This window comes from Synchiropus splendidus, chromosome 6 (assembly GCF_027744825.2).
Source record: "Synchiropus splendidus isolate RoL2022-P1 chromosome 6, RoL_Sspl_1.0, whole genome shotgun sequence".
Classification (NCBI taxonomy): domain Eukaryota; kingdom Metazoa; phylum Chordata; class Actinopteri; order Syngnathiformes; family Callionymidae; genus Synchiropus; species Synchiropus splendidus.
In genome coordinates, this window is record NC_071339.1 from 970184 (window position 1) to 1111798 (window position 141615).

Consider the following 141615-nt stretch of genomic DNA (forward strand, 5'->3'; position numbering starts at 1 on the left):
TGGAGGAAACTGACACTTGTATACAGACCAGAGACAGGGACTCGAGTCACCGTCTTGAGTCGTGACTTGGACATTCATACACAGGTTGGGCTAAACGCGGTGTCCTCTGTAAACCTGAGCACGGAATTATTTTGTGAGAACAGAGAAAGTGAAGCGTCTCACCTCTGACTTTTGTTGTCATTTCTCACTATAATTGTTGTTATCCATATTTATTTTCCTGAGGGACTTTGGTAGGCAGGGAAGCTGCTTTTGAAAAGATGAAAATCTTTGGAGGTGTTCAATAAAAAATAAAGGATTGATAGTCACAGACAGTAGACAGTTGGTCTCAGGCCTTGCTCATAAGAGCAACACAAGCGTGTCTTGATATTAGTGTGAATCATGCAGCTCATGTTGACTCTGTATTTTGAGAGCATTTGTTTGAGCAAACCTGGAGCCCTCCATTCCAACATGGTGGCCCAGGCAGGTGAGCGCCGGAGTCAGCAGCAGCCACGGGTTTGTCCGACCCACCGCCAAGCTAGACAACTGCTGGAAGCCAGACAAACAAAGCTGACAGAGGCTGGAGTCAGACACAGTGAGGACCAGCTACTGGGAAGCAGAGCGGACCACCAGCACTGAAGCTGAAGCTCCACTCCAGTAATGAGTGTCGGAGCTGCAGGTGGACTGGAGAACAGCACGGAGGAGAGCGTGGAGGGGGCGGGGCCTGATCAACAAGCAAGGCTCAGGTGAAGGAAGAAGCAGCCAAGTCGGTAAAGTATGGAGGGAGTGAAGAGAGTGGAGGTGGGTTCATTTTCACACCCACATCTGAGGCAAACGTTCACCACGTCACCTGAGGAACATTTGCTTAACAGAGCGGCCTCAAACGCATCATGACGAGGAAGAAGAACTGTTTATGTTCTACATCAGTCGTCCAGATCCATCAGTTGCTAAGTTACATCACCTGCCCAGTGAGTTCTCAATGCTCCGATTTCATCCCTCATTTGGGCTCATTTTAAACATCCGGGTTTTTCTCCTCCAAAATGGAAGTATTTTGCGACATTTTTCTTCTCTGAGAGTCTGAGTTCTCTGAGGCAACTACCTTGATTCTTCGGTGTCGTCTGGGATTATGGAGCAAAAACACGCCTGTGCAAGACCCCAGCGAACATTGTGCTGGACTTGAGACCAGACACATTGAGCAAGCCAGACTCTGTGAAGCCAGTGGTGAACCAACCCCCCTGTGCTGGCTCTGTTTGGGACCTCAGGAGAAGACAGTCAGTTTCACCCAACAAACCCGGTGTTGTGTCACCAAATGTGATGATGTCACATCCGGCACATACGATATCTTTTTCATTTTTTAATGTTTTAATGAGCCAGAGGAAATTGAAATACATGATTTCATGGCGCTTTCTAGAACACATGAAAAAGGAAAAAAAAAAGGAGGAGAGTCCCAGACCCCTCACAAGTTCTGTTTGGAATAGAGTAGTGCTGTTTAATACAATCATTTCCAGGTCCCTGTGACTTCAGGAGGACCACGGTAAGACAGGCCCGGGGCCACATCCGGGTGTCAAACCTGTGGTTTGAAGAGGCAACCTTGGACCTGTGGTGAGGTCCACCATGATGTTTCCATTCCGCCTCCAACATCAGGTGAGTGTCATGAACTGAGAGCGAGGCGTCTGCTTCACTCTGGTAAAGGAGTGGAAAACAGGGTTTTGTAATATCAGTGTGGTGGTGGTGGTGTTGTGCTGTCTCCATGGCGACTGGCACAAAGGCCTGTGGTTGGCCATTGATGGCTAATTGTATTCTTCACCGCTCTTTTGTTAATTGTTGTCTGCCCAGCTCCCACTTCCTGCTGGGCCGCGGCACAAAGCCACGGAGAGGAGGGACTGGAAACAGCGCTCTGGCCTGACAACAGCCCGCTTTTTTTCTTCTTCCCCGGCCTCTTATTTAACCTTTGTGAGGTTCCCGGGAGCCACCTATGCTGGAGCTGTTGGTCAGCGCGCTCTCACCTGTTCCCTTGTCTTTTATCTATTCTCACTCTTTTGTTTCTGAGCTCTCTGTGCTCACGCTCTCTGCACCCCTCTTTTTATGATCTGCTCTGGTCTCTCTATTTCCGTCCCCGTTGAGTCGCGCCTCCTTTCATCCTCTCAAGTGCCCTGTTACGACCTCCACGCTCATGTCTTTCTTCATCATCACCGTCAGCTATTTTCTGCCGCGCGTGAAACCAAACTTCCGTCAACAAGAAGACAACAAAACATTTTGCATGACATCATGAACATGACGATCGTGCAGAGCGGGTGTTTGGTCTTGACGCGTCCAGTCTTGGGTCTCGATCGACACCGAGTTCACTTGGACGCAGACGTGTCCTGAAAAGGCTGCAGTACTCCCTCTGACCGGCTGGGGGCGGTATGCATGGCGCAGCCGCGCGTGAGTGAGTCAGGTTTAACCTTGCCTCTCCTCTCCAGAGAGACTCCAGTCTGGGCCAAATCCTGGTCCAGGTGTGTTCACAACTTGGATTTTTGATCCACATGGACTTTGACTCAAGACAGAGTTTGCAGTGTGAAAACCCTTTAATGAAGTGGCGACCTGATTGGTGAACCTTTTAGGTGTCAGTAAAAACCCCAAACACCAGGTCCTCTTGGACGTATCTGTTCACACTGTTGAGACCATGGCCCCTGTTGGCTCTCGGGGGCCACAGGGGGGCAGAGATTTCTGCAGGGGCCCCTGTCCAACTGCGATCAGCAGCTTTCCTTTATCGGCTCGAAACGTATCGGTGAAGTCGTTTTTTTTTTTATCATCGTGTTTTGACGTGTGTCCTATTGTACACACGCTGTCTAGTGGATATGTGACGAGGTTCATCCTAATGCACGTGCAAACAGACCGATCCTCGTCTTCCTCTGAAATCCGTCCCTCGCCCTTTAAGGGGGAGGTGAGCGGCGCGGCAGGGTGACGGCTGGAAGCAGACTCGGAGCGCCTGACTGAGGAGAGGACGCGCGCTGCTGCCTCTCACAGTTCTCTGTCTTGGCTGAGGCGCGCAGCGGCGCTGCAGAGCTCCAGCTCCCCGCCCGTCATCTCCCGGACCCCTGGACCCGGACCCGCGCCCCGGAGCCGCCACTGTCCCGCACGCGGATCCAGCGAGGACGGAAGTGACTTTCCTCACAACTGGTGAGTGAGCAACAGTTGCGCATCCACTGCAAGTGGGCGGAAAGTTTTCTTGCTTTCGAAATGTCCGACTTTCCGCGCTCGTTTTTAAAGGATTGGAAACAGCGTGGACCGTCTCAATCACGGGACGTAACTGACGCGACTGTGGCGTGAAACGGGTCTCGCCCCTGGTTTGCGGACCGACGTCTGGAATAAGCCGCGTGTGCGCGTGTGTTCCTGTCCGCCCGTGGGGAGCCCCTGACCTTTCTGTCCGTCAACCTTTCCTCACACCACCTCTCTCTTCTCCCTCAGCGCCCTGTTATTGCTCGAACATTTTGTGAAGCTACATTCGGGAGTTGGCGTGTGCGTCGGGACCGTCCTGATATAAGGGTAAACAATGTTCCACTGGTGGTCCTCACCAGCGTGGCCCGTCACCAGCTGATGTCTTCCGCCTCCGTCCGCCTCAGGCGCTTGTCTCCTTCTCTCAGACAGGGTTCCTCTGTTTACCTATCCCTGGTCAGGAGTTTTCTGTAGATAGTTGCGGCCAAAAATGACTGATTTTGCAGACGATTTGAAAAAATGCGGTGAAAATTGCAGTCATTTATGGTTCTGGAACAACAAGACCGGAAATAAGGAGCTTTGCAAAAGAGCTTGTGAGAAACTAGTGTCAGTTTATTACCTAAAACAATGAGGCTGCAATGATTTCAACTGAATGTGGTTTATTTGCAAAATGCTAGTATTCCAAATACAAGGAACACACACTAAATCAATCAATCAATAAATAAATGTAGATGAAAACTGATGCTAAGATAAGTCCATCTTGTTGATCATGCTGTTCTGTGAGTAGTTTCTGACAGAGTTGTTTTGTTCTGGAGCGCCTCACGAGGGCGGAGCCTAACATAGGTCTGGATGGGGGCGGAGTCTGAGAGGTACAGGTGTGTGTGAGCGGCTCATTCCAACAGTAGCTGCTGCTCTGTTGATGTAGAGGCTCAGAAACAGCCTGGAGAGAGATGGAGCTGGAGGTCGGCCATGTTGGTTTATAGTGTTGGGCTGACGCTGCACTTCTGACTTCCCTCTATTCTACAGTTCCATCATGGGGATTTGGACGTTTAGGGTTCAGGATCCTTCACGTCCGAGTCGCCACCCTTGGTGCCAAGATTTGTGGGACAATGTGAGGGTTTGGCCTCGCACGTGACTTCAACAAGGAGGGAGGGAATATGGTGCTGCACATGCTGAGGAGAGGGGCGGGGCCAAAGGAGGCTCAAGTGAGTGATGGAACTGGCAGGGAAGTCGCAGTGATTGGACAGAGATTTGGTTGGAATTTTGTTCATTGTTGCGATCGCAACATCGCCGCCTAAGGGAGGAAGTGTTTGGTGGTCCAAAGTCTTGAACTCTGCCCCGGGACCTTGAGCAAGACACCTGTCCTGAGGTGTCTTTCTGGCCTCCTTTCTTCTTTCCTTCCCGTCAGAAAACACCAGTGTCAGCAGCTGCTAACTGGTCCGCAGGGCGCAGACGTGGATTTCAGACGGTCTGAGGAAGGGACTCAGGGGTTTTCAGCTCCTGCTTGGCGTCTTCAGTGGTCCTCGTCAGCTCACCCACACACCCTCTTGCTAATCCTAGGAGTGGCTCTAGCCTTCACCTGAGATCCCACCCCCCTTCAGTCAGGTGAACGGGTTCATGGAGAATGAACGGCGACTGGTGTTTGGTGTCATATTTGACTAGAGCTGAGTGTTTTGACCCTCCATGTGCTCCTGCAGCTTGTGTTGAGAATCTCCATGACAGTGACGCTACAGTTGGATCAGGCTGTCAGTGTCTCTCAGTGGAGCCAACTTGACAGTGGGAGGTCTCTGCAGTGGTTCCTCACCTCAACTCTAACTAGTCACTTTAACCAGCAGCCCCGTGTAATGATTCTCCAGGAAACCAGCTGGAGCTCCAGGTGAACCTCTCGGCAGACATTTTAAGATGTATAGAAGCAGTTTGTGACAAAACACTTCTATCCTTGGGTGAACTGAAACAAAAAGAAACAAACAAACAGCTTCCTGCCAGGTGAGTGATAGTTTAGTTTAACTGAACTCGTGACTCATCTGCCTTTGTTTTGTTGTTGTTGTAACGCTCAGCCGGCTCTAGTTCTTATTGTTCTCAAGTGCCTCTGTTGTCCTGCGCTGTCTTTGCGTCAGTTAACCTGGAGTCAAAATGAACTTCCTGCCTCAGTGGCTCAGCACTTTGTCCAGGGCCGACCCTCTGGCTGAGTGTGGATGTGGTCGCCTGTGTTTTGGCATCAGAAGAAATATGTCTACATTCATTTGAAGGCTACTTGAACCACTTTAAGACAGCAAACCTCGACAACCTTGTCCATTTCTGTGAGTCATGTTGTCTGTGTTGTGACGCTTAAATCAGGTGTGATGGTGGCGAGATTCCTGACATGGAGTGGGACCGCATCAGTCATGTTTACCCCCTGGTCATCAGTGTGAAAACACACTGATGACCAACTTACATACAAGTCGCAGGACGGGTGAGACTTTGGAAAAAACCTATAGTACAGAGAATATGGGCGTTAGAAAAGCACTGTGAGAGTGCCGACCTCCGCAGCTCACTTCCGTCCATCTTGTGGTTTACTCCGGAGCTCCCTCTGTTCAGGCTGGCTGTCTGCTGCTAGCTGTTTCCTCAAGTCTCTCTGCCAAACAGACAGACGGACGCTAAACCCTGGCGAAAACCTGATTAGCCCAGGACTGTAGCTGACTGTTGCACCTCAAGCTGTGAAGAAGGTGAAGCATGTCGAACGGTCTTTGTGAGAAGATTATTTGACTTGATACCTGACTGCGCGTGCGTGCGTGTGTGTGTGTGTTTCCGACACACTGAATGTCTCCATAAGGGCAGCCGCGAGACAAAAGCTTTTTTCCATCTCTCCCTCTGACCTCTTATATCCTTTCAGCATTGTTCTCAGCAGCCTGTTGAACCAGGGGTCCACAGAGGAGCACCACAATGGAGAAGAATGCCTGTGTGTGTGTGTGTGTGTGAGGCCCAGCCGGTCCCTCAGAACAATGCAGGGTGCAGGGAAGCCTGTGATCTCTTTAAACTGCAGCCACTCTTCATTGTCTCCGCACAAGAAAAGCGAACACTTATTTGACGTGTTCATTCGCTGCTGCTGCTGTTGCTGCTGCTTCACTGTCTTCTCTCTGTCGACGTGTCCAGGATGAGCATGCTTTAGTCAATGAAATGGCGGAGGATGATTTATTTATTATTTATTATTTTTATCTGTTTAGAGTGAAACCATCCGTGCAGTGACACGGTGAACATGGAGGTGGAGGTTCGCACTTCGAGACTCTGTTCTGAAACTGAGAGCTGAGTTCAGCACGGCGGTAAACTGAGGGACGAGAGGAGGGAGCTAGTGGTCGGGTGCCTCAGTGTGGATCACTTGACTCGTGACTCGTGTAGATGATGTCGCCTTGTGAGGTTCAGCAGATCTAGTTGGGCTGATGTTTTTTGTGTGAGTGTTTGAATACATTTATCATTTGCAGGTTTTCAGGTTTTGAATATCTTTCTGAAAGAGTCTTATCTCATAAAGTCCATGATGTGTGAACATTTTACTGCAGGCTTCCGTGGCAGAGAGAAGTGACTCTCTCTCAGAGCCGTCCTCACCCGCTCCGTCTCGTCACTTATTTTAGCTAAGATTATGAAACTGGGCTTCATCCAAAGCCCCGCCCCCAACCATTCCCATGCACAAGCGTCGTGCCAGAAAAACGCCAAAATGCTCCGATTGAAAAGCTATGAGTTAGTTTAGTAACCCATTGTTCAAAGTGTCCGGTTTCCTCCTGTGACCAGCGTCATCCCACATCCCACCGATCACAGCGCTTCCAAGCCGCGAGTGTGGCGACTCGCCAGGTGTATATAGCCTCCCGATAACACCAGTAACCAAATATGGCGTCCGAGCTACGGCCAGGCTTTTAGCTCTGATTTTGAAACAGGGCGGCCAAAACCCTGCCCCCAACCCATAACCCCGCCCCCTCCCGACACGCCATGTCAACGACTGACAACTTGCTTTGTAACAAACTGTAAACATCTTTTTGTGCCAGAATAACTTGATAAACATCTGAGTCAAATAACAAACGTTAACAGACGAAGTCTGAAGTCAGTCACTGTTGCATCGGTAACACTGTGAGATGAAGGGCTCCCTGGGCGACTTACCGCCAGATGATGGCGGTAAACTAATATGGCGACCGTGATGGCCAAAACACGGTTGTGAAAGGTTGGAGAATCTGTGACTTTGGATCATATTCTGAGAAATTACCGGGTGTAAACACAATTGAATGTAAAGCAGTGAGATGACACCAGGAGTTGGGCCTCAGACAGGAACTGGTGATACATTTAGGGCGTCCTGCTGAGGAAACGGGGCGTCCAGTTTGGAGTGCTGGCGGGTGGTTTTTCATGTGTCGCAGTTTAGAGACGCCCTCTAGCTAGAAGCCTGGCTATGGCTGCAAAAGGGTGGAGAATCTGTGAAATTACAACGATCTGCGGACGTCCTCGCGTTATTTACACTGCACCAAATCGGACTGAATCGTGTATCTTTTTGTGGCGGATGCTGTGACTTTCACATGCCGGCGACATCTAACCCTCACCAGTCAGTTATGATGGTGAGTCTTTTGGATTTTTTCCATGAAAAACACGGTGAAAGCCTCCAGAATCACGTCCGCCGCCGTGATGTGTTCTCCAGTGGTTTGGATGTTTGTGAGAGTGCTCAGTTATCCGGGTCATCGCCTCTCATTGAAGCCACATTGTTTATGTGCAGCTGGATGAAGAAATGAAACTTGGATCAGTGCAGTTCACTTTCCTTTTGAAGCATTGAGCATCTATATATTTACGAAATAAACATCCCTGAATTCTGCCTTGAACATACTGGATATTGATGTGGGTGGGTTTGTCACCTGAAAGACGCTCGTCCATGTTTCAAATCGGCTGCATGAAGCTCTGCCTTCTCCACTCCGCCGTCCTCCTTGTTTTTAATCATCATAGTGGTTTTCCCTCTGAATTCTCCCGGCGCTAGTGTGAACCCATGAAAGGTCAAATGCTGTTAAAAGATTAAAAAGCAGAGTGGTTTCTAAGAATGTGGATCAGAGTTTGGCAGGTGAAGATGGACACGAGTTCAGGGCTGAAGCGACGAGAGCAGGTGTTTGTTGGTGTTTGTGATGCCACTGGCTCGTGTGCTTCTATTGATCCGTCACATCAGAAGCGGCTGGCGCCGAGCGGAGAAAAGTGTTTCGGGTCAACCTTTAACTGCGAGGATGCACTTTGATCCCTCCTTCGCTCCTCAAACCCGACCCATTGTCGGAGCTCTGTCTCCTTCAGAGGAAACACAAGAAACACCGGCTTCTGTAGATGCTGGAGCTTCACATGTTCAGAGGCCACCTGCTGCAGAGAGGAAGCGTCTTGCCGAGCTCAGCGCTGGCGCGGCAGGCGGGCCGGGAGCTGTCGGCCTATATATTAGCGGCGGGAAACTGCAGCACACACACAGCAGCAGCAGCAGCCAGCGCCGCACGCTCAAGGTAAGATTCCTGTTCTACTGCAAACAAGCCAAACCCTCTGACCCCTGGCTTCAGTTGCGCTCCTTTGTCGGGGAGGAGGAATGTTTCTCTCCTGCCTTCACTAACACACGCCAACATGTCGCTGCTTCACCAACATCATGTGTGAGAGGTGGACCTGCGTGCTCCTACAGGACCAAGGTGTGTTGCCTTAAACACACACTTCACTTTTTCACAAGCGCTTTCTTTTGTCCTGCTGTGGCCCGTGATCTTCACCCCATAAGAGCTCGGTGTTCGTGGCAAGTTGGAGCTTCTCAGTCGTCTCCGGCTGCCGATGCTGCTTCAACAGTGAAACGTTCCTTCTGACTCAGGTTGCAATGACGTGCACCTCCACTAGGGCTTTGCTTTCTGCTGGTGAGGCGTGTGCTGGGCCAGACCTCCATCTGGATCCTGGAGATCAGAGCGAGAGTACAACCTCAATTCCAACTCTAAATTAAACTTATCTCCATTAAGAGTTTATTCCTTTTTTGTTTTTCCTTTCAGAATGAGTTTTTCCTTCGACAAGTTGCTGCTTGTTGAACAGTATTTTGCGCCTTAAAACAAACAAGTAAATATAAATAAATACTGAATAGAATGTGGTGCAATAAAGTGCCTTTTTAAAATCACACGAACATATTAAACCCAGAGTTCTGTTGCCAAGATATGATCTTCCATCAATGATCTGGATATTCTTCAGACAAAATTAAATGACACAGGAATATATTTTAAGCTTACAATGTCATATATTTAAGTGACAAAAAATAATTTTCATATTGAAGCTTCTCTTGCCACCTACTGGCCTCATTTGAGTCCCACCTGCTTATACGTTGAAAACGCAACATACACTGATGTTGAGTGAGAGTCACGCGATGCGCTGAAGCCCGACTCATTCTGAATGAATTCCATTCCTTCTGGAGTGATTTGAAATGATGGCTCCAAGAGAGACAGGCCTGTGTCGATCGGCCGCCACAACACTGCAGAAAATCATCATCACCTCAGAGGAGCAACGTTTCTACTGCCCTCCGTGACATGGTCAGTGGAACGTTACCAAGTGCTTAGTTCAGTGTGTTTTTCATGCGAGTTGGCCTGCTGTGAGGGAAGGATTTGTCCTTTTATTCTAATGAAAACACACTTGCCATCTGCCTCCAAACACTTTCAATCTCTCTTTTTCATATTGATTCATTTTTTCATTTCGAACACGTCCAACACCTGATTTCTGTTATGATTTACTACTTCAGTATTCAATGGTGCGACATATTCATGACGGATGTCAGTCAGTTTTTTGGACCTGTTATCATCATGGCAGCTTCCTGTTCATGAGTGCTGAGGGACTTTTTTTCTTTAAATTAGCAGATGGGTGTTGCCCCGCCCCCAGACTCAAACTGTCACATGGTCCGTCTTGAAGAAGGTTGCGACATGTCTGAGAAGAGAAGGGAAACGTGGAGACGGCCAGACCTGTGAGGAGGGGGCGACCAAGTCTGACCCCACTCTGAAGAGAGCAGCTCAAGTGTGACAGTCGTATAGACGGCCCTCTTCATTTCTCACTGCATGAGAAATGGTAGCTCAACATGGATCAGGAAGTCAAAGGCTTTCAGTGGAACCAGCACCTGGTTTGCCCTCGGTCCCTGCCTGCTCTGGTCTTGACTGCAACACTAGGCAGAGAGGAACCACTCGCCGTACGGACGTCAGAACGGGTCGCACTGATCCAAAACCTGCTTCTGAGCGCGAGTTTATTTGGAGGTGACTCACTCTCGAGCGTATGATCAAAAGCCGGCTGATCTTTGTGCCACGATTATGTCACAAGTGTGGGTTCCATCTGGAGACTCTGGTTTCCTCTAGCTGTGAGAGATGGATGACGGAGCTGAGAAGAATGAGCTGTTAAAAATACCAGCCTCAGTAAAAGAGTGGAGAGCATGGACGGGCCGTATGGACCAAAAAAGTTATCAGGATAAATGTTCTAAGTTCAGCGATAGTGATCAGGATGAACCCATGTTCCTTCTCCTCCATGTGTTGGACACTAGAGTCTCTCTTGACACTGTTTAATGATGGAACTCAGGACCACTCCATCTCATCAAAGAAACAGGGATCCAGAGAGTCAGAGTCGACCAGTGTCATGATCAAAGGTTCCCTGGATTCAACATCACTTTCAAACTACCATGGTGAAGCAAAGTCCACCACACTCTCCACAACTGTCACACACGTCACCGTCTCCTCATGTTCACGTGTGCAGGTCCGATGCAGCCAGTGAGTCGTGGGTTTATCCAGTTTATGGTGAGATGCAGGATTGTCTGCCCGTCATGTTGCACATGCCCAGCAGCTCACTGCAGCTGGTTAAGAGCCCTGGTCCTGAGCGCCTCCCGCTGCTCCTCTGATGGACCAACCTGCAACAGAGTCACCTGTTGTTCTCCTCGCCGCTCAAAGACGTTTCCATAGTGACTCCTCTGTCAGAGCCTCAGCACGCCGCGGCCCCCTCCCTCACACACGTGGTGCTCTCCAGCAGAAGTGCTGAAAGCAGAAAGTATATAAAGTGTGTGGGGCTGAAGGAGCGGGCGCATTGTCGCGCCTTTGTGTGCGCTCCAGCCTGAAGAAGTGGAGGCAGTGGGCTGGAGGGCAAGGGGCCTTTGTAAATGAAGAAGAAGAAAGGGGCCTTCATACACATCCTTTCTTTTATTTGTCTTGTTGTATCTCTTTATTGGGAGTGTGTTTTGTGGAGGCCCCCCCTCCTCCTCGTCCTCTCTGATAAATGCCACACTAGCCTTTTGCTAACCGCCACAATAGACGACCTGTTTCAGAGAAAACGAGGGGGGTGGGGTGGTGGGGGGTGGGGGATCAGGGGATGTGAGAGAGAGGCTTGAAAAGAAAGAGGGAAAAAAACTGGCTGCTTTTTAACCTGTCGCTCTGAAAAGACGAAAGAATAAAGGAACTGTGACGAAAGTCCTGTTCTATTTTTTCTCTCCCTCATGTCTTTATGTCCATTTATACGTCTTATTTAGAGATGTAGCGATCGGGACGAGCCCGGGACACGGTGAAATAGCTTTCAGAGATTTGGCTGCACAACACAAAAGCCAAGGTGATATTGACAGTACCAGCCTGCTGCAGGTCTAGATGGCCTTTTTCCTCACAGGCCCTCAGTAATGTAAACGTACGCCGCGTATCAGCCCGATATAAAGTGGCTCGTCCTCACCATGGTGCCATGAGAGTGTTCGCTCTCACCTCAACTCATCTGCCAAAGCACCTACACATTCTACAGGTGTGGCCATCGATCTGCTCACCAAGCTGAGAGTTTCCCCATCTGTCATTACCCGGGTCACGCACCAAACACAGGTGCTTTCCATCCCCAGTTCTCATGTGAATTGTTGGTTTAAGGAGACGACATTCGCTCCACGTTAGCAACAGTTAGCATCAGGGAGGCTCCGATCAGGGTTTTTGATGCCGATCACCGATACCTATCGCATGGCTTGCCAATGAATTTGTAATCGAAATGATGAGACCTTCTGTGAACATGATGTGAAAACAAACTTCATTTTAATTCAGACACGTTTTTATATCCCTCTTCAAGGTGGCAAAAACAGAAAAACCATGCAGCAACTATTCTGTCAAAAGGACAACTGAAAAACATTTCATTTGATGTGAGACGTCCCAGTTTGGTGAGACTTTGCTTTGACCGTGAAATATTGACATCCTGTAGCCAAGACAGAGAGCGCTGCATTGGTTTCAGATTCAGGTGGCTGACAAACGCTGCACCGGAATCCAAAACAGCAACGTCAAGTGCTGGAGCTTTACATGGCGTGTTTCATTTGAAGGCGCTTCCCTGCGCAGCATTGTCCCCTGCATGTGCTGCAGGATGCTAACTTGACATGACAGACTGAAAGAAGCTCCACAGCAGACGTGCTGCTGCTGAGTGAGCAGCCAGGAGGGAGGAGCGGACGCATCACCACCAGCGGGGCTTCACCAGAGCGCGGCTGTCACACCTGATCAGGTGTTGTGATCCTCTGTGACAGGGAGTGTGTGATTCACCGATCACACTGATATCAGCCCATCATGATCGGTGACCGATTGATCAGAGCATCCCTTGCTAGCATGGTTGCTAAGTGAGTCCTATGTCATCCTTGTGACACATAAACCACAGAGTCTCCAGAATATGTAACTTTGTTCAGAAAGTTGTGAGTTTAATCCAGAAACCTGGTGAAGGCAGCGTGTTGAGGATGGAGGCTCCATGACGGTGACAGTGTTGAACCATGGCTGGACTGATCCTGGAGCGCTGCAGTGAAACCAGTGCATCAGTCAGCACCATCACTGTCTCCACAGCTCAGTAGGACAGTGTGAAGCGCTTCCTCGCTGCCTGTCAGCTGCCACTGCTCTTCCTCTACGCTCAGAGGCAGCAGAAGGACTGCAGAGCTCACGGCGCCACCCCTGCTCACGGACTGCCACTGGCTCACGTAGCCAGGTACTTGGTGGCCTGGCATGAGGACTGCGTGAAACCCTGTCCGCATGACCTTGACAGATGAACACGTGTGGAAGCACAACCCATTCACCAGTGATGGCTTCTATTGTTGTTGTCCAACAAAAGAATTCCTCCGTAATTTGGCCTCAACAGCTTTAATAATGACCACTCTGGCTAATGATGTGGTAATTGTTTGGTGTGGCCGCAGGAGTGGAGGCTTCTCGGTGAGAAACCAATCTCGCCGCAGAGGTCCAGACCATCGAGCACAGCTTTGGAAGTCCGCTGCCTCAGGAGGGGACGCGAGGGGGAACAGTTGAACTTGACTCTGTTGGGAGGATGACCTCCTGCATCAGCAGGCTCCGTGTGGAAGAAGTCCCCTCTCCAGGGTGAGCGGTGGACTGAGGTCCAGGCCACTTCTCTGTGGCCCTGCTGTTGCTGGGATTCTCAGGGCGACTCTTACTGAGGTGGCTGGCTCATTTCTCGCACCAGTTTTACTCCCTTGTTGACATGAGTCACGGGTAAAATCCAGCTATGGAACCTTCAGTGACTGTGAGGGTCACCAATGCTGTTCACCATTTTATGGAGCGAAACTCCAGGTCTTTGTCGGGTTGGTGACTTCATGAAAGCTCTGGCAGCGATGTTGTCCTGCTGGATCTGTCATGCTGTGGCCTTCCACTCTGCAGTTCCTGTTGGACTTAGTTTTACTCAGTTACAATGGATGAAACGAAATAAAACCCAGGTGTTTTTTGTGGGGCCCTACACTTTCCATTTAATCCTGATGTCCAGCACCTTCAATATGCAGATGGAACAGCGTCAGTCCACTTGTATGTGAAGAGTCGAGACTTTATTTTGAATAGAATACATTATGATTCAGCTAACTTCTATTTAAGAAATGTTTACAGTTTATAGACAACTAAAAGGCTTTTATTTCTTTAATATCTGTCTCTCTGTCTATCCATCCATCCATTAACCATCCATTCAATTTGTATGGTGAGTCTACGACTGGTGTGGGTTGATAGTATTGATCTCAGGATGTGTCGTCTCTGTTGTGCTGCTGTTGACTCGCTTTCTGCCGCGGCCTGTGCCGGGCCACAGCAGAGCCACGAGTGTGTGTGTGGCTGGGAGAGGAGGACGGAGGGAAGTCGGAGAACAAAAGAAGAAAAGAAAGGAGAACAACAGAAGCTGTAAACGCCGTCGCTTCCCCCGGGGAGAAATGTTAGCTTGGACGGGTTACGACTTGTCGGCTAGCTGAAGTTTGACTGTGGAGTGGCGTGGGAAGAAGTGGCGCAATGCAAGAGAGTGATGGCTCCAGCCTCACTCATTCAGGGGCCCGCTTGGGGCCCCGGGAAGAAGGCACGCTCTTCCACCCATCCTTTTATTTAGGACAGTACTTGACATCTATCTATCCATCCATCTATCTATCTATCTATCTGTCTATCTATCTATCTGTCTGTCTATCTATCTATCTGTCTATCTGTCTATCTATCTATCTATCGATCTATCTATCTGTCTATCTATCTATCTATCTATCTATCTATCTGTCTGACTGTCTGTCTACTATCTATCCATCCATTCGTCCATCTGTCTATCTATCATCTATCTATCTATTTATCTATCTATCTATCTATCTATCTATCTATCTATCTATCTATCTATCTATCTATCTATCTATCTATCTATCTATCTATCATCTATGCATCTATCTATCTATCTATCTATCTATCTATCTATCTATCTATCTATCTATCTATCTATCTATCTATCTATCTATCTATCGCTCTATCTATCTATCTATCCATCATCTATCTATCTATCTATCTATCTATCTATCCATCCAACCATCAGCAGTGGTGCATGTGTTTTGACTGTGTTGATGTCAGATGGACTCGCTCCTGTATTTTCTTCATGTTTCTATACACAGCTACAATATCAATACTAAAAATATCACATTCTGATGCCTTGTCTTCAGAGGACAGGCCAAAGCATATCTGAATCAAAACCAAAATAACGTTTGTTTTGAAGCAGCGCAGAGGTTTGATGATGAGTTGGCAGAGTTTTCATGAATTTAACTTCTAATAACTGCGTTCGGAGTCTCTGGTGGAACCATTCGATTTGATGCCATGACCCTCTGAAGGTCACCCCAAGTCAAGTTGGAAGTGCGACCCGGTGCCCATTTTCACAGTCAAATATTTTCCAGTCATATTTGTTACCTTCATTTATTTCTTCACAAAACTAGGTTTGGTTTGGTATGGTGGGCCTTGTTTGGCCTTTGGTATCGTTGCTATTTCACTGAGCCCTAATATCTATTTGTCACTGACTGATCTGTGAGGACGAATGTAGTTGACTCGGAGCCGAATGTCGTCATGTACGAGCGAAAGACAAAGACGTCGGCTCACATGCTTGACGGGTATTAACCAGTCCATCTTGTTGTGTTTTTCACTGAGGGAGTTGAAGGTCTGAGCGTGATCCTTTCTTGGGTTGTGTCATGGTAAAAGAGACAATGTGGACGAGATGAGGCAGATAACCTGGGCGGCCATTGTTGGAGCTGCCACGCATTGTTCCCGCCACATTCCTCCCTGTCAACGGCTCGCTGGGTCACTCCAGCTCTGCAAATACCTCTGCTTCTCTCACACTGTCACACTTCTGTCCGGGAGCCACCTGTGCCTCCAGGCCCAGAAACAGCCAGACTCCCCTCATGTCACGCCACGGAACCCTCCGATTCAGTCCCATGGCAGCTGCGGCTTTGTTTGCTCGACACTTTCCTCGGTCCTCCCTGAACCGCACACCTGGATTCCAGGTGACAAAAGCTCCAAAATCCTCTTCTCCCTCAGACAAAGAGGAGCATGGTGTCAAAAGCAGGTGGCGTGAAATGACTTGCCGTCTCCTCCGTCTGTGGTGGACTCTTGAAGCCAACATGCGGAGGCGGATCACATTTATCGTGATAACAAATAAGTTGTCACGATAAAATTACCAGGATGAACCCACGTTCCTTCTCCTCCATGTGTTGGACACGACAGTCTCTCTGTTGGATGATGGAACTCAGGAGTGGAGTTTGTCTCCAACACCATGGTTTGTTGACGTCTCAATAGAAGAGTGAAGTCTGCAGTGCAGAGATGAGCAACTCAATGTTTCAGGTCTCTGGTAGAAGCCGCTGGTGTCTGACAGGCTGCTCTGCCAGCTTTATTTAGGGCTTCAATGGAGCCGTCTGTCTGTCTGTCTGCTGTGTCTCATGTCTCTGAACACTTGAACTATGGAGCAGTCTGGACATGGAGTCCTCGTCCTTGATCATGGAGTCAGAGTCTATTCTCCAGATCATGATCCAAACTGTCAGTCCTTTGTCTTGTGTGGTGAAAAACCTTGTCACAATTCTCTCTCTCCTAAAATGCTTGTTTTCCACGGCCTTATTGAAGATGTCACTCAGACGTTGAGGCTTTAGGATTTGTTGATGGTCCGTGTGGTCCGGTGGCTGTGTGAGTTCACCCGGACCCAAGACCCGAGTGTCATGGCCCTGGTCAGTTTCACTTGCTGAGTCTGTTCGCAACACGGACGCGCCGCTGCTCCCTATTTGTTTACACTCAGAGATGACTGGGACTGTGGAGAACAGGTGGCTTTGTCCAACAACAAGCAGATACGAGTGAAGTGGGGGGTGGGGGGTCTAATCATTATGATGCCTTCCGTACAATGGTGGCGCTCCGCATTTTTCGCTGTGTTCCCGAGTCGGTCGGCACATTCCGCTGGCATTGTTATCCGGCCTGTTTCCTGCGGCCGCCGGCTTTTGTCAGCCTTTCCCCTATTGTCCCGGCTTCCTTTGTTCCCGAGCTCCAACAATGGCTTTTTTTCTGCCTCTTTATATATATGTGCACTTTTTGCCCTTTTGTGTTCTGTTTGTTTTGTTCTGCCGTCTGACGTGTTTTTCTTTCCTCCTGCAGCAGAGCCAGGGACACGTGCACACTCACCACACACACACATGCTTGTAGCTCTGTCCTCGTGAGGACCTCTCATGGTCATCGCCCTTTCCCCAGCTTCTCCCCCTGAACACGTGGCTCACCTGAACCAGACTGGAACCCAGTGAGAATCACCCGGTTCCTTTGACGTTTGCACCCTCAAAACTCTGCGTGGACCGGACCAAATCAGTCCTCACAAAGCAGAATGTCCTCATAAGACCAGTGTCTTGTCAAAGGACCTCTCATGGCCATCACCCTTTCCCCAGCCTCTCCCCCTTAAACATCTGAAACAAATGGCTAACCTTAACCTTTAGTGTGAACCAAACTGAAACCCAGTGAGATATTTGGTGGTTTTAACCCTCAAACTGAGTCTTAACCAAAACTTTCTCCAAAAGTCACACAGGTTCTCACAAAGATGGAAGTACACGCTCTTGTTTCTCACTGAGTAAGTGAGTGCGATTGTCTCCCGGCAGGATGGTTGAGCCTGGCCCTCCCGTGCTGCTGCGCCTCGCGTCCCGCGGTGATGTCAGCATGGCGGGCGTCGGCGTCAAAGTAGAGCAAGAAGAGTCGAGGAGAGCCGGCAGAGTCCAGCCCGACGCCCAGCCTCTGAAGAGCTCTCCCTCCCGGGACTGGTCCGGGAATCCGACGCTGGAGGCCCGACAGCTGACGCCGCCGCTCTCCTGCTCGCCGCTGGTAAGGACGCCTGCTGCGGGCGTGCGCGTTGCCTGCTCAGTCACCGATCTGCGTCCTGTCAGGACGACTCGCCGGGGAAGGAGCTGCTGGCCCGACAGAGCCCGACCGGACTGAGGGAGGTCAAGAAGTACGAGCAGCTGGAAGCACAGTCCAACTTCAAGGAAGGTCTGTCACCGCTTTCTCTGGGAGACGCTCTGTAGAGTCTTATTTCCCTGCTGTGAACAGCTACTGACCGTTTTTGCTCTGACATTTCCTTCTGAAAGGGCTGCAACTAACAACTATTTTCCATGTTATTTTTTCGTCTAGTCGACTCATCACAATTATGAGTCTACTTTGAATTCCTGTTGCTTAAATCATCTTGCTGTGAAGCTCCGACACCATAGATTTCTAAAGAAGTATATTCAAATATTGACTCATAATCCAGGAATTTGTCGTTGCTTGTTGTTGACGTCAGCGAATCACTGCAGCCCTCGACTATTAACACATTGTGGAGCTGGAGATGGTTGGATGGTGGATGTTTTTAAGGTGAAAATCCCATCAGAAACATCGTAGTAACTAAATAAATAAACTCTAACTCGAGTCGCGCCTCCCCATATGAAGAGACGGAGCAGGGGAGCACGGCTGCAGCGTGGATTTACTAGATTTGCTTCTTCAAAATATCCTGGTGGAAACTCTGAAAAAAAAAGTTATGTGATTTAATTCGATGTATTCCAGTTTTTTTGTGCTATAGCATGAATGAAACTGTCACTCCAGCAGTTGCACAGTTGCCTTTAACACTGGCTTTTTAAGTTAGCTTCTGCTAGCAAAGCATGCTAGCGAGTCCCAGACTCCGTCGCTCTGTGTTTACACGAACCGCAACATGACACGTCGACGCACAAGCTTTTGTTCAACGAATCATTGCAGCCCTGGACCATTAACACATTGTGGAGGTGGAGATGCTACAGTTTCACGAAGTTAGCGAAGCTAGTGGGCCGCGAGTCAATATCAGAATGAACTTTATTGCCATGGTCTGTGGGGATCCCACCAACGAGGAAAGTGCTTTGGAATAAAGTGCTGGCATGAACTAAAATAAAATAAAATAAAATCAGACCCTCTTGCGCTCAACGTAAATACGTGAACAAAGGTGGCAAGGCCTTGAGTTTGGGGCGAGAGCCACCTCAAGCGATCGACCTGGGTCCTGTGGTCAGTTGAATAGGTGGCAATTTTCTCCAAGACGGCGGTGTTGAGTGCGAGTGCTCTCCGCTCGGCTGCCATGCCGCGTTAAACAATGTGCTCTGCTAAAAAATCAATGTGAAGAAGTGACTGCTAGTCTTCTAAAGTGAGCTGCCGTCTGCGAGCCGGCCGAAGATTGGTCCTATTTTTCCCCCTCCCTCTGAACGAGAGCGGCCCAGACGCTTCCAAATGTGGCTGAAATGGTCTCCGCTGGCTGACCTTCTGTGGAGTGTTGCGGGCCCAGATATTGATCCGCTGGAAAATTCTCCCACATTCACAAACAACCTCTGCACCTCCAATCTTTTCATCTGCTCTTCAGTGCCATTAGCCGAGCGGCCGAGAGGCGGGGAGAGCGCGTGGGCATCAGATGGGATCCATCTGACAGACGCCTCTTCAGGGCTGAGCCCGTGTTGTGTTTGTCCACAGTGATGCCGACCATTGAGAAGCTGCTGAACTCTGACTGGAAGGAGAAGATGCTGGACTCCAGCTCGCTGGCTGCAGCTCACCTGAAAGGTAGCGACTGCTCTGCTGCGCTTCATGTCCTTGAGTGACTGGGTCTGTGGCGGATTCCTCACATGACGTTTCCTGCAGCAGCGATCAATGTGCTATTGTGTGTGGATGACGTGGCGACCTGTGTAGCGCTGACTTTGGCAAGCAACTCCAGTCTGAATGAAGAATGTCATTTCAACTTTGTTATGTGTTCCATTCGTTCATCAGCCTTTAAGCCACATTCGTTTATTAATCATTTAAAAAAAACATCTACTTTAACGGTGCTTTTCTCCATGTAGTGTTAACTGAAGGTGTGTTCATCACCAGTGTTCACGAGAGGTTGAAGCTCAGTGAACTCTTCCAATGAAAACCATGTCAAAGAACATGGCTGTCGTGTAAAACAGCCATTTTCAATGGAGAGAGTGTCAGGTGTGTCGCGGGAAACTGATCCAGCGTCACCTCATGTGTCCGGAGACAGAGGCGGCGATATGACGCCATGAAGTCATGACAGTGAGAAGGTGTTGAGGAGCAACCAAGGTGAGGAGATGATCCCATGGACTGGCTGCCATTCTTTCTCTCCACTCTACTGTAGAGTGTGTTGATGCTGATGCTGATCCCTCCCTCAGTCAAAGCAGCGCTGCTGTGGTGCGCCGCGCTCCTCTTCCCACACACTCACAGCCAAGAAGCCGCTCACGTGCTTCAACAACTTCCAGCTGTTTCTAAAGCTGATGCGCCTCTAACTGGACCACACACCTTCACCACAGAACCATGGAGGGAGGGAGGGAGGGAGGGAGCCGCCACCAGGCCAAAGACTGTCTGCGGCGCAGAGCTAACAGAGCTAACGGCTAACCTGACCTGTCTGACTTCCAAACTGTATTGATGCTCATGGACTGTCAACGTTGGCTCTGGGCTTTAAAAGGTGGCTCTGAACAACTAAACGCACCACAAAATACATGTGAAGAGAGAAAGAACCGTTGCTGTTATGAAGCGAGTTCAGGCAGAGAAGCCGAGGATTTGTCTGGAAACTACAGTCACATCATGCAAAAGAGAAGTGATTCCATCCAAACAGTGATTTCAAGTCAGTCCACACATCAATGAAGCATTACCTATTTTGCCGCCTCTTTCTGGACACACGGGAAACAAACAGCCTGGCAACAGAACAAGCCAGTGTCAGTAGCTGCAGTGTTTCACCAGTGAACAGGGAGTTTCTACAGGACACGAAGCACCAGTGGCCCAGGCTCCTGTGGTGCTGTGAACCAAGGTGCCGTGGCCAGAGACAGGGTGAAGATCACTGTGTGTGTGTCTGCTCCAGGTACCCCGGAGTCTCTGGCCGAGAAGGAGCTGCAGCTGCTGCTGATGATCAACCAGCTGAGCGCGCTGAGGGAGCAACTCCTCGGCGCTCACTCTGAGCAGAGGAACATGGCGGCGCTGCTGCTGGAGAAGCAGCAGCAGCAGATGGAGCTGGCCCGACAGCAGCAGGAGCAGGTAAATCCTTCATCCTGGAGGGACCCTACGGCTGCCCCAGTCCTGGTTTTAGATGAAGAATCGAACAGTTGTGGGGAAGAGATGCGCGGCCGTGTGCAGGTGGATGTCAGCGACACACATGTGCATGAAATGGTCGTCTATCATCTGCAAAGGTGGTTCAGCTGAATCACAGCTCTAAATCAGTGTAAACCCAGTTCTGAGTGGGTCAAAGCCAGAACCAGAACCCAGCCTCTGTGAGCCTCCTAAAGTGGAACTATAGAAGTCACACTTCGCCTCTGTCTGTGTGTGTGTGCGTGTGTGTTAACAGATGAGCTCGCGAACAGCTAACAAGGCTTTTGTCCTTCAGAGGAAGAAGGAGAATGGTTTGAGAGCAGGTTGTCTTGCGTCTGTGTTGCAGATCACGAAGCAGCAGCAGCAACTGATCCAGCAGCAGCACAAGATCAACGTTCTCCAGCAGCAGATCCAGGTACACCAGCGCGCTGCCGCAGCAGGGTTGGGCTTGTTCTGTGACCGACGTGCTGCTGCCTGGTCCCAGCAGGTGAACATGCCGTACGTCATGATCCCGGCGTTCCACACCAACACCCAGCCTCTCCCGGTCGCCTCCGACCCACAGATGGCGCTACCTCTGCAGCCCATCCCGTGCAAGCCTGGTAAGTCGTGCACGCGCCTTGAAACACACACACTGTCAGCCAGGGTCCCTGCAGGCAGTTAGCAGGTGCCAGTGTGCTGGAGTCCAGAGTTCTGGTGATAGTGACCTGCCCCGGCTCCCGGTGTGGCCCTCGAGTGGGTCAGTTGGACAAAAAGCCAGAATCCTTCTTTCACCAGTTGTCACAGTTTTGTCTGTCGGTCTTGAAAAGAAACCCTGAGTTGGTCCAGTCCGAGGCCGAGACCTGACCTAGTAAAAATGCATTAGAGACTGAGACCCTAAAAAAGTGGTCTCCAGACCAAGTCCATTCTCCAGTGCTACAACGCTAACTTGAGCTCCAACTAGCTTGTCAACCATGCTAACATCTCCACAGACCACTAATCGCATCCTCTGATCTTCTTGTGAGAACAAGCGACCAGCGTGAATGCGACAGACAGAGCTACACGTCTGCAGATCAGCATCTTCACGAGTGTTAACAGCGCTAATGTCAGGTTTGCTAGCTATGTCAGCTACGTCCAGCTACTGGATACATGCTAGTTTAGTTTGCTTAGCTGCTGAAACTCCAGTTTCTCTCCAGTAGTCGGACTCTGTTAGCATGTATTTTAAAAGTCCAAACATAGCCGGACTAAGGCAATAAGTCGGCCTGTCTTGACTGTCATGTGACTGTGCGATGCCACCTCGTGCTGATGCTACGTGGCTACACTGTTTACGGTCCTGTGAGGAGTCAAGAGAGTGCAAACCTCCACCAAGCTGCTCACTTCACTCACCCAAACTTGTGTTTATTAACACACACAGTTCTCTCTCTCTTTAGCTCCTGTAGTTCTGTCCGCGCGGCTCACTTTGGTTAAGTCACAAGTTCCGTGGTGACGTTGATGCTGCGTTTTTCATTCAATTTGAGGGTAATGACAGGACATATGGGGTGAAACAGCTGGCTGCACTTGCAGTCGGAGCCCTGCTCTGAAAGAGGGAGGGTCGCTGTGTGGTCATTGCTGCGCTAGCTAATGTAGCTCATGTCAATGAGTCTGCAGCTGTTATCGAGCTCATGTTCCATACGTTCTGAGGCAGCTCTGTTCCACACCCTCCAGTTTCCCTGTGACAGCGGATCCTGCGAGACATTCATCAGCTCTTGCAGGATTGATAGCTCCTCTCAGTAATCTGTCAACAAAGGTGTTTCATCCGAAGGCCGCGCGCTGAAAACGACTTGTGGAGTGTTTTTCTCCAGCCTTCTGAAGCTCTCCAGCTCAAGGTCTGGTTCATAGAGAAAGTCAAAGGCAATTGTGAGCTCCAAACCAGAGCCTGAATGGAACAATGCTGTCGGTACACTCTGCAGGCCCTTTCATGTCTAACCTTGTGTCCGAGTCTTTTCAAGCGTTCAGAGAGACGCAAGGCCGAGTGTGCGCGAAATGGAGGGGGCAGCTCTCATCACCATTCATGGCTTTCTCTGAGTGTTTCTCAAACATGTGAGGCTTTTATCACGCTTTAACTGATGAATGTGAGAAATGTGTTTTTGCACTCAAAGGAGTCAAAGCGCTGGCGGGGCTGAATGCAGCTTGTTTATTTGTTTGCCCAAGTTAAAGTTACTCAACTGAAAACTGCCGCTCTCACGGATCCTTTTCAGGAAGAAAGTATGATGAAGAGTTTATCCATTTGGAAGGATGCCGGGGGGGGGGGGGGGGGGGGGGGGGGTTGTCGCGCAAGAAAGTCCGAGCGCTGACTTGGCGCGTGGCACTAGTGTGCGCCGATACACCTGCTTGTCTGGGTGTCATCCAGGCTCCGGAACAGCGTTGGCTCACGGCAAAAAGTAGCTTCTTCCCACAGACTTTAGTCGCGCAGAGCTAGCCGCTGCTACTAGCCGCTGCTAGCCGCAGGCAATGATAGCTTTGCTGTGGCTAAACTGTTGCTTGAAACACTGAGCATCATATTTCACCACAGCCCACTGTTTCTGACGTCAAGTTTCCCAGTTTTCATGCTAGTTTAGAGCTTAGCTTAGCTGCTGTTGTGTTGGCCACACAAGTGAACGGCGAGTCCTTCGACAGCCTCCTGAATCCAACAAATTCTTATCTTCTGTCCTGGGTCTCGTGGTGAACATTCCCTGAACGTTTTATCGAATCATGTTCAGAACCTTCGGAGTCATTTCCGTGACTCGATATACCTCACTCTGTGAGTCCAAAACACCAGGCGATGGCCTGACACCACATGCAGTAAACTCAATGTATTGCTCTGGATTTATTACTCCACCAGGGAGTTCTGTTTTCCAGGGCCCCGATTTGTCAGTGTTCAAAACAAGTTGAAGAGTTGGACGGACTGTTCAGGAAGTATGTGACAAGGATTCAGTTTTGGGAGGGACCTGGATCACCGTCTGGACCTAGGGAGAAGCTGCTTGGTGGAGGTCTGCCCTCTCTGAGTGCTTTTCTAGTTTCTGAGTCAATATAAAGATGTCACTTGAGACAAGGTTTTGTTTGGAGACCAACTGTTCAACCAGCTGCAGTGAGTTCTCCTGCCTAATTCTTAGAGCCGGGGTGACTGTCGTGACCACGTCCGTCCTACAGAGCGTGACACTTAAGCGCGGCGAGGCATGAGACGCAAACCTGGCGCTGCTGTGGTCAAACTGCATTTCTCCGACACAACGTTGCCTGTGAGGTGTGACGGACTCGGTCTGGTGGCTCTGTTTTATGGAGACGAATCTGAGTATCAGATGTTTCTTTTGCTCTGCTGCTGCTGCTTTGTCCTTGGGAACCGTGAAGCCAGTTTGTAACCGAGCGGCTGTGACTGTGCGCTTCTGCGGAGTTTGCCTCGGTGTTGTGGCAGACGGCAACAGGACGTGCAGTGGCCTGATGCGGTGAAGGTCCAGAGTCTGGTGGAGACATTCGGCATCGATGTCATGAGTCAAAACTTTTTCACTTTCCACCAGAGATGTTGTTGCACATGTGTTAAAGACAGAAGCTCACGTTTGCCAGATTATTATTGTGCGCCAAATAATTATTGTATTATTGTCTTTAATCATCTTATTGATCTTGCTACATGCTAGTTTAGCACAGCTACTGGCTACATACTAGCTGCATCCAGCTACTGGCTACATGCTAGCTGAGTCCAGCTACTGGACTTATTGTTTATTTTTATTTTTTATTTTTATTCGTTTTTATCTATTTATTGTTCACGATTGCACCTTTCCTAGTTGGTGGGGTCCTCACTGACATTCAGCTGTTCTGATGTAAGACGCATGACAACACAGCAGACGTTGCACAGGCTTCATGCAGATGCTGAGAATGAGGAAAGGCTGTGCGTCTCTGACCTTTTACTTCACTTCACCTCACAAAAGTTACTGTTGTCGTCTTCGTGTTTATTGGTGTGTATAAGCGTAAAGAAAGGGAGAATCAAAGCCGCCGCGGTCGTCGCCTTTCCAGTGATGTTGTCATTGTGCCAAACTATTTGCAACAAGCTTGATAAACAAAGCATGTCTACACCAGAGGGCAAGCAAACGTGTGTTTGAGAAGCCACGAGGACAAACGTGTGTGAGGTGGCTGAAGCTCTGCACCAGCAGGAGCTGCAGTTGTGTGTGTGCTTGGATCTGCTCAGCGTCTGGTTTTGACTGGCTGACCTGCTCCCCTGAAGCCTCACAGTCTTGTCCCTCCGCAGCCGTGGACTTCCCCATGCAGCTGATGCCCTCGGGGCTCAAGAGGAGCAGCGGCTCCTTCCGACAGGTACCGACCTTCATCACAAATATGATTTACAGAGCTGTGAGTGGCTGCTTATTGTGGGGGTTTGCTCCAATGAGTCGGGTGTGTGAGTGAGTGCTGGGACAATGAGGAGCTTGAATGCGCCGCACCCTCTGTGTAAAGGTTGTGTCTGCCTGCTTTTGTGTTGGAGCGGCAGCACTTGTGTCAACACACAGGTGTGACAGATGTGCACCGACATGCCGCGCCGGCCACGCCCTCATCTGATGCCCCGTCTTGTTCGCCAGGAAGCCGGGCAGCCCCTGAACCTGACAGCCAAGCACAAGGCCCCGAGCCGGGCCCCGAGCCCACAGAGGACGGTCGCTGAGGAGTCGCTGGGGCCGCAGCGGGACGTCCACAGGGGGTGCCACAGCCCTGCCAGATCTGCCCTCAGTGAGTGCCGCGCGCCTGGGGACCGGGGTCAGGGGCGGGGAGCTGCTAAGTGTCAGCTGTGCTAACAGCTGCTGAGGAACCAGTGCTCTCACTTTCATGAGCCCAGAAAACTCTCTGTGCTCCGTCAAGTGCTGGAGCTTTACATGGCGTGTTTCATTTGAAGGCGCTTCCCTGCGCAGCACTGTCCCCTGCATGTGCTGCAGGCTGCTAACTTGACATGACAGACTGAAAGAAGCTCCACAGCAGACGTGCTGCTGCTGAGTGAGCAGCCAGGAGGGAGGAGCGGACGCATCACCACCAGCGGGGCTTCATCAGAGCGTGGCTGTCACACCTGATCAGGTGTTGTGATCCTCAGTGACAGGTAGTGATCGGCAGTCACGATCACGCTGATATCGGCCGATCATGATCGGTGACCGATCGGCCGATCATGAGCGTTTGGCCCCGGGGGAACACTTCACCCAGGTCTGATGTAAACAATGGTGGTGCATCGCGTGCCTTCACACGGGTGACAATGATCACGTGATCAAATGTGTTAAAACAGAGAGGAAACTGCTTCACTGAGCTGGAGGGGATCACGCTGATCAAAATCCTGTCGTTGGAACGATACTGAACACAATCAAAATCTGAAACTCTTTCGGCTCAGCACTAACTCAGCCAAAATATGGCAACAATGCAGGAAGTTGGAGAAAAAAAAACACTTCCAACTCTTTGTTGTGATTCTGGGTTGAACTGCTAAACAGGTTTAGGCCTAGTGGATTGTGACTTGTCAGTTTAAGTGAGGTGAAAATGGGGAGACTGACAACAAAGCTACAGGCTGGATCTAGTCATGCAGCCCTGTCAGTGTACTTCCTCCTCCCCCAGTGTGTACTGCACTCCAAGTACATCGACCGCAGGATTTGGTTGCATATTCTTTGGTTACCTATTTCTTATGTATTTATTTAACATTTGTAACATTTTTTTAAAATACATTTTTATGTATTTATTATTTTGAACAAGTGTTTTTATTTTTTTTAATATAATTGTATTTATTTATTATTTTTAACATATGTTTTATTGGTTTATTTTTTAAAATATATTTTTTAGGAATTCTTTATTTTTAACATGTTTTTATTTATTTATTTTTCAATATATTTATTTATCTAATTATTATTCTTAACATGTGTTTTTATTGGTTTATTTTTGTAGCTATATTTTGTATGTATTTATTATTTTAATATGTTTTTATTTATTTTTTTAAATATAACTTTTATGTATTATTACATTTGACATATGTTTTTTTGCTTTATTTAAAAAAATATATTTGTTATGTATTTATTGTTTTTAATATATGTATTTATTTTGTTGTGAATATATTTTTAATGTATTTATTATTTTTATCATTTGTTTTTATTGGTGTATTTTTTAAAATATATTTTTTAGGTATTTATTTTTTAATATATGTTTTTATTTATTTTTTAAATATAATCTTTATGTATTTATTATTTTTAAGGTATGTTTTTATTTTTATTTTTTAAATATAATTTTTATGTTTGTTTTTTTTTTTTATATATGTTTTTTGGTGAATATCTTTTTAGGTATTTGTGATTTTCATCATATGTTTTTATTGGTTTATTTTTTATTTTCCTGACCCAGTGTGTACCGCAGTCCGAGTCCATCCAAGTCAGCAGGCGTTTATCAGTGTCTGTTACCAGTGTCTGTTACCAGTGTCAGCAGCGGTGCAGGTCCAGGACTGCAGCTGGCACCGTGTCAGCCGTGTTGTCAGTCAATTCTCAGCAACTGAAAGAACCTGTTCACATTCTCCTGCACCTTCCGTCATGGCCTCACTTGACTCCACTGAGAAGTGTGTCCACCTCTTCCACCTGTTGCATGGCTGTGTGTGCAGGTTTCCTGGGCGACGGCGACGTGGTGAGTCAGGCCATCCACAGCGCGCAGCAGCTCCTGCGGAGTCACGGCGCTGGAGGACGAGAGCGCCTGGTGGAGAGAGAGAAGACGGTACGGCACTTCCATGTGACGCAGTCTGCTGAACTGACCTGGCCAAAGTGCGGCTCAGGGGCCACGTACAGCCCCTTGTCTGTATTTCCGTGGCCCTCGTGAGCTCATCTAGTGGGCAGTACCTGTTTCATGACGCTTCCTCACGACTGTCGGCGTCAGGAAGAGAGACTGTGGTGGAACGGTTCACCACCACAGGAGCGTGTCTGAGCTTCAGGAGCCGCAGTGGCCTGGAAGTGTGCGAGCGGACGACCTTCCTCCACTGAGGCTATGCAGCGAGCGTGTCGGCGCAGCGGCCATCGTGGCCGAGCCGCTGCATCTGTGCACTCGGCCGCTCCTCTGTCTCCTGTGGCCGTGGCCTTCACCTTCAGGCTCCAATAAACACCATTCCTGCCGCTCGCCACCTCAGCGCCGTCCTGTACGTCGGCCGTGAATCGACACAGCAGCTGAGGTGTCGCCATTGTGTCGAGGTCTAAAATAGATGTGTTTTCAACGGTCCTCACAATTCTGTAAGAGTGTGTGTGTGTGTGTGTGTGTGTCTGCAGGAACACAAAGATCTGCCTCGCTCAGAGAAGAGTCTTCAACCAGAGGGCCACGAGGACAAGCTCGCGCTGATGTCTACGGAGGACCATCTCAGCAGTGACTCCGAGGGTAGGTGCCGGCGTGCCATGACAACTTTTATAGATTTACTATTATTTGTTTATATTTTTTAATTTTCTATATTTGTTTATGATTTTTAATATGTATTTCTTTTATATATATATATATTTTTATGTATATATTATTTTTAACATATGTTTGTATTTATTAATTTTAATATATTGTTTATGTATTTATTATTTTAACATGTTTTTATTTTTATTTTTTTGAATATGTTTTTTACGTATTTTTATTATTTTTAACATATGTTTTAATTGGATTATTTTTTAAATATATTTATTATGTATTTATTATATTTAACTACTGTTTTTTATCATTTTTAAATAAATATGTATCTTATATATTTATTATTTTTAGCATGTTTTTATATTTTTTATTATATATATTTTTTTATATTTTATTTATTATGTTTAATATATGTTTTTATTTATTTTTAAATATGTTTTTATGTGTTAATTTAAAAAAAAATATAGTATTTATTTATTTATTATTTTTAATAAATGTTTTTATTTTTTATGTATTTATTATTTTTATCATATGTTTGTATTGGTTTATTTTTTTCATATATTTTCTATTTATCTATTATTTTTAATATATGTTTTTATTTATTCATTTTTTAAATATATTTGTATGTATTTATTATTGTTAATATGATTTTATTGTTTTTTATTTTTTTATATATTTTTTCTTTTTAGCATTTTTAAATTTATTTTTCTAGATTATTATTTTATAATGTCATATATTTTTATATATATATTTATTATTTTTAGCATATGTTCTTAGTTTTATTTTTTATGTATTATTTATTTATTTTTTATTATTTTAATGTTGTTGTTTTTTTAAATATATGTTTTTATTTATTTATTATTTTAAATATATGTTTTTACTTAGTTTTTCCATCTACCTTTTTTATGTATTTATTATTTTTTAACTTTTTTTATTGGTTTATTTTTTTATTTATTTTTGATTTTTTAAATTATTTTTAATATAATTTTTATTTTTAACATTTTTTTATATATGTATTCTTTTTAGCATTTTTAAATTTATTTTTATATATTATTATTTTATATTTTAATGTATTTATTATTTATTTATTATTTTAATGTATCTTTTATTTATTTATTATTTTAATGTATCTTTTATTTATTTATTATATATATATATATTTTAATGTATTTGTTATGTATTTATTATTTTTACCATATGTTTTCGTTTATTTTGTGCATGACTGCATCCTCACTGATGTTTTGATACCGACGTGACCCGTCCGCCTGTGACTGGGTCGGCTCTGAGGTCTCGACCGTCAGGTGTCTGAGACTCTTTTCTTTCCTCCCGCAGGCCTCCTGTCCGCCTCGGCTCCAGGCAGCTACTCGGAGTCGCGCCAGCCTCCTTCCTCCGGACACATCAAGCGTCCCATGAACGCCTTCATGGTCTGGGCCAAGGACGAGCGGCGCCGGATCCTGCAGGCCTTCCCGGACATGCACAACTCTTCCATCAGCAAGATCCTGGGTGAGCGCCCCACTCCCCTCCTCCTTCTCCTCCACTCCTCACCCCCCCTCACCTTGACTCTATAGTGCGTTTAAATCCAGCCGCTGGCTCCGACACAAACACCTGCTTCTCTGGACCCACACAGTTTATTCCTGGCTCACGTGTCTCATAACCCTGGGATGGTGTTTCACTGGCCCTCCTCTATATGTTGAAGAATCTGGCCTCACTGGTTCACTGCTGTGGGGACACACACGCACGCACACACTCGCTCGCTCGCTCGGGCCGATACAAGTCGGGCCGCATTGTTGCCGACGGTGCTTTTCCTTTGAGCTTCTGAGACTTCAGCGTCAGTGGGAGCCCAGGCTCCCGGAGCGAAGCGCTCTGATGGAAATAACAACTTGTTACAAGCTCCGAACGGAAGTCAGCCACTGGGAGGAGATGGCAGAGAGGGAAGCAAGCGCAGTGTAACCGCTGACAAGCAACGTGTGGAGGAAAACATCGCACCAGCCGCAGAAACAAGGTCCTCTTGAGAAGTCCTGTCAGGCGCCAGTGACACTGTCAGCAGGTGAAGGTCTCCTCAGGCGTCCGGCTCGGGCCTGGGCTCACCGATGTTTTGAACCCAGTTTGGAGCTTCAGAGGGACCTGAAGAGTCATTCACTGTTTCACTGACTCAAACCACATTACATGGCTCCTCAACCAATATATAGTGATCATTCATCTCCTGAAGGGAGAACATGCCTGAGCTGGACTGGAACCGGCAACCTCGCGGTCACAGGACGTGGCCTCTGCTGGACCTTAGGAACGGTATTACCAAAAAAAAAACAACTTTTTTTTTTGACAAAACTCAAATTACTGTGGCTGTGTAGAACACTACAGCACAGAAGATCATAAGTCTTTCCCCCTCTCTCACACTGAGCTTAAAGGAAACTGATCCACTTTATTACTTTACAATTATCATTAAAAAATAGACCATGAAAATAAATAATCGTGTTGCAAACTTCCATCCACCGTTCCTTCTTTTTCCCCTCTCAGCGTTCAAGCCACACACGTCCACCAAAAGCATCTTTCAAACATGTTTCTGCTCCGTTATTATTTTTCTCTTTATTTTATCATTACTTCTTAAATTTACTTTCCTCATCAGATTCATCACCGTCTGAGCTGCTGCAGGACATGTCACATGACCTTTGAGCTCAGCAAAGCCTATTTAAAAAATAAAATAAAAAAACATTTGCGCACACACGCTGGTCACCGAACAGTGTTTTCAGACACGTCTTTGCTAACATTACATGGATAATAGCTCACTGACACAGATGCTCAGAGTGAGTGACCCAGAAAAGTCAGTCGAACACGGCGGGAATATTGGCCTTACTCTCCTGAACCGTGATGTCACTAGCGACATGGCGTCATGGCGCCCTCGGCTGGCAGGATCGTTTCCCAGCTAACCGCGACCTTCTCCTCAAGGCTCCCGGTGGAAGTCCATGTCCAACCAGGAGAAGCAGCCGTACTACGAGGAGCAGGCGCGGCTCAGCCGCCAGCACCTGGAGCGCTACCCGGACTACAAGTACAAGCCCCGGCCCAAGCGGACCTGCATCGTGGAGGGTCGGAGGCTGAGGGTGGGCGAGTACAAGGCCATGATGAAGAACCGCAGGCAGGAACAGAGAGTGTCCTTCCCGCACAGGTGAGTGGCGGGGGGCCCGGCCGCTCCGAGCCTGGCGCTTCTGACAGCTTCTGTGGCTCTTTGCAGTCAAGGCGACGCGCCGCCGCAGGTCCACTTCCCCCACAGCGGCGAGAGCCAGTACCCGGGAGGCGCCGGCTCCGTGGCGACCCTCCCCTACCACCCGGTCATCCTGGAGCATTACATGCCGCCAGCCTCAGCAGCGCCGCGCGGCGCCCCGGGCGGGTCCTCGGAGAGACTCCAGGCAGGGTGCGCGTACAGCGAGGGCGAGGAGAGCGACGGGGCGGAGCGGAGCGAGGGGGAGCTGGTGCTGCTGACGGACTGACGGACTCTGCTGAGCCGGATGTACAGACGTCGACACGCCGGCCTCGCGTCCACTGAGGTCAGAGGCCAGCACTGACTCTGCTGGTGCACGTCGGTCCTGCATGGGAGGCTGTTGCCTCCAGAACACTTGGCGCTACAGTGTTTCACTCCGACATCAATTCGGTTCATTAAAACCCCAGAAATGGGACTCAAAATTGCTTGATGCCTATGTGCTTAAGTCAGGAGCTCGGGTTTGGTCCCCTTCAGTCTCCAGTTTCCTCCTGAAACTGCTGAATAAATGACCTGATAAAAATGGCATTCCTCGGAGCCAAGACCAAGTTATTTCAAAGAAATATACAAGTAGAAGGACAAGGTGAAACATTGTAAAAACACCCTCACAATGAAGGGATGATCAATGTCCCGCAGCAACAGTGTCAGTGAGAGGAGGTGAAACGCTGCAGCGCTGACTGGGGACACACATTTCACAGCTCCGACCTTGGCTCTCAGCTCAGAGGTCTGTTTGGTTCCTCCTGCCCCGCTGATACTGTACATATAGAAGAGATTTATTTTGTTTATAAAAACGGCTGTAACTTAACAATGTACAGTTCTGTATGTTTGCAGAGTTTTGTGGGGTTTTTCTTGGAAGGAAATACATACGTTGCGCTAAGATGAGTGTTGTGTGATTTGTTTTTTGTTGGAGCGCGTCTCAGAACCTCCCGCAGGACGGGCTCTAACACGGTCCAGCAGAACAGCAGTTCCCAGCAATATGTCAGAAACAGCGTCACGATCACAGGGACTTTATTAGTGCCAAACAGGTTTCATCCAAATAAAGGCTCGTGATGTGAGGTTTTATGAAACAGCACTGCAGGGTGGACGCAACGGCCACTAGATGGCGCCCTTGGTTCAGAAATGACGTGAGGTTTCATTGAGCGAGTCAAGCCCAGACGTTATCACAGCAGACAGCGCCACCTGGTGGCCGTCACTGGTGAGTGCTGCTCCCGTCTCTCCACTGGAGGGATACAGAGGTGCCCAACATTTATTAAATTAAATACATGTCAGTGAACAGGATCGTGATCAGAACAGAATGGTTGTTAATTTCATGAGCTTCCAGGTCAAAGTGACTGGACGACAAAGAAGGCCTGTCGTCCCAGGAGCCGCTCCCAGGATGGCAGTCTGGTAAAAAACGGCAGCAGAATGAGCCAAGAGGAAGTGACGTGAGGTGGCTTCGAGAGGTTGACGGAAACTTTATTGACAAACAAATGCGGCCACTGGTCCCGGGCCTGACGGGACGAAGCAGTGGACACGTTCAAGCTCCTTCCACTGCAGTCGGCACTGCAGCCTTCACACCGGTTAGAGAGGGAAATAAGTTATTTGTACAGAGTTCTCACACAGACACACACATCCGCAAAGCAAGAACTGGCGGGAGCCGAACTGGAGTAAGGCTGAAGGTGACTGTGGCGAACGGAGGGACCTGTGGGGGGCGCAGCAGACGCCCTCTGAAGAAGCTAAAAGAATGAAAGGCCAACCAACCGTGATGGACTTTTGCATAAGCTAGACATCACAGTCTGCTCAGAGGAGCTGAAGACCAGCTGGGAGGAGAGCCTCCAACCGTCCCGGCAGTTCGTGGGCGCAGGGCTCCAGATCACAGCGGGAACCTTGTGTCAGCCACATTCATGGAGTGAGTGTCAGTCAGGCCACAGCTGCTGGGTGTGATGTGGACTTGGAGGCAGCAGAAGCAGGAGCTCCCACCCACCCACCTCTGACCCCACAGAGCAGATCATCGCTCCAGATATGTCCACGCTGCGGCCTCGGCGCCGCTGAGTTTAGCACCAAAAGAGGCGAGGAAGGTCCCAGCTGCCGTGGCCCGCGGAGCAGAGGAGGACTGGAAAGTTTTCCCTGCGCAGAACCTACTGAGGTGAATCGCTGCCACCATAAAAGTCAAGTGTGGAGGTGCGGGGCCAGTTGAGCGCGCGGACGGTCCCGTCCCTCCTGACGCGGCTGATGCTGGATTGCTAGAACACAATCTTCCATCGCACCTTCTCACGTGTGGAGCAGCTTCAGACCCCACACGACGCGGGAACAGAGGAGAGTGACGACATCATCAGCGGCTCCAAGAGCACGGCACGCAGAAGCTGGATGATGATGTCATCACGCCCTCATCATTCATGCAGCACCCCCACCCCCACACTCACCACCGGATCAGACCAGATCAATCAATCAGAGCCTCTGTGATGCTTCAGCTGCCAGAAGAGGCAGCATGACATGTGTTGGGCCACAGACATGCGCTCACTCATTCACTCACTCACTCACTCATTCACTCATTCATTCATTCATTCATTCACTCACTCACTCACTCATTCACTCATTCGCTCACTCACTCACTGACCGCGGAGAGAGAGAGACAGAGAGAGAGGCCTCTGCCTTCAAGCCCAGAGCAAAGATCCATGACACATAGCTACATTTGGAGGAATGATCGAGTCCTGGCAGAGAATCACGAGCTTCCACTCGCTCCTCCTTCACTCAGGGATCTGCAGCGCCATCACGGCGGGTTTGGTCTTGAAGTACTGCTCGAAGCGCAGGACCGCGTACCTGTGGAGAAGAGAGGCGGGACGTTGGAGAGCGCTCCTGCAGGTGGCGACACTGAGTGGCAAACTTGGATCAACATTAGCAAGGTTTTTAAATAGCCAGTCACTTACGACTCAACAGTGCTGCGTGCTGATGACTCATGACACAGTCCATACTGTCATGAAGTCTCATCTACCCTTCAACAGAGTGTCATGAAGCCTCATCTACCCCTCAATACTGTGTCATGAAGCCTCATCTACCCTTCAACACTGTGTCATGAAGCCTCATCTACCCTTCAACACTGTGTCATGAAGCCTCATCTACCCTTCACAGCTGAGTCATGAAGCCTCATCTACCCCTCAATACTGTGTCATGAAGTCTCATCTACCCTTCACTGCTGAGTCATGAAGCCTCATCTACCCTTCACTACTGTGCCATGAAGCCTCATCTACCATCACGACTACAGACTGAATCATTCTAACAAGAGCCCAGTCTGGATCACTTACCCCAGGAAGTCAAAGTCGATCTTGGAGTATTTGGCCTGGATCAAAGACCAGAAGCCCCAGAAGAAGTGAGAAGCCTAGACAAAGACACGTTCATCCGAGTGAGACCACACTCGAAGCAAGTGTTGTGATGTCCGAGGCCTCACCAGCGCAAACTTGTTGACCTGGATGTAAAGCGTCTCCAGCTCTCGCGCACTGACTTCCTCCGTGTTCTTGGTGAAGAGCTTGAAGGCCTTGAGGTACACGGTGAGCCACTCCATCTGCAGCTCCCGGCTGGGGTACAGCCCGTAGTCCAGCTCCGCCATTCCTACCAGCACAGACCTGCGCGTGACTCTACCGGCACTGACTCTCCGCGAAGACCCACCTGTGACGCCACAAACCTGCAAACTCGTTGAAGTGGTTGCCGATGTCGAAGGCCTGGTAGTTGTAACTGGAGTATTCGTAGTCGATGAAGCGGACGTGACCTGAGACAGGGGGGAGGGTCAACATGGACTGGCTATATAAACCCATGACTGAGGTGACACCACAAGCAACTGCTCCTGAATCACCTGTCAGGGTTCAAGTTCATGAAGGACAGGAAGCAGGTTTTACCCTCTTTGCTGTTGTGGATGATGTTCTTGCAGAGCAGGTCATTGTGGCAGAGGACCACCGGGGAGCCCAGGGTGGAGAGGTGCTCCTTCATCCAGGCCATCTCCTGCTCCAGGACGGCCTTGCTGGGGACTCGCTGCTGGATCCTGAAGGGATCAAAGCAAAGACGAGCTGTTGGTCTCTGCCTCTCCAGGCCCACGGTTCTGACCACAGTCTCAGACCACAGTAGCTCGCTAGGACTCAACACCATGTCAGACAGAGGAAGGGAGAGATGTTCCACAAGCCAGAAGAACAGACGATCCATCACACCTTTGGTGTCTGCTAATCCTGATCGGCCATGATGGTTCCAAAACAAAACAGCCAGGTGGCACCCTTCCAACACGTCTGGCCTCTCCATACCTCTGGGGTCCATGATAGTAAAGCCTGATGTTCTCTGAGAGTCATTGGTCATATTTCAGGGAAAGTCTCAAATGACATGTCCATCATGACCTTCAAACACCGCTCAGTGGTCCATGTTCTCCTCACAACAGCAAAACATTAACACTTGGAAACAGTTTCCCTCTGAATCAAGTCAATCATTTGCCACTGAGAAGCACAGGCTGAACTTCAGTCGAAGGTTCTGATGGGTCTGAAGGAGGTGAGACACTCGTGAGGCTAGGGATGGGTGACATGGACCAAAACAGTGATCAGGATGAACCCACGTTCCTCTCCTCCATGTGTCGGACACTACAGTCTCTCTGTTGGATGATGGAACTGAGGAGTGGAGTTTGTCTCCAACACCATGGTTTGTTGACGTCTCAATAGAAGAGTGAAGTCCGCAGTGCAGAGATGAGCAACTCAATGTTTCAGGTCTCTGGTAGAAGCCGCTGGTGTCTGACAGGCTGCTCTGCCAGCTTTATTTAGGGCTTCAACCACAGTCCACCACACTCTCCACAACTGTCACAGGCCGCGGTGATGCAGAGTTGTCACCGTGGAGATTGAGTTTGGTGGGATATGGTGGACCATCAGTTCTGGCCCGTCCCTGAGAGATTCTGTACCTCAGGGGAACATGAATCCTCCTTCATGCCAAACACCTGTGCAAACCTGGGTGCATACGTGTCTCCAAGTGAATGTCCAGCTGCGACAGGCCCACGTGTGCAACACGAGTCTGGTCCAGCAGCAGGACACTCTAGCTGCCTGTGTCACCGAGGAAAAAGGGCAACCTGATCCAGGCTTCAGCAAACAAGCGCGAGCCCACCACATACCTGAGGCTCCCTAATCCACTGCAGTTATGTAAACCTGAGGACGACCTCGCAACAGTGTCAGCCAGGAGCCAGGCTTCTCTCCACACGGTCACCTCCAGCATCGGAACACGGCGATTTAGGAAAGATATGATGTGCTAGTTGCTTTTACATTTTAGGATTTCAATCTTTGTGTTTTACCGAGTTTGTCTCAGATTTTGGACTCGTCTTGTTCCAATTCATTTCAGGTCACTCTTCGTTCACTAGTCACACTAGTTCTTGCAAGATACCCAACAGACTTCATTCAGAACATTTTAAAACACGGGGAAAAGTCTTTTTTTTTAATTAAAATAATTCAAAATTCAAAACTCCACAAGCTTCCTCAGATGTTGACATGATGGTACGTGTTGACATGGTCTAAAGATATGGAACAACACCATATGAATGCAGAGACTTCAGTGATGTTATTGTCGACAGCAGGTCCTCAGGTCAGTGTCAGCTCAGTCTGTCGAGTCAGTTTACTGTCCAGCAGGTGTCAGTGTTCAGTGAGGCAGCATCAACATGATGTGTCATGATGCCTCATCTACCATCACTACCAATTGCTCTTCACTTCAAACGCGTTTAATACTGTCTTCACCTCCAAACCAACTGCCATTCGAAAAAGCAGAGAGACGTTTGAGAGCTTCAGGAGCAGCAGGGTGGACGCGCGTCGTGTCTGTGACACACACATTAGCGCGCCCATCCTTCCTGCCGTGGCTTTGGAAACCACGGTGCTGGAGACATTTACAGCTCTGGCGGTCAAACACTGACAGCTGAGCCACAAATGAATCCTTCCTGGTGGCAGATGTGCTCGGCTGTGGCGTCTCACCTGATGTTGGAGGCTTCTTCTGTGAACTCGTCGGCCACCAAGGAGAAATACTTCTGCATCTTGATCCACAGGTGGGGCTTGGGAATGCAGCCGTTGTGCGCGTGGATGGCGTGGATGCGAGCCATTTCCCTGGCTATCAGTCTGGAGGGACACACAACATCTCGTGACTCATTCGGCCAATAAGAAAAGCCCATTTACACTGATGCACCTTGACAAGACAAATCTGTCCACGTCTGAATAATGACTTTCATTTGCCATGGCCGCGTCTGTTCTGCTGCTGACCGACCACAGACGCAGACCGCAGCTTGAACATCAATGATACGTGGCTCCAGCATGAGTTCTGAAAGGCGCCTGCACTACATTATGACTGAAAGAAAACGTGGCAGGTGTTTTCTCTCAATACAAGACTCGCGTTTCTGACACTTTACAACAGACCTGGGCAGAGTGCGGCCCCTCACGAGGTCAGACTAAAACTATAGAGCTGATACGTCGTAACTTTTCGGACTATTTTTTGTCTTCTTTCTTTCTTCCATTACGATTTCAACAGCAATTATAGCATGTTCAGGACTTGAGTTTCTTTTCGTCTGCCATTTTAGTGAGTATTTTTTGTTCCTCGAAATACATTGAAAGAGAATTGAAAATATTGTTTGAAATTAATTTCTTTTTAATATTTCATTGATATTTGTGCTATCATTTTATTGTTATTTATATTCACATTCACATTAAATCACATATTAAATGGAATATTTTTATAGGTTTCATGCCATATTTGCACTTGTTAATATCCTTGCTTCCAGTGAGTCTTTAATGGTTCATTTCGTTCTTGCTACTCGCTAAGTTTCTCAGTCATTGCTGCTCTAGTGGCCCCTCACACAACATCTTGTAATGTGGCCCTTCAGGAAGTTCAAGTGCCCACCTCTGGTTTACACCATTAAATGGAATAGACTCATATTGAATTCCAAGTGCAAGTCAAGTGCCCTGCTCACATACTGGCGTCAGTCACCTCACCGGGCATCCACCACTCTAATGTGTATTTTCTAGGGTTGGGATTCCATTAGAAAAATACATCTAGTTAATTCGAGAACTTGAGATGAATTCATCTCAGTGAATCACAGTTGAATGGTATCAGAATATCTGCCACATTTTTCAGTGTGAATGAATGTAGTATATGACTGAATCCAATGATGGAGCCACGCAGACATTTAAACAGCAGAATATTGTTGATTCTGCACCTTACATCAGCTGATTTCAGCTAAAGCTCTTTTCATGTCTTGAATTTGAATTTCAATGTGATAAGAATCTCAAGTCCATCCAGAGTGGTGGAAACCCTGGACATTGTGGAGTGAAAAACCTCCCTGAACCAAAGCCAACAGATGCTTTAGTTTGCTTTGGTTCAGGGAGGATTCCTCCATGTTTGTTGTTGTTGTTCTCATCCTAGCTGCCAGGTGGGATAATTAAAACGTCATCACATTGCAGGTGAAGCCTGTGGCAGGCGGGGAGCCCGTCGCCTACCTGAGTACAAAAGGATCTCTGACGTCTTGAGTCCCCAGAGCGTCCCCAGGCATGAACTCGTAGCAGATGCCGTTCAGAAAGGTGCAGTAGATTCTGGGAGCGCAGCCATTGGCATGTAGGACCTGGAGCCAACAGAAGCAGAGCAAGCCATCACGCAACACGGTTAGGAACAGGCCTTCCTCAGGTGGCAGGAGAACCTGAAAGCTTTTCAGCTCATTGTCTCGGTCAACGATCAACTCCGTCTTGTTTCCGTAGACTCGGACCAGAACCACATCCTCCGGAGTGTCCTCCAGGTAGCAGCCCACCAGCTTGTTGGTGGTGCCGTCGGTGAAGAACTGGAGACAGAAGGAAACACACACTCAAGAGTCACTTCTGCTGGTGTTGGAGGAGAGTTTACTGGCAACCAACATTCCTGGATAACAGCCTACCATTCTTTGCATTAAACACACACGGCATCATAAATCATCATGCAACAGGTTCCTGCAGTGAGAAGGTCCACACGTCAACACACAGGTGTCATCTCCTCACCACAGTCTTCTTCCATTTCAACATAGTCGAAACACATCACAGCGCTTTGAGTACCGCATTTTCTGGACTATAAGATGCTACTTTTTTCTCACGGTCTGAACCCTGCGGCGTATACAACGACGCAGCTAATATACAAATGACATCCGACTTACGACCGGGATTGGTTCCGACCAACCAGTCGTAAGTCAGATTGGACGTAACTTGAATGCCACTCAAAACAGCCGAGGCGAGGGTTAGAGGTGCTACTGTAGTGGTAGATGGCTGTGTGAGAGTGAGATGCTGGGAGACTGTGCTGCCGTAACACGTGTTGCCCGGCTGCTACCTGCTGCGCTGCCAGACACTGAATGATCAGATAAATAAATAATCATGTAAAGTTTGCATCCCGCAGCACATGCACGTTACAAGGCGTCAACACCACAAACAACATACAACATTTAAAACACCAGCACTTGACGGAATCTGCAGGAAGCAGCGCTCACTGGCAGACACTCGCCGCTCTGAGCCTGACGTTCACAACGCTCAGCATGTTGCCCACATGAGCAGCCTTTCTCAGGCGAGGTGTTAAGACGGAGTCGAGTGGATCCGCCGCTGTTTTGTGTCAGACGCAGCTGAATGTGAAACTTCAGCAGACGTCCAGAGTGGGAACTTGCATCAAAGAGGCTGAAGACAGCTGCTTCGGCTGAGTGCTCTCCCTCAGTTTTACAGTCTGGAGAGCGTCACGCTGGCAACAATGTTGGGCCTCGCCACATCAAACCCATGACACCACAGGCCTTTTATTGACCTTTAAAGCGCTCAAATGGCGCTGTTTTCAAACAACAGAGACGATCTACTGGAGGGTGAAAACACTTGAAATGTCAATAAGACGTGAGGGGTTCATGAGTCCAGTTCAGAACGTGGCCCAGATTGTTCCATGAGTCAGTCTCCAAGCTGGAGCCCGTTTTCAAAACTAGAACTAGAGCATCATCTAGAAGTGCATTTTCTGCAGCGCAGCCAGCACCAGTGCACCTGCGGCTTGTGCACAGAAAAGATCTATTTTCCTTCTTACATTTCGTGGGTGCGGCTAATATTCCGGTGCGCTCTATAGCGTGGAAAATACGGTAGTTTCTTCTGATTTCCATCATGTTTAACTAAACAACAGCAATTCATGGTGCATCTCATGGTTGAGAAGTTTTCCTTCCACTCCAAGGCCTCTTTGCTCACTCATCGTATGCTAGTTCTTCTGTAAACACCGGTGCAGACCAAGGCGACAAAAGCAGAAAGCCACACCATCAAAAATGAAGTGGACAGTGGATACATCTCACCAGTGACAACCATAGGACCCGTCCCCACCCTCCGGCAAAACAATGACACTGAGCACTGACTGCGTTCCTGCATCCAGACGCTCACTCACACATATCTGGAATTCCCTGCCTGTTGACAGGAAAGATGGCATCCCTGTTATGACCATACATCAGACACCACATGACCACAACTCCCACGTTTGCAACAGCTGCAAAAGGAAACGTCGACGATTACGCTGCAATTCAACCAAAACACTTCAAAGTGGATTTACTATTTTGCAGCAGATTCATGTTTTCATTCTCTCAAGCAAACTCAGAAGGTGGCAGTGGTGTTGCACTTGGCGAGGTTTGCTGTTTTCAGATCACTGTGTGGCGGCGTGGGAAATGTAGCTTTTCTGTTTACACTCTAGCATGTTCTGCATCCCGCTGCTGCCCACAAGGGAAAGCCGCCGTATCACTTGACTCTTGTGATATGATGCCCAGCCAGAGAGGCAATGGCCCCAAACTGTGAGGGGCTCAAAGAGAAGAGGCCACAGCCGAGGACAGAAGACACATCGCAGAGCCCTCGTCGTCCAAAGCTTTTCTCAGGAGGAATTAAAGACGATGAGACAATGAGACGACACGGAACACAGCAGATAAAGTTCAGAGGAAATAAGAATGCAAGTGCACTTTTGTCTATAAAAGAATAAAGAGTATTAAAGAAAGAATATTTCAAAACACCATGGGGAACCCTTCAAGTTCGGAATACTTTGTACATTTATATTGTATTTATAAGGTACAAAACCTCCTACTGCATGCACACATGAGTGCTGCCTGTCTGTCTGTGTCAGTCTGTCTGTCAGTGACTGTCTGTGCCTGTGTCAGTCTGTCTGTCTGTGTCAGTCTGTCTGTCAGTGTCAGTCTGTCTGTCAGTGCCAGTATGTGTGTCTGTCTGTGTGTCTGTCTGTCTGTCAGTGCCAGTATGTGTGTCTGTCTGTCTGTGTTAGTCTGTGTGTCAGTGTCAGTCTGTGTGTCAGTCTGTGTGTCAGTGTCAGTCTGTGTCAGTCTGTCTGTCAGTGCCAGTATGTGTGTCTGTCTGTGTGTCTGTCTGTCTGTCAGTGCCAGTATGTGTGTCTGTCTGTCTGTGTTAGTCTGTGTGTCAGTGTCAGTCTGTGTGTCAGTCTGTGTGTCAGTGTCAGTCTGTGTGTCAGTCTGTCTGTCAGTGACTGTCTGTGTGTGTCAGTCTGTCTGTGTGTGTGTGTGTGTGCCTGTGTCAGTCTGTCTGTCTGTCTGTCTGTGTGTCAGTAGTCTGTGTGTCTGCCTGTGCCAGTCTGTCAGCAGCTGGGAAGTAGCACACATACTTGGTGTCCGACAGGAAACCATCGACACAAGCCGCTCGCTCCGTCAGCACCAGAGGTGATGATGAAGGTGATGGACCACTCAAACATCTGCTCCACCTCGGCTCTGGGGACAGGTGTTTTCCAAGCACGCCCGCGGCAGGAAGGTGCATTTCGGTGCGAGTTCGGCTTCGGCTCCTGAGTACCTGCCGATCCTGACTTAGCCTAGCAAAGCCTCCTGCGCTAGCTTAGCTGTTAGCCTCACCTTAGCCTGGACACGACTCGGCTCCCACGCCGGTCTCAGCTCCTTCATCAGCTTCATGGCGCCTCCCTCCACGTCGCGCTCGTCCACAAACACCGGGATCTTGGGGATCGGCGGCGACCCGACGGGCACATGGATCTGCGTCTCCATCCTGCGGCAGTCCTGGAAGGCTTCCGGGATGTTGCTGGTAGTAACCTGACACACGAGTATCGTGGACCGTGACCCTGTTCGGGGCGCTTCAGACGAGAGGAGAGAGCGGGGTCACACTTGGCTTGGCTTTGGAGAGTCGACGGTGGCGGCGCGCGAGCTCCACGCCGGTTGTCTTGGAGCTGTCAAGCCGCCGGAGCGTCTCCTCCGACTTGGCTCCGCCCACCCGGGATCATCCGATTGCACGGCCGAGCCCTGCCCACCGAGGCCCGACCTCTGCCGAAGAGTCACGAACACAGCCGAAATGGATGACGGTTTCTTCGTTAGGCGACTGGAAAATAGTATATTTGAGACAATGATTGACAGCAAAGCGAGTGCGATGATCATTAGATGTTCGCATAGAATTAATTCATCACACGGTGCTCGGTGTTTTAACTGGAATTTCACGTAAAGAAAAGAGATTGAAAAACGGAAGTCGGTTGTCACTTTATGATTGAAAAACAAAGTTAAGACACACGTTTTTTCTCCTTTACAATCCAAAGTGAGTCATCACAATGTTATCAAGTTTTGTTTTGTTTTTTCAATTTCAACGATGAACAGCAGTATGGAACGGGACGGAACAAACCTCGTATGAATCCACCGTAACCACAAAACAAAGGACATTAAACACTTGGACCAGCGAGTTACATCATGACTAGAGCCACAAGTGGCAACAGCTCATGATGTTACACCGAACACCGTCAACACGAACCGGTGAAGACCCACTGTTGACAGTCGGAGATTGAACGTTTGCTCGTCCGGAACACGACAGTCCGGCATCAGTCCTGCCCCCGTGTGGACGAGCTGCGTCACTACTCTTTTATGTTATTTGGAACTGACAAAGGAAGACTGCGCCTCCTTGAACATAACAAAACAAAACGTAAAAAATATCTCACCATCAACCATAAATGAGGAAGCACACACAGGCACTATCCCTGTGAGGACCTCTCCTGGCCATCGCCCTTTCCCCAGCCTCTCTCCCTGAACCTGACCCTCCAAAACACGTGGCTCACCTGAACAGGACTCTGAACCAGACTGGAGCCCGGTGAGAATCACCCAGGTGTTTTGAAGTCTTCATCCACAAATTCAGGGTTGACCTCGTGGGGTCGGGCCACACACGCTCACGCACTCGCCACTTATGTCGCTGTGGGGTAAAGAAAACACAATATTGTTCGTCTGTAGTAATGAGTGCGCTTCCACGACTCAGCCAGCAGGTGGCAGCATGCGGCAGCGTACGCTTATAGGAACTCGCGCTGCATTATCACGCGTTCATATGTGGTTCATCCGGATTCACGTGACCTGATGGACCACCGTAAGATCAACCCTGGTCTCCAAACTGCTTCTCTCAGCAAGCACCAAGGTCCATGGAGACTCGTCCATCAGCGTGTCTGTCTGGCTTCCTGTGGAGCAAGGGTGTCAAACTGACCCGCAAAACGGCCGCGGTGGGCACAGGTTTCTGTTCCAGCCCTGAAAGCTCAGGCCTCAGGTGAAACCAGCAGCACCAGACTGACCATCAACGTGTGACAGTCTTCAGACACCGCCTCTTGACTGGTCGGAACAAAAGCCTGCACCCACTGCGGCCCGGTGAGGACCGCTTTGACACCTGCGAGGAACACAGTCACAGTGTGTCTCTGGATCCACAGCGACTCCATCTGGACCTCTCAGGCATCAGCGGCGCTCTGTCCACGGCCTTGAATGCGATGACGTATTGGGACGTTTTGAGAGCCTCCTGTCCTAACTCTGCACACCACTCTAGTGCGTGGTCCCTTTAAACCCTGAGTTTTTATCAGCTCTTGATCTTCCTATTGCACTGATCTCTGACAAGACAGTGAAGCCTGTTCAAGTCCATGAGTTACAGGAGATAATGGAGAAGGCTGGAGCACGAATGATCCGCTCTCAGCTGCGGCTCCACCTGTACACACACGTCTCCATTGATTCCCTTGAACTTCACAGGAATGTGGTGTGTGTGTGTGTGGCTTACGGCAAAGGGCTTAAAAGCTTGCACTTCCATGTTTGCATCTATGAGCGTGACCTTGTTCGAACAACTCCGAGGTGTTCCGTCCATATCTGAGGAATGAGGAAATGTTTGCACACACACACACACACACACACACACACACACACACACCTTCTCTGTCCTTGTTAGGACTGAGGCAGGTGTGTCTCCCTTTCCCCAGCCTCTCCCCCTGAACCGAAGCATCCAAAACACACCTGAACCAGGACTCAAACTGGAACTCAGTTATTTTGAAGGTTTAACCCTCAATTTGTGGGGTCCAGCCAAACGTCCCTGCAAAGTCATACGGTCCTCGCAAGGACAGTGTTTTCTCAAGTATTGGGATGGTCATTGATCACGGTTGGAGAGACTGAAGGCTTGGAGCAGGCAGATGTGTCCTGCCCAGTTTATGATCTCCACCTCACAAAGTCGGAGGAAGGTCACCCAAGTGCATGGGGCCATCTGGGCTGGAGGACTTTGACTAATGTCTCTCTTTGTCTGCTTCAATGGGCTTGTTTCCTCCTCATCCGTCATCCTGGTTGAGCTCTTCTCACTTGTCACTGGTGACAGCAGCTACTATTCACCAGTGAGTTTATGCTTCTACTCAACATGTGGCGACTGACACAAACTGTCAGCTTCAGACTCACCAGTCCCTCCAGGATTTCTGACTTTTTTATTGATTGTTGCAGCCAAAAATGCCTGATTTCACAGTAGATATTTTTTATTTTTAAAAATGGCAGTGAAAGTTGTGATCATTTACAGTCCTGGAGCAACATGACGGGAAATAAGGAGCTTTGCAAATGAGCTTGTACAAAACTAGCCTCAGTTTTTGGCCCCCCCCAAAGAAAAGCTCCAGGCTGCAATGATTCGAACCAAACATGCTTTGTTTGCCTGATAAATTAGTAAACACATGTAGATGCTAAACGAAAACTGATGCTAACATAAGTCCATCTTGTTTATGATGTTGGTGGTTTGGTTCCGGAGCTCCTCACGAGGGCGGAGCCTGGCGGAGGTTTGGATGGGGGCGGAGTCGCCCTGAAGCTGAAACATTGAGCATCAAACCCCACAGAAGATCTGCAGCCTCCCAGGAACCAGAAGTGTTATGGGAATGTCTGAGGAGAGGCAGAGGAACAATGGCGGAGCGCTGTCTAATCATTACCTGCGGGACGCAGCAGGAACAACACAAACAGTGGGTCGTGTTTCAGCTTGAACTCCAAGTGAATCACCGAGAATTATTAACCATCTCCTGTCAGCCTCCTGGTCTCTTTCCGTCTTCCATCCGTGCTTCCTCACACGACGGGTCCGTCCTGCTTGTGTGTGAAAGGTGCCTCAGCTACGGCTAGTATTCTTGAGGCAGGTGTTTGAATCACCCTCCGCCAATGTTCCCTCCAATGTTCCATGTGTCTGAGCCTCAGCTGGACCACTGTCAGCCACTGTCACTGTCGACTGTGGCGACGCCTGCAGTAGTTTAGTTAGTTACAATTTGGATAATTCACATTGAGGAATGGAACATGTGTGAAATTTAAAATAAAATAAATAAAAGCTTTCAATTGTGTTTGAATTGTATATTACATATTTGTGAACTGAATCAATATACAGTATATATACATATATATGAAACGGATTTGTGTCGAGTCGGGTCGAACCAAATCAAATGGAATGGGATGGAATCTGCATCTACTGCCATGCAGTGTTGAGGAAGTGAATGCTACTGTACTTCTACTTCTACTCAAGTACAGTGCACCTCTAGTACTTCTACTTCTACTCAAGTAACTTTCTCAAAGGTTACTTTCACCTGAAGTCAGATCCATGCCCCTTCACGTCAGTACTTCATGCCACACTGCCTCCCTCCTCCATTGTTGGACTGGAGACCCTCCCATCTGCACTGGGCTACAATGGCTTCGGACTGTCACAGCAGATTGGTTCTTGTCACTTCAAAGACGTGAAAAGTGTGTGTGTGTGTGTGTCTGTGCCGGCCTGGAGCATATGGCAACCAACACAAAGACTTGTGGTCAGCCCTGATGGAGCAGCTCTCCTCCTCCCAGAGGTGAACTGCAGGACAGCAGCACCACACACACACACTTGACCCCGCCCTAGTTTACTGCTGCCTTCACTGGAGGGAGGGGGGGGGGCGTGCTCGGCTGTCTTCAGTCCACTGACAACACAAGTGGGGAGTTGAACAACGCAGGAAGAGAAGAGCAAACATCATTTCTGACCCCACGTCACACTGTTTTCCTCTCATCATCATGATCATGCGACGGACCTGTGAGGACCGGCCCTGCTCTCCAGCGGAGACACACGCTCAGTCAGTCTCTGAGCTGCTCCTGACCCTCAGGATGAAGAAGTCTTGCTCTCCACCAACACACTGTCACCAGCAACATTCCAGAAGACTCCCAACATGATCTGAGCCTGTGATCTGATAGTGGGTGACACACAGGTGAGGCCACATGAGTCACACACGCCTCCTTCACTCAGAAAACCAAACCTAGAGCAACTTGGAGCCATATATGTGAGGTGTTCACAATGGTGTGTATCACTACGCTTCAGACCACGATACAATACAAAAAAATAAGTTTGGCAAATGGCAAAAATGAATTCTTCACCCTTTAAAACCCTAGAAAATTCACTCAAAATTGATAAGAAAAGAGATTTGTAATGACAGATGACACCGACAACTGAGCGATTTTCTCTAACAGACCAGTTTAAATCTTTGAGTGACACACCATTGTGAACTCCTCACATATATAGTGACAGGTTGGTGTAGGTTTGGTTATGTGCACTTTTCTCTGAGTGTAGTTGGGGAGACCTGTGAGTCACGGTGGGATTGAATGATCTCTTCACCTTGTCACCCAGCTGTGAGTCACTGGATGCAAAACAAAAACCACTCCTGATCTTCAGGTGAGCGCTTCTGGCCGAGTCGCCCCTTGTACACACACACACGCGCGAGCGAAGCGGCTCTCGCAGCCATGACCTCAGCAGTCGTCACACTCCCAACAGGCCAAACAAACACATGATTTAGCAGCCCTTCACACCCGACCTGACATCTGCCTCTGAAGCCCCGCCCACTCCCAGTCGAATCGATTCCAAAATATTAGCTCCACCCACTGAGTGTAAGGAGGAAAACAGATGTTGTTCATCCAGCTCTGAGCCACGGCTGCAGTGGTGCTGTCTGCGCCGGGTTCAAAATGCACGAGGATCACTGGGGAACGAGTTTGGAAAACTCATGAAACACACTGGAATCATTAACATTAAAGCTCCAAATGTGTCTGACACCACAGCCGCTCTCAGCTGCTGCTTCTCGTCTCCGCTCCTCCAGGAGATCGGCACTGTGGGCGGAGCCTTTAGGTCAATAACACGCCTGTGATACATGCTAGCTTAGTCCAGCTACTGTGGCTACCTGCTACCTTAATCCAGTTACTGGCTACATGCTAGCTTAGTCCAGCTGCTGGCTACATACTAGCTTAGTCCAGCTACTGTGGCTACATGCTAGCTTAGTCCAGCTACTGGCTACATGGTAGTTTAGTCCAGCTACTGTGGCTACATGCTACCTTAATCCAGCTACTGGCTACATGCTAGCTTAGTCCAGCTACTGTGGCTACATGCTAGCTTAGTCCAGCTACTGGCTACATGGTAGTTTAGTCCAGCTACTGTGGCTACATGCTACCTTAATCCAGCTACTGGCTACATGCTAGCTTAGTCCAGCTCCTGGCTACATGCTAGTTTAGTCCAGCTACTGGATACATGGTAGTTTAGTCCAGCTACTGGCTACATGCTAGCTTAGTTAGCTATGAGCCCCATGATCCCGGTGGTGGAGTCCCACTGAGAGAAACTCCCGGTTCTCTCCAACAGCCTGACCAAGCTGTGAACATGCATCTTAACAGTTTGAACTTGGTGGCGGTAGTTGGGTGTTCTGAGCGTCGTGTGACCAGTCAGTCGGTCAGTGGCAGCAGGTCGGTCCCTGCAGCCATGATGCCAGGTGGTCACAGGGTTTTATGCCACGGTTTCGTGTCTCACATCCGCCGCACCTGACTTCATGATCAGGATGGCGGTGGCCTCATGTTCTGGGCCCACCCAGAGTGAACACGGTCGAACACCGGTGAAAGCTGTTGTCTCAGTGACGTATGTGGCCCCTCTGTCAAATAAAGCGCCTTTGGAACCTCTCAAAGTCTTGTGTTCCGCACCTGACCGCAGCCTCCGCGTGCGGCCTGGGTTTGGCTGGAAGGGAGGAGCCGAGCACCGGGTCTCCGCTCCCAGCCCAGCGGCTCAGATCAGTCCAGGACGCAGCGTTCGGCGGAGGAGCGCTGTCTCGAAGGGGAAGGTGGGAGTTTCGGGAAGTTTCCTCCGCGGAGATGGAGCGTCCGCGTTGCGTTCAGGGACCGAGAGCAGCGCGGAGGAGCGAGTGGCTGCGCAGCGCCCTCGCGCACCACCACCGCCCGGACCCCGGGGCGGAGAACGAGATCGTGGTCCTGGCCACGGGGATAGACCAGTACCTGCAGGAGGTCTTCCATCACCTCGCGCACCCCAACCAGGAGGAGGCGGTCTCCGCGGCGGACTTCGGCGCGCTGTGCGCGCTGCTGGGGCTGCCGGAGGAGGAGGAGGATGGTGAGTTCACGGAGCTCCGCTCGGACCTGCCTCCGCAGCTGAGCTTCAGACAGTTCCACTCCCGCCTCTGCGGCTACTTCCGCGCCCGGAGCAGCGGCGACGGACGGTTGCCGCTCACCGAGGACACCGAGCTGGTGGAGCGGCAGATCCGAGCCCGCTGGCCGCGTGTGCGCAGGAGGAAATGCGTCACTTTTGATTTGGAGCGGCAGCCAAACTCCTGTCAGTCCAGTTCAGGCCGGACACCGAAGGACTCAGGTGACTCAGGTATGTAGTGTGTGGCGTTCAGGGACCGGACTTTCTGTGTCACATCCAAACCTATGCGACGTATTTTCACATTTATCATTCAATTCTTCATTTTTCCCCAATTCTATTTCATTCTATTACTGCATTTTAGTGTTGCTTTTTCACACAATGTACTTAGTGTTCAAGTCAGTGGAGATTTATTTGGGTTGTTTTTTGCATCTGAAACTCTCCAAATCAGTTTCCAAGTCCAGTTGGGTCTGGGACAGGGGATGGGTGATATGGACCCAAAAAAGTTATCAGGATATGTGTTCAAAGTTCAGCGATAGTGATCAGGATGAACCCATGTTCCTTCTCCTCCATGTGTCGGACACTAGAGTCTCTCTGTTTGATGATGGAACTCAGGAGTGGAGTTTGTCTCCAGCATCAATAGAAGAGTGAAGTCTGCAGTGCAGAGATGAGCAACTCAATGTTTCAGGTCTCTGGTAGAAGCCGCTGGTGTCTGACAGGCTGCTCTGCCAGCTTTATTTAGGGCTTCAATGGAGCCGTCTGTCTGTCTGTCTGTCTGCTGTGTCTCATGTCTCTGAACACTTGAACTATGGAGCAGTCTGGACACAGTTCCTAGATGCTGAAACCATCAGGTGAAGAAATGATCATGGAGTCAGAGTCTATTCTCCAGATCATGACCCAAGCTGTCCGTCCTTTGTCTTGTGTCCCTAGTGTGGGACAGTCAGAGGGACTGGGGACCTCTGCCTCTCCTCCTCAGGACTGCAGAGTCTTGTCTGTCCAGCGTGAGGCGCTGTGGGCTGCTGTGACTGGTTCTGCTGTCCTGTGTCCAGAGGAGGTGTCGGCCCTGAGGGAGCTGGTGGAGGACCTGCGATCGGCCCTGCAGGGGAGCGACGCTCGCTGCCTGGCCCTGGAGGTGGCGCTGAGGCGGGACCGGGCCCCAGCTCCTCCTCCTCCTCCTCTTCCAACCGTCGCCAGTCCCACCTCCATCACCTTCGCTCAGGGCAAGCTGGTGCCAACCAGCCGGATCAAGGGAGGAGAGGTGGCCCGGAGGCTGGGCCGGCGCCGGGATGCCCGGGACCCCCTGGTGAGGGAGCTGAAGCTGATCCGCTCCTCCCGCGACGGCCAGCTGAAGGAGGCCATCAGGTTCAACCAGCGTCTGGAGGAGGAGGTGGGCTGGGCCTACCAGGAGGTGCGCAAGCTGCAGGCGCTGGAGTCTGCCCTGCGGAGGGAGAACACGCTGATCAGGTCGGCTCTCAGAGGACCGTGGTCGGAACGCGGCCGGCGCTTTAACAAAACCCCTCATTCTCCCAGGAGGCGGGCGGAGGAGGCCAGAGAGGCGCTGAGTCTGGGCCTGCAGAGGGTCCAGCTGCTCCAGGAGCAGGCCCAGTTGGTGCCACAGCTGCAGTCCAGGATCACGCAGCTGGAGACGGAAGTGCAGCAGCACAGGTCGGGATTTCTCTGCTCAAAACACACGGGAACACTGGAGCTTGAGGGACACATTACGCTGCTTATTTAGGATCAGTCATGACGGTGTGAGTTGAAGAGAACTTTCCAGGGGAAAACAACGTCAGCCTGTACAAGATGCTGGTCAGCGCTTGGCGACAATCGAGGGGTTTAGTGACGGTGATCTATGTTCCTGAACTGAGAGTGGAACGTGAACCCAAGAACACAGTAAACACCAATAGAAAACTAGACGCTGCTGTTTCTAAATAAACAGCTGGTGAATGTACATGCTGGCAGTGGAGCCTGCAGCGGAGTTTGAAGCTTTGAACGGCGTCTCTAGCGCAAAAGACGGCTGAGCTAGGGACCCGGTGTGTGTGGCTGCAGTCTGAGCAGGCTGTGACCTTTCCCCTACTCTGCAGCTCTGTTGCCACGGCAACGCCCCCCTCTCCCTCTCACACATAGTGCTGTGTCATTCTGCTTCAGACGGCCGAGTTACTTACTTTCCGTATCTCGGAAACTGAAGCAGATTGGAACAAACAGAGCAGAGAGTAATTTACTGCGATTTTCGCGAGGTGGCCTCTCCTCGACAATGCTCTTTCAATAGGGCCGGATCCGCGATTGCCGCGTTTTCACGACTCTCACGCAAATTCTGAAAGTGCTACAATTTCTTGGGAATGCTGGCGCCAGGGTGGGAGAAAAGTAATAGCGGGCGTCACACTGCGTTTCGGCTTTCGTACTGCGTTTCTACAATGAAAGCTCTGGCTCTGCGGAGGGCGGCGCTCGCCCCAAGTCTTTGTTGTTCAGTTCGACTGCCCTCACATCCTCCTCCACCCAGGTCCTGCTGTATCTGCTCCCACAATCCTCTGGTCCTGGACACAAGAGAAGAAGAGCTCAGCAGCAAGTCCGGTACCAACATTCGCTGGTGCATTGTAGCCATCTGGTGGTCAGACGGTTGAACTGCAAGTTAATCTCGTCCTATAGATGGTGAGTGTCTGCAGCGAGCAGTGGAGGGAAGAGCTGCCTCTGATGAGGAGGAGGAGGAGGAGCGAGGAGCGAGGGATGACGCGGAGGTGAAGACGCTGGACTGCAGCCAAGGGTCAGCGCACTTTCCCTAATGTTGATCCCAAATATTCATGAGCTGCTCCTCAGGTGTTGAATATTCCAGGACAGTCGTGATGCGACACGCTCGCCTCCAGCAGGAGTCGCTGCTGTGCCTCTCTGACGTGGCTGTTCTACTCTCTCGCCACAGCACGCTCACACGTCAGAACCACTCGGCCCAGCTCGGCTCCCAGACTGAGGGCGACAGCAGGGGGCACTGCAGGTGGGGGAGCCCAGCTGCGCCGCCGCCAGTGAGCAGCGCGGGGAGTGGAGAGCTGTGGCCGCAGGTGACTGCTTCCCTCCTCCTGAGTGGACCGTTGCTGCGTACTGCAGTCCCGAGTACAACACTGTGGTCCAGTCTGGTCATGTGAGGTGTGATGGTGGTGAAGCCTTAAATGTTGCTGAATAGTTCAGTAAAGTAAAGTTAGATTGCAGTTCAGATCTTGCCTTGAGTTGTGATAAATAAAGTCAAGATTCTGGCGTGAGAACGTGGACTGTGATCTGGATGTAAACCTTTATGTCTCTGAGCACGGTCCAAATGTATCCACCGTAAACGTCTGACGGACCAAAACAGTGTCGTTGGTGCCTTTTAAAAACTAAAGAAAAGCAATGTTTTGAAACAATATTTGTGTTTTGGTCTTGCAGGCGCAGGAGGACAGAGCCAGAGTGAGGACGCATCTGTCAGCCGTGGAGGAGCAGTTCAGAGACGCGCTCACGCTGCTGCTGCAGCTGCGGAACAAGGTCAGAGTTCAGCCCGCCCGCTGTCGCCCTCTAGTGGCCGCTCAGCTGCAGGCGGCCCGCTGGCGCCAGCTGGTGGTGAGACGTGGTTTTCCATGGAAACAATTGCTGCTGTATTGAGGAGCGCAGTCCTCCGCCAGTGAAACACATTCCGACCAGCCTGGGTGTCGTCTCTCCTCAGGTGTCCTGCCTGCAAATGGACCGGCTCGTGGTGGACGTGTGCAGGAGGAGTGGCGACTGTAAGCACCTCTGACCTCTGACCTCCCCGTCACAGTCACTTGAGTTCCAACGCTTCGCTTCTACTGGCTCCAGGTCCGACCCTGGTGCTGCGTGTGGCGGAGTCCCTGTGCCTGCATTTGACGTCTGACCACCGCGTGGGAGAGAGACAGGAGAAGGGAGTCGGGGCGTCTTCGTCGGGGCGTCAGCCCGGCAGCGTCCGCGCCCTGATCACCTCCTGCTGAATCAGCTCTGTGGAGGAGCAGCTCTGGGCCAACACCTGTGTATATTTCATCTATATGTTACATATGCTACATATTCCCTCCCTCCTCGTTGAAGTCACGTGCGATGCCAAACCCTCACATGGTCCCACAAATCTTGGCACCAAGGGTCATGACTCGGACGTGAAGGATCCTGAACCCTAGACGTCCAAATCCCCATGATGGAACTGTAGAATAGAGGGAAGTGAGTGGTGCAGCGTCAGCCCAACACTATAAACCAACATGGCCGACCTCCAGCTCCATCTCTCTCCAGGCTGTTTCTGAGCCTCTACATCCCTCACCACCCTGTGGGACACATCAGCAGCTACTGTTGGAATGAGCCGCTCACACACACCTGTACCTCTCAGGCTCCGCCCCCATCCAAAGGCTCCGCCCTCATCAGGAGCTCCGGAACTAAACAAAAGTTATCATCAGCATCAGTTTGTTTATTAATTTATCAGGCAAATAAAGCATATTTGGTGCAAATCTTTGCAGCCTGGAACTTTTTTAAGTTGAAAACTGGCACTATTTTTTAAAAGCTCTTTTGCAAAACTCCTTATTTCCTCTCATGTTACTCCAGAACCATAAATGACTGCAACTTTCTCTGTATTTTTTTCTCAACTCTGCTACAAACTCAGGCATTTTTGGCTGAATTTCGCGGCCCAGACAGAAGAGGCAGCACCACATTGGACTGGTATGAAATAACAGTGTTGTTTATTTCCAGCAGGTCAGAAGCGTCGGACACACAAAGGTCGGAGGGAAGCCTCAGCTCACATGTTGGTTTTGGAGCCTTCAGTGTGAGGTGAAGGCCCTGCCTCTCCTGCTGCGGCTGCCCATCACTGCTCACACCACTAACATCCTTCTGTACAGCGTGAATCAAGCGCATGAAAGAGACGCCACTCCTGATTGGTTACTGCTGTGTGGAGTGGGGTCCTCAGACGTTAAGGCCCATCTATGTGTGTGAAGGCACCGTGACCAACGACTGGCCTCCTTCAGAAGAGAAGCAGCATCACAAACAAGCTCAGGTATAGAATAAATATCGTATGTACAAATCGCTTTGTGTGTTTGTAGAAATAAATAGACAAAGCATCCGCTGCCCGTTCAGAAGTATTCACAAGCTTCCGCTGGGGACACGGAGGGCTGGAATCCAGAGCTGCTCCTTACAGTACAGTGTGTGTGTGTGCGTGTGTGTGTGACTCCAGCGCTAAGCAACACGGGACGAAAATCATCATGGAACGGAAGGAGTCGGGCTGCAGACACGAGTGAGAAGGACAAAACAATCAGAACAGAAATCATCAAGTTTCTTCAAGTGCACTGCACATTCATTCGGCCGGCGCCTCGGAGGGAACGCAGGGGTGGAGGGGGGTTGTCTCTCCAGAGCTGGAGCACGGAAATGTCACGGAAGCTCACTGGACGTCCTCGGACTCAAGCAGCTCTCGGGCTGTGTCCCACTCCTCCCCCTGACACCTGCTGAGGTCACGCGCCAAGACGGCGTGTCATTGGCTGCCGTGCTGTGGTTTGTTTCCTGCATATCCAGTGTTGGAGACAACGTTTTGGAAATGACACGTTTCTGCAACCTCTTGCATCGGCGCTGATCATCTCACTTGGTTTGGTGAACCAACGGAGAAGAAATGTGCGGAGCCAGTGTTGCGGTGACAGACGTGTCAGAGGTGTGAGGATGCTAACGTTAGCCTGGATGCTAGCCCACTGTTGTTTGTTCAGGAGAAATCCAAACCTACTGTTGAACATCCCTGTTGTATTGTTCATGTTGTGGGACACGGTGGAGCATTTGGCTGGCTGACGTGTGACACCAGAGACAGTCAACACAGGGAAGAGTGGTCCTGGCTACTAACATGTCCCTGTTGTCCTGTCCAACACTGTTGTGAAATCAAGTCCTTTGGTCTCCTGGACATCTCTCCACACTTCAGCTTCCCACTTGGTTTCAAGTCAGCTCCGGAGCTCCCTGGGTTTGAAGGGGTCATGTGATCAAGTGGTGAACGGCCAGTGAGGAGGAGTGGGACACGCCACACTGAGCCCAGTGTCGGGGGAGAGATGGGACACAGCCTTCAGACTAAGGAGCCTTTGGTAACAACAGACGCTCAACCCCCAGTGGATCATCTAACATCCAGACTGGACCAGTCTCCAAGGTCATTTAGTTGCTGACCGTGAATAGAATTAAGGCGACGGAAGTGTGAAAACATACAAACTGAAGTCTGGGCTCGTCTGCACCTGAGTGAGCGGTGACACGGTGACACCACCGGAGGCACTGAAGAGCTGCAGCGCACTGCTGCAGCCAGGTGAGAGCGACAGATGCGGCCAGTGAGAAGAACTGACACCTGAACTTGACGTTTCTCTGTGCGTCTATAACTGACAGGCACTGTGAGGACCTGGTGCATGGGCCAGGTCACGTTGGTGGCTCTCTCTACAGGAGCATCTCATCCAGACCCCTTCAGTCCAGGTCCACCCCCCACTGATGAGCCGTGAAGAACGGGGCCAGCGGATTCTACAACAGTCGACCGAGCCAAAGGAAAGGGACTGGAAGGCGGAGCTTGTTGGAGGGCGGAGCTTGTTGATTACACAGTGAAATGTCGCCCCAGACCACCTTCATTCATCCCCAAAGTCTTGAGGGGCACCTGGCGCTGCCTCTAGTCGAGTCACTGAGCGGTTAAAAACAGTGGCGAGTCGCCCCATTGAAAATAATGAGGACAGTCTCGCGCATAATCACGTCATCCACAACCATCATTCGATCAGAGCACTCTGCTGTGTTTAGTACAAATAGATCCAGGGTCACCGTCCTAGAGACGTAGGCCTCTAGGGGAGATCAGAGTCCGATGAGGGATTAGCCCTTTGTCTGAGTCCAGGGTGGAGCACCAGGGCCCCGAGTCAGTTGCCCAAGTCCGAGTCTCTGTCTCCGATGAACCAGCGCATGTGGAAGCAGAGCGCGAGGAAGCCGGTGCCCAGCAGGTCGCCCAGGGCCGTCAGGTAGGGGATGGAGAAATTGTCCGGGTCCATTCCTCGGCCCCACATCCAGTGGACCATCCAGTCGGCCAGGTAGAGGAGGATCACCACCTGAGGAGGGCGCCGGACGTTAGCGCGGGGCCCTGTGCGCAGTTTCAGAGGCCGCGAGACGGCGCTCTCTGCTGCCAAATCTATGGATTTGAACTGGCATTTCACTGCACTCTAGCATCATTTTGAAAACTGGAGCGCCGCCTACTGCTAAGGATGGGCTCGTGAAGCTTCATGAAACCGTGTCCTCAGAAAAAAGGAAAACAAATATGAGTGTTCTCACCTGCAGCAGGGCAGCAGCCAGATAGAAGGTGATGAAGACTGGGGTGAGGGTGGTGTGCCCCCCCCTCAGAGAGTTGATGGTGTAGAGGAAGACCAGGTGTCCCGGGGCGACCAGGAGGAAGAGCACTCTGGCTGAGCGAGAGTTCACGGCTGCAGGGGAGAGAGGAGTCACTCTTTAACGGCCACCGGGCAACATTGAAGTGAAGTCTGTTCCTGCAGGACAGGAGGTGCCCAGGCCTGGTGGAGCACTGGAGGTGGGCGATAACTCACAGGAGCTGAAGAAGGAGTTGCAGGGGGTGGGGCACTTCCTGGGGTTAGGGTTGGGGTCCCCCATGGGAATCCCGTTCATGTGCAAGTAGGTGGAGATGCGACTGGCCTGGACGGCCACCAGGTTTCCTCCCACCCCTGGTGAGCACACGCACTGGTTAGGTCATGGCCTGTGGGCACCGCGGCCTCCAAGTGGCCACTCACCATTGATCACAGGCGTGAAAACCGCCATGCCAGCAAAGTTGGGATTGGTCACCGTCTTGTCCAGGATCAGGCCCCCCATACTGAAAGCAAGAGGGAAGGTCAAGGCGGCTCCACGCCACTGGAGCACGTGAGGAGAGAGGGGCACCTGCTGATGGCCATGGCGATGATGACCGGCTCCCACCCAGAGTACAGCACCTCCCGCGTGGACGGGATCTTCCTGGCAATGAGGACCCACAGCGGACACAGAGCCACGAACACGGCGCACACCAGGGGGTTGGCGTAGTCGTTGTTCTCTGTCAACAGTCAGCTGGGTTGGTCATCACCGCGACAAGCTCTTACTTCTCCACAGAGAGTGCAACGTTGATCTCAATTCATCGCACTGGAGTTAACTGGCGACTACAACTCCACATGTTGCATCTGTTCCAAATGCATCTTAAACCACGGGCTCTTAACCTTTCTGATCTGGGGCCCACCTTTCCCAGAACAAATGGCCCCGGGGCCCATCAACAGAACTGATTCATGACTCTTGGTTTCAGTTGTGACCAATAACCAGATTGGATCTACTGACACGTAAACAAAGCAAAACCTTGTGAAATGACATGAAACCACGGGATCAGCGCAAAGATATTTGTCATGGAAAAGTCCAACCAGCAGCAGAAGCAGGTGCAGGTCATGTTCAGCACATTTACTGAAGAAAAAAAAGAAAAAAAAACACTTGATGCAGACTGTTGAGAAAATTGGAAAAACTGAATAAAATAAATATTTAAAACCATGTCTAACTATCATAAATAAAAACAATATCGTTTATTTAAACAAAGCGTGTAAATAAAAGTCTCATTTCAAACCTGCTCCAACAGGTGAACGGTGTTTCCTGTAGGGGGCGCCATCACTTCCTTCAAAGAACTTCTCCATAGTTGGTGACTGTCACAGATGTGCAGCTGTCAAGTCAGTTCACTGACTCACTGCTGCCACCATACGTGGCCCTCTACGGGGCGCTGGCGGCCCAACCATGGGCCCCGGCCCTGTGGTTAAGGGTCACTGTCTTAAAGGAAGCGGTTCTCAGCAGCAGAGTGGCCAGTACTGTCTCCAGAGCTCTGCTGTTGCTGAGCCTCTTCAGAGCCTCTGAGCTTCTTCTGAACAATGTTCTGGACCAGGTCTGTTCTGTTGGCACGTGTTTGCATGAGGAGACAGTATCAGCCGCTCTGCTGCTGAGACCAGCTTCCTTGAAGCTGCGTTCAGACATCAAGGAGCAGTACATCACAACAGAAATGCGATCAGACCAGCCTCACATTTGAGACAACAGGTACGCAAACGCCAGAGACACTGTCTGTGATGTCAACCTTCAGCTCACTCCACCTGTTTACCTTCATCAATCTCCGTGTTTGTCAGCACAGATTTGACCAAAGAACTTCTGCAAACACCTTCTAAACACACCGCCAGCACTGTGTCCCGCCTGTAGGGGGCAGTGTTTTTCAGCACATCCACCACTCCTTTTCTGCAGTTGGACAGTTTGTCTGTTTGGCTTCTGAGAAACAACCCACCACACGGTCAGGTGCTCAGCTAAAATACTGAGGATGCGTGTGTTGAAACTACCGTGGTGTCATTCATGGTCACGCACATGCTTTTGTTCACTCTAAAGGGATTTGAAGTGAGCAAGAATATTTCCAGTAACTTAAGGTTAAATAGAGAAGAACCATCACACCCTCTTCAAAATGTGGTGCAGGAATTTGATGTTTACTGGTTAACAACGTTTGATAGGTGTGTTGTCATGATTATTGAGGGAATTCAAAATATTTCCCTTCATTCGGAACAAAGGTTCCTCCAAAACCTACTTGTGGCTTCATGAAGTTATCAAGACTTTCTCCAGTGACTGCAGTAACACGGGCTGATGGTCGGACTTGTGAACCCGCAGAACTCTCACTCTCAGTCCGGCAAGTGTCCAGCTGTCAACATCAGCATGGAACAAACATTGGTGCTGAAGTCAGCCGTGAGAGTGACACGTCATGAAGCAGACCTGAGTGTACCAACAGGGAGTGACTGGTGATGAGAACAGCTCATCAAACAGTGCCTCTGCCTGTGCTCCAGCCTGGCTGTTTCTGCTCCCTGCTCACCAAAGTCCCTCTCACCGTCGGTAACCTTCGCTGCCACACCGAGAGCTGTGCTACTTCACCAGCTTCCGCAGAATGCTACACCAACACGTGTGAGATGGTATGATCCCAGCGTTCTCTGGGCTTCCTCCAACACGTTTAGATCTAGTGAAGACCTCTGTAATTCACCACCTTATCTGACACTTCTTGAAGCTGAACCAAGTCACGCCCCAGACAGACAGGTAGGCAAAACAGCTCTTCACATTCGGACCTCGACAAGTGAACAGCCAGCAGAGGTTCAAACACAGAGCGAGCAAACACAGCCTCACTTTGCTTCCTGGTGGAATCAGAAAGGTCAAAGGTCCCTGTGGGACAGTTTTCCCTCTTCACACGCCAACAGCGCAGCGTTACATCAAAACTGAAATGTTACAAATTCTTCAAGTTTAACTTTGCAAAATGGTGACACAAAACGCGCCGTTTCTTCTGAATTAACTTGACATAGTCATCTGTGATAGCAGAGAAGTTCCTGAAGAACATGATGGCGCCCCCCAACAGCAAACACTATTCATGAACATTTTTCATTGAACACTTTGTGGCAATACTTTCATTTACTTTTACCTACTTTGGAGTTTAACTTCTGCTGCGGGTCGGACTTTTCCATGACAAATAAATATCTTTGCGCTAATCACATGGTTTCGTGTCATTTCACAAAGTTTTGCTTTGTTTACGGGGAGGTAGATTAAGATCAGTTCTGTCACTTGTATGGGCCCCAGATCCAAAAGGTTCAGAGCCCCTGGTGTTGATGACGTTTAAACCACAGTGGCGCCACAGCGGGACATCACATATGAGTCTCAAAAGAAATGCCAGTTGAGTCTGGAAAGTCCCGTTTCTTCTCCTCGTGTGTGTCCACGTGCGCGTCACAAAAACACCCCGTGTGAGACTTGACAGGAAGCGTGTGCTACCTAGTTCTTTGTACAGTCCAGTTGAAATGCCAGCCAGCAGGGACAGAGTGATGAGGTCACCCAGACTGGCAGCGATGGGCGTGGCTACGTTGTCCGGGTTGATGCCGACCTTTCTGGACGCGATGATCACCCCGATCATGATGATGCCTGCGAGGGAGGAGCCGACAGTGAGCGGTAGACCTTCCCCACCTGAAGCAGCCCGGGCCACTCCTCTGTTTCAGCACAGTAGCTTCGCTCTCCTTCAGCGTGACTGAATTCTAATCTCCCGCCGTGCTTCAAGCATAAGCCAGTGTGCATAAACCGGTCCGCCTGTGTGGCTGTTGCAGGATGATGATGTCACATCCAGCACTCATGAACTTTGGAATGAGCCAGAGAATTGTGAAATGAAGGACTTGATGGCACTTTCTACCATACGTGGAACATTTATATCCACTAAAGACGATGTGTGTCATCAGGTCCTTGCTCCACTTCCTGTTTCAATGAAGACAGCATTGTGATTGGCTGATGTGTTTGGTAAGAGGGGCAGACCAGGAAGTGGAGCAGGCATATACTCCTTCTCACAATTCTCTCTCTCCTAAAATGCTTGTTTTCCATGGCCTTATTGAAGATGTCACTCAGACTTTGAGGCTTTAGAATTTGTTGATGGTCCCCTGACTGATGGCAGCTCCTAGCATTAGCGCTGCCTGTGAGAGTGTGTCCTCCATCAGTGATGCCCAAACCAAGATGACCAGCCTCCCAGAGCAGAGCTCCACCAGCCCATCACTGCTGCTGGGAACCATCAAACAGACCAAAAGTTGATTCATAATGTTCAAACACTATTGAAATTCATGTCGTTACTCAGGCGGCGCATTTGATGACTCATTCCAGCGTAAACTGGCATTTCCTGATTCCTCGGCTGGAGACTCTCGGTGAGGCTGGAGCGTGGAGGTCTCACCCAGCAGCAGAGATGCGATGAAGGCAGTGGCGACACTGGAGGCACAGAGCAGCACGGCATGTCCCAGTCTGAAGTGGCCTTCTGGGATCCAGCCGAAGATCACGGCAGCGATGGAGGCCAGGAACCCAACCACCGTGGCCTGGACCTGGAAGGAGCAAGTCAGTTAGAGAAGCTGCTGATCTGGTGACGCTCACTGACACAGCGTGGTGGCGGCAGGAGAGACCCACGCTCAGAGAGAGGCTGACGGACTTCAACTGCAGAGATATTTGACACAGGTGCCACGTCTCTGAGGGCATTTCCTGTCACGTGTCTGCACCTCCCGCACGACTGGCACGTGCTCGTCATTCGAGTTGAAGCAGTTCTGTGACATAATTTCACACAAAAGCTCGTCTTACAAAGGCCGGTGTCCTCTGGTGGGAAATGAAACGGAGATCCGCCTCCGAGACAAAGTCATGCTGTTCATGATTCCAGAGGGATGGTAGAGGCGTGTTCCGGCTCCGTGTTTGCTCACACACGCCCCAGCGTTCCGACAGTAACATGATCCCTCAAGTGACAAGTGGAACTCTGCTTTCATTGGCCCCAGTGTGGCGGACTGACGGCCCTCAGGTGCCGCGTTGCATAAGAGCCTCTGGAACTGTTGCGTCTGCTGCAACACGGATCAGCTGGAGCTGCTTCGCCCTCTTCATTCATCTTTGTCATCAGAACAAGTCTGAGGCACAATAGCTCTGCTTGACTTGACAACAGAATGAAGAAGTGCCACATCACTGATCACTACAATACAATCAAGACTGAGCCTTATCACATCAGACCAGGGAAATGACAGCTGTTTTATCAACACCAAATCACTCAAACGTGCTGTTTTGCTCCCGCACTTCCATCGCCGCAGCTCAATAACCACTGTCACCTCACGACCACATGCACCTCTTTGGCCAAATATGAATTACTTTGCTCTTTAATGTGAGTTGGAAAAAAAGGATAAATAACATTGAAATGTAACGGTTTATACCTGTCAATAATAATGGGAACAATAAATAAAAATGACATGGCTATAAACAAAATAAGAGGAGTTACCCATTATTGTAACGCTCGAATGCTGCCATCGTGACCTCACTTTTGTTTATTGCATCACAGGTTTTACAGCATCCTGTAAATTCTACAATGAAATGGATTCTTTTCACATAATCTAATGTAATAGTACCATCTTTGGTTTGATTTGTATTTGACCAAAAAATAAAAGAATAAAATAAACAGCATTTCGTGTTAACATTTTTAGAATGTCATGATTTTGCAGCATTTTCACTCTCAATTTCATGTATTTTTCAGGAAGCCAGAGTACAGCAACAGCTAAATCAATTCATTCATCAACTGATGCATTAAAAAAGGCACGACTTTGACCTGTGCGTTCCTGCTGACACAAATAGCATTTCCAGAAGCCGCTTATTGCAGCCGGCAACAAACCATGTGAATAAAGACGCCATTCTGGGGCTGGATTGTGTAACAATAAAGCCTGAAACAGGAAAATATTGTCCTGGCACAATGTGCTTTTTCCGATTAAAAAAAAAAAGGTTTGCAAACAGGCATTCAGATTTAACGCTTAGCTAGAAAAATACACGGCAACTTAAAAAACTGTCAAATGAAAATGTTGTTCTTCATATAAAAAGTTGATTGACATAACTGCAGGTGTCACAGTTCAGCTGTGCAGTAACATAACATAACAAATAAACCTTGAAGACGACAAACCCGTTCTGAATCACAGCGTTTATCTGCAGGTGTGGGCTCCATGATTTACCTGGATGAGAGCCAAGTTCCCCATGATCATCTTCCACATGTCCTTGGCCGTGTCCATCTGGCCAATGTTGGCCTGCAAGGCAGAAGCAGACAAGGCGTTAAAAACAGTTGCAGCCCTCAGGACTCCACGAGTCGCGCTGACAGAACATCTGCCACGTTGCTGTTGACACTTGGACAGGTTTATTTTCAGACACGTGCGAGGGTCACGATCGGTTCACCCACAGATGCCAGAGCCAGGTTGGGTTCGGTTCCGACTGCACCTGAGCCAAGGTCGGCGTGACCTTCAGGCCTGCCCTCTCTCGCTCACAGGAAGGTTCTGCAGCAACACACCTGCAGAGCGCTCAGCCCCGCACTGGGGCTGGGACCCACAACAGAGAGCCTCATGCTATATCCGCCGCCTGTGAATGTGTGTGTGTGCGCTCGCTCACTCGAACAATACCATGTCAGTCCTCCAGACAAAGATACTCTGATCTCTGATCACCCACCCGGTGGCCGACTCCACTTATCTCATCTTTCACCGGCGTACACAAGCAGACCCACGAACACACACACACACGGCATCAAGTGGCCCACTGTGTCCCGGGCGACATCCAGAGTGAGAGGACACAAACAGACCAGCTCCTCTTCCTGTCGCGGGTCGACTAACATCTGGGCCTGAAGAAACCCGCTCACTTCTGAGAGCCATCGAGAGACATGGTGCTCATCATTGCCACTCCAACCCAAACGTCCCAATAGAGCAGCCGCACCTCACTGGGAGGCAGGCTTTTAGCTGCATGAACTGGTTGACATGAAACCCTGTTGCCGCCCGGGAATTTCACCGAATATGATCCAAAGTCACAGATTCTCCAACCTTTCACAACCTTATTTTGGCCATCACGGTCGCCATATTTGTTCACCGCCGTCATCTGGCGGTAAGTGGCGACACTGGCGTGATGGAAGCTGCTATTGATGGGATGTGTGACGCTGCTGACAGGAGGAAACCACAGATCAGTTCCACACTTAAAACAGTCCTTCACTAAACTAACTCATTGCTTTCTAATTTAATCTTACATTAATATATGAAAAAAGACACCATGGCTTGTAGTGAGGGAAAGAGTCATCATAAACATGTTTTATTATTATTATTATCTTTAATGAATGAGGCTCAGCCCAGTAAAACAGTCGCCCAGTGTTACCGTGGCAACAGTTACTGACTTCCTCTCTGTTGACGTTTGTTATTTGACTCAGATGCTTGTTTATCTGTTGTTTATCAAGTTATTTTGGGACAAATAGACAGCTGTGTTTGTTACAAAGTAAGTTGTTAGTCGTTGACATGGTGTGTCGGGAGGGGGCGGGTGATGTGTTGGGGACGCCCTGTTTCAAGATCCTAGCTAAAAGCTTGTCGTGATCTTTATCTCAGGCCCTTGACACACAGTATTCAACGCTTCCTGGCGTCCAGTAAACATGTGATTCGTTTGACCGCGCTCTAGCTCGCTGGAGTGACCACGTTGATGAGGAACACATGAGGCTGTGGTGTTTCAGCACTTCCTCCTCTCTCCATGGTGCACAATGAGTTTGTCTTGAAGTGTTTGTCTTTACATTTCACAGATTGTGTGTGTCCGTGGGCGTGTGTGGGCTGGTTTATCAGACTTGGTGTGGACCCGTTCTTGAGAAAACACCTCCTTGAGAGGACGTACGGCTTTGTGAGGACCATTTGACTGGACTCCACAAGGTTAACCCTGACTTTGAGGATGAAGACTTCAACACACCTGGGTGATGCTAATTCTTTGGTTCAGAGTCCTGGTTCGGGTGAGCCAAGTGTTTTGGATGGTTAGGTTTAGGGAAAGAGGGTGATGATCACGAGAGGTCCTCACAAACCCAGTCTGATCATGGAGATGTTTCTCCTCCCGTATTCTCTCAGAGGTGCTCATCGGGTGGCAACTCTGCCAGAGCGACCAGCACCAGACCACCAAGTGCTTCACAGCACTGGCGCAGAGACGCTGGTTCCATTGGTTTCTGCCACAGCTGAAGGACAGAGGGCAGTTCCAAAGGGTCCAGGAAGAGAAACCGGGCAATAAACCAAAGCCTCTCTCTTCCTAGGAATCCAGGCTCCCCAAGTCTTTCTCTTGTCTTGTACACAAATGCACATGTGGACTGAGGAGGTGGGGGGATACAGACCCTGGCAGTGGGGTTTGTCCCCATCAAACATCATTTATTTGACCAGCAAACATCACAGCAGCTCAGACTCGCTGCATGAGTATCTAGTGCTGCAGATAGTCTAGTGACCATGACCCAGTGTCTCTGGGTCATCACCCCTCGCAACACTGAAGGTTGCAGAGGCCAGTTTTTCATGAAATGCTTTCCACAGAAAGAGTCGAAAAAGAGAAACTACCACTGAAGCATCCGGATCTGAGTCAGACAGAAGTCCAACTTTAACCTCTCATCACTCTCAGTCTCAAAGAATAAGAACCAGTCCTCGCCGTCCACACTGAAAACACACATCACTCACGGAGATGTGGGCGTGGTTTGTCTTCACGTGCAGTCGCACGCGGATCGCTCTACTACAAACACTGATAAGACCGTTTGAGGCCCAGGAGGAGGAAGTCACACATCACTGCACACACTCTGCTCCACCGCCAACAACCATCCACTCATGTTTTAGTTTCATTTAGGCATTTACTTTAAATAATGCCTGAACTTGCTTCATAACAACAACGGTTCTTTCTCTCTTCACGTGTATTTTGTGGTGCGTTTAGTTGTTCAGAGCCACCTTTTAAAGCCCAGAGCCAACGTTGACAGTCCATGAGCATCAATACAGTTTGGAAGTCAGACAGGTCAGGTTAGCCGTTAGCTCTGTTAGCTCTGCGCTGCAGACAGTCTTTGGCCTGGCGGCGGCTCCCTCCCTCCCTCCCTCCCTCCATGGTTCTGTGGTGAAGGTGTGTGGTCCAGTTAGAGGCGCATCAGCTTTAGAAACAGCTGGAAGTTGTTGAAGCACGTGGGCGGCTTCTTGGCTGTGAGTGTGTGGGAAGAGGAGCGCGGCGCACCACAGCAGCGCTGCTTTGACTGAGGGAGGGATCAGCATCAGCATCAACACACTCTACAGTAGAGTGGAGAGAAAGAATGGCAGCCAGTCCATGGGATCATCTCCTCACCTTGGTTGCTCCTCAACACCTTCTCACTGTCAGGATTTCATGGCGTCATATCGCTGCAGCACTCCGGTTGAAAAACGCTGTTTTAGTCGACTAAAAACAACTTGGTCAAGTTTCATTCAAACACTCTTTTCAGTCTTTGCACTTCAGTGTGGCAACTGTTGCACGAATGTTCTGCCTGGACATCGTATATACAGATACATGGTACATAAAGAGGCTGTTGGCAGAATATCCAGGTGAGAAAGTCAGGGATAAAAGTCCACAGAACTGGCCTCCAGTCTTCTGCAAGCATGCGGCGTTGCTCTGGACACGGGCGCTGCCAGGGTTTATTAATCCTCCAAACATCATGATCCCAAATCCTTCACACCAATTAGGATCACGTCACTATAATGAGGAGCCAGAATGTTGGAGGCTCTCTTGCGATCATTCAGCATTCAGACACCAAAATACTAACAAGGGAGACACACCAAATGAAAGTCATGCGGAGAGTCAGTACGAGGCATTACATTTTTCCCCAGAAATAAGCGCATTAAGAAGCTGGAGCACTTCTAATCTTCTCCTAATGAGCATTGGCGTGGAAAGAAACGTGCTCCTGCTGGGCTCAGCGAGCGCAGCGCTCACACACTCAGGACAGGTCTCAGGACAGACTCCGGACAGCAGCCCAGCCGGCCATGACGCCGCCGAGAATCCCATCATGTTGAGAACAGCACTGATCAAAACCTCAACAATCACAGGGGATGTTTGGCAGCGATCCATCAGGAGCTACATTTGCAAGACCACAACACTGTTACTTAAATGTTTCATGTGAGTTTGGTGCATCTGTGAAAGCTTAAGTTCGATACACTATCTACTGTCAGCGATTCTCACAACATTGCTCAGCCAACCATGAGCAATCTTTTGTTATAGTCAAGCTCTTCTATGACTTTTTCTCATCTTGGTCGGAGGGCAATAGGAAATCATATTTATACTTCAGTAAATTCCATATTTTTCCGTTTTATTCTCAGGAATTCCATTTTATTCCCATTCTGAAGTGGGAATTCTGTTTTATAACTCTTACTGTGAATTGCAGTGACAAATAGTGTTTTCCACTTCAAAGAAAACAAAATTAAGTGAAAAACTTTATTGAGGTGTCAACATAAAGACAATAATTCTCAGTACTGTATGAAGGCACGAAGCATAAACACTCCTTTGCCCAGTGCTGTCAGGTCGCACAACAGTAAACTCTGATCATGTTTATTTGTTATCTAACTATTTATGATTTAACTACTCACTTTTTTATTTAGTAATTTTGTCATACTTGTTCATACATTGTATTATGGCTATTTATTTGATAGCTTGTGACTTCACTTTTTTATCATCATACTTTGTGCACATCTTTGATGTTTATTGAGTATCTGTAATGTCTTTGATATGAGTCAATGTCTTTGATGTGGATGAATGTGAATCATGCAGCACATCAACAACAGTAAAACATCTTAAACTCCCTCAAAAATAAACTTAACCAGTCGTTTAAAATGGCAGATCTTTTTCTTCTAGTTCTGCAGTTCACCTGACACACAGGTCAGAGAAGCAGTCACTGACTGTTGTGTTTCCGAGTTGAATGACTCAAGTAACGCTTGGTTTAACCACAGTTGTCTCAGTTTGAGCGATTGTTCTTGTGCTCTTATCCACTTCCAAATCATCACTGGCTTTCAGAACATCTCCAACAAGCAGCCATCGCGGCTGTTGTGACTCAGAACGCTGCCCCTGTGAGGTTCTGATGCTGAAAACCGTGCTGTCTAGAGGACTGCATCGACACTCAACTCTGGATAATACTAGCGTCCCTCGCCTGATGTAAACAGCTTCCCTGAACATAAGCACCTCGTCCACTCAAGAACAGTTTATCGGCCACATGATGGCACTCAGCGTTTTGCAGTCGACGCCGTTTTAATCAGCCTATTCCATGATTCCTGAAATCGAACTTTCATTCCTATGTCATGAGTCCCACATAAATCCCTCAATTATTGGTCCTTAACCAATGAGGTCCATGGATGCGGTGAAGAGGAGGCTCAGAGGAAGGAGGCTAACTTTCACCCTCTGACAATGGGAAATTCAGGTCGACTGTATTCTGTTGCATGAGGTTCTCATTGTTCATTCACCATTCAAATGTGTCAGATGTTGTAGAGTGAGGGAGAGTGGAGCCTTTACTAGCAAGGATAATCAGCTTTAGCAACTGTTTCCCACACACCAGTGGAAGGAATGTGGGGATTGGACACCGCTAATTCTCATCGTCGGCCGTGAATAAAATGTGGAGCCCTGGAGGAGTCATTGACCTCTCAATGGGATGTCAAGTCTTCCACGCCACAAGCGTCGCATGGTTTGGACGCGCTTCATTTGCACAGGAGCGTCAACATTACCTGCCATAAAAACAGCTAAACAAATGAAGGAGACAGAGATGACCTGCCCCCTGCGCTGGGGAGAACAGGCCCAGCAGGTTGAAGTCTTCAATAACAAGAAGGAATGCTGCTATCAGTTTCTCTCAAGCCAATGTGCACCTTTGGCAATATGACCTTTGACCCCACAAACCGGGATGCTCAATGTGTGTCGCAGTGACAAAATACACTCACCGCTGTGGAGAGCCGGGAGGCCAGCGTCATCTCCAGGTTTCCTTTGAGGCCCAGGAGTGCTGGGACCAGGATGAACACCTCCGACACCTCGGTAAACACCGTCCAATGCTGAGAAGCAGGGAGAGAGATGATGAGAGGAGGAATACACACACAGAAATCATTTCACACGTCCAATACCAACAACAAGAGGAATGCTGGGATGCTTTATCACGTCACTCTTGTTTGTCCAGCCGCTCCACCGGCCCATTAACATGCTGGACCACGCCATTTTGACCACAGAGGATGTGGCTAACACACGGTGACGGCTTTAATAGGAACACTTTCTTTCTGTACGCGGGAGTTACTCTGTTCATTAAAGGAGCTGGTCAGTCCTCTGTTGGCCTGAGAAATGCCACTGAAAGTCTAACTTGACTGATGTGATAACAATAAAATGTACATCACATTGCACTGCATTATCTGCTTTTCCCCCTTTGAAATGATGGCTCCCATTACAATCTATTGTAGAAAATGAAGCACAATACATCGTGTCGTACCGTACCGCATCGTATCGCATCGCATCGCTACCTGGCAATACACAGACCTAGTATCTGCAGTACATGCACATGGCATCATTTTACTTGAAGTACTTGAAGTTACACCTTCTAAACTCCAACTCTTATAGAAGCAGAAGTACAAACAAAAATGCAGGACAAACACCACCACATGGTCCTGTGGAAGTAGCAGTTCAGCTGTTCGTGTGGTCCAGTGGGTTAGGTGGCCGAGCATCAACACACAGACTGTGGTGGTCTACAGCAGCACACTCTCAAGGCTAAGGCACCAGATAAAAAGTGAAAATAACACCACAAAATCCTACGTATCCTGGTGCCCATGAGGTCAATCACCCTCCCTCAATATTACATTAGTCACATTTGGCTCCTCACATGAACACACACTGATGCAGGGCCTCCTGTATTGAACATGAATTCCTAGTTCAAGCACCAGAGGACTTAATTCTACAGAGATGTTGAAGTACAGAAGAGTCGTCGTCGTGTGGGCAGCGCTGCTGAAGTGTCCAGCGTCTGACAGCTGGCCTTCGATCAGAACTTAGCGCCATCTTCCTGCTGAGCAGGAAAGGTTTTCCTCTCACTGGTGACATCTATTAAGTGGCCTGTGTGCGCTGCACTTCCTAACTTCATGCACTGAAAGCAGCTCTGTGGTCTGCTGCAGCCCCGAGCTTCAGCTGAGGCCATCGATTTAGGCCCAGTAAAAGCCCCATCTGGAGAGAGGGTCCCAGGGGGCAGCGTTTGCAGTTTTCTTCGGGGCAGAATCGATCCTGGCAGAGGCTGACACGGAGCGCATGTCAAGAAAGACTGGCTGGGAACCGACGAGTGCAGGAAGAGAGCAGGGTAGCTGACGTTGTGGTGGCTCACAGACTCTCTTCTCACACTCGCGAGCTGTTTGACTGCGCTGCTCCCACTGTGCATCCAGATGTACCGGACTGTCAGGGGGGACACTTTTGTTTTGTGAGATTTGTAGGTGGAGCATTCAAATTTCCAGTTGGGCTGAGACTCCTTCTGTCTGTCCCATGGTTGTCATCTGGCCAAGCTGAGATCATTTTGGTGGCTCAGTTTGGCTCGGTGCCTCGGTCAGACCAGCACCTCCGTGAGCCTTCCACTTGCCTTTCACATGTTTGGAGGCCGGCCCTTCTCTGTCCCTCTACTTCTGTCTGGCCATCGTGCTCTTGGCCTCCCCTGCGGTGATATATGTTGTTGTCTCCATGGAACGCTGGCTCTCTGCCAAACAAGCCCTCGCTCCTCGTGCTCTCTTCTTGGAACTTGACTGGACAACCCCAGTACCACTGTGTACAGATCTATAGGAGTCCTGGTATGCAAGCCCCGCAAGGCTCAGGTTGCCCAGTTGAGTAACATGTCCCCATTTTCCTCGCGATCGCTCTCTGTGGAACGTCACTGCATGCTATAGCGACGCCACCTTTATCGCCCGACGGTGTCGGTTCGTTTTGCTCAAGTTGCAAAGGTGCGGTACAGTGTGAGCGGCAGGACGCGCTTCCCAAGGTCACTGCTTCACCTCCATAAAACTACTATTTTAAACATGCCTCACACAGCTTGCATCAAGTTCAAGCGCTATTGTTGCTTCCAGCTTCTCCTGAATGCAGTTTTAAGACAGCACAGGACTCTTTCAAATGGAGAGAGAAAGAAGTAAATGACCTGTTTAACAGGTGCAAATGAAAATAGTGCGATGCCACAAAATGTTGAGGTCTACTATGCCCCAATATTTGCTCCTGTCCTCACCTAAAACTGGATCATTTCCCAGAGACCTCCTCAAGAGATGGGAAACACACTGAAACAAAGGGCCACATCACGCACAGTGCTCAGGGTCACTGAACCAATTCTAGTCTTAAAGCAAAAGCAAATAAATCAGAGCGAAAACATGAAAGTTAAGAATGATGTTAATGCTCAATGAGTAACTATAAATATGACATGTAACGGAATGTGATATTATTGACATATTTGACTAAAAGATCACGAGAGATAAATATGTGGAAAAGCAAATATGGATACATTAAAAAAACAAAATTTCAACATCAAAAGAACTTAATATAATAATAATAATATCACAAGTGAAAGAGTTGGAAAAAGCATCTCCCTTAACATAATGAATACGTCAAACAATTGCATAAATATGAAAATCGGACATTGCCAAATATGCTGCTGAAATGCATGTAAACATAAAATCAAGACACTGACAGACGATTAGTTCAAGGCAAACAATACACAAATGGCTTCGAGTGAAATGAAGTCTGAGCGCTCTGATGGGACATTTATCTTGTAGAAAGCCTGAGGTCGAAGTCTGTTGCCCTGGGATGACATGTCGGTGGAAGGAGGGTCACGCTGTGGACCACATCAGGGGGAAAGCAAACACTTCAAAAGTACTGAGATTTCCTTGTCCAAGTGAAAGATTAGCCAGCACGAAGAGCATCCTAATCCTTGCAAACTCCATTATTCCCCACAACAAGCAGCAGTCCGGATTCTGTCAGCCATTTATGGTGGGGGGTTAACACGCAACAAATGAGTGTTGGGATTGAAAAGCAAAGCCAGTGACCGGTTCTTAAGTAGGTTCCACTGTTGCTAACAAAAACCCCATGTTGTCTCAGTCATGAATGAGTAATATTGAATGGGTCATGCTGCACCCACACGGGCCACCGTCAAACAGAATATATATATGAACGAAGCACCCACAGGTGAGAGGAAGGCGAGCAGTGAGCCTTCTGGAGAGCCATGGGACGGACCAGAAAGACACACTGGCCACTCTGGGTCACCAGCTCCCGTATACGACTGACAGTTTTGGGCCATTCTGCAGGCCCCAGGTCACCAGGCAGGACTATTCAGACACCTTCCTCCTTCATGCCACCCTCATTTCTGGGCCAGCCCGAGTGGGACGGGGTCCAGGCCGCGCCTGTGCAGGCTGGTTGGAAGTCAAACTGAGCAGCAGTGAGTGGTTAGAGTCGAGAAGAGGGTTGGAAACGTCACTGTTCAAACAGCAATGAGACTTAGACTGTCACTCTCCTGCAAGGACACGTGGGATTAGCCGAGTTTACATTTATAGTGTGTCGCGCGTGAGTCCTTCCTGGTTCACCCTCGTGCTGAGTCCGAGTTTTCCACCACAGTATTTGTGTTGAAAAAAGAGAACCGTCTCCCACCTAAAAAGCTCTGCCTCCCCACGTGCTGTGGGAATCCAAGAAGGCACCACAGCGGGGAGCCCAACCTGAGGCCGTCCCGGCAACATTTGACCTTTGCCTCGCCGACCTAGCTGTGGCACCTAGAGTCATGCTGTGACGCAGACTTAGCTTGATGTCGCACTCATTACAGGTGCTCCAAAACACGCCTCCTCTCCAGTCCAGCACTGCCCCCCACCCCTCATGCTGGCATTAGTATGCAAGTACAGAATGTGCCCAGACTGCTCTCCTGGCAGCCTGACACCCCCAAACTTTATCAGCATCACAAGCCGACTTGGGAAAATTCCGTGACCCTGCCGTTTACACAGCAGCTTCCAAAAGGGTCGACCACTACCTGTAACTCGCCACCAAATACCATCAGGACATTCTGAACCATCTCTGCGCAGAGCACCTGCTGCTTTGCTACAGTCCACTGTAATCCACCGCTAAATGAGTCACAGACAGCTTGGTACGCTGACACGTGACGTCATGGCTCTTTTCCTCGCACATAAGAGGAGGACCACCACGACACTCCATCGGTTGGCCTGAGGCGCCACATTGGCCAAACACACAGCACATTCCTAACCACATTTGGGAGCAAGTAACATTCAAATCTAAAGTTTCTAAACAACACTTTGAGTACATTTTTCACAACACTTCAGTCAGTGTCAATAGCAGACGAGGAGACTGACTGTCAAGACCCTGACTGACAAGACGACTCTCAAACAAGTCATTAGCTGTCGCGCAAGTCTTGATAACGCTGTCACGTGACCACTGGCCAAAAGTTGGCGAGGATTTTCTTTAATTCACTCACTCATCTTTAAATGTATATCTGTGTTGTTAGGCTGGTTGAAAGTCTGAAGACTTCAATATCTACTGTCCTTCCACGGTGAGTCTATTTCGAGGACATATGAAGTGACTGCACAAACTAGCGAAGCAAATTGTTGGGGTGGTGGCAGGTCAAAAAAATAAAGAGATGGACAGAAATCAGGGAAACGTATGGCTTCATCATAAGAATAATAATTCTGGCAGGGATGTGGTTAGATTAGATCAGTCACCGAGTTCCTTTGAATTGGAAGAAAAAACATTCAGTTCTCGTGTCCTGACCAAGTGCAGGAGCTGTGACCTTCAGTGCCCCCTTTAGTCACACTTCAAATTCCCAAAATATGACTATGAAGGGCCATGCTTGCTTGGAAGCATACAGCCTTTATGAGGAGGGAAGGCGACCCCCAAGCGACTCACGGCATACGCCCATCTGAGGCAACAATGAGTGACGTACCAAAACAAGCAGGGTTTGCTGAGCAAGTTCTTTAGAAATCGCTTTGGTGTGGAGCCTGTTCCACTGCATGACTCAGTGAACATCATTTGCCTAAAGTCCGTCTCAACAATAGACGAATTTTACTGGAATATTCGGAAGCAGGAGGCTGACAGCACAGCGACATCACTCCACTATCATGAAATCGACTTTGGTAACAAATCAGCTTGTAATACAGTCAAACAATAGCACAAACAAAACCACAGATTTATCGTCCACATGCCAACAACAAAATAATAATAACAGCAATTATAAATTGAGGCAAATTATGACACAACATCTGTTTGAGTTTAAAGAAACCCGACGCGCTCACCTGGACAATATCGAGCACCATCCCCGCAGCCACCGTCCCGAACCCGGCCAGCAGGAAGGGGAAGACCACCTGCAGGCCGATGGTGAAGGAGGTCTCCTTGAGCGGAGCCGGTGGTTCTGGGCTCTGGCCGTTGCTGATGTCATCGCTGTCATTACTCTGGCTGGCGTTCTCCAGGAGCGCGTCTTCCTCTCGCTGACCTTTGGCGTTGGCCCGGCAGTCCATCACCGCCACGATCTCTGACCTCTCCTCATTTTCCCCCGTCTCACCAGTCCTCTCCGTGAAAGCGGTGACTTCGGCCAGCTCAAACTCGCCCCCGTTTCCCGGGCTGACCTCCTCCGAGCCCTTGGTGAAAATCACGGGATGGACTGAGTTGGAGGTGAGGAAGGCCGGGTCCAGGGGGCCTCCCTCCTTCTTCACTTCATTGGCCCCAGAGGACATGTTGATGTCGGGGACTTTGTCTTGCTCTTTCGACCAAAGTACCATGCGGAAGCCTTTTGGAGACAGCAAGGTTGGTAATAAAAAAAAGTCCAGCTGTCGTATGGGAGACTGAACCTGATCTGGTCTGACTTTGGACCTGATCACTCCAAATGATTTATCCCATTCAAGTGTCACAGTATGCAGAGGTGGCTTTTAAAGACCAATGGAAACACAGGTTTGTGGTGTGGAAAAGGTGCGGCGGCACATGCAGCTGAGAGTCTGCCCAGCCTGTGTTCCTCTCTGTGTTTTGGGAGCAGAACCAGTAGGTTCTCCATTCACTGCAAGGCACTCAAGGTGAGCCAAGGAAAGAACAAGGAAACATAACTACTGTAAGTGGCGTAGCAAAGAGTTATTCCTAAGGCCTCACCGCAGCAACAACAACAATCCCCCGTTACAGGTGACTTCAAGTCTTTGTTGAAATGGGCGACTGCAGCGCTGAGAGGAAAAGTCCAGATCACGCTCCCACTCCACTGAGCAGGACAGGCTGGTCGCTGCACTGGAAAGGTCTCACCTTACACCACGTGGCTGCTGGCTGGCTTTTTCACAGAAGATATTTAAAGGTCTGCAGTGCCGGGATTGAATTACGGCCTGCGGAAAAGTACCTCTCCAACCACGGTGGGCGGTCACCTGAAAGAACAAACCCACTGACTGTCAAGCGCACTTCAGCATTGACCAAACAACAACAACATCACAAAAGTTAATTTAAAAAATTACAAATACAACCAAGCAAAGAACGTGACGGTATAAGGTGTCACTACGTGCCTCGCTAAAACGTTCAATTCCCACTTAATCTTGAGTAACGAACCTGTCATTACACGTGAATAGAAGCAGCCGCTTGGTCAGTGAACGCGCTCAGAACTGGCGCGACAGCAACGAGCATCGGTGGTAACAGGTTCATCGACTTGACAAGAATTCCACAAGGTGGGTGGCACCTCTCGCCACCAAGTGGTGCCTTCGCTGCTGCATTCAAATGCGCACCTCGTCCACACGCCGAACCTTCACGAGCACTAGCATAACGCAACTTTTACTTCACTCTCTGGTGAGTGACTTCCGAAACCCGCCGCTGAGTTTGACTCAAACTACGTGACACAACGCCAGAGAGCTGTGGGACTCGCGACTGGCGAGGGTCGCGACCGTCCACTTACGCCGCACACTGATTTTTAATACGCTTAAAACAGGTTACCATGAGCGGCAGTGCTGCGTACATCCTCCGAACAGCGTCGCACTATCGTCAAGCTGCTGTCGGCACGAGGCTAACAGTTCTGGTGAAGTCATTTCAAAATAATACACTGACGCGATGGCTCCCAGGCAGCAGCGGAGCCTTGGAGAATTCAAGCGACTCGATAGATGCTGTGCACGTACTGCGCATCGGTGGGAAGTTATGTCAACACAAAGTGTCGTATACAGTGTTCAGACTAGCGCCGGTTCCGTCCAGTCACGACACGTTGATCACGGCACATTATTACCGAGGTCAATTCCTCGCTGCGCTCACAACCTTTTATTGTGAAGGTCTGGCCGCTGGCTGTGCTGTCTGCTTTCTGCTGCCTTCACGCAGCTTTCCTCCGCATGTTGCGACATCCGCTCGGACTCGAGTCTGTCCCTCGACACAATCCTCTGCTTAGTAGTCAGGACCAACACCGTCCGGACCCAACACGGCCCGGGCGTAAATTAGCGCTCCCCCGCTCGCCCCCGCTCGGGCTGCTGCGCGGCTCCCTTCAGCGCGGCCGCGGCTCGCTCTCGCTTCCCCGCCCGAGTCTGCAACTTTGTGGCTCCGCAACATCCCGCGAAGGAGTCGGGGGTGCCGGGACTTACCTCCCGGAGTCCGGATGCCGCGCCGCGAGTGAGTGAGCGGGATGAGTGCTGCGCCTCGCGGTGACGCTCTCGCGCTGAGGCGGGGACGCCGGCGCGCGCGCCTTAAGTACGGCACCAGCGCGCGGGGCTGCCCCGCCGCCGCCGCTGGTTAATGGTTCAACCCTCCCTCCCCTGCCTCTCTGCCGCGGCCCGTCACATCGCAGCCGTCCCTCCGGCCCCTGGCCCTGGGGCCCGCTACCCTCCTCCTTCCGCGAGCTCGCCCCCTCCCGCAGCATCACGCGCCCCGCGCGCCATCACGCCGCTCGCGTGCTCCACTCATTTACCTGGTGAAAGTTGAACAGTTAGCAGGTGGGTACAGTCTAACCGCCGCGCCGTGACTGATCCATCCACCGTCTTACATAAGCCTCCGTTACTCTGTCAGGACACTGGCTTTCTTGAGTCATGGATTCACTTCGAGTCCTCTCTGTTGTGGGGCCTGGATCCGGCCGCCATCATGGTTATTCTTGGCATCTCGATGAACAACAACAACAGGCTCATCTCATCTATGATGGCCATGGACTGGATAGTGGCAACCGTGAAGATCAGTGTTATGATCAAGCCTGTATTAACGTTGTTATGTCTGAATTTGACTCAAACTCGTCTGTGTCAACTTTGAACCTCCACGAAAAGTCACTGTGTTTCACACTGTTCTCTCACATACAGGTAGGGCTGCAACTAACCATTATTTCCGTTGTTCCGTCTATTCATTTTCCAGTAGTCGACGAGTGGCCATGACCTTTGTCTGGAGCTGTTTTGAATTTCTGTTCAACCTAAAGTTGCTTCAATCCTCTCGCTGTGATGCTCCCACACCAGACATGATCAATATTAAAACCCTGACACATGATCCAGGAGCATGTATCAACCCTGTGAAGCATGAAGCATCAAACAGTGCACAGAGAGCTGCGGCGCTTTAGAACAGAGCTCTTTATTGGTCCCTGAGAAGGATTTCAAATCCTCACTCTACACACGTGTCTCCCATATAAAACATCTGATCCACATCCAAAGGTCTTATTTGAGTCCTAATCTGGAACCATGTGTTGAGTGTAGCTAGTGACGAGTTCAGTTCTGGTTGTTCTCAGGAGGAGAGAGACCCAGGACACTTGACTGCATCTACAGCAAGTGAGCGGCGTGCTAACCCACATGCTAGCTAGCTGTTAGCCCTGTGGAGTCACACACCAAACTCTCTCCCACCACTCCACCATGGTGTGGAGGGCTTTGCTCGTCCTTCAGACGCGTCATCTTCACTGACAAAACCAAGCCAGACTTTTCAACACGACGCTGCTCCAACTCCTCCTCAGTTGGAGTCGGACCTCAGTCAGGAACCAATGAAAGGAGCAGAAATGAACGGTTCCTCACGGCTTCTCAATAACAACCAGTTCTGGATGTCCATCCTGCGGCCATGTGTGTGTTTACACCAGCAGCAACACGACGCATCGACGCACAGATTTGGACGTGGACGAAGTTTCGTTGTCGGCGTAATCGATGACGTCAACTGATGGTTGAGTGGCTGACTAATGTTCCCTACATACAAGTGACTTTCTTTTATTTATTTTAAAATTCAGGTGAGAAATCTGATTTTGTGGAGGCTTCAGAAGGTGATGAACAGTGACCGAGCCTGTCACCTGTGGCTCTGACAGTATCTGAAAGGAGAACTATATTTGCATAGGTTTCATGATTCTAGCTGCAGACAGGAAACGGACGGAGCTGTCCTAACTCCCTGATATTTCCAGGATGGTCCAGTTGAAAGGTTTGGACCTGAGCTCCTCTGCTTCCACACGTCACAGTTTCGAGGTTCAGCCATCAGTCTCAGTGCGTGAGCCGCCCCTCTCAACTCAACTCAAGCCTCCTCCACCCCTCTGCACCTCCAGTCCAGCAGCCGTGGATGTGTAGTAACCACAGCGTAAACTTTCCGTCAGATCTTACGCAAAGGAAGAGCCGAGTTCCCAGTTGGTCTGGATCACCATGGCTGGAAATGAGTGCGACGCTCTGCGATGAATCATCAGCCTCAACGGAACTCCAGCTTGTTATTCATTCATTTTTATGTCACACCTGTTACACAAGTGAATATTTACATTGCTGGCAAAACGGGAGAATTTTCCGGAGGGTGTTCCGGCGGCAGGCCCATCATCTTTGAAAGCTAGACTTTAAACCAGTGTTCCTTAGCCTCTCTCAAGCCACTGGACAACATGCCGAGCCTCACCAGCAAAGGAACCTGGGCCAAAGTGCGATTGTGCTTTATCGAAGGTCCTGAAGAAAATCCCTATTGATGCGTGAAAGTATTCAGCCACTGGCCCTTGGCTCTTTTGGCATGTTATGATAAAATGCAGAAAATGTATTTGTTAAAGAACGTCTCCAGAAAGGGCTGAGCAACATGGCAAAAATACATCATGATTTATTTATTTATTCACTTTAAACAACTGTTTTGATTTTAACACAATCTCACAGGTTTTTGAGACCAACTTGCAAGTTTCTCCCACACATCCTACAATGATTCTTTCTCTCTTCACGTGTCGGAGCACATTTATTTGGCTAAGCTCTGTTAGCTCTGTCAGCTCTGTTAGCTCTGTCAGCTCTGTTAGCTCCGTTAGCTCCGTTAGCTCTGTTAGCTCCGTTAGCTCTGTTAGCTCTGTTAGCTCTGTCAGCTCTGTTAGCACTGTTACCTCTGTTAGCACTGTTAGCTCTGTTAGCACTGTTAGCTCTGTCAGCTCTGTTAGCTCTGTTAGCTCTGTTAACTCTGTCAGCTCTGTTAACTCTGTCAGCTCTGTTAGCTCTGTCAGCTCTGTTAGCTCCGTTAGCTCTGTTAGCTCTGTTAGCTCTGTCAGCTCTGTTAGCACTGTTACCTCTGTTAGCACTGTTAGCTCTGTCAGCTCTGTTAGCACTGTTAGCTCTGTCAGCTCTGTTAGCTCTGTCAGACCTGTTAGCTCTGTTAGCTCTGTCAGACCTGTTAGCTCTGTCAGCTCTGTTAGCTCTGTCAGCTGTTAGCTCTGTCAGTCTTTGGCCTCATGGGTCCGACCAGGATCGCTCCATGGTTCTGTGGTGAAGGTGTGTGTCACGTCAGAGGTGTGTCAGGTTTAAAAACCAGGGGCAGTGACTCATTTGACCAACTTCTTCTCCTGCAGCCAGTGACGGACGAGTCAGCGCGTCAGCATAGATCTAGAGTGTATAGAGAGAAGGTGAGTGAATCCATGGGATCTGCTCACGAATGGTTCATGATTTCACCACCCCAGAGCCGGGTCAGCGCTTCAGTCCAACTCCGACAGAAGACTCAAGAACCTTCTTCAGGCTTCATAGATGCTATGAATGTTCATAACCACGTGTGAGAGTTCAAGGTTTATTCAGTAGAACACACTGCAGAATCATTTCTGATCATGTTAGTCCGTGTGGCTTGGTTAAAGGTCAAAGGTTATGTTCGAGGGCTGTTGGGTCCTTATGTGTAGATGAAGTTAAACCCACAACTTCACAGAGATGACGTGAAGGTCTTCTGTGAGGAAACGCAGTCAGGTGTGGAACACTTGTGCATCACAGATCAGACCTGTCGCTAAAGTCCGACCAAGAGACTGTCTGTCTGTGATCTGCCTTTATTTATGAAAAAGAAAATATCTGATGATATCTAGATGTTTATTTTATTCAGAATTGTGTTCATCATGTACAGTTTTTCCAATTTTCTCAACTGTTTGCATCATCTGTATTTTTTCACCTGCTTCTGCTGCTGGTCGGACTTTTCCATGACAAATATCTTTGCGCTGATCACAAGGTTTCATGTCATTTCACAAGGTTTTGCTTCGTTTACGTGTATATGGTTATTGAACACAAATGAAATCACAAATTCTGAAATCTGTGACCACAGTAATGAATCAGTTCTTTTCCTTGAATGGGCCCCGAGGTCAGAAAGGTCAAGAGCCCCCGGGGGTCACCCGCTGATGTCGACCAGTGACCCAGCTCCACACTGTGCTGACCTTTGACCCCGGAAGCAAGAATAACCTCTGAATGTTCCATTTGTTGATAACCAATAAAGTCAAGTTGTGTTTCATTCGTTCCATCCTGTTGAAGTTTAAACCTCAGTCATGGAGACACAAGGACAGTCACTCATTGAAGACCTCGTGGAGCATGAATGAAAATCTCTGCTGATGCTGCTCGAGATACTGTTGTCTGATTCCTTCTCCTCCATGTGTCGGACACTACAGTCTCTCTGTTGGATGATGGAACTCAGGAGTGGAGTTTGTCTCCAGCATCAATAGAAGAGTGAAGTCTGCAGTGCAGAGATGAGCAACTCAATGTTTCAGGTCTCTGGTAGAAGCCGCTGGTGTCTGACAGGCTGCTCTGCCAGCTTTATTTAGGGCTTCAATGGAGCCGTCTGTCTGTCTGTCTGCCTGCTGTGTCTCATGTCTCTGAACTATGGAGCAGTCTGGACACAGTTCCTAGATGCTGCTGAAGAAACATTACCAAGGCAGAGGAGCGCGTCAGAGAACCTATGAGGACCACTCCATCTCATCAAAGAAACAGGGATCCAGAGACTCAGAGTCGACCAGTGTCATGATCAAAGGTTCCCTGGATTCAACATCACTTTCAAACGACCGTGGTGAACCACAGTCCACTACACTCTCCACAACTGTCACACGCCGCGGAGCTGGAGAGCGCGGCGCCGTCACCGTCTCCTCATGTTCACGTGTGCAGGTCCAATGCAGCCAGTGAGTCATGGGTTTATCCACTTTATGGTGAGATGCAGAGGAGTCAGCGTGGAGGTTGGGTTTGGTGGGATATGGTGGACCATCAGTTCTGGCCCGTCCCATCTCTACGTCCACATTGTTACGAGCTGCAGCTGGTGACTTCAGGAATGAGGGCAAAAGTGGCTGAATTTCCTCGACCTTCTCTCACAGGGGTGTTGGCAGGAGAGGAGTCGCTGGAGGCTCCTGTGATGGAAGAATGCAGGCTGGGAGAGTGGAAACTCACGGGTCGGACCTTAATAGGATTCAGAGGCTAAGAGGATTGTTCAGTCCAGGCCTCATGATACAGCTGTTATGATGTCGCAGGCAGCGCGTCGCTGTCTGTGGGGCAAGTGTCCGTCAAGCTGCTAAAGCTGCTGGTCGCTCAGCTCTGTCTCACCTGGGAGCGAGGCCAGGTGCGCGGCCAGCTGACGGTGTTGACTCTTGGGGGGTGAAGGTTTTCCTTCACTGCACCTTTTCATCCTGCTGGAAGGAATAATGTTCATTCTAAACTGCTGTGAGAGCAGCGCTGTGGCCCTGTCAGTGCTGAACTCTGCTCCATTTTTGGGCACTTCCCCCCTGGATCTCCAGCTGAGCCACCCTGCCTGCACTCTTCTCTTCGCCTCTCTGTCCGTTGCTGCTACATCAGCAGAACCAATGTGAAGCAGCTTTTCAGGTCCTGCTCTCACCACATCCCCCCTCTGTTTCTCAGCCCTGGTCTGCTGTGGAATCTTCCAGCGCACACGGACGGCGACGTATCCGGGACGTTTATCTCTGTAATCTTTAAAACTGGTCCTGCAGGGATCAACGCCTTACGGATTACACAAACTAAATATTTGACTCCACGTCTTGATTTCACCTCTGACTCCACCTGGAGTGATGAAACCCAGGATCAGAGGGAAGTCGGCCGGCGAGACACAGGGGCGGAGCAACAGCAGCTAGCGCCCCCTGTGGGCCAACCTGACAAAGACGATAGAGGACAGGGAACAACTGATGGAATTATCATCATTACTAGGGATGCTGTGATCGATCGGCCACCGATCACGATCGGCCGATATCAGGCCAATATACCTCACATGTTTTTGAGACCAACTTGCAAGTTTCTGGTCACTAGAGTCCTACACCTCCTACAATGATTCTTTCTCTCTTCACATGTCGGACCGCATTTATTTGGCTAAGCTCTGTCAGCTCTGTTAACTCTGTCAGCTCTGTTAGCTCTGTCAGCTCTGTTAGCACTGTTAGCTCTGTCAGCTCTGTTAGCTCTGTCAGCTCTGCTAGCTCTGTTAGCACTGTCAGCTCTGTTAGCTCTGTTAGCTCTGTCAGCTCTGTTAGCACTGTTAGCACTGTCAGCTCTGTTAGCTCTGTTAGCTCTGTCAGCTCTGTTAGCTCTGTCAGCTCTGCTAGCTCTGTTAGCACTGTCAGCTCTGTTAGCTCTGTTAGCTCTGTCAGCTCTGTTAGCACTGTTAGCTCTGTCAGCTCTGTTAGCTCTGTCAGCTCTGTCAGCTCTGTCCGCTCTGTTAGCTCTGTTAGCTCTGTTAGCACTGTCAGCTCTGTTTCCTTTGTTAGCACAACACCTGATCAGGTGTGACAGCCGCGCTCTGGTGAAGCCCCGCTGGCGGTGATGCGTCCGCTCCTCCCTCCTGGCTGCTCACTCAGCAGCAGCACGTCTGCTGTGGAGCTTCTTTCAGTCTGACATGTCAAGTTAGCATCCTGCAGCACATGCAGGGGACAGTGCTGCGCAGGGAAGCGCCTTCAAATGAAACACACCATTTAAAGCGCCAGCACAAAAAAGCCACACATAAAACAAAAATAATAAAAACATTACGTGATTAAAGTTGTAAAGTCGTAATATTACAAATGTAATGTTGTACGTCGTAGTACGTGATTAAAGTCGTGATATTATGAGATTAATGTCGTTGTAATAGTACGCGAATAGTCGCGATATTACAAGTTTAATCCTGTAATATTACGAGAATAATGTCCTAGTAGTAGTACGTGATTAAAGTCATAACATAACAAGTCATGACTTTATTCACGTCATGGTATTTTTATTTGTGTGTGTGTGTGTGTGTGTGTGTGTGGCCCTAATCCTCCGTCATACATTCTATTTCATGATTTACCAGCAAAACTGAATCTGGGATCTGGGCATACCAACCGGAAGAACTGGAATAGAAAACCACAAAACACATGGATATGATGGATGAAAGCATGAAGGTGAATCATTGACTTTGCTCAGAACTCCAGATGGAAAATGCTGTGGCTGACCTCTGACCCCGGACTCCTGTACCTGCGACGATACTCCAGTCAACGTAAGAAAAAAAAAAGTAACAAGCGTCTTCACCAATTAACTGCGTGTGGCGCGTGTGTGTGTGTGCGCATGTGTGTGGTGTGTTCAGTGGCTTAAGAGTAACTAATGTTCAGCCATTAAACGAAACACTCGCCGACAGTTCCGGTGAGAGGAAGCTGACCAGGGAATGACCTGCTCCATCTCGGGACAGATCACTTTCAGGTCGTGTGCCTGGTGTCGCGCTGGTGACCAGGTGACCAAGACTCTTGAAGACCACGGCGGGCTTCCAGACTAACAGCACGTCCCGCTCCTCAGAGGAAGAAGAGCCAGGCTGTCTCGTGTGTGTCGTCCAGTTAGAGGACAGAACTCTCTGTCGGAGGCCTTAGTTCTGGGTGGTGATGAGGCAGGCGCCCTGCCACTCACTAAAGACGGTGTGTCATTGGCTGCCGTGCTGTGTTTTGTTTCCTGCATATCCAGTGTTGAGACAACGTTTTGGAAATGCCAGCTCCAACGTTTCTGCAACCTCTTGCATCGGCGCTGATCATCTCACTTGGTTTGGTGAACCAGCGGAGAAGAAATGGGCAGAGCCTATGTTGGTGTGACAGACGTGTCAGAGGTGTGAGGATGCTAACGTTAGCCTGGATGCTAGCCCACTGTTGTTTGTTCAGGAGAAATCCAAACCTACTGTTGAACATCCATGTTGTATTGTTCATGTTTTGGGACACGGTGGAGCATTTGGCTGGCTGACGTGTGACACCAGAGGAAGTCAACACAGGGAAGAGTGGTCCTGGCTACTAACAGGTCCCTGTTGTCCTGTCCAACACTGTTGTGAAATCAAGTCCTTTGGTCTCCTGGACATCTCTCCACACTTCATCTTCCCACTTGGTTTCAAGTCAGCTCCGGAGCTGCCTGGGTTTGAAGGGGTCATGTGATCAAGTGGTGAGCGGCCAGTGAGGAGGAGTGGGACACGCCACACTGAGCCCAGTGTCGGGGGAGAGATGGGACACAGTCAAAGTCTTCGGTCTCAGCCTGAACAGGTTCAGGTTGCATCGGCGTTCTGACATGTCCACCAGCTGAACACCATCAGCCACATCCTTCCACGTCAGGACTCTGGTTCCATTAATATTTAGCTCTTCCGTCAAGTTTGTTTAAGCTCAGGCAAACATCTTCCTTCTGGGTGTCATGTGACATGTGATCAGTGGAAAATCCCTGGGACGATACATGAGGCCAAACATGGCCGAGATTTCGGGGGAAAACATGTTTTCGTGGAAAGAACTTTGGAGTCGTAGTAAGGTTTTCATGCTGGTTGTGGAACGTTCACTCACAGCAGGATTCATGGGAACGTTCCACACTGGAGAGCTTCTGCAGTGATGCCGGGCCGAGAGGCTCTGAAACGGGACTGGACCAGGGCCGCCCCGGGTCAGGACCGTGCTGAGGCCACAGACCGAGACTGAGAGAGTCGGGCTGCCTTCAGTCCGGTCTCAGTTTCAACACTCAGAGGCCCGACTCCGCCATGGAAAACACCTGAGCAGGAAGAGTCAGGAGTGGACTCCTGCACACGGAGGGTCCCTGACAGTCAAGTCAAACTCACCCTGAGACAGTGCTGAAAACACAACCAGCAGCGTCTCGCGGGAGATTTATGATTCATAACTCCATCCTTAGTCAAACACTATTACACTGTGGAAACAAGGAGCCCACGTGATCTGCACCGTGGCGTGATGGCGATCCTTCTGAGGCAAGCGTGAGGGCGGGGCAACGGCTGCACATCCGGTCACGACTTCCTCTGCACCCACCATGTCCCAGTACGGTAGGACATGTCAGGACACATGAACCGGACTCTTCACACCTGAATCCTCTGTGATTTTCAAGGTTTTTTTTATTCTCTCCCAGTGAGTCCAACCACCTTTGACAGCTGGTACCTCACTAGTGACAGGGAACACAGAACGGTACCGATCAAACGGTGAGGTAACAACACTGACACTGAGCGAACTATTCAGATGTGAAGACGCTCATTGCTCTGTTCTTCTCGTCACTCTCACACACCATGCAATAGTGCCACCTAGTGGCCAACACTTGCGTCACACCTCGGGTCGACTGACTTGATTTTCATCTCTCCAGCATCAGACAAACGTGATTCACCCGAGGGAAATCGTCGCAGTACACATCCATTACCACGTGACACCACCTGAGACCTTTATTCCTTCACCTCTGCTCAAAGGAAACCACCTGAGGGAGGCGGTGACCTCCACCTCGCGCCCTCTCTCAGCCGCTCACGCTCCATCTGACGGCTTCACTGCGCCTCAGTGGCGACGTCACACCTGACGTTTCAATGTTGGGGTCCGGGACGGACGCAGGTGTGGTTCGCTACCTGTGAACCGAAACATGCTCGGTGTGAAATGACGGACACGGGACGCGCGTCTACTTTATAAAACTACGTTCGCATCCGCTGAGTGTGAGCGACCAAAGTTCCCCAGTGACGCACGACAACGTGCAGTTCAGTTCAGTCAGAAAGAGCCAGCGCCTCCCTTTGTGCTTGAGCGCGCGCTTGCAGGTGACGGTCGGCAGGGGGCAGTGTTGCAGCGGGAGCGCCGAGCCTCCGGTGTCGCGCGGGTGCGGGGCCGCTACAGGAACTCCTCTTCTTTCACGTACAGAATCTCGTGGGCGGGGCTCGGGACCTGAGGGGGTGAGCGCAGAAGGTCCGACATGAATGATGTGACTCGCCACTCATCTCGTGTTTGGGACGTCCTGAGTGAGAGAAGCTGCTTCCTGATGCTCCTGAAACACAAGCGCCGTGATTTTGGGACACACACTGTTCCTGCACCTACAGAGCGAAGAGGGACGGACGCGCCCTCCACTCCAGTCTGCTCCGCGGCCCGAGCTTCTTCCTCTGGACCGCCTCTCTGACTCAGGCCTCATCAAGTCCAGCGTCTCTTAAAATAAAATAAATATTGGGGATAAATGTGTGTTTCCCCCCGGTGAGAGACGCGGCACCAGAGCTTCACCACTAAGTCCAGATTTCTGTCATAAACAACTCTTCAGTGCCGCAACAAACAATCCAGCAGGTGATGATCTGTTTACATCACCAAAACACTGCAGTTCAAATCATTAAACGCTAAAAAAACTGCCGGTAAACAAGCAGCAACAGCTTGGAAATAGTGACAAGGAATCAGGCCAGGTTACAGCAACTGCTAAACCTACGCCACACTCTCTTCGGTTAAAGCCACTAGCTCAGTTGTGAAGGCGCAATAATAGTCCTGTACTATATACTGCGTCCTGTACTGACGCCGAATGCCATGGGCGTGAAGGTGTGCTGACCAAACCCAGGTGTCATTCCAGAGCCTGACTTCCTCCTAAACCCACAGCTTTCCTCCCCACGAAAAAGGAGGGAAAAGTGTTGGATGACCTGATTGACTCCTCCCACCACCAGCAGTCGGTCCCTGATGATGATGGAGGAGGCGGAGCATCTGGCGTACGTCATGGGCGCCAGCCTCTCCCACTTCTTCTTCTGAGGATGCAGGGCCTCCACAGTGTCCAGTGCAGAGGGCTGGTGACCTGCACACACACACAGAGCCACCTCAGCAGCGCGAGCGCGGGATGGCGGACCCGCCGGCGGTTCCGTACCAAGACCCCCCGCCACCACCGTCCAGCCTCTCAGGGACGCCGCCACAAAGTCAGCTCTCTTGGTCTTCATGGCCACCGTCTCCTCCGACTTCACCCACGCGCCTGGAAACAGCGAACAGGAAGTCATGCGGTGTTGTCCTCGCAGGTGGTGTGAACAATTGAGGCGACAGGTCAGGACTAGCTCTGCCACAGCCCAGGACTTCGGTGAGTGATGGACCCGGGAGGACAGACGCCCTCCGGGGACGACACTTGTCAGAGAGCAGCTCCTCATCTTCAGGTGGACGACACGAGACTGGCAAACCACAGGACACAACTTCAGCACAGAGACTCAGGAGCAGGACAACACACCTGACACTCGGACTCTGTTGCTTCTGTCTTCTGACCAGAGCAAACCACACCCTCCCTCTGGTGATGCAGAGGTTTCCCCTCATGAATATTAAACGTCTAACTCACGTCAGGTATGACTCAGAGCTGGAAGCGTGTGCAGAAGGTCGTACTGTTCCGTTAAGATTGTTGTAAATCCCCACACTGGCACGGTCCTTGAATGCACCGCCAGTGAGCCGCTCGACAACCGAGAGATTCTGAAGCGCGTGCGTCTGAGAGCAGTGAGCGACGTTGTTGGTCAGGTGTGTGCACTTCTGCTCGTGGTTTTGTTGGTCCATCAGTTCAGTCATGACACGACGGTGGCTTTGGTTTGCTGCCACCACATACAATACTGTCTCCTCCAAAGCAGCTTCACCAGAGGACGATTCTGCAAACACCACGGTCGACACGGAAACACTTTCACAGGCCGAACTGTCAACAGTCACAGGAAGAAGCCACTGGACCTTCATGGATGTTTTCAGTGATGTTCACTGACAGTTGTTGTTAATCATAATGGAGTACTGACTGGGATCTTGTTAAGCCTGGCGATATCTTACCCCTGAAACACAGTCATTATTGACAGTGAATAAGCCAGTAATTACTCCATTGGTGGTTAATATGTGATGTGAAGCGTTGAGTAAAAACACTGAGCACATTGCTCTGCAGCAAAACCCTCAGTGTTACTGCTGCTCACTGATATATCTGAAAAGTTATCTAAAGCAGTGACTCTCAACCACAGGGTCGGGGGCCTTGGTGGGACGGCAAGCGCCCCCTAGAGGGCCGCTAAAAGTATTTGTTGCTTCACACCTTTGGGCTAGGAGACGTTTGAATTCATGGGCCACGTATGGTGGCAGTAGTGAGTCAGTGAACTGACTTGACAGCTGCTCATCTGTGATAGTCACCAACTATGGAGAAGTTCTTGGAAAGAAACAATGATGAAGAAAGTGGTGGCGCCCCCTACAGTAAACACTGTTCACCTGTTGGAGCAGGTTTGAAACGGTGAGACTTTTATTTGTAGGTGTGAGGTGGCATCGCTCTCAACAATGAACTCAGTTACGGTGACTTGCCAAGAGTTCCCATGATGCCCTGCAGCCCAGCCCACCAATCACAGTGGGTATTCATGTAAACGGCGGGTATTTTTTAAAGACACATCAGTCTCAACAGCCTCTGAGACTCTGGTTCAGAGTTAGTTTGAATAACCTGAGCGGACCATTTGCTGAACCTTCAACAGCTGTGTGAGGAGCTCATACAGGTGTTTCCTGCCACACCAGTCCAAACACGGGAGCGTCACTTCCGATACGACAGCAGGCCTGACGCCCAAGTGCCACTCGTGCACCGGAGCTGACGTTCAGCTAACTATGTTACATTTCCAGAGTGGTAACGTTCTCCCTTGAGAGAGAAGAACAGAAGAGCAAGAGACAGACAGAGCAACTCGCAGCGTGTGCGGCTGTGCTGTCCTCGTCCGTCTGCCCCTCCTGCCCGAGCAGCTTTGAAATGAGCTGCCGAGGCGAGAAGGTCGGCAGAAACAGGCGCAGAGAGAAAGAAGGAGAAGCAAGTATCCAGATGGTGACCCTTCCTGGGAGCTGCAGTGCTTCGTAATGAGGAACTTGGGTGTTGTCCTTTCCCGCCTGCTTCAATTACGCGGAGGACACGGGAGCCGCTCGTCCTCCTCTCACCCCAGCTGCTGTTTCACACGTCTGACCTGAACCAGTCGCATCTCTATTGACTGGTTTGCACAAACGCATCGCAGTTATTTACTTATCTTCACTTATACTTTATTCATTTTGTCATGATATTTCTTTATATATCACAAGTATTTATTTATATGACTTGTGTCTCAGAGAATTGAATGGCATGGAATCAAATCTAGTCTGGTCTGGTCTAGTCTAATAGCCAGTAGCCAGTAGTGTGACTCAGGTAGCATGTAGCAAGTAGCTGGACGTAGCTAGCATGTAGCCAGTGGCCGGAACATAGCTAGCATGTCACCAGTAGCTCTTCTAAGCTAACATGTTGCCAGTAGCTGGATTAAGCTAGCATGTAGCCGGTAGCTGGACTGAGCTAGCATGTAGACAGTAGCTGGACTGAGCTAGCACGTAGCCAGTAGCTGGACTAAGCTAGCATGTATGTCATGTATGCTGGGTTCTGGACCTGGCCACCACCATGACCTGCAGATGTGTCTTAACCTCCCTTCACTCAATCTAGTCCAGTCCAGTCCAGTCCAGTCTAACCTAGAGGTCTAGTCCTGTAGTATATCAGCCCAAAAGACAGAAACGTGTACTTGCAGTCGTGGATTGAGTCGTCTTCAAATTCCATTTCCTGATGACAGAAGGTGCCACGTTCATCAGTTCACACAAAAACGTAACACCTGGAGAAAGTCCAACCCAACGGTCCACAAGGCTGGACATTGACTCACTCATCCTGGACATACGTGTATCTATTGACATCTATATATAGGTGTGAGCTCACCAAAGCTCCACAGACATGGTGGACTGATTTACAGGCAGCGGAACAGCACTGAGATCCTCAGAGAGTCTTTGTCCCAGTTTCCCTTCAAGGCTATTACAAAGGCACCGGAGCCAAGATTTGCTCTGTGAGTCGAAAACACCTGCGAACATCCTTCTCATCTGACGGAGAAGAAAGCGGCAGAGACAATGAGGACGGACGACAAAAGACGGCGGGGGATGACGGGCGTCTCTGAAGGCTGGTCTTTGAAACATGCCAGAAACTCATTTCGCCTAAATCTGCTGCCTGTAATTGTCTCTCGTGATTCAAATGTCTGTGTCTTCCAGAGATCCTGGAAGCCTCCATCCACCAACTGCTGCTCCTCTGACAACTACAGCACTTCCATTCATGCTCCCTGTAAAGTTTCCTTTCCTGCCTCTTGTCTGCCAGGATGGAGGCGGGAGGGCGAGTCCTCCACTGCTGTCGCAGATTTCACGTGTTTACTTGGCTGTTGACGTAGCTTCAACAAGCCACGGGAACTGAAGCTACGCGCCATAGCCATACACAGTTAACCTTCCTTCACAGCAACCGCAACACTGACAATAACACAGAAGGACTGCGTTAGTCCGACTGCTGGAGAGAAACTGGGATTTCAGTGGACCTGGATGATGTGGCTATTAGCTGGGCTAAGCTAGCATGTAGCCAGTAGCCGGCCTAAGATAGCATGGTGAAGGCAGTGTGTTGAGTATTGAACCGTCTCCTATAATCCCACCATATTTGAGCAGAAAATCTTTCAAACGAAATATTTGTTTGGAAAAAAAAGACATCATTAGAAAGCAGGTGCAGTGAATCTTGTCAATATTCATGTTCATGCTGATGCATAAAGAATGAAGCGGAGGCAGAGGATCGGCGTGGCGTTCAGGGAAGTGTCATCCAACTGAGACCGTCTCATGGCCTGCGCTCGCAGCAGCCGCCGTCACGCAGACACGCAGAAGTAAATAATGCAGCTGGGGAAATCTTCCTGCTTTGCATCATTTCCATATTTCATTCATTGACTAAAATATCAATAAATGTCCCCGCCACTGTCGGGCTGCCAAATCCCCACGCACGAGAGCGAAGCGCTCGGCTGAGATGTAATTAAGCGCCGTAAAGTGATTTGGTGATTGGAGGTCTCTGCTCAGGGAACAGGCGGGCGGCCATGTTGGACTCCGAGTGGCTGCAGGTATGGTGAAGTGAACGCCTGTTTTTTCACTCTCAGCAGACTCCATTCAACTGTCATTTTCACGTGTTTTCTGGAAATTGTTCCGTGCCATCCCAGATGAACCACGTGGTGATGAAACGTTTCATCAGCTCCCAGGCAACGGATCGCCCCTGCAGCGCCGTCTGACAGCTGTCGGACGGACAGGTTTGATTCGTCATCACATTGGAATGAAACTTGAATTTCAAACCTGAGAGTTTCTGAAAAGATCATCCCTGACAGGCTGCTTTGATCCAGTGGCGGCAGAAGAAACAGAGGACATGGACGTTCAGAGGCAACAAACACAGCTTTGGTTTTGACCGACCTTGACCTGCCTCTATGGTAGGGACGGGCGATATGGACCCAAAAAGTTATCACCATAAATGTTGTCATGTCAGCGATAGTGATCAGGATAAACCCATGTTCCTTCTCCTCCATGTGTTGGACACTAGAGTCTCTCTGTTTGATGATGGAACTCAGGAGTGGAGTTTGTCTCCAACACCATGGTTTGTTGACGTCTCAATAGAAGAGTGAAGTCTGCAGTGCAGAGATGAGCAACTCAATGTTTCAGGTCTCTGGTAGAAGCCGCTGGTGTCTGACAGGCTGCTCTGCCAGCTTTATTTAGGGCTTCAATGGAGCCGTCTGTCTGTCTGTCTGTCTGCTGTGTCTCATGTCTCTGAACACTTGAACTATGGAGCAGTCTGGACACAGTTCCTAGATGCTGAAACCATCAGGTGAAGAAATGATCATGGAGTCAGAGTCTATTCTCCAGATCATGATCCAAACTGTCAGTCCTTTGTCTTGTGTGGTGAAAAACCTTGTCACAGTTCTCTCTCTCCTAAAATGCTTGTTTTCCATGGCCTTATTGAAGATGTCACTCAGACTTTGAGGCTTTAGAATTTGTTGATGGTCCCTAACTGATGGCGGCTCCTAGCATTAGCACTCTCTACTTTGGCGGATTATTAATGTTTAGATTCTGGTTCAAGCTCCAGGCCAGAAGGAAAGTCTGAACTTGAGGGATCCTCGTCTGAGCCGCGATGCTAACGGAGCTAGCTCAGCACCCCCTCTCTCGCTATGTTTTTTCCTCAGCAACATCCACTCACCTGACTGAGGAGGGAGGCCAACATCTTCCTGAGCGGCAAACTTTGCTCAGGTTAGCGTGGATGTTTTGGTTCGCGCAGCCGCTGATCTGATCCCACTGCTGCGGAGGCCAACTGTAATAGAATATTAGCGCAGCGCAGCAGATTGCATGACCGCGTGTGTGCGAGGAGATATCGCTGGAGATGGATAATAAAGCAATCTGTTTCTGGATCTTGTAATTTAACGCGCTCGCCCCCCACCGCCCCGACGCTCAGCTCCTATCTCATCCAGACCAAATTAGACGAGAGGCGAGGACTTTGGCTGCCTATTCTCCCCGTGTCCTTGTGTTCACGTGTCACAGATCCCATCTCTGCTGCGCACCAGGCAAATCTCATCCATATGAGCAGCACCAACAACACCCTCAGCTTCACTTGCTTCCACTCCGCACCATGCAGCGTATCCAACTGTCCAAAATGACTTATTGATTCCTGGCCTCCTCCCTGTCCCGCTTCAATTTGCTCACCTGTTACGGCGGCACGCCGGCGCCAGGCTGCGGGCGCGGCGCTGGCGGTCTAATGAAGATGCATGCTGACAGCAGCGTGATTAATGGCTACACGCCGGCATGATGATTTGGACCGTCACTGACAGGAACACCGCAGATGATGGCAGCAAAAAAACGGAATCTTCAGAGCCAGGAATGTTCCTGATTTTAGCTCCGGGAAGTGTGCGACGCAGATTTCATCCAGTCAGGGGACGATTGTGAACAGGTGGCACGAGTGAGAATCTGTCTTCAATATTCCAGTCTACTCTGTTTACACCAGGGACTTATGGTACACCATATCCCGAGAGGGAGCCGAGTGGACAGGTGAAGTTACAGGATGCAGAGATAAAGAAGGTGAGGGGTTTGAAGTACTGAGGCTCAACTGTCCAGGGCCATGGAGAGTGTGAGAGGGAGGTGAAGAAGCGGCTGCAGGCAGGATGGAATCATTGGAGAAAAGTGTCAGGTGTGATGTGTGACAAAAGGATGAGAGGGAAAGTGTCCAGAAGGCTGGTGAGGCCAGCAACGTTGTATGGTCTGGAAACAGTGGCACTGAGGAGAAGACAGGAGGCAGAGCTGGAGGTAGCAGAGATGAAGATGCTGAGCTTCTCTCTGGGAGTGAGAGCAGGATGATGAGAGGATCAGAGGGACAGCACATGTGCTCAGGTGTTTAGGAGACCAAGTCAGAGAGGCTGGATGGAGATGGTTTGGACATGGACAGAGGAGAGAGAGAGAGAGAGAGAGAGCCAGTACAGTGGTAGATGAAGATGTTGAGATGTTGGAACTGCCAGGCAGAAGGTGGAGAGGAAGGCCACATGATGGAGGTGGTGAAGGAGGACATGAGGTTTGAGAGAAGAGGAAGCAGAGGACAGGGGGAGATGGAGGAGGATGATCCGCTGTGGCCACCACTGAAGGGAGAAGCCCAGAGAGAAAGGAGATGAAAAAGAAAAAGAAGTGGTGATACAACTTATTATTTATGTAAGTGACTTCTGCAACAGTTATGGTTGGTAATAATAGTGAAGAGAAACCCATAACATGCCAAGCTGTCTGGGACCACACCACAGTTTGGTCAGGGAGGCTGAGGTCGGTGCGTCTGCTGCCGTTACCTTGGTTGGCGTCAAAAATGTTGACGTTCTTGGTGAACTTGGAGCTCTGGTGGCCCCCTCCCTGCCGGAGCCCCCCCAGCAGGCAGAGACGGCCGGACGGCTCCCATATCACTCCGGCGTACGAGCGCCTGCAGGACATCGAGGGCAGCGTGGTCCAGGAGCGCGTCTCGCTGTCGTACATCTCAAAGGCCTTCAGGGGGCGCTTGCACTGACGGCCTCCTGCGGGGTGACATGTTCCAACACTTCAAAAGTGATGAATGAACACAAGTATATTTACTTGAGCAAACTTTTTTTAAAGACTCTTGGTTTCTATCTGGTTTTGGCAACTTCCCTCAGGGTCGGTCCTTCATCCTCCACAGTCTTAAGGCTGTAGGCTTCAATGTATAAAAATTCAATAATGTTCAGGAAGACAAACATCTTTGGAAAATATGCTTAAAACCTGCTTCTTGACTTTGACGCTATGAGTGCCATGAGTTGTTGGCTTACGTGGACCACACACAACATGCTCCAATTATATGACTGCCACATTAGAAAAACTGTCACTGGCTGTCAAAGAAGTGCAGGTTTTCCGTCACCTGAATTTGAATGGATTCATCTCAGAGGCAAGTGAGCTGTGAGGGTCGCTGGGAAATGACTGGTAGATCAGCCCTTGAGTAGTTTGAACTCGAGCTGTCAGTACATTCAAACGTTTCATTTCAATTCATCGCACTGAGGCGGAGTTCGCTGGAGGTTAATGGCACATGAATCCCACATGTTGCATCTGTTCTGAATGGAGCTTAAAGGAAGCCGTTCTCAGCAGCATTTCATTTGTATTCAATAACCATATACATGTAAACAAACCAAAACCTTGTGAAATGACATCCAACCAGCAGCAGAACCAGGTGCAAGTCATGTTCTCTTGAGAACATTGGAAAACCTCGATGTCATGAATAACATTCTCAATAAAATAACTATAATAAAGAACGACTAAATATCTAAAAAGAAAACTTTCAGAAACAAACTCTAAAGAAGATAAGTGTAAATGAAAGTATCACCATAAAACGGATTAGTTCTAAAACCTGCTCCAACAGGTTTTTACTGTAGGGGGCGCCATCACTTTCATTTTCAAGGATTTTAAGGATGACATGTCAATTCAGTGACTCACTACTGCCACCACTCATGGATGAAACCAGTGCGTCTATCGTATGTATCTAAACTTCTAGCGGCCCTCTAGGGGGCGCTCATGGCCCCGGCCCTGTGGTTAATCAGTGGTGTGGACCAGGTTTCCCTCACAGTGGTTTGAGCGCCAAGTTCTCCATTATTTTATTTCATAACTTGGATCGTACCGGCAACATAGAGCTTGCTGTCCCACAGGTGAGAGTTGACGTCGTACCGCGGCGTCGGCATGGGCGGCAGCAGGGCCCACACATCCTTCCGTAGGTCGTACTGCTGGAGGATGTTCCGAGGGAGCAGGTCGCCACCCATGCCCCCCACGGCCAGCGCCCGGTTGTCTGCAGTCAGAGACGCACAGGTCAGGGACCAACTCTGAGCTTCGGTTCACGTGACGCACGAGGCCTTCAGGACACATCACGGGGCGGAAGAAGAGACGCACAAGCGCTGCAAGTCTGGCTCACTGCAGGGGAGGCGACGTGGGTGAGAGGCTTTGGGAAAATAAAATTCATCACCTGTCGGAAGAAGCACAGAGCTGCAGGGATGCAGAACCAGACTTCATCCGTTTGCAATGTATTTACCGACCAAAACTTTCTCAAACACTTTGTATTCATTCCCCGGTGAAGTAAAACTCATTACCTAAAGTTCATTGTCTGATACATTATCGGGGGACGTGTCGTCCGGCGTCGATAAATGTGTCATCATTCCGTCAATGAGGTGACGGACTATCCATTTAAAAATCCAATATTTCTTTTCATTTGGCTTCATCGACATCATGGTTGCTGCAGCGCTGCAGAGAGTGGAGGGAGGAAAGACGGGCGGTCCGGCCACATGGGAAGAGCAGGAGCGCAGACGCCGTTACAGGTGGGGAACGTTCAACGGTGGCCAATTGAAAAACAGGATTTTCGCTTCTAATCGACATGATGCAAAAATTTTTTTTAATACAAGATGTGCCCCGGATCAGGAGATCAACTCTGCAAGACTATTGAAAAAAATCCCCATTCTCAAAGTGCAGAGAAAGATCTGGCAACACAATCCTCCATTATCAGCGGCGACAGCACTGACTCCGTGGATCACAGAAATCACAGAGGAAATGTTTTTGACTTTCTGACCCTTGTCTCTCACGTCTCCTCTTTATTTGATCACGTCTTAGTCGTCCACGGTGCCAAGCATCAAGCGCGTCCGGTTCCGACCGTCGTCATGGCGACGCTTCAGCGCTAAGTGTGATCTCAACTCTGCACTCAGTGTTGAAGTTTCCGGTTCTTCTAAAGCTGTGTGTTCAACCCATCTGTGTTTCCATTAGCCGCCTGTTACATCACAGGGAATTCTGTCATGTTATATTCTCTTTCCTATAGCCCCCATTTACCACGAGTAGGAGTTTCTGTAACGATCATTGATCCTCCAGATCAATGAAGTAATTCGATCCTGATTCTGATGGACGGTGTCCAGTCAAGCGTCGAAGCTCTTTAGAAAGAAGGTCCAGCAATAAAGCTGAACTCCTGGGACGAACCCAAAGCTAAACAAACAAGATACTGGGGGAAAGGAATCTTGTGTCATCCAAAGCTTGTTTTCATCAACGCAGCAATTGCGGCCCAATTACGTCAAGGAGCGAAGCATGAGGAGGCTGTGCCCCGGAGACGCAGGACTGCTCGCTGCGGTGCTGTATATGAGGTCATACGGGGTCACACACCGCTCAGCTTTGCCCCTGAACACCAGGCTGACATTAGGGATGGAGACATCTTCTATCCATAAAGCTGCTGGCGAAACACCAGCTTGAGGATTTACACGTCAGGAACACCGTTCTGAAGGCCCTCCACTGGGGCAAAGAGGACACAGCAACACCAACTGTCATTCCAGGAGCCAAGAGGAAGGGCCCCATGTGGTGCGTCGGCATCAGCACCGTGAAACTTTGAATGAAACGACGTGACAAAGGAAAGATCAACACCAAAGTGAGAGCATGAATTCATCACCTCATCATCGGTACCTTTGACAGTGATGGACACGCCCATCAGCGCCTCCCTCAGAGCGCTCCTCTTCCTCCACCTGCCTTCCTCTGTGTTGTACATCTCCACCACCTTCGTGGGGCTCTGGTCCTCTGCCACACCGCCCACCACCAGGAGCTGCTTCCCCAGCACGGCCACGGCAGCCCCAGCGCGAGGGGTCGGCATGGGGGGCAAGGCGATCCAGCGGTCGCCCTTGGTCGGATCAAAGCAGCCGATGGATGAACATGACAATCGAAACGCAACACATGTCAGAACAACACAGCAGGTTCAGGCACAAGTGGCTCCAGCAGCTGCTTATCTGGAGGATTAACCATCAATGAAATCTACTTTATTATCAGCCGAGTTCATGGCGCTTATCTGCAGGACACAGAGGGAGAGAGATGATAATTGTTACCGCAACTTAAAAGGTCACCGACAGCCACTCAACCAATACATCCATCAGAAAGAAGAAATACTGAGGTTTCATCCTGTGTATGCAAAAATCAATACACGTGGGTCACAACATGGATGCACATGAGTGAGAGAAGTCGAGATTTGAGGGAAACGTATTGATCTTAGTGTCATTACAGATACCAGCCAATCTGTGTTTTATTCCCGGTACTACGATGAACTCAGTAGAATTTGGTTTCCATCTCCTACCATGAAATCCAGTGGGATTCTGACCAGGTTCTTATCAGTTGGTCAAACGCCGGTGCCATCTAGTGGTGTCACTGGAGGCAGCAAACACCGGTGCACTGTGCACTGCAGTGGAAGTAGCAGCAATATAAGCCAATCATGAGGAAGGAGAGCAGCTTCATGTGAACCACAAGCTTGTTTTGATTCCAACCACGTGGTTGTGGAAGGCACAACTGGGCCTATTGTGAGAGGATGAAGTGCCTGAACGGCTCAACACTGAACGCTGATGTCAAACTCTCTTCAGACAGAACATGTCATGCGTTTGGGTCAACGGTGGGACTGAATGGGTCCAGTGTTGACGCCTCCTCACCCATGTTTCTGTTTTTCTTGCTATCGTGGCTTGTTTACGCTGGAAAACCCTGGGCATGTGCAGTCGCTTTCCAAACCTGCAAACCTTCAGCCCAACACTTGTCCCTCATTCTTTCAACTGGCTTCAGCTGACACTTTTCATCTTCTGGTGAGAAGAACAGGCTTCCATGCTAACTGGCTCCATGAGAACATCATCACCATTTCTCCTCTCATCCTGAAGCTCAGGAGCTTTTTGACCTGATCCACCTCCAGTGACCTCACAAAGGCTCGGTTCTCGGACGCAGATTTACACCGATTTAGAGCTGTGATACAAGAGAACAAAGTCTGGAGACGATAGAGTTCATGCTGATTTCACACTGTTTATGCTTCAGTCCAGAGTGTGTGTCGGTGCCAGAACTGTGCAGACCAGATCATGAGGCATGTGAAGCACTTGAACCAAATGTCCATAGAACTTTGCCTGCCTCTTGATGACATGAAAAAGGGACCAGTATTTTAACCCCCCACTCTCAAAATAAATACATAAATAAGTTCATGAAAATTAAAAAATAAAAAATCACTCAAAGTATTTACTAGTTCCACGTGTTATACCAAACACTGATTGTAAACATGCGATATTCCCAGAACCGTCTTGAAATTCCTCACCGCCCGTCCTCAACCTACCTCTGGGGAGTAGAGATCCAGGGAGGCGCAGGGTCTCCCTGCCGCGTCGCATCCCCCCAGCATGTACATCTGCCCCCCCACCTCAGACAGGGTGTGGTAGACCCGTCCGCTTGACAGCCGAGCCAAACTCTGCCAGTGGAACTCATGGGCCGCCGGCGCCGCCATGCTGGCGGAGCGTCTTCCAGGAGCAGAGGAGGGGGCTGATCTGAGGAGGTAGCTGTGAGAGGACAAGCCCTCAGGGGACGAAGCGGTGCTCTATGGGACGGTAGAAGCTCGAGTCAGTGGCAGCGGTGCTGGATTAGTCAGAGGCCAGACTGAGCTCATCTCCCTGGAGGTGTGGGGGAGCGCGTCTTACACCGGGTCCTGGACAAGACAGAAGGTGAGAATGGATTCAGAGGTGCTATGTGCAGGGGAGCATTCAATTAAAACACAGCTGGAGGAGGAGAAGTGGCTCAGACGTGTGAACTGAGGACGTTGATACAGCTTCATTCCATCCTCTGCACGTTCATTCAAGTGAAGGATGAAAGATGGAGAGACAAACAATAACAGCATCTATTGACAAGCTGATAACGCAGACCTCGTTGGTTGTTTCTCCATCACATTTGCTTTTGAAATGAATTGAATAAATTGCAGATAAACTTCAACAAGAAGCGGTGCACTGCAATATCATGCCAATGAATATTGTGGCATGAGTTTCATAATGGAACGCTCCAGAAGTTGAGCTTTAAAATGACACATTTTGGAAAAGCCTCAACTCAAGTTGCTATCATTATTTCAGTGCAGCAGAGATGCAGAATTCCCACGTCCCTGAAGGCATCACTCTGTGAGCTGCAAGCCAGTTCTTCAACAAAGCAACTGAAGCGATTTCTGCTGCAACTGTCTGTGCTGGACCCAGTGCTCAGCATTTCTAGAAACACAGCCCTCTCTATCCACCATCTCCAGCCTGGTGGAACGATCGTGTCCTGTCTTCAGTTCGGGCTCCGACTTGGACTCGCTCTCGGCCCCTCAGAGTCTTGGTCCTAAGTCAGTTTCGGCACAGTCTTGGTCCTGATTTGCTCTCGGGTCGACGACAACACGGCAGTTGTTTTGGTCTATGTAGCAAATTCCAACCTGATATTTTGGTTTAGGATGATGAAATCACCGCGTCACTCCCTGAATAAAATCAGCAGCAGGGGAACGCAGTATCTTTTTATGCTCAGCTTTGCTTCTCTATCATCCTTGTTTTTTCCAATTGTTTTTGGATCTGTCCCTCAGGAGCGCTCTTTCCTGCATGTAACCCACTTCCCTGCCTCCAACGAGGTAAGTGGGTGGAAGTTTTGTCATTGACATGGGAGCACTCAACTAGACCTTGGTAAACAGGGGATCGCTGGGGTCAATGACGGGAGAAACTGGACCAGTACAGTAGAACGGCGTCGCCTGTGTCTGCGGTGCCTGTCGCCACTCTTCTGTCCTGTGACGCGGTTCTCTAGCAGACGCTTGACTGTCACACCTCTGACAAGCTCGTCCAGGGGAAGTCCAACAGAGTGAGGACTTTGAGAGAGATTGCCATGGCAACGGTAGGTGGGACTGAGGGGGATTCACAGCTTTAACATTCTTCTTCCTCTTTGGGCTTCTCCCCTCACGGTGACCATCTTCCTCCATCTCTGCTTCCTCTTCTCTCAAACCTAATGTCGTCGTCCTCCTCCTCCTCCTCCTCCTCCTCCTCTTTGGCCTTCCTTCTGCCTGGCAGTTCCAACATCTCAACATCTCCATCTACCATTGTAATGTCTCTCTCTCTCCTCTGTCCATGTCCAAACCATCTCCATCCAGCCTCTCTGACTTGGTCTGCTAAACACCTGAGCACATGTGCTGTCCCTCTGATCCTATCATCATCCTGCTCTCACTCCCAGAGAGAAGCTCAGCATCTTCATCTCTGCTACCTCCAGCTCTGCCTCCTGTCTTCTCCTCAGTGCCACTGTTTCCAGACCATACAACGTTGCTGGCCTCACCAGCCTTTTGGACACTTTCCCTTTCATCCTTTTGTCACACATCACACCTGACACTTTTCTCCTCTTCCTCACACTCTCCATGGCCCTGGACAGTTGAGCCTCAGTACTTCAAACCCCTCACCTTCTTTATCTCTGCATCCTGTAACTTCACCTGTCCACTTGGCTCCATCTCATTCACACTCATGGCTTCTGTCGTACTGCGGCCGACCTTCATTCCTCTCCTTTCTAAGGCAAAGCTCCACCTCTCTAGCTGATCTTCCACTGGCTCCCTGCTCTCACCACAGATCCCCATGTCATCAGCAAACATCATGGTCCAAGGGGCTCTTGTCAAACCTCAACCTGTCCATCACCATGGCAAAGAGGAAGGGGCTCAGAGCCGAGCCTGCTGGAGCCGACGTTCACAGGAGAACCAGGGCACCAATAGAAATGTTCTCATCAGAGCTGACCCCGGTGGGCGGGCGGGCGCGCGCTTGTTAGCGCCTCGCTGTCGGTCCGGCGCAAAGATCGCATTAATTGCAATCTGTATCTGATTTGGTTCATCACTTGTTTTCCCCCCTTTTTCTAATTGAAGTGCTTGAACAGCTTGAGCTCCACAGTGAGGCCTCACATCATCTACAATCAGCAGGCCTCCAACTGCAAACTTTTAATGAGCCAGCGCTTCCGTGGCGCAGGGAGCCTCTCGCAACAACGTAAAGCTTGATTTATTCACGGCGCCGTCGTGAAGTGATTGTTGATTTCATATCGCCGCATCACAGAGTGGCATCACTGCGACTCCACTTTGAAAGACAATTAACCTAATTTATGAAAAACAGACGGAGGAAGCCAACATCTGCTGCTTTAAGAGCCAAATGAAAAATACAGCCTTGATAGAGACAACAGTTTCACACCGAGGTGACAGATGCAGGAGTTTCTGTGGCTCATTTGGAAAACAGGAGGGTCAAGACCAATGCACCGAGCAATGGAGGGACAAGAGAAGCCGTCTGAAGACGGAGAAGTGTTGAGCCGCAGGACGACCCGACAGGTTTCTGACAGGGGTGTTGCGCAAATCGGCCTCTCTCTGCTAATAAAGCCTTGGCAAATCATTGTCTCTCCGTGTTTGCTGAGGGGACGTTTCCGCCGCAGAGCGTGTCTCACCAGGTGGGGCCGTTGCTGTCACCTCATTGTTAAAGCGGTTATTTCAACCATGATGATGCGGGATTCCTTTGTTTTTCCTCACGTTCCATTGATCCATGCAACTCATGTCAAGTCACCAAATGATCCATCGGGAAGAGAAGCGCAACACATTCACATGTCAAACCCAATACTTTCAGTCAATGCAGCGGCATTAGAACGTGGAAGATAAGAACGTGCTGACGTATGGCAGTCTTGATCACATCCTACAGTCAACACTGCACTTCATGTAGTCGCTGGTTGATGCCTTGAGAATGTGCTGTTGAGTCAAGGACATTTGTTCCTTATCGGGAAGTAAGGACAACGTCCAGTAGAATACCTTACCAGTTTTTTTCCAGTAGGCTATTTTCCAGTTGCTGTTGAAGTTGTTTCAATTGCTGCAGCCAAAAAAATACCAGAGGTGGCCTCAGATTTAAAAAAAAAAAAAAAGAAATAGAAAGTGGTGTCATTTATGGTTCTGGAACAACATGACGAGAAATAAGGAGCTTTGTAAATGAGCTTCGAAAAAACTAGTGATAGTTTTTACCCTATGATGCTATTTATGATCCTGTTCCGTGTTTCTGGACTGACAGGGCTGTTTATTTCCGGAGCACCTCACAAGGGCGAAGCCTGATGGAGGTCTGGATGGGGGCGGAGTCTGAGAGGTACAGGTGTGTGTGAGCGGCTCATTCCAACAGTAGCTGCTGCTCTGTTGATGTAGAGGCTCAGAAACAGCCTGGAGAGAGATGGAGCTGCAGGTCGGCCATGTTGGTTTATAGTGTTCGTATAGTCACTTCCCTCTATTCTACAGTTCCATCATGGGGATTTGGACGTTTAGGATCCTTCACGTCCGAGTCGCCACCCTTGGTGCCAAGATTTGTGGGACAATGTGGGTGTTTGGTGTCGCACGTGACTTCAACAAAGGGAGGGAATATGGTGCTGCACATGCTGAGGAGAGGGGCGGGGCCAAAGGAGACTGGAATGAGTGGTGGAGTTGAAGGGAATGTCGCGGTGATTGGACAAAATTCTTGCACCGCGCAGAGCTCCCTGGGATTGGTTGGAATAGTCACCGCCATAGGCGTGATCACAACGTCACCATCCGCTGGAGAGACTGAAGAATCTCAGCTCTCACCAAAAGGAAGAAGGAATTATGAAGTCTTCTGAAGAAACAAAGAGTAACTTGCAGCAGAAAGCCAGCATGGGGCAAGAAGGAAAATCCAGCAGAGAGGCAGCATGGGGCAGGAAGAAATTGCACAGCGGAGACAAGAGCTCAAGAAAATTTAGGTCAGGAGAGGAGAATTAAAACACTTATTATGGAGGCTGTTCTGAAAACTAATGTTCTCTGGTGGATTGTGCGGAATTGTTTTAGACGCCGTCAGATGTGTGGGCTGTAACTTCTCAGCACAAGGAGAGACAAACATGCAGACTGCAGGAGGAGAATGACCGCAGATGTGAGGGACAGCCAGGTGCTGAGATCTGAGGTGGGGAGGCAGGAGGAAGTGTCACTGGAGCAAGGAGTGGCAGATGTTCGGCAGAATATTCTGGAGAATCGCATGCAGCCACACAATGTGGCAAATGGACGGGACAGAGGTACAGACGAGGGCCACGGCCACACGGAGACCTCGAGCACGCTGACCACCAGTGGACGCCCACAGCCAATCTCCTCTGGGGGCAGAGGTGTGCAGGCTGTTCTGCAGGATCAAACATCTCCAGTTTGTGCTGTGGAAAGTCACACTTTGAACTTCCCTGACTGGGTGTTAGGTCCTGCAGATAAGAGCCGCTACGATCCGTAGCAAGCTGCCTGAGAGGCGCCAGCACAGGTGACAGCGTGACGGCAGACGCGTCAGATTTTGCCCTTCTTTCCTCATTTTGAACACCACACTCTGGTGCCAGACCACACGTTTGTGGAGCGTCTGTCAGCAGCTTTGATGCTGCTTAGGATGGAACATCACACTTCCACTTGGTTTGCATGCAGCTTCTCAGGCTGTTACCACAGCAACGGATGGAGATAGTAACAAGAAGCGCGAGAGGTTCTGAAGCAATTCAGCACGACTCGAGCGCGTCGCGAGTCGAGTGACAGCAGAACATGTGCTATTGATACAGTCACAGGCTTCTCTGTGCACCTCACATCAGTCAGAGGGTGGGGACTGCTCTCGGTCCAGTGTAACTTCAAACCAGAGCATCATCATGATGAGGGACTCGCTACGTCACAGAGAGCAGAACCACAACCTTCGACACACGTCCATTGCTCTTTCACTGTAAAAACCTCAGTTCAGACGCAAGTTAGTTGTTGATGTGCATTTTTCACTTTTATTTCAATACATTTTTCACACCTCCAGATCTTCATCGGGTGCATGTTCACAGGTTTTTCACCTGGACTTCAAGTATTTCCTTCACCTGGACAAGGGTCCATTTTTGACTCTTATAGTTTGAATGTTTGCACTTTTCCTTCGTTTCAGATTATGGGCGATAGACAAAATAAATCACAATAAATCCATGTTCATGTGTTGGACACAACAGTCTCTCAGACCCTCAGGTGTCTCACACAGAGCACTGGTTCCACTGGAACCCAGCAGATGATGAAATGAGTTCCGTTTACCTCCACGTCGATCACCACCACGAGCCGATAAATCAGTGATGAAAGTAGCACAGCCTTCCATCCGACTGCAGCTTGAAATACTGCCTTCATTTTTAACCTGCACTCAGCTTTGAACTCATCAAAACTGCGCCAGAACCCTCTCATCCTTCTTTCGAGTCGGTCTTGCATGTTGAAATTGGATTTGAACAGAAGCTTCAGTAGCTTCCTCCATCCATTCATCTTCATCCCACCAAGCATTTTCTGATGCTTTGGCAACAGATCAAATCCAGCGGCTCACTTTGTTCAGACTGTTACAACCATGGTCCTCCTGCATAAAATGATTTTTGACTTGTTTTGGTTGCCCTTCTGGCCCTGGTGATCATGTGACACACAGGTGTACGGTCCGCCACACGCTCACATTTGCCACCCTCTGAGGATCAAACCCCAGAAGTCCACTGGATGGAAATAATCCCATTGGGATCATATCCGCTCTCAGAGTGGAAGCAAGGCTGGACTGAGGCTCACCCAAACCTCCTCGCCTCATGTAGGAGCGGGCGAGGGAAAAGGTGTGTGTGGCCGCGGGAGCTCTAACCGTCTTTCACACCGGCCTGGTTTCCACCATTTCTAAATTCATCCAGCGCTTCCGCCTCACTGGGCTGATAAAATCCGCTCAGCCTCGCTTCAGCTAATCTGTATCCAGGAAAAAGTGAGTCTCCAGCGACTGCTGGGTTGGTACCCGTCCTTCAAACGTGGAGAAAACAGACGTCAGCCACAGCAGGGGACCTTTACCACCACAGACCAGCGAGTCAAGCTCCATGTCCTTTTATGCAGAGGAAGGAAGCCGTTTCTTCATTTTATGATCCATTTATTATGACCATTTTTTCCCATTGAAAATGAATGGGAAGAGGAGTCACCACTTCTGAAATTTGACTGTATTTCAACGGCTCACAGCTCCCCCAAACTTTGGCCGCACTCGTCCTCTGTCGCCCTAAAAAAGATCAGAGCCAAGTTGTATCATTTGCCCACAAATCGTTCTCAAAAAACCTGAGATTTGGCAAAAATCGAGAAGTTATCAAGCTGGTAAGAGTGGGAGCAGAGCAGAGGTTGTGTTGGAGCTTCTAAACTGCGATCATGGCCAAACAGTGCAGCGCAGAAACACGGAAATCTCCAGTGTTGTAGTCACACTTGTCCTCTGGTAAAATGTGCTCAGAATTACTGTAGCACTTTCTGAATTTGCATCGCAGAAGCGCGGCAATAGCGGTTACTTGTTTCCAACTGGCCATCCTGCTCAAACCGTAGACACATGACATTTGGCTCATTTCGAGAGAAAGCCTCAGGATTCTCACGGTGTGCCGTCTTTTGAGCAAGAGACGCCGTTCAAAGCTTCAAACATAGCTGCAGACTTCCACTGACAGCATGTGCATGGCTGTCGCACACGGTGTTTCAAGTGCAAAAAACACACTAAATAAATAAATGTAGATACTGAATGAAAACTGATGCTAACATAAGTCCATCCTGTTTATGACGTTGGTTGTTTAGTTCCGGAGCTCCTCATGAGGGCGGAGCCTGACAGAGGTCTGGATGGGGGCGGAGTCTGAGAGGTACAGGTGTGTGTGAGCGGCTCATTCCAACAGTAGCTGCTGCTCTGTTGATGTAGAGGCTCAGAAACAGCCTGGAGAGAGATGGAGCTGGAGGTTGGCCATGTTGGTTTATAGTGTTGGGCTGACGCTGCACTTCTGACTTCCCTCTATTCTACAGTTCCATCATGGGGATTTGGACGTTTAGGATTCAGGATCCGTCACGTCCGAGTCGCCACACTTGGTGCCAAGATTTGTGGGACAATGTGAGGGTTTGGCCTCGCACGTGACTTCAACAAGGAGGGAGGGAATATGGTGCCGCGCATGCTGCGGAGAGGGGCGGGGCCAAAGGAGGCTCAAGTGGGTGGTGGAATATTTAAACAAGAGCAGAGGTCCTTCATTAACAGGGTAGTTTGGATAGTTTTCTAAGGTTGTCCACGATGGACTAAACTGCAGTCTACCGTGCCAAAAAGACAAGGCCGTTCTCATCTGAACTCCTACAGCTGCACCAGAGTCGGTGTCTGCGCTCGAACAGGTGAATTATTTCAGTTGTAGCAGCAGGCAACAGGTCTTTCCCTTCTGCCTCAGCCCAACACAATAGCTGCTTCATGACATTTACACAGCTCGTAACAAGAGTTCTTCTCTGCAGTGTGAACATAAAGTACATTTCACAGTGAACGCGCTGAGCCTTCCTGGCCGTCACGTCCCCGGCTCAGCTTCGCTCAGCCAACCGAATCTGCACCTCAGTGCCGAGGGTCCCTGCAGACATCCTGCTGCCCAGATTAGATGTAGCCGCGAGTCACCTGGATACTCGGCGCCGACCCTTCCAGACAGGATTAGGAGAAGATGCCGACAGCAGAGAAGACTCTGAGCTGTGGAGATTTGCTCTGCCAACAATTTGCTCTGAGCCCAAACCTGCCCTCGTGATCAATAGGCCAGAAGAAGAGAGAGAGAGAGAGAGAGAGAGAGAGAGAGAGAGAGAGAGAGCCTCTCGTCCTCGGAGGGCAACAAGGAACGCTCCGCAGATTCATGGTTTCCCCACGCATCAGCACATCTACTGTCATTAATCACCCTCTGCGAGGAGATTCTACAGTGGGAAGTAACAATGCTGAGCTAATGTTGCTGCAACAATGGTGCAGGCAAATGACCTGCTTCTCTCTCAGAGCCTTGGTTGGAGTCATGGCTGCTTGAGGATGGACCCAGGTGCGAGTCATTGCAGGCCTACAGAAGGCACGGAGACGAGGTTAAATGAAAGAATTTAATCACGATGAATACAGACAGACGAACAATAACATGGAACGGAAGTCGCCGGAACCAGAACACAAACTACACGTAGGGACTGGGGAAGAATCTGGAACAAAGGAGAGGCGAATCAGAATCAAGCCTATAAAACCAGGAGAACACAAACACGCTCAGAGATAAGCTTGCGAGGTCCGATTAACTTACAGCGCTACGTGGAGGAGAAAACTCACGAGGAAAACTACTTTCATCGATGAATGAAAAGAGAGACAACCAAGCACTCACACACGGGAAGATTATATGAAAGGAAGAGAGAGAAACAGAAAGAGATAGTGGAAGAACGAGAACTAAGGAGGTGGCTGAAAAGGAAATCAAGCGCACACAGAATTTAGAATAATCAGAAACACCAGCGGAGCCAGGGTCGGGACAGTATTACCGTGAGGACACAACAACCATCAGGCAGCACAGACTGGGACCCAAGTGTTTGAATCAGTGAAGGCTTGATCATCAGACGAGCTCCAGCTGCGCTGCCATGAAGCTGAAGGGAAACAAGGAAAAGGAAAGGACACACGAAATAACAAAATAAAAGCACAGGAGAAACAGAACATGACAGTTTGCTTGCCACGGCGCCGCAGCTGCCTGGCTGTCATTTCCATATTCCACAGGAGAGGAGTGTGGCCAGCGCTCCAGTCCAGCTGTTCCCGTGTCTCCGTTGGTGAAGATGAAAAACTGCGCTGCCAGCCAAAGCTGCAGGTCCTGGAAAGAGCGAGCTGAAACTAAATCACTTGGGGCTGAACGTTGGCAGCGGCACTCGCGGAGCAGTTGGCCACGCTCTTGTCTGTCATCTGAAACAAACAACTCAAACCCCACAGTCCCCGTGTGGCCCAAAACGGAAGCGTGAGCAGGACGCAGGGAAATCTGGGAGTAAATGCCTGCAGTAGAGGAATCAGACTTCCGTTTCAGGATCTTTGTTTACAACAATTGATGCTGAGCTTCACCAACTCTGGTATCTCTCTCTCTCTCAGTGGACACAACAGTGAGTCGATGAAGCCCAGCGTCTACATGCAGCATGGAGGGAATCTGACCATTGAGCACCGTCACCTTGACAACAATAGGTGGCACTGTCACCTCCTGAACTGTTGAGCAAGAGCCTGCTAACAGCCGGAGGCGCTCACCAGCAAGGAAGCAGCAACTGGCTGACTTGTTTAGCGAAACAGAGTCAACAGAGCAGAGTGATCATTCAGTGACGTCACCATCGTTGATAGAATATTAAGCCCACACAGTTGAACCGACCAGGCGTCAGCTGAATATCTGTCTTTATAGCCATCTGTCTATTTGGGTTCACTGATCGCAGACACACGCTCACATCAGTTAGGGACCATCAACAAATTCTAAAGCCTCAAAGTCTGAGTGACATCTTCAATAAGGCCATGGAAAACAAGCATTTTAGGAGAGAGAGAACTGTGACAAGGTTTCTCTTGAAACCGTTTGATGATGGAACTCAGGAGTGGAGTTTGTCTCCAACACCATGGTTTGTTGACGTCTCAATAGAAGAGTGAAGTCTGCAGTGCAGAGATGAGCAACTCAATGTTTCAGGTCTCTGGTAGAAGCCGCTGGTGTCTGACAGGCTGCTCTGCCAGCTTTATTTAGGGCTTCAATGGAGCCGTCTGTCTGTCTGTCTGCTGTGTCTCTTGAACTATGGAGCAGTCTGGACACAGTTCCTAGATGCTGCTGAAGAAATTGTCATGATTCTGCTTTTATTTTGGTCATTTGACTGCCGTTTGGCTTCCTCCCTCCTGTCTTCCTGTTCCTGTGGCACACAGCTGGAGCCAATCAACCCCTAATCTTCCAAGTTTAAAAACACCGGCCAGATCAACTCCTGTGCTCCAACTGTTAATCTGATGCGCTTGTGCTTCTCTGCTGTTGTACGTTTATCTGTTGTTTAAGTTATCTTCTGTTCAGCTATTTCTAAACCCTGAGTGTTCTGACTCTTTGTTTTCACTCCCTTTGTTCTCCCTGCTCCGCGTGGCTTCTTGGTTTTCTCTCTGCATCTGTTACTCCCCACTCCTGCGTTTCTTTTGACGACCACGATAGTTGACTTTGTTTTATTGTTCATTGTGTGTTTGCTCTCCTGTTACAGACTCTTCTTGCATTCTTTCTCTTGGTTCGGTGATGCCTTTTGTTGTATATTTTTGTATCTTGTTAAATAATTATTGACTAGCTCTATCTTGAACAGAAATATTAGAAGTCGTGAAGAAATGATCATGGAGTCCGAGTCTATTCTCCAGGTCATGATCCAAACTGTCAGTCCTTTGTCTTGTGTGGTGAAAAACCTTGTCACAATTCTCTCTCCTAAAATGCTTGTTTTCCATGGCCTTATTGAAGATGTCACTCATACTCCAGCTCATCAAATAAACAGGGATCCAGTGTCCAGGTTCCCTGGATCACTTTCAAACTACCATGGTGAAGCAAAGTCCACCACACTCTCCACAACTGTCACACGCCGCGGAGCTGGAGAGCGCGGCGCCGTCACCGTCTCCTCATGTTCACGTGTGCAGGTCCAATGCAGCCAGTGATCCGCAGGTTTATCCACTTTATGGTGAGATGCAGAATTGTCACATGGCGGTTGAGTCTGGCGGGATATGGTGGACCATCACTTATGGCCCGTCCCTAAGGCCACTGAGCTAATGTTGCCAAAATCAAAAGGCCTTTTCACCATGCTGCTGTTAAAGGATTTCAGATCTCAAGCTCCTGCGTCGCCACACGACCAACCGACCGTATGTCTCCAGCGTACACACACCGACATTTGTTCTGGTCTGCACAGGACTGTAGTTTCCATTGGAAACACTGGGAGCCACAAAGCATCTCATCAGAATGTTTAGCATGTTTCCTTGCCGGCGGCGAGACAGAAATAGAGTCAGGCACTTCAGCAAACACTAATGCATATGAAAATGCAAAGGGGGAAGCATGCGTGGTCATGGCAGGGCTCCACAGGGACATGCACGCCATGTCACTCTTGGATTCAGGCCACAGCGGTGCTGCTCGCCGTTCCATAGGGGGAGTGAAACCAGAGTGAGCTGATCTGCTGTGGCAGGGATGAAGCCTGGAGAAGAGGGAGCAAGGCCAAGTTAGCGGTGGAGGATATTGCATAGGAGCTAATGAAGGAATGGAAGCTTAATGGGCTTCTGGGAGAGAATGGAGAGTCGAGCTACAGGCTTAGATCTAGCAGAGGCTCAATTACTGATGGGAGTTGGGGACACTATAATCCCTGTGGCCTTATAAGTAATTACAAGACCATAGAGGGAGAGTGAGTCGTGGTGGCATTGAAATGGAAGTAAGATCTACTGGAGCTCGTGCTGAGTGTCTTCGTATGACACTGGTGGGTTTAAAGCACACGGGCTTTAAACTATTAAATAAACGAGGGGAAAAAAAAGCTTCGAAACTTAAAGCGTCTCTGCAAACAAAACAAAGCCTCAAGAAGCGCTGGACCATCTGTCACCGCTCCAACTCCTCCATCCGCGTGATCAGCTGCAGCCGACGGCAGTGACGCGGCCAGCGGAGTCGGACTTCACAGTGGGGAACCGTTTCCCAACCATGGAATCTGACCATGTTGGACCGCCTCTGAATAGGAACCGGTTTCCAACGCCCCTCCCCAGTGTCGGATTCATCCATCCATTCTGGTGCAACACTTGACGGATGTTTAGAAGTCGTTTGATGGAAGAGTCAATGAATATAAAAGCCAATGTTACGACTCCAGACCGCTTCTTTCATTTCACCCCACCATGCGAGAATTGCCATGATATTCAACAGCCCACCAGCACTGACTCCCGTTGCTGTTGAAGGACATCCTGAATCAGTTGGCGAGTGCCAGCTGATCCCTGCAACTTCTCAGCCCTCTGACCCTGCCACTGCACAGGAAGGCCATTCATCTTTCCCACAGCATATTTGCTGACAGTGACACTGACTCATTAAGTTACAGATACAGCAGGAACTCATTTGAATACATTTGAAATTCATTGGCTTTTTTTTTTTTTTACCGAGTTGAGCCCTGAAGCACACAAACAATTCAACTGGTGTCTGGATGTACAGGAAATGGATATGAATGCATAGAAGCAAGAGCTGTCAGGCGTCAATCACGGCGTGACACTGCTGGCAGTTTCATGCTGGAGATGTCAGTCGCCGTGTCAGAGGCAGATGGGAATCCCTACAGAGGCCGAGCGGGACCTCGGCTCCCAGCTCTCCTTTCTACACCAGACAAAACGGGCACAGCCGAGCTTCACTTCCACCAGGCAATGATGCTAATATCAATGGCCCAAGCCCAAAACCCACACAACTGCTTGGGAGCTTGGGAAGGGACACTTCATTATAAAGCAAGAAACGAATCATATAATAAAGTCTTAGCTCTACATTAGGGATGCTCCGATCATGATCAGCGTGATGGGTGAATGCCAATCGCTACTTGTCATTGCTGACCACAACGACCGATGAGCAGCCTTTCTCAGGTGTCGTTTACTCAGACAGAATCAACTGGATCCATCACTGTTTGAGTCAGGTGCAGCGTTCGTCAGCATGAAACTGTTAAAGGGCCATGAAAGTGTTTCTGTTAAATGTTTCTCTTAAACGGAGAGCACTGCATTAAAAGTGTGTGTAGGTAAGTCTCTTGAGATTCACCTGTGACGTCTACCACCGAACTACATGTTTTTCATTTGGGTCCTTTTGACCGTAGTTGCTGCATTCTGCAAAGTTTCTCTTTTTTGCCTCCTTGAAGAGGTTTTTAAAAATGTCTGAATTAAAATGATTTAATGGTTCATGTCCACATTCATCATTTTGACTACAAATTTACTGTCGATCCATGTGATGGGTATCAACAGCAAAAATCCTGTATATAGCATCCGTACTATAGATATGAACATCATCTGTTTGACTTGTAGAATCGTCAGTCCTGGTAGTTACAAGAGTTTTGAGCCGAATAACAATGAAATCAATGAACCTTAGAGCTGCAATGCATTTCTTCTCGAATAAGAACTAAATGTTTTCTCCTCCATAACCTCTGTCACTCAGGTCGAGGGGCCGGGGGCCACAGTTTGGATCTGACTGCCAGACAGTCAGTAGCTCAGTAGAGCAACACAGTGTGGGTGGACTTTATTCACCAAGTTCACACTGCAGTAAGACAGCAGGCTCAAGTTGTCTACAGTCATGTCAGACAAAGCCCCTCACAGTTAAGTTAAGGAAGCCACACACATCAGAGACCCTCACGTGGTGATAAAAACTTTGCTCCCCACTGACCCACAGTCATGTCTTCTAAGCCAGAAATCTTGCGAGTTAAAATGAGGTGGGAACCTCACAAACGCAAACAAAACTCGCAACATGAAGGTGCAACAGGTGATGGAGGTTTCGCAAAAAACTCGGTACTGAATGGCGCCCGGACCTGTGAAGAGACTGACAGGGTGCTTGTTTCTGTGTTGGATCACACCTTGAATGGCTCCGTTCCACGTCACGGTTCAGGTCGGGAACGATCGGCTCTCTCCCTCCGTCCCACATGAAGATTTTTGGCCACAAATGTTGAAGGTGACAGAAACTGCCCGATTATAGTGTGGGCCCCCTTCACATCCTGCCAGTCGAAAGATGACATCATGGTTCATAACGCGGTTTCATTTTCAAAAACAGCTGATCCCACCACCCCTCGAACAAAGAGTTCATTACAATGGGTAGCTGCGCAACACTCAGAGCCCCAAAATGTTCCTTGACATAAAACGCAGTAAATAATTTATGCCAAGTGGCTTGTGTGTTTAAAAAAAAAATGTGCAAATGATGCACCGACTTTCTTGCTACGACTGAGCTGCTCCACATAACTGTGGCCTGCAGCTATACACAGACAACTATGGCACAGTGAAATGCAGAGAATAGATTTGGGATTTTATCACTGTGCGCTTTCTAATTTCAAACATTATCATAGCAATTTCAGTCTCGTGTGGAGGCAGTCCAGAATTTCCTCTGGCTGTTTTCCGTGATTGAAGTCAGACGCTGGATGGGTGTTAATTCTTCCCGGAATTGGGAGAAAATGGGTTACGTTTGGATGGTATTCGAAATATATTGCCTGTTAGAATAATAAATAAACCATATTAGGGGACGTGTTCAGTCCACAAGGGAAGACGTTTCAGGTGACATGTTGAGGTGAGATCTGAAGGACCAAACCCTCAAGTTAGAAAACTGGATATTTGGTGAGGGCACGTTTATGGAAGAGAAATGGAAAGGTCTCAGACATGTATTTTGCGGGGAAGGAAGAAGGAGCCAGAGGAGAAGGTCAGTGGTGACAATGGAGAAAAGAGGTTCTCTGGGGTCACGTTGTTCCTCGACCCCATTATCTTCAGTCCAGTCAGCAGATCACCGAGGTTGGTCACTACAACATGGCTGCGCAGCTCCGGGAACAGAAGGGAAGTGGGAGGAGTTGGTCAGGTGTGATGAGGCTCGGTCTTCTGGTGATCAACCCGTGGGAGTGTTTGACTGGGCTGCAGAGGATCATGGGATGTCATGGAAGTGACGGAGCTTGTTAGAGTGACGGCACCTCACATGCTATGGTAATATGAATAGCGGCCGAACTGGATGGCTAAACTGGTGTGAAGTCAGCGAAAGTGCTGTCAGACGTGACGGTTTCTCCACCTCTGATGTCAGATTCGGTAGCCACCAAAGAGCCAGATCGGACTTGTGAGCCATTGGTTCCCGACCCCTGCTGCAGAAGCTTCATGATACATGTGTCATCGCTCTGAGAATGTGACTCGGAAATACGTGTTCAGGGTTTAAAACGATCTGTCCGAGGGTGTTGGAGCAGAGAGTGCCACAGTTTTGCAAGGCCTCATAAGCCCATGACTACCTTCTAGGTGAAGTGCGCACACACTCTCACAGCATCATCACCGCCTCTCCAAATACACGCTCCAAAAACAAAGAAGTGCAAATACAAATATCATCTGTATCCTGCCTTGACTGGAGCTGCTCAACCAAAAGCACGGTAGAAGTTTCCAACTGTGGACTTTCCGAGCAGACGAGAGTGACAATTGGCCCTCAGGGGACCAGAGGGACGAGGAATAAATGCCATTCTTCTCCTGCAGCACTGTGCTGTGGCAGCACACGCACCAAACGTCGACAGCACGACGTGGCGAATATTGACTGAGTGACCTTTCAGCAAACGGCCTGGATGGTCTTTATATTCACTGTCATGACTGTCAGGAGGATCCTAACAAAGAATCCATCATCATCAATCATCGTTCCTCTCTGTGTCGCCCTAGAAAACCCTCCTGACAAACGATGATGAGATGTCATAATATTCACTCTGGATCAGAACCATCGCCCACTGCTCTTGCAATAGCATAATGCATCATTCCGTTAAGGTCACAGTCTAATTCACGTTCACGGAAAACTTGCACAAGAACTAACTCCTCACTCCCTCCAGCAGATGGCGATGTTGCGATAGTAAATTGGAACGCAATTCCAACTCATCTCTTCTGCAAGGTGCTGCGGTTATGTTCAACAGCCGGGACTTTCCCGCCAATTCCACCCAACGCTTGAGCCTCCTTTGGCCCCACACGGCATGTGCGCCACCATATTCCCTCCCTCCTTGTTGAAGTCACGTGTGACGCCAAACGCTCACTTTGTCCCACAAATCTTGGCACCAAGGGTGGCGACTCGGACGTGAAGGATCCTGAACCCTAAACGTCCAAATCCCCATGATGGAACTGTAGAATAGAGGGAAGTGACTAGTGCAGCGTCAGCCCAACACTATAAACCAACATGGCCGCCCTCCAGCTCCATCTCTCTCCAGGCTGTTTCTGAGCCTCTACATCCCTCACCACCCTGTGGGACACATCAGCAGCTACTGTTTGAGCCTGACTTATTTTAGCACCAGTTTTTATTTAGCATCTGCATTTGTTTATCGGGCAAATAAAGCATATTTGGTAACTGGCACTAGTTTCTCACAAGCTCTTTTGCAAAGCTCCTTATTTCCCATCATGTTGTTCCAGAACCATAAATGATCTCCACTTTCACCGCATTAAAAAGAGAAAATGCCGCAAAAATCAAAGTCCAGAAATCCTGCAGGGACAGACTGGTGTGGTTCCACCACTGATATTGCTCAAAGGTTGAGTTGTGAAACATGAACTCAGAGTCGGCCACATTGTTGTCCTCGGTTTCGTCTTCGGTGGTATGGCTGACGAAAAGAGGAGTAGAATGTAACTTGGAACTACATCATGATTATTAATGTGACGGTGACGCATCATGATCAATCTAAATCATAAAGTTGCACTACTATTAAGAGCTTAAAGTAACGGGTCAGTATTCAGTCAGACTGGCATAAACTCAAAAGTGTCAACCTATTTATAAACAAGGTTTATTCTTCTTAAACTGTCTCCACTCTGCTGCTTATCTTCCCGACACGTTGCCACACACAGCAGACCCAGTGAAATTGGTAAAAAGAAAGTAATTCATTGCAGACAAGTGATGCAAGACCATGTGAGCTCGTGAGTGTTGCATAGCAACCGTCACGATTGGTGGCTGGTAGCAAAGATAGCGTAGCTGCATTCAAATGTATATCGGCCAAGCGTTTCAGTTTTGCTGCTTTGCTTCTGTGAGAGCTCAGTTTTCTTTTATTTCCCTGCAAAAAATGATTCAAGCAATTCAATCCATGTTCTGCGTGAAGAATGTAAAACAAATTCAGACATGTTTTGTGAATGTAGCCACAAGAGCCAGCTGGGTACATTGTATTACTAACCGTACGAGATCACGGTTTAATACGTCACAAGTCTGATTCCTGCCACGGACGTCTGCAGGAACTGCAAGTGGGTCAGTTGAGCAGGTATTTGGTGACGAGTTCATCGCTTCATTCCAGAAAAGCAAACCAACTGACTGTTGCAAACCACAACCGATCGGCTTGAGACTTGGACCTGGGGATGTTGTTGGTGAGTGAAGGTTGTGTTTGACCTTCGACTCGGTGACCCGGATTAAAAGTCACTCCTAACTTTAGAGTCTTGAACCTTTCACGGTCATGAACAGAAACGGGCCACACCAACAGCGTGTTTTGTTTTAGGGGGGGGGGACAGAAACTTGGCATTATTGCAGTAGGTTGGAAGGTTAAAGGGGACTCTGTTTGGTAACACTTTAGACTGGGGAACACACATTATTACGTAACTATTACTGAGCTAACTAGGCGCTCATTAACGTAAATGATGGTGTTGTTCAGGCTGAACATTCGGAGACCATTCCAGGGTCAAATCGAGTTTAAAGTCTACTCACTTTATCATGGTTCATTCCTGGCTGATATGAACAAGAGGTTTGTTTGTGGCAGTAACTTCCCTCATCGGAACATGTTTACACACACGGAGCTCATGGGAATCATTTCAACGCGTTAGCTGGTCGTTAGCTGAAGTTGGCGCCGAAATCTTCCGAACTTTTGCGACGTGTTACGGTAACGGACGTGGCCGTGACTTGGGTCGCGCGCGGCTGTCGTGATCCCCGCGCGTCTCGAGCCACTTACTTTGCCGTCGTCAGTCCGTCTGCCGCCGCCTCCGCTCGTGCGCCGCGATGGCTTCGGAAGCAGAAGAGGCGTCCAGGCGCTGCAGGAGCCGGAGCCGTCTCCCCGCTCAGCGCTGCTGCCGCCGCCGCCGCCGCTGCTGCTGCTGCACCGGCGGAGTCACGCGCCGGAGCTCCGCCTGGTGTCTCGGCACTATGTGGGTCACAGATGAAGAGTGGATCTCTGCAGCTCCGACTGTTGGCGAGCGACACAGCTCCGTCTCTGTGTTAAACTACATGGTCTACCTTCACACTACACACTGGATCATGTCTGATGTTTCTGAGGGGCGTTTAAAGAAACAACGTTCATTGTTACATAAGAGCTGCTTCATGATAGATGGATTATACGACCTGATACTGAATTACAGAACCACAGAATCCATGTTGTTCTGCTGGCCTCATCGGATCGACCTTCAGCATGCGCTGGGGCGGTTTGCAGCCGTGTGTGAAGCGGCTGGGATGAGGATCAGCACCTCCAAGTCTGAGGCCATGGTTCTCGACCGGAATAAGGTGGTTTGCTCTCTCCGGGTCGGTGGAGAGTTCTTGCCCCAAGTGGTGGAGTTTAAGTATCTTGGGGTCTTGTTCTCGCGTGAGGGAAAAGGGGAGCGTGAGATTGATAGAGGGGTTGGTGCAGCGGCAGCAGTGATGCGGTCGCTGTATCGGAGCGTCGTGGTGAAGAGGGAGCTGAGTCACAAGACGAAGCTCTGGATTTACCGATGGATCTACGTTCCCACCCTCAACTATGGTCACCAGCTTTGGGTCATGACCGAAAGGCTGAGATCGCGGATACAAGCGGCTGAGATGAGTTTCCTCCGCAGGGTGGCTGGACACACCCTTAGAGACAGGGTGAGGAGTTGGGTCATCTGGGAGGAGCTCGGGGTGGAGCCGCTGCTCCTCCACATCCAGAGGACTCCCTGGGGGAGGTGTTCCGGGAATGTCCTACCGGGAGGAGACCCCGGGGAAGACCCAGGACTGGCTGGAGAGATGATGTCTCCACTCTGGCCTGGGAACACCTCGGGATCCCCCGGGAGGAGCTGGAGGAGGTTTGAGTGGATCAGGAAGTTTGGGCTTCCTTGCTCCGAATGCTGCCTGCCTGTGACCCGACCCCGGATAAGAGGCAGAAGAAGGTGGAGAATACGGAATTACATGACAATTATCAAAATAAACCCCTGCCGACTGCAGTGGTCAGCTCCTGTTTGAATATTAGACATGTCTCACTGTGTGTAAGTTTTGTAGAAGTACCTTTGGATATATTCATATAGCTCTGCATGCAGCGCACTGATTGCATTTCTTTAATATGTTTTTCATCACGCATCGGAGACGTGCAGCCTTTACACCCTGAACCTCGGCGCCTCCGTTATTTCCCAGTGGAGCAGCGTCTCTGACTGCAAGCTCCCGGCGATATCGCCGACACAGCACACTGGCTTATTAGCCTTGGAGGATTGCATGGTCCGAGTCAGTCATATTGAGGAAGTGATGAATCCCCTTTGTACCAGCTAGAAACACGTCTGGAGCAGTAGCACTACCTTTAACCAGCCTAAAGGACCGAGGTCACCAGCAGTTCCAAGGGCCAAATTCTCCTATTGGCAAGAAACCAGACTGACGTTGGTGTTGTTGGCGCCTGATGTCCGGCGTGGAGTCGGCTGCTGGAATCGATGTTGAAACTGTGGTTTGAACAATGGGCCAGTACAGGTCCGTTTGCTGGATCCAAATCCCAAAATAAACCACCACACTCGCAGGTGGGTGGCCTGGAGAAAGCTACGCTGCAGTCTAGACCGGGGGCTCGGAACCTTGCTGACCTCGGGCCCCACCTTTCCCAGAACAAATGGACCTGTGAGGCCATTCAATAGAACTGATTCATGACTCCTGATTTCATCTGTGATCAACAACCATATTGAATCTACTCACACGTGAACAAAGCAAAACCGTGTGAAATGACATGAAACCATGGGATCAGCGCAAAGATATTTGTTATGGAAAAGTCCAACCAGCAGCAGAAGCAGGTGCAGGTCATGTTCATCACATTTACTGAAGAAACAATGGAAAAAAACACTTGATGCAAACTGTTGAGAAAATTGGGAAAAAAAAAAGAATAAAATTCTGAATGAAAATATAATAAAACTATGTCTAAATATCACGAAGTAACAATGTATTTTATTTAAACTCCAAAGAAGATAAGTAAAGTGTAAATAGTAAAAGTATCACCATAGAATTAATTTTCAAAACTGCTCCAACTGTTTCCTGTAGGGGGCGCCACCACTTCCTTCATCACTGTTTCTTTCCAAGAACTTCTCCATAGTTGGTGACTGTCACAGATGTGCAGCTGTCAAGTCAGTTCACTGACTCACTACTGCCACCACACGTGGTTCGAACTGAGCCTCTCACGGCCCAGAGGTGGGAAACAAAACATTTTTTAGTGGCCCAATCATGGGCTCCGGCCCTGTGGCTAAGAATCACTGGTCTAGAGGTCTGTGATACTAGTGAGAACCAAACCCTCGTGGTCAATATGACGCGTCTTCACAGAAAATCGCACAGTTAACATATTGTACAATGTTTCTATCCATGGAGCTAAAAATAAATAAGTAAATAATATAATAATCTATGACAAAATGAAGAGAAAAAAGTACCACATTTGGTGCCTGAAAAATGACTTGCAACATTGTTTTTGCCTTGATGATGTCATCATCAAGCAAAGCACGACGATGATGGGTGTCGGCCTGAAAACAGGCTCTGATCTTCTCCTTCCACTGAGTGAAATATTCAAACTTCCAGTGGATGAATCGGTAATGACGCACATCAAATATGACTTCAAGGAAAGTGGAAGCATTTGTTTGTCGGAGGAGACTGTGATTGTGAAGCTGACGCTCTCTGCTTTGTGATGGTTGGATTCCTCTCATATCGAACCCTAATTCGATGCACATAAATCCACACTGTGATGTTGGCCTCACTCAGGATCCAGCTGGAGCAACTGCAGCTCCCCGAAACCCAGGCCTCCCCCACAGTAGCCGCGTCTTAATAATGTTGTTTTGTGCAGCCTGTGGCCCAGAAAGACTGGCTGTGAAGATGAGTACCCTCTCGCTGTCAGCAGGGCTGTCGGCCTCCAGAGACCTAGCCTGCTTACAGCGCCATCATTCTCCCTCCTCTGCTTCTGGACAAGCACAGAAACACTCTCTGTTCTTCTTCTCACCACGTGTCTCTGGAGGAACATCTGTACTCTGACACTTGGTAAAGATGTTTTTCTAGGGCAAACCAAGGCGAGAGCATTCCCCCGGAAGCCTCTCGCCACTGCACTTTTCCCCTTTGTTCAAGTCCGGAGTGGGAAGCAGAGACAACAAGAGCTGCGGTTGACCACAATTATGACCACCACATAATTGGCTTGTCGTCGTGTCACTCTCCGTCACTGATGTTTCTGCCTCTGTGGGAGTCTGGTCTCTGACGGAGGATCCGCGCTCACATCTGGAATTCACCTGCTGCTCAGACTGTCAGCACATTTTGCCGAGCAAAACTAGCTTCTGAAAAGCCTTGACAAAGTCCAAGGTTCTGTCCATTTTTCCATGGAACTGGGACGTGAGGTTTGGTCTGTGGAGTCAAGCGGTTGCATTGATCAAGCAAAAGAGTCTTTTACAAAAGAGCACACAAAGGTTTTCAACTTTTAATGGTGTAAATATGCCCCATTTCGTTGTTTGCAACAATCAATATGCAATTTTGGAGTATCAGGGAAGCGCAAGTTAATCTAGCGTGAACAATGTGATCGATCAAACCTGAAAGCAATTTTGAGATCAGGAACTGTCTTCAGTTTGTCTCCGGACCCGACTTGAAGTGGGAAGCTGAAGTGCGGACAGATTCTCAGGACGCTGACGTGAAGTGAAGAACAGGACTTGTAAACAACAGGGACCACTCTTCCGTTTGGTGTCTTTTTCCTGGAGTCACACGTCAGGAGAGTCACTGAAGGCTCGACCGTGTCCCACAACACAACACTAGTGAGTAGCATTCAGGCTAACGTTAGCGTGGACACACCTCTAGCAGATGGATCTTCGGCTCCGCCCACTTCTCCTCCGTTGGTTCACCAAACCAAGTCATGATCAGCAAGAGGCTGCAGAGACGCTGGAGCTGCCACTTCCACATGCCTCCAACACTGGAGACGCAGGAAACAAAACACACCACGGCAGCCAATGACACGTGACCTGAGTGAAGCGAGATGAAGTGACTTCAGTTCTCGTCTCATCGGAGGAGGGTGCTTCACAGTGGAGGGCGCTCAGAACCAAGTGCTTGTGTTGAGGCTGAGGAACGGGACTGGGACCATCACACCCCTACAGCAGGGTGCATCACTTCCTCAAGCGTTGCTTTAGCAGGAAATGGATCATACCTTTTGTCCATTCCCAAGTGTCTGCGCCCGCTGTTGGCGCTATGCCGTCATTTCCTCGTGCGTCCTATACTGACACCAGAGGCCGCCTTCAGCGTTGACGCATTAGGTTCCTCATTCTTCTGTCATTCGCTTCATGCACTGAACATTTCGCCATCTAGAGTCACAGACTCATGCTGGTTATGGAACTTTGCTGTGCGTTTCTGTTTAAACTTCTTCACTCTTGATCTCGAATAAGGTGCGGATTATCGCTCAAGCACTTGTCTCTGTTCCTGTAGAGCTTGTGTTGCCTCATGACCACAGAACAATTGGCTCCGCATGTGAGCTCACGCTCAGCACCTCCAGCCAGCGCGGCGGAGACGCGTGCGGTGGGGATTGAGGGGCTGCGGGCCGCAGACTGGAGACATAACGTCGGCGCATCCAGTGCCCCGTGTTCGGCAGACAATGGGAGGAGGAGAGAAGGAAGAAACACCAGCTTGGCTAACTGGCTTCCTTCATCCTCTTTGATCAGCCCAGTGAGCGGCAGGATTGAGGCGAGCTTGACTTCAATCATGCAGCAGGGCTGGGTCTGTGAGGAGAGCATCATGTGCTGGGAGACTTTTGTATGCTAATTTGTTATGGAGGAGGCTTGTTGTTCAAAGAGCACTTTGAAGTGAGCAAGATGCTCACATGCGCTGGCATATCAAGAGGAGCGAATGTGGTGGTAATGCTGCTGAGAGATGAAACGCCCCGCTGACCTTCACGTATTCACGAGTCAAGTCGCTTCTGTTAAGATCAGATTAGGGAGATGGATCTGACAGCGGTGGCTGGCTGAGAGGAGCCAGAACTGTCTCCTACACAGCAGCCGTCCTGCCCTCAACTCCGCTTCACCTTGAAGAGTCCAAAAGTTGGGATGGATTTTTTAGGTTCATTTAATGTTAAATGAATGAACGACTGTCATGTCCGCGTTTCTCCATGTCTGTGTTGTTGTTGTCATGTCCGCGTTTGGCCGTCTCTGTATTGTTATTGTCTTGTCCGTCTCTGTGTTGTTATTGTCATGTCCGTCTCTGTGTTATTGTCATGTCCTCGTTTCTCCGTCTCTGTGTTATGTCCGCGTTTCTCCTTCTCTGTATTGTTACTGTCATGTCCGCGTTTCTCCTTCTCTGTATTGTTACTGTCATGTTCGTGTTTCTCCTTCTCTGTATTGTTACTGTCATGTCCGCGTTTCTCCTTCTCTGTATTGTTACTGTCACGTCCGCGTTTCTCCATGTCTGTTGTTATGTCCGTGTTTCTCTGTCTCTGTATTTTTGTTGTCATGTCCATGTTTCTCCGTCTGTGTTGTTGTTGTCATGTCCGCGTTTGGCCGTCTCTGTATTGTTATTGTCTTGTCCGTCTCTGTGTTGTCATTGTCATGTCCGCGTTTGTCCATGTCTGTGTTATGTCCGTGTTTCTCCGTCTCTGTATTGTTATTGTCATGTCCGCGTTTGTCCGTGTGTGTTATGTCCGTGTTTCTCCGTCTCTGTGTTGTCATTGTCATGTCCGCGTTTCTCTATGCTTTTATTTTTGATTCACCGGGGACGGTGAATAGCTCCAGCTCTGTGTGTGTGAGCGCGCACGTGTCCGGCCTGGAACGTCGGTCTTCCATGTCCGACTCTGCTCGGGCTCCTCGCTCAGGGATGGAAGTGTTTGAAGGATTCATTTGCATCTTCCTCCACTTGACTGATTCGCTCCTAAGTGAGAGGCGTCATCCGCGCAGCTGCTCATGCGCGGCGCTGATCGCAGTCGGTGTTCACCCGTGTCAATCAGCGGCCACGTCCCGCCAAGCTGCCGGCGCTAATGACGGCTAGCTTGGACTGACCAGGCTGCCTCGTCAGACATGCTAATGAGCTCATCCATCCATGAGCCCGGCGGCCGCGGCGGCGTGATGAAGTCTGCCTTCCGACTCCAGCGTCCTCGGGCCCTCGCCGCGCAGGGCCGTAGCATTAGCTTACATGACATGTTGCTGCTTTGTTGAACGACGACACGCTGCTGTTGGACTTTGGCTGGTCCGTCTCCTGAGCTGCTCTGCAGCAGTGACCACTTCATGCCAGCAGGAAGTGATGAATCACAGAGTCTTCTTGAGTATGTCGGCACGACTGGGCGTTTATGGGTCAGAATAAAGCACCAGGCTCCTCAGCAGCAGAAGCTCAAGCATCGCTGACCTTCTGAGGTGGGAGTCTGGACCTGCCAAGTTCGGCCCCTGACCACCTCCTCCTCCTCAGATCCGGGTCCCCACCAGGCTGAGATCAGGCTCCTCCTCAGCCAAGTGCCATGACATGTGGCCGCACATCTGATGGAACCACTACAAAGCCAATAGTTGGACTGCAGCCAGGGGTGTCTCAGTGCCACCTGCCCTGGTGCCTCCTCCACGGTTGGAGCTGGTGCTGTGAGGACCGTGAGACACAGACGTCCCCCACCAAATGAGCGTTTGAGCTCAGATTGTTGCATGTGCTTAGAGGTGCTTCAGGTTTGAAAACAACTCCCCTCATGTGACTGGAGATGGGGTTGTGAGGACCATGGTTGGGCCCCCTACAGGGCCGCTAAAACACCTCTGGGCCGTGAGAGGCTCAGTCTGAACCCATGAGCCACGTGTGGTGGCAGCAGTGAGTCAGTGAACTGACTTGACAGCTGCTCATCTGTGACAGTCACCAACTATGGACAAGTTCTTGGAAAGAAACAGTGATGAAGGAAGTGATGGCGCCCCCTACAGGAGACACTGTTCACCTGTTGGAGCAGTTTTGAAACGGTGATACATTTATTTATACTTCACTTATATCTTCTTTGGAGTCTTCATTTTATGATATTTAGACATGATTTTATTTATTTCATTCAGTTTGTCCAATTTTCTCCACAGTTTGCATCAAGGTCTTTTCCATCTCGAAGTCGCGGCTCTGACCAGCTGCTTCCCTCCGACTGTGCGTGAGGGGTACAGTTTCCTCTGAGTGGGTGCGTCAGCATAGATCTATAGTGCCTGGAGTGGGACCCAAAAAATCCATACAATCTCCTCGCTGAGCTAAGGTCCTCACAACCCTGTCTCCAGTCACATGAGGTGAGCTTGGCTCATGTCCTGGCACAGCTTCCATCCCTGCAGCAGCTGAAGACACGCTGCCTCTCGCAGCTGTGGAGGTGTCAGTGCAGCTCATGTTTCCAGTTGCTACAGTTGTGTTGCTGCTGAGATGATCATCAGCATCGGTTTGTTCTGTGGAAGAGTTGAGGTTTGTTGCACTGCTGAAAGTCTAGTTTCTAATCTAAATGTTTACAATAAATATGCCCATCAGAAGTGTCAATATTGTCATTCGTTCACCTGCACTCTCACTGCTGTTGCACCTTTAGCTCACTGAGTGGAGACTTTGGAATGGGATGAAAGTTGAAGTGGGTTAGTGCTTATAGATGATAGAGAGCCTTCATTCCCTGACGAGCTAGTTCAGCAGGCCTCACAAACGAGGATCATGGGCCCCGATTCTGACCCAATGTTGCTGGTTCCTGACCCAGGCCGATGACTGTGACTCTTCTAAGATGATTGTGTTGGACCTCTAGCTTTAAGATACAGTCATAAAAAAGTTACTTTTGCTTGTCACTAGTTACTTTGAAGGTAATGAGTAAGAAAGTGACATTTGAACGCGGTAACTTGGTCACTAACTCTAAGTAACTTGCTGGAGGAAGGAGATCGTGAGCCAGTGCTGCTCATGATCTGCGTGCTGAAACCTTCCAGGAAGGCTGGGCAGGAGACACAATGGCAAGTGCTCATCACCTCCTCTTGTTTACTTTCACCGCACCTCCGGTGACCTCCCCCTGCTGGAGCGGCTTCTCCTCGCCTCCCTCTGCCACTGCTGGTGATAAGAATTGGCGCGCAGGCAACAGACTGATGACTGGATCTGGTAAACAAGAGGAGAGGTGAGAAGAGTGTGAGGCGATCGATAAGTGATGGGTTGGAGGAGCAGCCACACACACATGCCACGCCACTCACAGAGGTGAGCGTAAACAAGGAGACGGAGACGTGGGAGCAGCGTTAAATGCTGCAGGTTTGACGTGAACAAGCAGAGAACTCTCACAGCAGGTCTCCGCTGTCACGGACCTCCATTCCTCACTTTCCTCAGCACCAGCCTCACTGAAGCGCGCGCGGAACGCAGGCGTGTTAGCGCACACGCAGCTGAGTCCCTCCATTAGGAAGCGCAGCTGCCACCGCTGAGCATTTGGGCTGCTTCACTTGATCAGTTAATGGGACACAATTCGCTGAGAGAGCCTCCACCTGGCTGTGGCGCCGCTCCATCACTGTCCCATTCAAACTGCACAAAACACCAGCGAAGTCATCGCGTCTCCGCGGCTACTTTCTGAGAGGAAGCTGGCGGTGAAGCCTCCTGTCAGTCAACGCAACGTGCTGAGATACACGTCCGTGAAAAATGAAGTATCACCGCCCGTACCGAGTGGGGAGAAGGCAGTGGACCTGAGCACGTCATTTTCATTTGGTGTCACACTTTTTATTATCGACGACAAGAAGGGAATGGTTTTTGTCTGTTCACAACTACCACTCACTTGAATCTCCTTTGGCCCCGCCCTCTATGTGGCACATGCAGCACCATATTCCCTCCCTCCTTGTTGAAGTCACGTGCGACAACAAAACCCTCACTTTGTCCCACAAATCTTGGCACCAAGGGTCGCAACTCGGACGTGAAGGATCCTGAACCCTAGACGTCCAAATCCCCATGATGGAACTGTAGAATAGAGGGAAGTGAGTGGTGCAGCGTCGGCCCAACACTATAAACCAACATGGCCGACCTGCAGCTCCATCTCTCTCCAGGCTGTTTCTGAGCCTCTACATCAACAGAGCAGCAGCTACTGTTGGAATGAGCCGCTCACACACACCTGTACCTCTCAGACTCCGCCCCCATCCAGACCTCCGTCAGGCTCCGCCCTCGTGAGGAGCTCCGGAACTAAACAACCAACCTCATAAACAAGATGGACTTATGTTAGCATCAGTTTTTATTGAGCATCTACATGTATTTATTTATCAGGCAAACACTTGGTTCAAATCATTGCTGCCTGGAGCTGGTTTTAGGCTTAGTGTTTTAGCTCCTTATTTCCTGCCATGTTGTTATAAACGAAATGTCAAACGATCAGTGTTTTGAAAAAGTCTGACATCACGGAGCAACCGAACGTCCCAACTCGCCTTAGCCGATGTGTTGAGGCGAATGAGGCGTCTGGAGCGACGGGGAGGACGTGCGTGGCAGGTCAAGCTGGCAGCAGCCACTCAGGATGGGAAACCGCCGGAAGACAAAGAAGAAGGTGCCGTTCACTCTCACAAAGCAGCAGCTGATCAAAAGTGGCGCACTACACTGTTGTCGCTTCAGTAACCGGCATCACGGATGGCACCCACGGAGGAGGCGCTTTCAAGGTCACCGCTCTACAATCCAGAGCATCTTCATTACTTCTCTTGGCCTGTGCTTTGTTTCCATAGCAACCCTACTGAGCTGACAGATGAGAGACACGAGAATCAGCCTCCCACATCGTTTGGAAAACACCAGGCGTTGGCATTGAAGCACACGCTCACATGCGCACGTAATTGGCGAGAGAGGGGGAAGCGGCGTTGTTTAGAACGGCGCTGCCATCAGAGGCCACATGCAGAAGAGAGATTGTTGCACACAAATAGACCATGATAGCAGAAGTGGAGCAGCAGGCGTCTCAGATGAGAAGCGAGCGCGCCGACGCGCTTCTGTGTCGCCGTCTCCGGGGGCAGCGGCGAGCTCTCCCCGGTTATTATCGGGACAAACACAGGCGTCCGTCGGCACCCAGGTACCACGCAGAAGAGGAGGCTTCCACCGGGAGCGCCACCATTTCACCCAGTTCAGATGAAGCATCCTGTGGCATTGTGAAAGGGAGGGGGGGGGGGGGCTTCAAAGGCAGAGGGAGTCTTGTAATGAATAAGACATTGCATCACAAATAGAAAGAGAGAGAGAGGCGCAGGCTGCCTGTGGCCACAGATGAGTCGCAGCATTACACGCCGTCTCGGTCTCAGACCCATCCTTCAGGAGTGAGAGGCAGGAATCAACAAGCTCGCTTCAAGTGCATCCAACATGCCTTTAATGAAGTCGTGCGAACATACACAGCGACTTGATCAGTGACTCGCCTGCAACACAACACCCCCCCCTCCCATGACGTCGTGTGTTGACGTTGGGAAGGTGGACTTTTGTGTCCTGTACTGAAGAAAAAGGCAGCCTTCTGCGTAGAATGTTGCAATGTTACTGAAGGAACGGCTTCCTTCGGTAGTATTCAAGGCGGAGAGGGAACAAAACAACACGTTTACTTCCAGGTGTGAGTGTGGATCACATGTGAACACGAGGAGCAGCACACGTGGGGAGACATGCTCACTGAAGCAGACTGGATGTCAGTTGACCCTAACCCCAACCTACTGTTACGATTGTAAGACCCACATGCAACAGGAAGGAGACTGAGACCGGAGTCAAGTCCAACAAATTCAGTAAGACTCACAGAATTACACTCGACTTCTACGCTAGAAGCAGGCAGGTAAAACAACACCAGAGGGAGACAGAGTCCGATAAATAAAATTGAACAGAAACAAGAGCCCACAAGCGCAAACAGAGGGGAAGAAACCAGAGTCCGGGGCATGGAATCAGTCCACAGGATTGGGGGAGAGGAACCACCGAGAACAGGCACAGACACAGTGTAACACAAAGGAGATGAATCAGAAAAAACTGACAGTCAAAGAGCAGGGAAAAACGTCCACGCTCAGAAGAATCATCGGGCACGGAGGGTCATGCCAGGGGTTCTGGCTGGCGCTCGAGTAGCGCGGTGGATGATAGGAAGATCAGGCTCAGATGTGTGTCTGTGAGACCTGTTATGGTGGGAAAACAACCGACAATCTTGGAAGAGAGGAGGAGACACCTAGTCTTTTTTTCTCATGTCACACTGCCATTGTGGCAACACACGACGCTGAAGCCTGCCTTTTTCCTCGGTATGGGACGCAGAAGGCAACTTTCCCTACGTCGCCATGACGCCACGGGAGGGAGGAGGGGCTGGTGTGCCGACGTTTCATTGGCTCATAGCACACACAAACACTGTTACTGTTATTTATTGACTTATTTTCCCAGTCACACGTCAGAAAGGAGCCCTGAGTTATGATATAAAAAATCTCAAGTTGAAGTGAAATTTGAGGAACAACAGCAACACACCTTTCCACGAAAAGAAAGTCAGTGAAAGAGGGAAAGTGTTGCCTCAGTGGCACTGGAGGTTCAGCCGCCGCCTCAGCCACGGTCATTGCTGATTCACCTGATTGATTTGAGCCATTTCTATCAGTTCCAGTGAAGAGGCTCGTGATTTCTTTCCTTCTTTCCTCACTGCTGCTGCAGCTCTCTGCTCTACAGCAGTTCTGGTGACAGCAGTCCAGGTTTCTAACTCCGACACGAAGAGTTCCGACGTCACTGCTTGTCTTCCTGTCACATTCCTGTCACCAGGAAGACGAAGAGGAGCTGCCGATCCAGACACCTGTCATCTGCAGTGGCAGGAACGGAAGCAAACATGATGCTAACTTCAGCCTCAACAGCTTTCTGAAGGTAGAAACTCAGTCCAGAAGAGTCGAGCAGCGAATATCCTGACTCCTGCTGACCAACAGATGATTGGCGGCGCAGTTGACTGGCAGATAAAAGTCACCTAACTAGTTTGCCCAGAGCTTCCCTGGCAGCCGCGCTGTGATGGACAGATGGTTCATCCAGAGTTCCTGCCCTTTCCCCAATCACTTTCCAAGTGACGACTTCCCAGGTGCTTGTGGGGAACAAACCATCTGGAGCAGCAGCTTCTGGCTGTTTGCGATGCTAATGGCTTTGCAGGTATTTAAAGGGGACGACGGAAGCAAGTCGGCCTCTTGATATTCAAGTTGCTGGTTTCATCACGACTAAAGTGAGGAGAGGCTGTGAGCCGGACGGTTCGAGGGTCGAGTGCAAAGTTCCAAATCGACTCCTCCTCAAGTTCATAACGAACACTGCAGGTCAAGACTCAAGAGGTTTCTTTGTCACACGTACAGTTATACGCGGTACAACGCATGGTGAAATTCTTCGTGTCCCAATAAAAGAAGAAGTGGATGCATGCTATGATAAGAATCGTGAGATACAGAAACAGCAGTATGAAGCAAATTCAGTGCAAAGTGAAAATAAAGTCATAAGTGCATGGTGCATAAATAAAAATATGTAAAGTGACAGTATGACACCAGGTTGTCCGACTTGGTTGAGTAGCTGGATGGCCTGAGGGAAGAAGCTTCTTCTCGTCCTCTCAGTGTCGGTCCTCAGGAGGAGGACCCGGCGTCCTGATGGTAACAGGGAGAAGAGAGAAAGTCCAGGGTGGTGGGGCTGACCGAGGATTCTCCGAGCTCTCCACCTGCATGGTTGGGTGTCGGTGTCCTGCAGGTCTGGAAGTGCTGTTCTTATAGTCCTCTCAGCAGAGCGGACTACTCTCTTCAGAGCCCATGAGTCCTGTTTAGTGCAGCTCCCAGTCATGATGCTTTCGATAGTGCAGATGTAGAAGTTCCTGAGCACTGACACAGGTCCATCCTCCTCACTTCTAAAGCCGTAACTCAAGACTTGCATCAGCATCCAATGGCTGGATGACAAGACGATGATGTCGATCGCTCACTGGCTTTTCTTCTGCTTCAACCACTTTGTTTTGTTTTGGATGAAGAAAGACCCAGCGTCTGCACGTCTGTGAGCAAACACACTCCTGTTCAGTGCTGAGGGCGACGATCCACATCAGCCTCGCTGGTTACGCGTGCAGCTCATCTGAAATCAAAGGCTGAAGTTTCATTTGCAAAAAAGGCAAACCAGGTTTGTCATCTGCTCAGTACCGCGTGCTGACGTTAGGTGTCACTGCTGCACCAGCAACGTGTGGCGACGGACACAGCAACACTTGCTTTCCTGACTCTTTTCTAGCTGAACACATTTCACTTGCTTTTCTGTTCAGGGTTTCAGAGCGAAGTGATCAATGGCTGAATCTAAAGATGCTGGCGCTGAGTGGCACCTTTTCTTTTATGCAAAATGAGACAATATCCTTGGATGAGTTCAATATACTGCACAGCACGGTGCCACAGTATTGGGTACCACTGACCTTCATGGAGAGATTTCCCACAGCACCGTAAAAGTGAGGGTAAATTTCAGCCTGAACTCAGGAGTCTGGGCACATACTGTTGGAGTCAGGGATGGAGTCACAGCCTGGTGAGTTTGGAGCGGCAGAAGTGGAGCTGATACACCAGGCAAGGCAAGGTCGTGACAGCTGGCCGTGCACACCTGAACAGCGCGAGGGTCACACCAAAGACTCACTGAGGGGAAGTCATGACTCCACTCTCCCTGCACTAAATCACTGCCTGGAGACTCCATTACTCCATGTTTTAGATCTTCTCAAATGTTTGTGTGTAATAGAGACAATTTCTGGGCGACAAACAGTCAACATTCCAACACTTGAAGGAGCTGATCTGACGATTGAGTGAGTGAGGCTTCGCTCAGTGGAGTAGACTCGGTCATCGATTGGAAAGGTCTGGTGACGGAGCGGCGTGTGTGGATGCTGAGTAAAGAGCTAATCCTGCTTCCGTGCTCGTCTCTTAACAGAGTTATGGAAACCCAGGAACGGTCACGTAACAACAACTCACATGACCTGGAGCCACCACATCGGTCACCTCAGCGTCTGAAGCCAAACACGTGGACACAACTGTGCGGCGCCTTGTCTCCTCATTGCTGTGTTTAGACAGAACAACTGCTTCATTCTGGCTCCTGAAGCAGAAAATACTGACGTGTCCCGGAGCGATGCGGCTGCACGTCACACACAGACTGGGGTAATTCTGGAATAAAGGCAGGATCATGCCGTATTTTAACCCACTTCACTTCTCATGCCGTGTTTTCCCTGGCCTGACCCGGGACAGTTTCCGTCAGGACTAAACTTCGGATGTGAAAAAATGACGCCGACAATGAGCGAAGGTTCAGCTCTGTGTTTACATGGCAGGCAGCGAGCTGCAGGTGTTCGGCGGACAGCGATAGTGAGGAGCATTCCTTGCAGAAAATCCTCCTTCGGTCATTAAAACAATATTAGCTACGGATTTGGAGTTTATCCCCGATGACGTGAGATCATTAGCGTACTCATACAGGCGCCATTAGAACCTCACCTCTTCTGCCTGTCAGCGCTCGCTTCCAGATGCTGAGAGGAAAAATGCCTTTATAACTGCTTTTTGTTGATGACTCAAACAATTCAGATGATATCCCGCCAAACTCGAGCTCCACGTGACAGTTCTGCATCTCAGGATAAAGTGGATAAACACGCGGCACACTAGCTGCATTGGACCTGCACACGTGAACATGAGGAGACCGTGGCTAACTGCTAGCATCCAGGCTAACGTTAGCGTCAACACACCTCCAAAGATGGATCTTGAGCTTTGGCTCCGCCCACTGCTCCCCCGTTGGTTCACCAAACCAAGGCAGATGATCAGCAAGAGGCTGTGGCCACGCCCACTCCTCATGCCGCGCAGCGGAGATGCTAGGTGCTACTGGGGTAACTTTCAGACGTTGCTGCAAACAAAAATACATTTGGATCAACAGAGAGAAGCAGAGAGGAGGCAACAAAACAAAGCAAATCAGGGACCGAACACCTGGAGCGTCCAAGTCAGAACACCTGTACTGAATCCTGCAGAAATATCAACCTTGTTATCCTTCATCTGAAACTACTGTTGGTCGCGTCAGACTTTCGCAGCGCTTTTAATCTCATCCACCCACCGTCTTTATTCTCATTTAGCGATTCCGCAACAGGAATATCTCTGTGGATGTGGGAGGACTGTGACAGCCACGTCCCGCTACGGAATTCATTAACGTCATTAGTAAGTCGTACGCTGCTCCAGCGCTCACGATGCAAAGAAGCTTTGTCATCCTGACGCTTTATGTTTGACAGTGGCGGGAAAAGGTTTCAGTCCTCTAAAAGTCACAACAATTTCGTCAAACAAAACCTCAATATATTTTAGTCAAAGCATTTTAGTCATTTTCCTGCATGCAGTTCTGTTTGAAGCCACCGGGGGCGCAGCGAGAGGACGCCTCACTGCAGGACACTTCTGCGTCAGAAACCTGTTGCGCTTCGTCTTGTGTGGCACACGAAAACTACGGGGCAGTTTTTGTTTATTTCTTAGTTCTTGCAAAACATTTCAGTTTGGTTTTATTCATCAACTACAGCACATTGACGCAGTTCTCCTCAATGTTATTATAACATCGGTGCCGTCTTGTCTTCGTGTCTTTGTCACGGGAAACAGCAGCGTTGACCAACATATTTGGTCTCATTTCGTCTGTGGAAAGTAACAGCGCTTAGAATTTGACACAATCTCAAAGATTCTCAAGGAAAATCTTGATTTTATTTGTTTCAAACGGTGTGACTGCATCATACAGACACACACAAACAAGTCATGAATATGTTTTTGGTTTATTCTTTTTAGTTGATTGTCCCTCTGGTTTATTTGTTATGGACAGTTTCAAATGTCAGTTCTCACCATGGTCAGCATTAAAGCCAACTAACAACAGGGAATGTGTTCAAGGCTGGACAAAAATAAACAACCACACCATCCGACTCCTATTCAGTCGCACTGCCATCAGCAGACAGACGCACGCAGAGTCCAGCGCCGTAAACACCAGGCAACAACAAATAAACAACGTCCCTTAAATGCCACATGAGCTCCAGTCTTTCTGGGAGTGGAGATCTGGAGTGGATGGTTCAGTGTGAAAATCTCTGTCATGTCGCTGTTGATGTCGCTGCGAGTCAGAAGCGAGAAACAGACGTGGAGATGCGGCTGCATCTGCTCTCTGAGGACCTGTAATGACCGGGACCAGCTGGCGTTTGGTGTTGAAATGCAGCACCGACTACTTGCACTCAGCCTGAGGAAATAATGGAGGAGCTCGGGGAGAAGGCTGTGGACGGACATGTGTGCAGTCGGGACACGCATCAGTTTTACAGCAACAGCAAATGTAACGTCAGAACATCACATCTGCACCGTTTCTTCCTGCACCAAAGAAAAAACATCTATAAAAGTCTAAAAATCTATCACCTGTGTTGTTTAACTTCAAGAGGATTAAAAAAAAACCTACATAGTTTTGAGTCCGCACACATTTGCAAGGCGACTTTATTTCGCTCTCTTTAACCGGTGAATCTGAGCGTTGATGGACCCTGCAGGGTTGATACCGTCATCTGTAGCAGACTCTAATTCAAAGTAGTGGCTGTGTGTTCAGCTAGAAACATGCATCTCTCTCCTCACGCCTCTGTTATTTACTGCTGTGTAGCCGGCAGCCTGATGACGTCATGCCCAAAGACGCAGTTGTAGAAAGCCAGTGTTAATATTTTGCTTCCTGACAATGGCAACAATAGTAACGCATGGTGACGTAGAGCAGTAACTTTAACTTCATTACTTTGTTTATAATAGTAACGTGTTCAATTACAAATTTACTGCAAAACAAAGAGAGAGAAGATGAAGATAAAGCTACGTCACCAGAGTTGTCCTGACTTGACTTGACCGATCTTCCTCTCTCCTCCCAGGTGACGAGGAGAGTGCAGGCAGGGTGGAACGGGTCACCCCTGGCCAGACAGCTCGGGTGAGACTGTCTTGTCTCTACCGTGTCAGTGAGTGGTGTCCACACAAACAGAACGTGCTCCACTGATGCGACGTCTCACCATGGTGATACGAGTGTCAGTGCTTCACCATGGAACCTATTGGCGACTGACGATGGATGGGTTTCAATGAAACAACCTCGAGCGACGGGTCTGAACAGGGAGAGGCTGAGTTGTTTTAAAAACAACAAAGAGACTGGACCAATCGCTTTTACTCCGTGCTCTTCTCTGCGACCCAGTGCTGGGGAGCAGCTGACATTTGGAAAGTGAGGAGCCAGATATTGCCCTCCAGTTTGGCAGGAACAGAACTGCTCCGGCGTCTGCTGGATGGGGAAGAAGCTGGGAGTTCTCAGATCTGTGGATCTGCATGGGAGGTGATTTAGCTTGGCTGCTGCCTCCTACTCAAGTGGCCAATTGTGTTTGTGCACATGAGCTGCGTCTATATTGACTGCACTGTTCTGACGGTGAGTTTCATTAGTGAAGGCTTTGTGGAAGAGACGGCAGTGATGTGGGAGTGTGGCTTTGGTCGCTGCACGAGTTCAGTGTTCAAGCTTCACCTCTACAAGTTTCACTTCTGGTCATTTAAAACTGAACAACACCAGAGATTTGGTTATTTATGCTCAAATACAGGAGCAAATCTGTGAGCTCCGCTGGAGTTTAGGACCCAGAAGCAGGACTAGAAACAGAAGAGACTTGACTTTGACGATGACCGGACCATGTCCACGACAAGAGACAAGGCCTGGTTTGACTTGGCGAGACAACAGACTTGAAGTGGCCAGACAGTACAATGACTGGACGGAACTCGACCAGGTAGTTACTCGACTTGACGTGGAGACTTGTGTTCAAGGTAAGACTAGACACGCGACTTGACTCAACTTAACTTGACGTGGAGACTTGGGCAAGGGCAAGGCACCAACACTGGAAGCCAGGAACAGAGGGGCAGATGAAGGGCAACCAAAGCAAGAGCAGGTGCGATCAATGAAGGGACTAGAGGAGGACACAGGAAGAGCAGAGGACCCCACCAAAATAAAACAGGAAATAAACAACCCAGTGATGAAACTGGCGATCGGTGACAAACAATAGTTTCTCTCTATGAGGCGAAGTATGTGTGCGATCCGTGTGGCATCTGCGTCTTCCTTGAACACATGGCCTTCATTATGACTGGAACTGCCGCGTGGACTCGGTGGTTAATTAAAAGGCAGGGCGTAATTGAAAGCTTGAAAAGGCAATTTCCCCCAGGATCTGTTATTTACTCGCTAATTATTATTTTACAGCCTGAAATTAATTGTGACATTTCATTTTCTTGATTTCCGCGTCGTTTGCTTGGTCAAATGGTGTGGAGACGAAGGACGGGGGCGGGACGGGGGCGGGAGCTGAAGCCGCAGGGATTCACCCCCGTGACTCGCGTGCCCTGGACCTCCTCTGGACTCGGGACCGTTCGGTCGGATTAGAGGGACACCACTGTCCTGCTGACTGCTGTTCAGGCCGGGGCCCATCTCTGTTGTTGTTGGGACCTGTTAGTAGCCAGGACCACTCTTCCCTGTGTTGACCTTCTCTGGTGTCACACGTCAGCCAGCCAAATGCTCCACCATGTCCCACAACATGAACAATACAACATGGATGTTCAACAGTAGCTTTGGATTTCTCCTGAACAAACAACAGTGGGCTAGCATCCAGGCTAACGTTAGCATTCTCACACCTCTGACACGTCTGTCACCGCAACATAGGCTCCGCCCATTTCTCCTCCGCTGGTTAAAGTGAGATGATCAGCGCCGATGCAAGAGGTTGCAGAAACGTTGGAGCTGGCATTTCCAAAACGTTGTCTCCAACACTGGATATGCAGGAAACAAACCACAGCATGGGACACAGCCATAGTTGTTCCCCAAAACTGAGGATATTTCTTAGCATCACAACACCAGGAGCGGCCCTCCTGCTCTGTCAGCCTCGTTCATGTTGAGCATTCCGAGCAGCTCTTAGCTGCTTCTCCCATCCTTGACTTAATTCCACCCGTGATCTTGTTCATCTGTATTGAAGGTCTCTTATTTCTTTCAAAATCATTGCCATGTTCACTGGCTCGTCCTTGTTAGCCTGGCTAGTTGCTAGCTCCAGCTTGACCACCCTCCTCAAGTCCTTCATATCCTTCAAAGCTTACCTTTACTCCAGTCAGCAGATGGTTGCCAGCTCCTTGCTAACACTGAGACAGTACATTCTGAAGCAGATAACATGTGTTTCTCTTTCATATTTTGTGTCATTTGTTCTTTTAGTTTCCAACGTGGTGTGTATATTGCTAGTGTATTGTGAGTGTTATGCGAACTGCATCTTGTCCACGATGTTGAAAGAAGTGTTTTGTGTGGCACGTGACATAATTGTCGTCGTGCTAACGTGTACTTCATTTGTTCCATTGTTATTGTTCACAGTTGCTGGAAAATAAAAAAAAATATTTTGAACGGACTGTCAGTTGTCAGCTCCGTTACACTACATACTGTGAGTGTGTTGTGGAGGAAAACTTCAAGGTTGTGTTCCAATTCATTCTTTGTTCCTCAACGTCAACCCTCGAAAATGAGTTCTCGCGAGGAGCAAAGACTGTCCCAGTTCTTAGGAAGTAAAACTGAGGAACGATCGGGTCAAACAGGATTGGGGGAGAGGAACAAAGAGGCCCAGGCTCAGACAGAAAAGAGATCAATCAGAAAAAACTCAAAACACATGGAGAAGAATCATCCACAATAGGAGTACGTCACGGAGGGACGAGGAAAACGGACGCTGGTTGTTTTCTGGCAGGTGCTCAAGTGCTGAGTTGGTGATGAGTGGATTGAGATCAGGTGTGTGTGTGTGGAGCCTGTTTGGTGGGAAGACACTCTCAGTCCTGGAGGAGAGGAAGAGAAGAAAGCAGGAGCAGGAAGTCGTCCAAAACAGCAGGACAAGACGGAGGGGGCTCGTGACATCCATTGTATTGTTTTGGTTTCTGCCCATTTCATGGCTTTTGGTCTCATCACTGCATGATATTTATTTCTATTTTACAATGTTTTGTAAAAGGTGGTGGTTATTTAACGCAACAAAATGGCAATTTTTCTCAGCGGTGACGTCCATGTACCTGGGGTGTCCCATTTCTTAGGAACTCTGGGTTTTGAGGGCTGAGGATGAGGAGTGAGGAAGCACTTGGAGGAAGCTGCAGCAGATCTACTGCGCGGCGGTGACTCCTCTCTCTGTTCCAGAGAACAGCAGCATCAGCCGCTGAGGAAGTGACAGGTGGAGAGCTTCCCGTCGCAGCCACAACTGCCTCTCTGTGAGCGACCCATTCATTTCTTTTTAACGGAGATGTATGAGGACTGTCAGCAGAACCTTCATTCACACATGGAGTGGATGTTGCTGCTTATTAAAAGGCAATAAAACACACCGACAGACGCGAACACCGTCAGTCAGGGGAGGCAGAGTTGGCAGAGCCGTCGCAGTGACACACACACACGCACACACAGAGCCTGGTTTCATCTCCAGCGCACCTTTGTCCTGGCGCTCTTGCTTGTTTGAAATCTTTCGACGTCTTCCCTCCAGCACATGTTGCTCCACTTTCCTTGCTCAGCTGTCAGTTCTCAGCGAAGAGTGAAGTTGACTCCACATGTGACAGCAGCGCCTCCTCTCATGTGTGGCTGCTGCTGCTGGAGTGGAGTGGGAGAGGAGTCAGAGCCAGGAGGGTGTGCAGGGGGTGGAGAGGAGGAACGTGCACCCGGACGAGAGGCTCCCAGTCCCCCGCTCTCAACACCGTTTGAGGAATCCACCACAGCCATCTCTTTCTCCTCGCTCCTCTTTCTTCTGCCCACAACATCTTCCTTCAAGCTACGTTTGGGACAGATTCATCTGCCACTAATCATGAGTTAACTCAGCTTCAGTGCGATTAATCGCGATTAAAAGTTGAACGTATTGAGCAGCCCTAATGGCACTGACACGCGTGAAGGAACCTCCACAACAAACATGTCGCAGGCTTGTCTTTCCAGACACATCTGAACAGAACTATAAATAAAATCAGACCGAGTCTGGCTGCGCTCTGCGGTGATGCGTTTCTCTGCAGGATTCTGCTTTACATATAAATCGAAGGCAGAGTTGAATGCTCGGCACTTCAAGCCACTGGGTGTGTTGTCACTTCTGCCCGGCGTCGCTGGTGCTAAACACACGTGTTACACTGAGTAAAGCAGGCCACAGGAGCAGGAAGCACCTTTTCAGTGTTCATCGGCAGGTCCCGACATACGGCTCGGGGAGATGCTCTTCTTTGGGGATCTGCCACAGCAACTCGGCCTCCTCCACTTTAGAGCAGCATCACATCGTTTAAGAATGTTTGTTTTTGGCGGCGCCGCTGGTAAAAGAGTGTCATTGCAAGCTGTGGTCGTGCCACCCTCATCCCACATTTGTTGGTTTATGATCAAGACACAACGAAAAAGGAAGGAGGAAGAGCACTGAGCATGCTCCAGTTCTTGCTGCGGTCTAATATCGAGGCTCTGTTGCAGCACTGCAGTGCAGTTTTACCACTGAGTTCTTGAGCGTCAGGATGGACTCTGTGCAGCCAGGTGGATCAGTGCTCAGTGGAGACGCGCAAACCCTGTAGCACCTCCACAGTTTCCAGGTGTCACTTCCAAAGTTCCTACTTCCAACTCTGTTTTCCCAAGGTTTGATCGCTTCTGTCTCCTGGTGAAAGGCATGTGAAGGTGTAGCTACAGGCATTGTGCAGATGATTGACAGGTGTGATGATGATGCCATGATGCGCAGGTCAGTGACAGTAGCCCTGACACAAGAAGGTGGAGGTGAAGATGCTCAGGGCAGTGACCAGGAAGAGACTAGAAACCAGCAACCGACTGGTCTTTGGAGAAGTAAACTTGACTGGGGAGAGATGATTCAGAAGACATTAATTCACTGTGGAGGCCTCTGTCCATCCATCCATCCCTCCACCCACCCAACCACCATCCATCCATCCCGCCATCATCCCTCCCTCCCACCATCCATCCAGCCACCACCCATCCATCCATCCATCCATCATCCCTCCCTCCCTCTGTCCATCCATCCATCCCTCCCTCCCACCATCCATCCAGCCACCACCCATCCATCCATCCCTCCATCATCCCTCCCTCCCACCATCCATCCAGCCACCCATCCATCCATCCCTCCCTCCCACCATCCATCCAGCCACCCATCCATCCATCCCTCCCTCCCACCATCCATCCAGCCACCCATCCATCCATCCCTCCATCATCCCTCTCTCCCTCTGTCCATCCATCCATCCCTCCACCCACCCAACCATCATCCATCCATCCCTCCCTCTAACCATTCCCCCCTCCGTCCAGCCATCCTCCCTCACTAATCTGCTCCCGAGTGACAGAGCTCCTCAGGTAGACGCTGCCACCCATCAGAGGAAATTCATTTCAGCCGCTTGTGTCCGGGATTTCGTTCTTTCGGTCATGACCCGCAGCTCAGGACCGAGGTGGATCGGTGAATGGAGAACTTTGCCTGTTTGCTCAGCTCTTTCCTCCACACGGCAGGGCTGGACACACCTGTGCAGCAGGTCAGGCCCATCTGTGGAATTTTTTTAGTTTAGTTTATTTAAAGCCTCAAATCAGACCAATCCCCCAGCGGGAAATGTTTAGAATAAATAGAGTTTGTGAGTCCAAAGCCTCCGTCTCCTCATGAGCCTTTTGTTCTCCACCCTCTTGTCTCTCTCTCTGGTTCGGTGGAGGAAATGAAGGTGTGAGGAACACTGATCGATATGCTCATTAAAGAGCTGTGTTCACGGGACGCCTGCCGAGAGTCTGTACACACACGAGAGAACGCTGCCCTGCTATCAGCAGCAGCAGCAGCGAGGAGGGAGGAGCTGCCGGAGACCTTCCCCCTCTTAGCTGCCGCAGCCTTTCTTCTCAGGAGTCACCCAGTCTCTGTTGTCAGCAGGGTTTCAGACAATACACAGTGTTTTAGCTGGAAATGATCAGAGCCGTGACTGCTCCGTCCCTGGCGATGAATGCTCCCACATGTGATGAATACGGGTATGTGTGTGTGTGTGTGTGTGTGGGAATGGGCCGGGTCAATAGCCTGTTGAAGGCATCAGTGGCTCCGCTGTGAGCCGTTTCCTCTTCTCAGGATCGATGATGAGAACATGAGGGTGTAGGTCATCGCTGAGGTGACGGCACCTTCCATGAGAAGGGTGGGTTTATCGAGCAGTGCCCCCCTGAATGGACTTGAGATTCATTCAGCTTATACGATTCTTATTATTCCAGGTTTGTGGTCCATATTTTAGCCCTGGAACAACTGGAAAAAATAAGCGAAAAGCATCTCTGGAATGAAAGTAATGACTCAAATATTCTGACTAAAATAGGCTCAGTTTTCGTTTGACTAAAACTAGACTGAATTGTTGTGACTTGTACTCGAATAAAACACCACTGACTAAAATGAGATGTGACTGACTCTCTGTGACTCAGAGTAAAAATTGGCACAAGACTAAGACAGAATTGAAAAATGGGCGACAACATTAGCCCTGGCTAAAAATATCCACTGCGCTGAATCAAGTCCTCGACAGTCAGAGTGTGATACTCAGAGCGGGAATGTTTTCATCGTGTCTTCTGACTTGGAAGCGCCTGGACTGGAGCCTGGGAGCCGGATCCATATGTGCGTTTGGTTCAGGTAGCAGCAATAGTTGGCTCCCGTTGCCAAGGTTACCGTCTCCCTGGTGGCCGGTCAGCTCCTCGTTGCTATGCTAATAAGAGGCTGTCAAAGCCGCAGGCCACCGCGGCTTCCTGTCACCGCAAGCGTGTGCTCGTATTAACCGCCTAGCGCGACCTCTCTGGGGTCAGAGTGGGGTCAGAGTGAGGTCAGCTGACGACTGAAAATGTCAGGCCAATTACCCATTTGTTCACTGGAGTTGGACTCCAAGACGTCAGCGGCAGCAGAGATGGTTCCAGTCTGCCACGTCTCCTTTATTATTTACATCCTCCATCTCCCCGGCGCAGTTTAGCACTTTCATCATCCGGTGTGGGGCGAGACACAGGCGGGCGACGGAGGCGTCACATGATCTGCATCAATCTCACCCTAATGAATCTTTATGAAGCCTCCACATGGGCCCCGGGAGAGGAGCGCGCACCTGAGCGCTGTCTGTTAGCTGCGCTCTTTATTAACATCTGCAAACAAACAGACCGACGCGGCGAGTGGAAGGAGGCTTCCTCTTTATTAAAACACACTCAGACAACACAGCAGAGGCGCCGTCAGCAGGAGGACGCCGCTTCCATTTACCTCTGAGATCCGAGGACTGACGCCGCCGCCTCCGCAACACGGATATTACATGGTCATTTCATCATGGCTTGGCGCCAATATTCTCAATCAGCGCTTGCACACGTCATTTATTCATAAGCAGCGTTTTCAAAAGGCACAGCCGTGGTGTTGACACCGTGAGAGGACAGAAGAGGAGAACACCAGAGGCAGGAGAGCGTTCATGCAGACAGACAGACGGACGGACGGACGGAGGCGGGACGGGATGAGGGCCACTGACTGGGCTGAGGCCACTTCCTCCTGGCTCGAAGGAACGCGTCCCTCTAGTGAGGCTTCTGACGTGCTCCCTCACCCCGACGTGTCTCCGCCATTGGAGGACTTCCTGATCAGAGTGAGAGCTTGTCAATGAGACACGACCTTTGTGACGCGGTGTGTGTATAGTGAGTCCCTCCCTCCATCACCAGCCGCTGACCTTGAGTTTCTGCATGTCAACAATCCCTCGTCTTTACACCGTGGCACGTCGACTCATGTCAGAGGATCTCTGCAGGAACAGGAGGTGGGGTGACTCTCGCACAAACGTGTGTGTGTGTGTGTGTGTGTCTGGGGCTTGGACCCCACAAGGTCAAGCCTCAGTTTGAGAATGAAAGCCTCAAAATAACTGGGTGATTCTAACTGGGTTCCAATTTAGGTTTAGGGGGAAGAGGCTGGGGAAAGGGTGATGGCCATGAGAGGTCCTCGTAAGGATAGAGATATGTGGAACCATACTATAAGTGTGTGCCTCCTTGTGAGGGTTAAAACTACACAATAGCTTATGATTATCATCAGGTTTTGTTCAGGTTAAGTTTAGCCATTTGTTTTCGATGGTTAGGTTTAGGTGGCGAGGCTGGGGAAAGGGTGATGGAAGTACTTCCACAGTGGTGCTCCAACTACCCTGCGATACCACTGTA

At 49.6% G+C, this 141615-nt stretch overlaps 5 protein-coding genes across 12 annotated transcripts; 2 read left to right on the forward strand and 3 right to left on the reverse strand.

The window, feature by feature from the left end:
• The first annotated feature begins 2952 nt into the window (after nucleotides 1-2952).
• Nucleotides 2953-32723, forward strand: LOC128760077 (transcription factor SOX-13-like). 2 transcript variants are annotated; one of them, XM_053867054.1, is made up of 14 exons: nucleotides 2953-3138; nucleotides 17531-17750; nucleotides 17813-17915; nucleotides 19389-19475; nucleotides 20764-20936; nucleotides 21334-21402; nucleotides 21472-21586; nucleotides 25219-25283; nucleotides 25544-25688; nucleotides 27571-27680; nucleotides 28223-28328; nucleotides 29676-29846; nucleotides 31287-31503; nucleotides 31570-32723. In XM_053867054.1, the coding sequence occupies exons 2-14, from the start codon at nucleotides 17532-17534 to the stop codon at nucleotides 31823-31825; spliced, it is 1836 nt and encodes a 611-aa protein (XP_053723029.1). In that variant the 5' UTR covers nucleotides 2953-3138; nucleotide 17531; the 3' UTR covers nucleotides 31826-32723. The 2 variants fall into 2 exon arrangements, with proteins under 2 accessions (XP_053723029.1, XP_053723030.1); XM_053867055.1 differs by having other exon boundaries at nucleotides 21475-21586.
• On the reverse strand, nucleotides 31737-43365 carry etnk2 (ethanolamine kinase 2). The gene is made up of 10 exons (XM_053867074.1): nucleotides 43218-43365; nucleotides 42449-42923; nucleotides 39257-39394; nucleotides 39060-39181; nucleotides 37548-37688; nucleotides 35463-35605; nucleotides 35252-35335; nucleotides 35018-35178; nucleotides 34875-34948; nucleotides 31737-34392 (listed from the first exon to the last, which is right to left on the reverse strand). The coding sequence occupies exons 2-10, from the start codon at nucleotides 42593-42595 to the stop codon at nucleotides 34320-34322; spliced, it is 1083 nt and encodes a 360-aa protein (XP_053723049.1). The 5' UTR covers nucleotides 42596-42923; nucleotides 43218-43365; the 3' UTR covers nucleotides 31737-34319.
• Nucleotides 43366-48783: 5418 nt separating this feature from the next.
• si:ch211-112f3.4 (EF-hand and coiled-coil domain-containing protein 1) lies at nucleotides 48784-53961 on the forward strand. Its single transcript, XM_053867056.1, has 9 exons — nucleotides 48784-49490; nucleotides 50306-50720; nucleotides 50787-50921; nucleotides 51754-51824; nucleotides 51900-52014; nucleotides 52168-52303; nucleotides 52662-52757; nucleotides 52936-52993; nucleotides 53067-53961. The coding sequence occupies exons 1-9, from the start codon at nucleotides 48974-48976 to the stop codon at nucleotides 53213-53215; spliced, it is 1692 nt and encodes a 563-aa protein (XP_053723031.1). The 5' UTR covers nucleotides 48784-48973; the 3' UTR covers nucleotides 53216-53961.
• slc41a1 (solute carrier family 41 member 1) lies at nucleotides 53538-76531 on the reverse strand. Of its 5 annotated transcripts, none has more exons than XM_053867062.1 (11): nucleotides 76447-76531; nucleotides 73835-74938; nucleotides 68495-68602; nucleotides 62762-62833; nucleotides 60973-61117; nucleotides 60039-60185; nucleotides 57135-57282; nucleotides 56990-57069; nucleotides 56789-56923; nucleotides 56520-56668; nucleotides 53538-56299 (listed from the first exon to the last, which is right to left on the reverse strand). In XM_053867062.1, the coding sequence occupies exons 2-11, from the start codon at nucleotides 74315-74317 to the stop codon at nucleotides 56114-56116; spliced, it is 1653 nt and encodes a 550-aa protein (XP_053723037.1). In that variant the 5' UTR covers nucleotides 74318-74938; nucleotides 76447-76531; the 3' UTR covers nucleotides 53538-56113. The 5 variants fall into 5 exon arrangements, with proteins under 5 accessions (XP_053723037.1, XP_053723033.1, XP_053723035.1 ...); XM_053867058.1 differs by lacking the exon at nucleotides 76447-76531 and adding an exon at nucleotides 76124-76158; XM_053867060.1 differs by lacking the exon at nucleotides 76447-76531 and adding an exon at nucleotides 75495-75512.
• Nucleotides 76532-78828: 2297 nt separating this feature from the next.
• klhdc8a (kelch domain containing 8A) lies at nucleotides 78829-116809 on the reverse strand. 3 transcript variants are annotated; one of them, XM_053867534.1, is made up of 8 exons: nucleotides 116390-116785; nucleotides 98336-98698; nucleotides 96673-96883; nucleotides 94865-95029; nucleotides 93540-93758; nucleotides 86774-86875; nucleotides 86556-86704; nucleotides 78832-85827 (listed from the first exon to the last, which is right to left on the reverse strand). In XM_053867534.1, the coding sequence occupies exons 2-8, from the start codon at nucleotides 98498-98500 to the stop codon at nucleotides 85774-85776; spliced, it is 1065 nt and encodes a 354-aa protein (XP_053723509.1). In that variant the 5' UTR covers nucleotides 98501-98698; nucleotides 116390-116785; the 3' UTR covers nucleotides 78832-85773. The 3 variants fall into 3 exon arrangements, with proteins under 3 accessions (XP_053723508.1, XP_053723509.1, XP_053723507.1); XM_053867533.1 differs by having other exon boundaries at nucleotides 78829-86704; nucleotides 94912-95029; nucleotides 96659-96883; nucleotides 116390-116809; XM_053867532.1 differs by having other exon boundaries at nucleotides 78832-86704; nucleotides 116390-116795.
• Nucleotides 116810-141615: the final 24806 nt, after the last annotated feature.

Excerpts from the sequence above, each read along its gene's own strand:
- si:ch211-112f3.4 (XM_053867056.1), top strand. The coding sequence starts at position 48,974 with ATGGAGCGTCCGCGTTGCGTTCAGGGACCGAGAGCAGCGCGGAGGAGC. Across the intron at positions 49,491-50,305 it reads GAAGGACTCAGGTGACTCAG|AGGAGGTGTCGGCCCTGAGG; the intron begins GTATGTAGTGTG and ends TCCTGTGTCCAG. Across the intron at positions 50,922-51,753 it reads ACGGAAGTGCAGCAGCACAG|GTCCTGCTGTATCTGCTCCC; the intron begins GTCGGGATTTCT and ends TCCTCCACCCAG.
- klhdc8a (XM_053867532.1), bottom strand. The coding sequence starts at position 98,500 with ATGGCGGCGCCGGCGGCCCATGAGTTCCACTGGCAGAGTTTGGCTCGG. Across the intron at positions 96,884-98,335 it reads TGGATCTCTACTCCCCAGAG|GGCGACCGCTGGATCGCCTT; the intron begins GTAGGTTGAGGA and ends GATCCGACCAAG. Across the intron at positions 86,876-93,539 it reads CATTTTTGACGCCAACCAAG|GCGCGTGGGTGAAGTCGGAG; the intron begins GTAACGGCAGCA and ends CGCTGTTTCCAG.
- etnk2 (XM_053867074.1), bottom strand. The coding sequence starts at position 42,595 with ATGGAGACGCAGATCCATGTGCCCGTCGGGTCGCCGCCGATCCCCAAG. Across the intron at positions 35,336-35,462 it reads CATCCACAACAGCAAAGAGG|GTCACGTCCGCTTCATCGAC; the intron begins GTAAAACCTGCT and ends CCCCTGTCTCAG. Across the intron at positions 34,393-34,874 it reads ATCGACTTTGACTTCCTGGG|GTACGCGGTCCTGCGCTTCG; the intron begins GTAAGTGATCCA and ends TCTTCTCCACAG.
- slc41a1 (XM_053867062.1), bottom strand. The coding sequence starts at position 74,317 with ATGGTACTTTGGTCGAAAGAGCAAGACAAAGTCCCCGACATCAACATG. Across the intron at positions 68,603-73,834 it reads TGGTGCTCGATATTGTCCAG|CATTGGACGGTGTTTACCGA; the intron begins GTGAGCGCGTCG and ends CCTGCTTCTCAG. Across the intron at positions 60,186-60,972 it reads CATCGCATCTCTGCTGCTGG|GCATCATCATGATCGGGGTG; the intron begins GTGAGACCTCCA and ends CCTCCCTCGCAG.
- LOC128760077 (XM_053867054.1), top strand. The coding sequence starts at position 17,532 with ATGGTTGAGCCTGGCCCTCCCGTGCTGCTGCGCCTCGCGTCCCGCGGT. Across the intron at positions 17,916-19,388 it reads ACAGTCCAACTTCAAGGAAG|TGATGCCGACCATTGAGAAG; the intron begins GTCTGTCACCGC and ends GTTTGTCCACAG. Across the intron at positions 21,403-21,471 it reads TTCTCCAGCAGCAGATCCAG|CAGGTGAACATGCCGTACGT; the intron begins GTACACCAGCGC and ends GCCTGGTCCCAG.